Consider the following 121,896-nt stretch of genomic DNA (forward strand, 5'->3'; position numbering starts at 1 on the left):
CATTTGGCAGCAGCTGATCACACTGGCGTTGGCTGCTGGCCAAGGCCTGAAAAATCTACTGACTGAGCTGCTTCCTTGATGGAAAGAGAAGAGAGCAGGGGTGAAGGTGGGTGGAGAGAGGAAACGAAAGGAGATTTAAACCCCTACCCTCCACCTATCCGGACGGGGGAAAGTGAGATCACACACACAACAAAAAAAAGAAAAAAAGAATGATTAGCTCCCGGCTTTGGTCGGCACCCAGCTGAAATATTGTAAAAGCAGAGTTATGTGCTTCACAAAGCCTTAGCTACAAGGGAATACACCAAATCACACTCAATGGTTTGATGTAAGCAGACAAAAGAAATCAGAGCAGTAAAAATAAATGAGGTGCTCTTGCTGTTTCTATTCGAGTAATGCTCCATAAACACATCTCTCCCCCTCTCTCTCTCTCTGGAGAATTTGTTTTTCCTGGGGAAACAATTCTTGAAAATTGGCAAAAATGCAAACGCTTCCATGAGTCATGAATTGCTTAAATAGTTGCTGCACACGATCAGTCACTGCATCACATTTTTTTTACTGTACTACATTCTCTCGACAGGCAGCCAATATGGGGAATGCTGGAGGAAAGTGAAATTTTAAGGGTGAAAATAGCTTCTTTGGCGATCATTCTTTAATAACTGACATCAGCAAGTGCCCCACTGATTGGTGGAAGTAAAAGCAGCCAAGTCTTTGTCCTCGGTGGGTACTGGCCGTATATGGCTGCTGCACATGACTACTGACTGCTGTAAAAGCACACATATGTGCATGTGAAAGAGTATGTTGCTTGATGTTTTCATTTCGTCACTCACTCACAGTGCACAATGCATAACCAATTGACAAAAAAAAGTGATCGACGTCAAATTTAATAATAGATTGCCCGAGTTATCACTCATGAGGTGTGGTTTTCTCCTTTTCTCGTTGAGTTTGAGACAGCACTGATGAGAATTAGATTTCCCCCACATTCAATTCCAAGTAGGCTAATCAGAAAATTAAATCATAATGAAAAAATAGTTAGTTCAGACCTAGATCCATATAGAGCATGGACTTGTTCCGGTACCGGCCCTTTAAGTATTTACTACCAGGCTGTGAAGAGCTGATAGGTCTCAAATCTTCCTGAATAATAAACATATACCATTTTAAGCTACTTGTGCAATATTTCTCTCGAACTTGGTATACTCTGTCTGTGCTGTACCTTCCATCACCTCTGGAGGGCAGCCCACTGGTTTTCGAGCCGCCACAGAGATTTCTTCCCGAGAAAGAAAGTGTCACTTTGCAGCAAAACTGGCTTATCTGTGTGACCTCTTCAACTTCCTGAATGGACTCAATTTGCCACTTCAGGATGAGAATGATAACTGTCTTCAAGTTGGTGGTTGAAGTGTCTGCCATTAAAGTCAAAGTGGATCTGTGGACATTGCGACTGGAGCAAATCTGACATTACTGTAACTTTAGCTGACCTTTACATGGCGTCATAGTTCACAGGTTTTGAGTGTCACCTCCCAAGCGCAGACCGCAACACGTTCACGTCGGCGCCCGAAGAAGATCAGCTCCCTGAGATTACAAATAATGACGAGCTGAAAAATATGTTTGGCATAATATCTCCGTCCGGCTCAAAGTCGATATCCCCACAAAGTACTGGAAACTTTGCTTCCATTTTCAGCACCATTTCTCTGCAAAGTGGCCCTTTTTCTGCAAAACTGCAGCTCAGACTGGATATGAGAAACACAGTTAGGGTGTTGCTGCCCCATTACCATTCACATGATGGTCTTTTTGCTGGAAAACAATCCCAGTGATGTTGGTGAAATGTAATATTTTTAGAGGTTCAAGGTCCGAGGCTAGTTTATTGTCACTCAACCTTGTTAAACACATCAAGGAAAGGAAATGTATTATCTAGGTGCTGCACTGCCAGAATAAAGATCTAAAAACCTAAATAATAAATAAATGATAAGTAAGAAGGACAACCAAGCAGCCTTAAAAAAGACGCGGCACAACAGAGTATGGAGGACAGAATTTATATTCTGGAGTCCACGATCCTCACAGCCTCTGGGAAGAAGCTGCACTTTAGCCTTGTTTTGGCTTTAAGTGTACACAGCCTTCTGCTGGAGGGTAGGGAGGTGAACAGTTCATGTGTGCAGTGGGTGGGCTCGTACGTGATGCCCTGCTGCTGCACCTGTTTAGATAAATGTCCACCGAGAAAGGAAGGGTACTATTGGTTATTTTTTGGGGCAGATATTACACACTGAAGTGTCTTTCTGTCAGTCCTGTAACCAAACAATGATGGAAAATATTAGTATGCTGTCCGGCACACACCAATAAAAAGAAGGTCAGGGCAGCACGACTGAGGCTTGCCCACTTCATGGCTCACTTGATGTGCCTTCTTAATAATGCAAGCTATGTTGGGCCACATGAGGTCACTGAAGATGTGCAGGCCCAGGTATCTGAAGGTGGACACCATTTCCATGTCTGCTCCTTCAGTGAAGAGGAGAGGAGGCGAGTGGCCTCTTCTAATAAAATCTATGATCATCTCCATAGTTTTTCCCATGCTGATGCAGATATGGATAAGCTTGTCCACCTTCTGCCTGTCATTGATGGTCAGCTGCTTCTTCAGTATATGATTGCTCGGTACCTTGCAGTATTATCATATGTAAGTAGTGTGTATAGCAGGGGGGCTCAGGACACAACCCTGAGGGAGAGACGGTGTTGTTATACAGTATGTGTGCTGAAGAAGGGACCACAGCACATAGAGACAACCTCGCAAGAGAAGACTGACAGAAAACTGTGGCAGTAAATTGAAGGAAAGAAGGATAAAGAGAATCTCTGCCCATTGTCGGCCAGATATCAAATGCATCATGTCCATCACACCAGGGGTCAATGCCTCAGCTTTCAAGCTTGCCCTCTGCTTGTCACTGCCACCGGAGTGAAGCAGGAGCTGTGAGGCTGTGCAAAAGCAAGAAGGCTTTCAGAGGGATGTCAGGACTGCAGTTCTTTGCACATTTATTCCCAGGCAGGTTCACACCAATCACACCCTGATTTATGTATGAGACCTACATAATTCACGTTTTAATTCACGTGTGGATTATGAGATAAAAATGGTGCTATTCCATACCACATTTAACTATGGCATATTCCTCTATGAAACACTTCCTGTATGTATTCCCACTTATAAACAAACAAAGAGTGAATGCCAGAGAATACTTGCAAAGAAAGAGACAGAAAGTATAGTCTTCCTGCCAATTTTTCCCAGGAGTGGTCCACATAGAATGTTTCCCATAAAGCACCAAAACATAGGCCTTGTGTCAATCTGCAATCAAGGCAACTTATTACACTGAGCTATATTTTAAACCATACTTAAAATCAATGAGTATGGAAAAATAAGTTTGCTATGTGCATGATGTCGAGGGCGACATCCATAGATAGATCACTGAGGTATATGAGGCGCAGCATCTGTTGCCTGGCTCATGTTGTTCTCTGGCAACATTTGTTTCAATTCAAGAAGCCTTGAGCAAGTTTTGTTGGCACCAACCCCAATCTAAGTCCTTTAATTTGGGGTATCAGCTGGTACTTAGTCAGAGCCAACATTGTACTTACTCCACAACTTTATATTAATTAACAACAGTTGATAAGACCTTATCTTATTAGGGCAGCTGGATCCTCATGAAATACCTGTAATCACAAGATCTTCCGCTATCCATCTTGCCAGGCTTTAAACTTTGCGCTTATCCACAGGGGTTTTCAACCAATCAGTATCCACTAGTTTTCTGTGTGAAACAAGTGGCAGCTATGAGCTTCGCAAAGTCAGCAAGAATCGTCTACCAACATGCTACGGTAACTACACAGCTAGCTATCTTTCACAGTTCCTCGAACCACAGATTGTTGTGTTTAGCCTGTGATAGACAGATGGCTTGTCCAATCACCTGCCAACAATTTTTTTTGATGTCTGCCCTTTCCAAATAGTTTCCAAGGACAACTTCCCAGATGGGTCTGTGTTATAAACCATCTGGAGCGTCAGGTTGAACACCGAATTACTGTCAGCAATGTCTGTCGTTCTCACTGGTTTAAGAAACTGCTTGTTGTTGTGTAGACTGCTCTTTGCAGATACAAAATCAGCTAGCATCTGAATTCATTACTACCAGGCCGTTTATTCACTTTCATTTTCACTGACATTTACAAAACCTGTGCACTGCTACACCAGTAGAGTTCAGTGAACAAATCAATTTTTTGATTTGTGAAGCTACAAGTTGGCGTCTGACACTTGTTGCTTCATGTCACCCTTCTGATGCAGTCACACATCCACCACACACATATGTTTGCTTCACGGCAGTGGACCAGCTACCCTACTCACTGTACCTTGCACATGTTTAAAATAAAAACAAGAACATATGAACCTGTGTATTATTTGAATAGCTTAGTATTGAATGCACAATAACAAGGTATATTTATACATGACACTAGCCCCAGTTTATTATAAAACACAATTTTATATAATATTTTTAGTACAAAATTTCGAAATTCCTATCAGTTTGCGGGTCTTTGGCCAGAAAATCATTGAAGATCCCTGTTATATATAGAATCAATGCCCATTCCCAGCCCAGGTAGAGAAAAACGAGCAGATATGGATAAAAAAAATAAAATAAAAAACAGGTCTTTTGAACGGCAAGTTCTGCTTCAAAGTCTGGCGAGATTGTCTGGAAAAGACCAAGGTTGTCTGCATTTACGTAGCATCGGATCAATGGCACAGCTGAGATGTTTGAACTGAATTTAATCAATGGACAGCCCTAATAACTATATGTGTGAGGTATTAAAGTATAAGCAAGATACCTGTATTACTACAGTATATATCTGGATGTTATCATTTTCTCTAAACAGACTCTTGTCCACTTAAAATGCCTGTATGTATAAAGACTAAGCTCACTGGAGTAGGAAGACATTATGTATAACCTGGTTATGCACCATGTCCCATTTTCTATCCTTGACCCCTGCTACCGTTTAAAAAAACTGCTACCCTATTATATCACATTTTTTGTCGATGCATGCTGCTGTGCACTCTACATAAACATGCATGAACTGGTATACCAAATTGGGCTATTTCAGAGTAGCTTAAGCTGTCTGAAAAATGGCAGTTTATTGCACCCCTGGCTGAAACATACATTGACTATGCAATTATCCCAAGAAATAAAGGGAGTGAAAGACAGCCTTGGGTTCAAAAGGTTAATGGGAGTCATTCAGGGATTTCTGAAAGTGCCATAACACCAGAGCTGAAACAGTGTGAACACAAAGTGTTAGTGTAGCATTTGGTGGTGCGTCCTCTTGCTCTTCTACAGTACATCTCACACACTGCTGTGGAGGTGGACGAAGTGATCATTATGCAGGGTGACGAGGTGCATGGAGCTGTTGCACCATTGCGACAAACTGAGAAAGCATGACAGCACAAAAACTGGACCGCTGTGTTAGCGTGGATTCGCTTTGCAGGGGAGGGTAGGCTGTCCTTCGTTTAGGAAGCCATTTTGGCCGTTTCAGTATATGCACCTTTAAATGATATATGAATCGGCTGCGGCAGCTTCACGGTTTGCTGCAGTGCACGAGGAAGCCACGAAAAGATGAAAAGCCTGACACTGACTGTGTAGTCAACATCCTAGCAGAGCACAGTCATTCATTTGATCCATGACAACAACAAGGAAGGCTACAACTATAACCATAGGAAGGAGGTGTAGGAGCTGTATCTGTGGCGTGAGGAAAATAGCATGTCTGTCAAAACAAAGCCATCACTTATTTTAAGAAGTTTTTGTATTCCTTCACATCATCATCTACTGTATCAGTAGTACTGCTGCTGCTGCTGCTGCTGCTGCTGCTGAGGCTGTGAACAGATTAGTAACATATCAGATCAGACACAACAAAATCTCATATTATTTAGATGTTTAAAAAAATAAAAAAAATAAAAATAATACAGGTAATCCAAAACCAATGTTGGTAAGCTTCAATCTGTAATTGTGTCGTGTGGTACCTAAAGACTGGAGTCCTGGTTTCTACAGTGATCTATATTTGTATATGTGGCACACGGCTTTCAGAGATGCAGTGCTCTCAGTGAAAGGAGACATATCATCAAAGATGGTACTCATCCAAGCCATCATCTATTTACTACATTGTTACCGTATGTGCCTTGCTAGCACACTATCAAGTGTCTCACCACCTGCTTTATTCAAGGATTGAAGGATTCAGTGATTCTTTATTGTCATTTCAACACATGTTGGTACATGGGATGGAACGAAATTTGTTTATCTGGTCCTGCCATAGCAGAAATAGTAAAAAGTATAAATATAGAATAAAATTAGCTAAGTATAGTACAAAAATAGCAAGAAGTGTATAAATATAGGCAGTAACAAAAGTGTCAGCACTGTAATAATTGGAGATTAACTGCAATGAATAACACAGTCATATCCAGTCCTGTACCATTGAGGTAGTGTGCAAGTGGAGTTAAAGTGACATTGTGCAAAAACAACTGCAATCTGTGCAGATGTGTCTATGGGTGGCTGTTTTTTGGGGGGGGGTCTACGGAGGTCCTCCAGCGTTCAACTACAGTCTCACAGCCTCCGGGTAGAAGCTGTTCCTCAGTCTGGTGGTCCTTCTCTTAATGCTCCGTAGCCTCCTGCCTGAGGGGAGAGGGACGAACAGTGCGTGTGCGGGGTGGGTGGGGTCTTTCCTGATGCAGGTGGCCCTTTTCCTGCATCTGGAGGTGTAAATGTCCGTGGTGGTGGATAGACTGTGTCCCACAGTCTTCTGTGCAGCTTTCACCAATCTTTGCAGAGCTTTCTTCTCTGCCTCAGAGCAGCTGCCGTGCCACACAGTGATGCAGGACCACAGGACGCTCTCCACCACACACCTTTAGGAAGAGCTTTTATCCACAGGTGGTGAGACTCATCAGCAGTCGGCTCACAGGGTCACGGATCAGCGGAAGACACTGTACTGGCTATTCACAGTTAGAGTTAGCGAGTCATGTTCGTTACTGTATGTGCTGGGCTGGCATTTGAAAGTTGGGGCCAAACTTAAATTCCACTTCTTAAGATGTTTGATGTGAATGCAAGCGGCCAACGATGTCCATTTTATTGCGGTCTAATTCCTGGCATCATAAAAGTGCTTTTACATACAGCTGTACATTTGTCTTTCTTTCATTCACAGTGGTACTGTAAGTTATCCAAAAGGGCATTACCAGACCACAGGCATTTGATTGCACTGGAAGGCATTGCTGTAATTTTTCATGTTTGTGACAATAAACTAAAGCGAACTGAGGCTTGATCCAGTCTGGAGGACTTTGGCGCAGCAGGAAGAGAAAAATGACCCCTGTCAACTTCGCCTCCAGCAACTCCCATACCAGCTGAGTACATCTGTACCAGGGCCCCTGTTTGCTAAGCTCGCTTATGCGTAGTCACAGCACTTACATTATTTTGCTTCTATAAATAGCCCTTATCAGTTAATCATATTTCTGACACAATCTTATGTAAAATTCACTCGTGTTAGATAGATTACAAAATCAAATAAATTCAGACGCTTCCTGAGTCATTACTGCTAATATGAATGATATATTTTGGTGTGTGTTCTCAGAAATTCAACTCAAAATATTTTACAGACTTAGGAGAATGGAGGAGGTCTTAACCTTTGGAAGAAGAATTTCATATATTTCGACAGGCTCTTTGTGGAAGTTTCTCTTTGTAGTTAATGTCTTTTAAGCATGAAAAAATGTCAAATATTTGTTCAAGCCAACTTCCGAAATGAAGTATTTTCTGCTAGAAATGGGGATCATGAATCACTTCTCCATACTTAGTCTTTGTACTTATTCTAGTATAAGGCCCACTTAAACGCCACTGGCTTTTATTAATTCTAAATTTTGCACTAATCCTCTGTGTTACTGTGCTATCCCCTCTGCTGTTGTGAAACTCTTATCCCACTGTGGGATCAATAAAGGATTATGTTATCTGATTTGACCTAAGAGATTGGTAGTCAGCAGTTCATTTGCTTTTTTTCTTTTGTCCGCACTAAGATGATCATTACAAGTGCTACACTATGTACCATGTTAGTAATTAAACACATAAAACAACTTAAAAACAACAACTATCACATTCAGTTTACTCTGTAAAAACGCCCTCAAACAAGCACTGTTGTGACTTTTTTTTTCTGTGACTGTTAACATGGGTTTAAAGAGGAATGTTTTTGAATTTTTGGCTGATGGTTGGACTAAACATGCCGTTTAGTTAACGGGAACTATGGGATTCTTCAAGAATAAATACTACTCTCTTTGCTTCATTTTCATAGTCATACATAATTGCACTCAGCACTGTACAGGTTGAATGTGCCCATGTTTTCGGTATTCAGAACTTAAGGGACACCCACGCAATGGCACTCGGGCTTCTGTCAAAACGGACATGGCCGGTGCAACTGGCAATTAAGAAAATGCAACCGGCTTGACTGCGCCAGCTGAGTCTGAAAACCCTGGTGAGAACATCAGCCACACGTGCAGATAATTTGAAAATGACACGTTCAGTTGAAGGGAAAGATCAGCGAGCGAAAGATGTTGAAAAGAAGTCATCAACAAAGGCTAAGACAATGAGCCAGCAGCTCTGGCTTTTAAAAGTGATCCGTCTGTGATCCCGTAACAGAAAAGAGCATTTAGTTTGGGAAGCGACAATGATTGGGAGACGGGGGCAGAAAAGAATGACGCAGAGCAAATCATTAAACAAAATGCACTGGTTCATTTTTAGGGCTGTGAACTTTCAAAATAAAAACGAATGAATGTGACCTAATTTTAGTCTTAGTCAGATCTTGCACAACATTTTTTACGGCATACACTCTAATCTGTAAATCTACACTTAAAATTGCATATTAACACTGTGTATATATTTTTGACATGAGAGACAGCAGAGTAGTTCTTGTATGGCACAATATTCCTGACAATTGCGCCATGTTCAAGGTTGTCACACTGAAAGCAAACAAAAATCAAAACATGGGATTGTGTAGATTTAGGTGTTATCCAAATTTTTCTTTTTACTTTAGCTCCTTATGTTTTGAAAGCTACACGTAGGCACCAGATTCCATCGCTTGCACCTGAGTAATCTCACCTCCCCTGCAAAGATCGGCAGGAGAGTGCAGCAGTATGCTTTCACATTTAATTTACACAAACAGCTAATCGTCATGCATAATGCAACGAGGCAAGTGTTGAAACAAGCTCACAGGCTTTGGGTAATGCTAATTGAATTTGAAGATGGAGTATCTTGTAGACAAATAGTCTGTGACTTCATCCTGTGCTATAATTACTCATGTTAAATGAGGGTGAAAACATGGGACAGTGTTAAAAATGCATTCCTTCCTGCAAACAAATATGATGCTTGCATTACAATGCATCTCCTCCCCTTAATATAAATTTTGCTAGCGGTTTCTGTTGTGCGCCGATGTGTCTAAATCTGTAATGAATCTGCAAGAAAATGTAAATGTTATACATTAACTGCAAGTGTTTGCTGGTGACCAGTGATTCCGTCTTGACTGATTGGTTTGCAAGGTGGCCGAATTAAAACCCTTACAGCTCTATTTCCTGATGTACGGTGCATCTGTTGAACATCTCTTTGTTTGCCCACCTGAAGCATAGTTTGCATTTGTGAATATCCAGCAAATATTTACTTCGGTTCTTAATTTCAGTGGTGTGACACAAGTCAAAAATTAAATCAGCTGCATGCATTTTTATAATAAAGTCCACAAAAATAATGAAAAATAGAAAAAAACTCTTCTCATGCCATAAAAGCCAATTAGCCCAGAGTGTCATTTTCTGTATCCGCCTCATGTCACCAAAAGCTAGGCTCCGGGCAAATAATATTACCCCATTCATGTAACAAGCGGGCAGAAATAATACCAGAGAAAGTGAAGCATGCTGTCAGGATTAATAAGGCTTTCTGACTCCTCCCACCCAGGCAGCTTGGAGCAACAAAACACTCACACGCACACACACACATGCACGTGTGTTCAGTCCACTGCGTCTAAACAGGAGTCAGGTTAAGATGGATTGTGTTGCCGACTGGTCCAGTCAACCAAAAAAGATTAACTCAAACTAAGATTCAGCCCAATAAACATCCCCTTAATGCCCCTTTGTCAGATAAGACCCTTCAATAAGCAATTTGCTCTTGGTATCACAGCAACAAAAAGATCAAGTGTTTCCTCTGTCCGCTGTTAAGATGCTCTGTACTCAGCATCAACTGAAATTGCCACAGAAATGAACAGCGAAATAGTTCAATAAATAAAAAAAAAGTAAGAAAGAAAGAAATGTGTATTTAACCGAACGTAAGACCTTGTGACGCTGGAGGAGTGATGTTACAGTGACACCTATTCTGGTTGAGTGGGTGGCAGGGCCCTCTCGGGGCTTCTGCACTGTGTCCTCTCCCCATCTGGCATGTTTTAGCCCAAGTTCCCTGCTTTGACTTGCTCCTTGGACAGTCTGCGATACCTGGCAGGCACCCAGCTCAGCTCATATTATGAAAATATGTATTCCCCCCGAATCTATGGATTGTTTTTGCAGAGGCTGAATTTGGTGTCCTTCTGCAATGCTGAAACCATCTCATATTTTCTCAGTCAGTAACAGACTATTGAAATGTACCCCTCCATCCGTGCAACTAATTATTTTTTAAATTATTGATTTGTCCATTGACTTTTTTTTTTAATCAAATGTGCCGTGGGTAATCTTCTTGTAAACAAAATTTTGACAAAAAAGCTGTATTGTCAGCGTTTAACATAAGTGAGTGTCCTAGCTTATAACACATCTGCAAACCCCCGGAATTGCTTTGTTGTCCATCTTTGCAAGTTATCATTTTTGTTTCCCAAGAAGTGAAAGAAATTAAATGACATTAAACATGCAGAAGATAAAAACAATGCACCAGTTGCTTAGCTGACAATGTCTGGCTGTCAGTTGTCAAACTAGTAGTCTGCATCCCAAAGATATTTTGATTATATTGGAGAGGAGGAAGTGTGAAATTATCGCTAGGTCCATATTGTGCATTCTATTCTGAGTCACGTTCTCCAGCTGCTCCCTGAGAAGGAGCAAATCCCAAGACAACTGGGATACATTAACCTTCCAACAACTTCTGGCTTTACCTCCAGCCACTCAACTCCTATCAGTTGGACGTGACAGAAATAAACAGGGCTTTGCGCATTTACTCTGTTATTTTAGTCCCAAACCGTATGAGAAAAAAATGAGCACTACCATGTGTTTAGACTGTTATATACCAGAAACTGGCATCCCACTGTTGATTTTCTGCAAGTCCAGTACCAGCGTGTGAAACTTTGCCTGCTCTTGACACTTCTCACAAACAAGGAACTCATTACTGCTCAAGGGCTCCATGTTATTTCATAGCATGACTTTTTGCAGGGAGTAAAAAGAGATGAAAGAGGTACAGCGGACATGGTGCGGTCTGATACCTGGGTTTCAACATCGTCTGAATGAGTTTTATTTCCGTGCTTGTCTGCTTTCCAGTGTCAAAGCCACAAATGAACTTTCCTCTCTCTCAATGCCTGGACGTGAGTAATAGCTGATCAACAACGGATCAGCAGACTAATGGTCAGTTAGTGGAGAGAGAGGGAGTCAGGATTAGCAAAGTAGGGGAGGGCAAGACCTATTTGTCCCTAAAGTCATACAATTTGTCCCTAAAGTCATACAATTTCAAAGTAAGTTCTGAAGGGCACATGTAATGCAACACAAAAAAGGCCAAAAAACATAGTGTTACCTGCGATGGACTGGCGACCTGTCCAGGGTGTACCCCTGCCTCTCGCCCGATGACAGCTGGGATAGGCTCCAGCAGACCCCCGCAACCCTTAACAGGAATAACCGGGTATAGAAAATGAATGAATGAATGAACATAGTGTTACTTTCTACTTTCTGTGCGTATCCTGGTAGTATTTTGTACAAACTGGAGAAGTTTCTGGGGCATCACACTTAATAAGAAGGCACGGTATTCTCACAGGGATTGAGAAACACAGGCAGAAATTTGTTTCTTTTTTTTCATCCTAAAAGAAAAGAATGTCTCTTTTTCCACTCACTGACAGCTGGCTATCTATGGTATGTTAGAAAATAAATAGATATTTAGGTCAGAATCAAACAGCCCCCTCAGATACCTATCTTCTGAGAGTAAGTCCGAAGGGACTGGTGCCTCCTATATGTATTCCCTCTGTGCTTCAGGGCCAAAAATCATAATTTCCATGTTATCTACATTATTTAAATAGGAAAGTTACTCAGAACCAAGGGTTTATATCTGCCAGGCAAGTAGTATGTGATATAAGGAAGAAGTACGGCAGATTTATGGACTTATACACTGTACTTTTGTATTATCAGCACAGTAGTGAAAAGAAATGTGATGAGACGGGAACCACCGATAACATACAATTTGAAAACAATGAACGTCCAAGAACAGACCCCTGAGGGACTCCACAAGTATTCCTCTCATGTCTAGTTAATTGGTTGTGCATTGATCAAAAGTATCAAAGGCAGCAGGAGGGCCTAACAATGTATAAAGCAGTACAACAACCACTGTCTGAATCAATCATGATTCAAGCTCCGGTTGAGTGAACGCTGGCGTGTTTAGCTGCCGCTGCTCTCCGGCTCTTTTTCCATTTAAATGTTATCTGGACTCTTTTCGTCCTGTGGAATTGTTGGACTCTATTCGTCCCTCGCTCATCATGCGGATCTACCTGACTGTGAGGCTTGTGCTCCTCTGGATTATCCTGTCCATCGTATTGAATCCATCGTCTGCCTTGCTCCAATACACCGCTGCTGAGCTCCTCCAGCTTCGGTTCCATCCACCTGTTGATCCGCCACCGATGCGCTTCTGCCCGGACATCGCTCGCCCACCGTATCGGAAATACACACACCGTGGTTCCCGACGAAGCTACCACATCGATGACTCTACCGCCATCAACTCCATCTGGTCCACGACCCGCCATCAGCCGAGTAACTCTGGCCGCAAAGTGGACCGCAGTGTGTTAGCTCGCTTACCCAGAGCGGCGGCTAACGTTGGCTCATCCAAAGAGCATAGCGACATCAAAGTGGGATTACTTAACATCCGTTCCCTAACAGGCAAAGGACATCTGCTGCAGGACCTTCTCCTTGACCGCAAGTACGACTTTTTATGTCTAACTGAGACGTGGCAACAACCTAATGACTTTTCCCAGCTCAATGAAGCTATACCATCTGGGTTTGTTTACACCTGTCAGCCCCGTCTCACCGGGAGAGGAGGAGGTCTCGCGATAATCTATCGCGATGCCTGGAAGATCTCGTCCGTCACGGTGCCTACATATTCATCTTTTGAATCTGTGGCTCTTCAACTGAATGGTCCAACTCCAACTATTTTAGTCACTGTCTATCGACCACCTAAGCCAAATAAGGATTTCATTAATGACTTTTCTGCTCTTCTCACTCATCTCACCTCACTCTCCTCCAATATAATTATTCTCGGTGATTTTAATATCCATATGGACAATTTCAGTCAAGCCCTCTCCAAGGATTTTACTTCCTGCCTGGATAGTTTTGACCTAAAACAATATATTAACTTCCCTACCCACTCTAAAGGCCATATTTTAGATCTTGTTTGCTGCTCTGGCATTACTCCTATTAACTGCTCAGCTGATGACCTTCCCATCTCAGACCACATGTTAATATCATTTCATGCTAGCTTAACTCTGTCCAAAGTTAAGCAGTCGCGGCTAATTTCTTTCCGCAACATCAAAAATATTAATTTAGCAGCTCTCACCACAGGCATTAACAGCCTCCCGAGTCTCAGTTGTTCACCCACTCCTGATCAACTGGTTACTCACTACAACGAAGGCCTCCATTCCCTGTTGAATTCACTTGCTCCTGTTAAAACTCGGAGTGTGTCATTCACCAACTCTGCTCCATGGTTCACACCCCATCTACGACAGCTCAAAGCCAAGGGACGTCAACTGGAGCGGCTCTTCAAAAAAACCAGACTCTCTGTTCACAAACAAATGTACCACACCCACATCCTTCTCTACAAAGACACCCTCTCCTCAGCTAAATCACAATATTATGCAGGTCTAATCAGTGCAGGTGATGGGAATACTCGAGCCCTGTTCTCAGTGCTCAATAACACACTACGACCCCCGACCTCACTTCCTCCACAGTTTTACTCCTCTGATCACTGCAATTCCCTAATGTCATTTTTCAATGGAAAAATACAGGGGATTCACCAGCAACTGTCCCCTCAAACTCCCTGCACTCCATCCTCTCTGGTTGTCGACGTGCCCTTCTCTCAAGTATTCTCTAGCTTCCAACTGCCCTCTGCTGCTGACATTTCGGACCTCATTCGGAAATCTAAAACATCTACATGTCAGCTTGACCCCCTGCCTACTCCCTTAGTCACTGCCTGTCTACCGTCCTTGTTACCCATGATAACTGCCATCATTCACTCCTCCCTCACCACTGGTTCTGTACCATCCACTCTTAAATCTGCTGCTGTTACACCTATAGTCAAGAAACCTGGTTCAGACCCCAGTGACTTCAATAACCTACGCCCGATCTCTAACCTACCATTTCTCTCTAAGATTCTGGAAAAAGCAGTGGCTTCACAGATACACACACATCTTCATAACAATAACCTTTATGAACAGTTCCAGTCTGGTTTCCGTCCACGACACAGCACAGAAACAGCCCTCCTCAAAATCACTAATGACCTCCTGATGGCAGCTGACTCCGGACTATTATCCATCCTCATCCTTCTCGATCTGAGTGCAGCCTTCGACACCATCTCCCACACCACCCTCATTGACAGATTAGTATCTATTGGCATCTCTGACACACCCCTGGACTGGTTTAAATCTTATCTCTCTGGCCGCACTCAGTTCATCCAGTTGAAAACATTCACATCCCAACCATCTCCCCTCTCCTCTGGTGTTCCCCAAGGCTCTGTACTAGGCCCTATTCTGTTTATCATCTATCTCCTCCCCCTTGGTCAGATCCTCCGTAAATTCAACATCCACTTCCACTGTTATGCGGACGACACCCAGCTCTACCTTTCTTCAAAACCCACCTCCACATTCCCGCCCTCCTCCCTCTGTGACTGTTTACAAGAAATTAAAACCTGGTTCTCTTCCAATTTCCTGAAACTCAACAGTGATAAAACAGAGGTTCTCCTCATTGGTTCCAAGTCCACTCTCACTAAAACTCCAAGTTTCACCATCCCCATTGATAACTCCTCTGTTTGCCCCTCCCCGCAGGTTAAGAGTTTGGGTGTCGTCCTTGATGGTACTCTTTCATTCCAAAGCCACATCAATAACATTACTCGGTCAGCGTATTACCATCTACGCAACATCAACCGTCTCCGCCCATCCCTCACTCCCAACTCCACTGCCATCCTAGTCCACACCCTGGTCACATCTCGGCTGGACTATTGCAACTCCCTTCTCTTTGGTCTTCCCCACAAGTACATCCATAAACTCCAATTGGTTCAGAATTCTGCTGCCCGCATCATCACCAGGATCCCATCCATCAATCACATCACACCTGTTCTGCAACAGCTTCACTGGCTTCCGGTCAAATTTCGTGTGGACTTCAAGATTCTGCTCCACACCTTCAAGGCCATTCATAACCTCTCTCCCCCATACATATCTGACCTTCTCCACATCAACACTCCTTCCCGGACACTCAGATCTGCCTCATCTATCAGCCTCATTGTGCCTCCTGCCCGTCTGACCACCATGGGGGCCAGAGCCTTCAGCCGCTCTGCCCCCGGTCTCTGGAATTCTCTCCCACCAAGCATCAGGAACATTGACACACTCTCCACCTTCAAATCACATCTGAAAACCCACCTTTTTAAACAGGCGTACTCCCTTTAACATTCTTTTAGTGATTTAGTATTTTATTATTTTATCTGTTGTTGTTATTGTTTGTTGCTGTAAGGTGTCCTTGAGTGCCATGAAAGGCGCCCCAAATAAAATGTATTATTATTATTATTATTAATCAAAAGTCCATTATAACCTATTTCCTTGTAATGACGGGAATTCTGTCTGGAAACTTTCAACAAAGCATTCGTTGACACATTACAGCAGTAAAGCAATCCAAGGTAGTTTCTGCTACTTCCAGCATTAGGAACTCTACTCTTAGCCATGATGCCCATGATGAACTTTACTCAGTGAAAACATTTAAAATCTACCAGTCATGTCTCAGTCTGTGTTGCATATGCAAATATCATGTACACCTACAGTAGGTTGTCAACAATCTAAAATCTGTTTGACTATTTAATGAACAGTTCTTTATTTATGCAAAATCTCAACTTTAGCCACTACAGTCTGGCTATTCAATTCAATTCAATTCAATTTTATTTATATAGCGTCAATAACAATACAAATCGTCTCAAGACGCTTTACAAAAACCCGGCCTGAAACCCCCAGAGCAAGCCTGAAGGCAACGGTGGCAAGGAAAAACTCCCTTTTAACAGGAAGAAACCTCGAGCAGAACCCAGCTCATATGGAGGGACCCATCTGCCTAAGGCCAGCCGGGTACAGACAGAAGAAAGAGAGAAGAGAACAGCAAAGAGAGAAGAGAAGAGAACAGCAAGATAAACATACATCTGTCATAGATACACATATCTGACTAAAGTGTACATGTGGAATCTTATGATACAAACTGATGATGTTACATGACAGTTTGAAAATGTAAGAGGAATCATAGGCAGGTTGGAGAACTGTTCATTCAGGTAAGAGTGGATAACTGCAGGATTCCATGAAGACTGGGCAGGCTGATGAGACCACGACAACAGATGTAGTATAGAGCTCCACAGGAAACACACCACTCCAGGCCAGAGATACTCACAAGAAGAGGGGGGAAGGGGGGGAAGGGGGGGGGGGAAGGGGGGTGGGACACACACAGCAGTAAACATTCTACATAGTAATAGCTCAGAATTGTATGACTAGTAGTATATAGGAAATTAGAGGGCAAGAGCTCTGTGCCAGAGAAAAGAAAGTGGAGGATGCGAGAGAGGAGAGAGAAGAAAGAAGGAGGACATGTGTTTGGTGCATCGTCCCCCAGCAGCCTAGGCCTATAGCAGCATAACTAAGGGATGGTTTAGTCCAGCCCTAACTATAAGCTTGATCAAAAAGGAAAGTCTTAAGCCTGACCTTAAAAATAGAGAGAGTGTCTGCCTCCCGAACCCAAACTGGGAGCTGGTTCCATAGGAGAGGAGCCTGATAGCTGAAAGCTCTACCTCCCATTCTACTTTTTGAAATTCTAGGAACCACAAGTAGGCCTGCACTTTCAGACCGAAGTGATCTGCTGGGATGATATGGTACAATAAGGTCTTTAAGATACGATGGAGCTAGGCCTTTAAGGGCCTTGTATGTAAGGAGGAGGATTTTAAATTCTATTCTAGACTTTAAAGGGAGCCAGTGAAGAGAAGCTAAAACTGGAGTAATATGATCTCTCTTGCTAATTCCTGTCAATGCTCTTGCTGCGGCATTTTGAATCAACTGGAGGCTTTTTAAAGAGCTATTTGGACAGCCAGACAGTAATGAATTACAATAATCCAGTCTGGACGACACAAATGCATGAACTAGTTTTTCAGCATCACTCTGAGACAGGATGTTCCTAATTTTGACGATATTACGCAGGTGAAAGAAGGCAGTCCTGGTCACTTGCTTTATGTGACATTTAAAGGACATATCCTCATCAAATATAACACCAAGGTTTTTTACAGTAGTACTGGAGGCCAAGGTAATGCCATCCAAAGACACCATGTGATTAGATAATGAATCTCTGAGATGCTTAGGACCGAATACAATAACTTCTGTTTTGTCTGAGTTTAAGAGTAGGAAATTACAGGTCATCCAAGCCTTTATGTCTTTAAGGCATGCTTGGAGTTTAACCAACTGATTAGTTTCATCTGGTTTCATAGATAAATATAGCTGGGTGTCGTCTGCATAGCAATGAAAGTTTATGCCATGTTTTCTAATAATCTTGCCTAATGGCAACATGTATAACGTGAAGAGTATTGGTCCTAGCACAGAACCCTGAGGAACTCCATAACTTACTTTTGTATAAGTAGAGGAATCATTATTGACATGAACAAACTGGAATCTTTCAGATAGATAGGATTCAAACCAGTCTAATGCAGTTCCTTTAATCTTGACCTCACTTTCAAGTCTCTGTAGTAAAATATTATGATCAATAGTGTCAAATGCAGCACTAAGATCTAGCAGAACAAGTATAGAGACAAGTCCACTGTCTGAAGCCATGAGGAGATCATTGGTAACTTTAACCAGAGCTGTTTCTGTACTATGATGAACTCTAAAACCTGACTGAAACTCTTCAAACAGACCATTCTTGTTTAAGTGGTCACACAACTGATTGGCAACAACTTTTTCTAGAATTTTGGAAATAAAGGGAAGGTTGGAGATTGGTCTATAGTTGGCTAAAACATCTGGATCTAAAGTGGCTTTCTTAAGTAAGGGCTTAATTACAGCAATCTTAAAAGACTGAGGCACATATCCTGTTAATAAAGATAAATTTATCTGGTTCAATATGGAGGTGTTAATTAATGGAAAAACTTCTTTGAGCAATTTAGTTGGGATTGGATCTAGAAGACAGGTTGATGGTTTAGATGCTGTAATTGTTGAAGAGAGCTCAAGAAGATCTACTGGGGAGAAGGATTCCAGATATTGATAAGGTCGTACAAAAGTTTCTAATGTCGCTGTACTTGCATCTTTAACAGCTGTTGGAAGGATGCCTTGAATATTTTCTCTAATGCCGACAATTTTATTAGTAAAGAAGCTCATGAAGTCATTACTACTGAGGGCTAAAGGAATAGATGGCTCAACAGAGCTGTGGCTCTTTGTCAGCCTGGCTACAGTGCTGAAAAGAAATCTGGGGTTGTTCTTGTTTTCTTCTATTAATGATGAATAATATGCTGTTCTAATACTACTGAGAGCTTTTTTATAAGTTGTTAAACTATCTTTCCAGGCTATGCGAGCTTCTTCAGAATTAGTGGAATGCCAAATTCTTTCTAGCTTTCGGACTGCCTGTTTTAAACAGCGCAACTGTGAATTATACCATGGAGCTAGCCTCCTCCTATTTATGACCTTCTTTTTCAGAGGAGCAACTAAGTTTAAAGTTGAACTAAGCGATGCTGCAGTGCCATCGACAAAATAATCTATTAGTGCAGGGGTTAAATTGTGGTTGCTGTCGTCCACAACATTGGTACATGGCACTGAGGTAAATAAAGAAGGAATTAATTCTTTATATCTAGTTACAGCATTGTCAGACAAACATCTACTGTAATGAAATGTCTTTTCAGTTCCTGTGTAATCCATTATTGTAAATTCAAAGGTTATGAGGAAATGATCAGACAAAAGAGGGTTATGAGTAAATACTGTTAAACCTTCAGTTTCTATGCCATATGTTAGGACAAGATCTAAGGTGTGATTAAAACTGTGAGTTGATCCGTTTACATTCTGAGAAAAGCCAATTGAATCTAATAATGATGTAAATGAGGAGCTAAGGCTGTCACTGACAACATCAACATGGATGTTAAAGTCACCTACTATAATGACTTTATCTGTTCTAAGAACTAAATCACATAAAAACTCAGAGAATTCAGCTAAAAATTCAGAATAAGGAGCAGGTGGGCGATACACCACAACAAAAAGAATTGGTTTTTGTATTTTCTGTTCTGGATGGGGAAGACTAAGAGTAAGACTTTCAAATGAATTAAAGCTCTCCTTAGGTCTAGGATTAATAGATAAATCAGAGTGGAAGATTGCTGCCACTCCTCCTCCTCTACCTGTGCTTCTAGGAATATGATAATTACTATGACTGGGTGGAGTAGACTCATTTAAACTAACATATTCATCATCCTGTAGCCATGTTTCAGTCAAACTAAAAAGATCAATCTGATGATCAGTTATCAGATCATTCACTAAAAGAGATTTAGATGAGAGAGATCTGACATTTAAAAGACCACATTTAATTTTCCTATTCTTGTGTTCTACCAATGAACTTGTACTGATTTGAATAAGGTTCCTATGAGAAACTCCTCTTTTGTTATTTATTGGTTTAAATAATCTGGGAGCAGACAGAACATCTATAGAGTTTATAGAGTTTAGGGTGTGAGACAGTCCTTGAGAAGCGGCAGAGAAGTGTGTAAGACTACGACTCCGCCTCCTGGTCTGAACTCTGGGTTGTCATGGTTTCGGGGGGTTAATAAAATCGGCCATATTCCTAGAGATGAGAGCAGCACCCGCTAAAGTTGGGTGGATGCCATCTCGCCTAATCAGACCAGGCTTTCCCCAGAAAGTGTGCCAATTGTCAATGAAGGCCACGTTGTTTTCTGGACACCACCTAGATAACCAGCGATGGAATGACGACGTGCGACTAAACATGTCATCATTGGTCAGGTTGGGCAGGGGACCAGAGAAAACTACGGAGTCCGACATAGTTTTAGCAAACTTACACACCGATTCCACATTAAGTTTTGTGACCTCCGACTGACGTAACCGGGTGTCATTACTGCCGACGTGAATAACAATTTTACTGTATTTAACCTTAGCCTTAGCCAGCAGTTTGAGGTAAGATTTAGTGTCGCCCGCTCTGGCCCCTGGAATGCATCTAACTATGGTCGCTGGTTTCTCTATCTTCACGTTCCGCAAAATAGAGTCGCCAATCACCAGAGTTGGTTTCTCAGCGGGTGTGTCGCTGAGTGGGGAAAATCGGTTGGAGACGTGAAGGGGTTGGTGGTGATCCACGGGCCTTGTGGGACTATGCTTCCTTCGAACCGTCACCCAGCCGCCCTGGTTTCCCGGCTGCTCGGGAGCTGTCGGGGGACAGCTAACTGGAGCTATGCTAACAGGCGCTACTCTTGGTCGGTCCGCACCGGCTAAAGGGCCCTGGCTAGCTGCTGGTTGTTTTTCAATGGTGCGGAACCGTGCTTCCAATTCGGAAAGCCTCGCCTCCAGTGCTACGAATAAACTACATTTGTTACACATACCATTACCACTAAAGGAGGCAGAGGAGTAACTAAACATGTGGCACGAGATGCAGGAGAGAGAAGAGGAAGCAGAGGGAGAAGCCATGTTAATTCGCTAACGTTAGCAGACAAAGTTGATTAGAAGAGAGAGCGAGAGTGTGTGGTTCAAAAAGTAGCTATAGAGGACAGGTGGTTGAAGATACGTAAGAATTCCCCGCAATAAACAGAACGTTTTTTGGAAGTTGAGCGACGCTAACACTCTGTAAACAGCAATACCACACAGTGCAGAAGCAGGAAATGACGCAATACGCTTACTCACGTGACGCTAGTAATCAGCGGGAGAAATCCCCAGGACAGAATTCCTGGGGATTTCTATTCCATCAATAACCAGTGACATCTGAAACCTGTTTTAGGAAAATGCAAGCCCTAAACATCATCAGATGAAGCCTAAGCTGCATGCTGCAGACTTGAAATCAAATACGCTCCATGTGTCTTTGCAACCCGCAGTGCACATGAGCAACGCCACTCTCTCCCCCTCCAGGTGACTTCAGCGCAAGATGAATTTGATTCCGCAGAGAGAAGCGGCTCTCTGCTGGCATGCAGGTAGGGCACAGTGTAACTTAGTTGGGGTGCAACATACTGAATAAATGCACACTTTGCAAGCTGTTGCACAAGTTAAATCCTCATAACTGTAGAAAGGCATTGTCACTGACAACACTTAATCATAACGTATTGTATGAGCGGTATTATCAAACATTTTGAGTGATGTATTTTTAATTTATGACTTTTTATCAGTTATACCAACTGATAAAAAAACAATGGTCATTTCTCCCACAAGCAGCTTTGGCTTGATTCTGCTGGTCATTACCCAAAGCACGGGACTGTAATTGTGGGGTGGAACGCAGATGGACTGGTTAATTAAGATCTTCAGTGCAAGCTCCTTGTTCAGCTTGACAGTTTTGCTTTTGCATGACTGCAGCACCAGTCTGCCCACATCTCAAGATCATGTTCTCATTGGCGAACAAAACCACAACTCTCCTGTCTTGGAGCAACACCGCTCTCAGACCACAGAGGAATTGATGCTTTCTTTTTATCTTGCACTCTTTGATCTGCGTATTTCTTGACATTTTTCATTCAGTTTTGATATCACAAGGTGTGTTTTGCTGCCACTGTTTGCCATTTCCTAGCCTTGAGTGCTACATTATTCATTCCCTAAAAAAATCATGATTTAATTAAAGCATAAAGTCCAGTACAAAGAATGAGCTAAAATTGCCGTCTTGTTTACCTCTTGGCTATTTGCTTGCCTCAGTTTAAACTTGTACCTTCTATTAATTGGTTCTTGAAGTGCATTAATCCCTCAGAGATAGCTTTGTAGTGCTCTATATTCAGTGGTGGGTATTAGAGAGCCAGCAGCAGCACCTTGCCTCCTCCTCTAAGATGCAGAGAAACAGTGGGTGCTTTCTCTAGAGAACAGACAGCAGTATTCATTAGGATAGTCATGGGCGCTGAGGGATGGCCGAGAGCAGCTCAGGGGCATACAGTATGCAGCGCAGCAGTTTAACCTTACAGGGTAGTGCTTCACGTATTATTCAAACATCACACATAATCACAAAATGCTTTGATTTTGTGTACATGCACTTTGGAAATACATCCGGCTGTCATATTGTCCTCATGAAAGCCCCTCCTTTTATACTTTTTATACTAATTGTAGGGTTTGAGGCTTTCATTATATGGTCACATAGGGATCTTAAGCCATTAGCCTGTGTCTTTTGCTGTTACCAAGAATTCTAATTTACATACCACAAATTGAGGTCGCCAAAAAAAAAAAAAAAAATCATCTTTAGGTTGCCTGGTCTTTTAGCTGCTAGAGAGAAAATTGGACAGGGTTTCCATGGCTGCATTCTGCAGCGTTTGGCTGATGCACAGCAGCAGCCTGAAATACAGTGTTACGAAAACAAAAAAAGATGCTACACTGACACGCTGCCTGTCACTGGCTTTCACCAGCCTAGACTCTGTTCGTGGATGTGGATTTCTTTGTGTGTCTTTGGCATTTGTGGATGGATCTGGATTGAGGAGATGTCCTCAATCCTCACAAATACATGCATGTAAGCACCCCACACACACACACACAATCGTCCTCCTACACGCCCTCCGTTCCCCTTTTCAGTTTGAGCTGCAGTGTAAATTAAACTGAAGTGGTGAATATAGTACACTGTTCACTAACAGTCACCGGCTGCCTGCTGTGAGGAGAGAGGGTGATGACAGTGATGACTGTGGGCGTGCGTCTGCAGAGGTGAAGTGAGAGGAAGGGGGATTGCCATCACTCACCATGTCAGAGGGAGAATTAAAAAGTCGAGAAGTGAGGGAAGAAGATATCAAGAGACCAAAGGCAGAAAAGTCAAGAGGCGAGCCGCTTGTTCCATAACACAGGGAAAAGTTTCCATTTCCTCGCAAAGCTGTTTGATCGAGTCAATACATTTTACACATTCAAAATCTTTTTTTTAGAATTTCTAGGTCTTGAATAACAAGAAGTTTTGATATGGATACGATTAGATAGGCACAAAGAGCTGCACAATGTGTATTTTCATCTTCTGTAGCTCATTATCACTTATTAACACTTAAGCACGCTATGTGAATTCTTCAGACCTGACTGGCATGATAAGAGCCTTTACCTATTCAGCCATAGCAACCGAAATAAGTGCTTGCTAGCTTGCTGTCTACCACCGCACTGCTCACTTTCGTCAGTGCATTGCCACGTTCCTTTTCAGCTAGCTGCCACCAACTGTCAATCAGACGGCTAGCATAAAACTAGCTGCTAGAATGTGAATACAGCGCTGACAGCATTTCCTCAGGGTCCCACGCATATAAGCATTTTGTTGAATACTCTACTTGGTGACTCATTGCTATCATGCTAACAAGTCTGCCAAAAGGCCCGCTATTACCATCCAAAATGGGATGGCTTGTATTTTATTCACCTCGTGAGTTACTTCTAGATATTTTTTTTTCAACATGATAGCGCCACAACCAACAGTCATGCAAGAAATTTTAGCGCACAAAACACAATGTACATCTAAGGCTGACTGGAATAGAATTCGTTTTGCAAGTAAATTTGGTCATTTTATCGGGCAAAAAGGCATTTTGTCTTGGTGATGGCACTTCACTTTCTGACTTAGATTTTTCTTGTGTTTCTTCTATCTTAACATTCTGCAAGCGGGGTTTGTTTACTTTGAAGTCTGGTAATTCATGCTTTTCATGTTTTCGTGCTTTCTGTGATGAAATTTTAAGGTTCTTGAAGACTTCTTTTTGCTCTTGGGCTGAATTTGTTGAGGTGGACAGTCCGGGGTCTTCAGCCTGCACAGTTTAAAATCTACACAACTTGGAAAGGTTGTTCCCTACAGAATAATTACTTATTTCAAATGATTTAAAAATTTAATTTTAAATCTCTTGCCAGTCTCATGGGCTGAATGCTGCCACCTTTATTCTGAAGGCCTTAAAATGCTCTTACTACCTATGGAGCGTGCTAATTTCATGGATTAGAGCAGTGTGATGAATGAACGGGTGCCCTTCCCATATGACTGATCCGTTTTTATCTACTGTAAATCATGAAAATGTCTCCGAAATGTTTTCATCTGTTGTCTGCAACTTCTGTTTAAAAGAAGATCACATGTCCGCATATGTCAAACATTTCAATGGGATGTACTTACTTTTTCGTATGACAGCAAACTCTCGAATGGCAACGTGTGTGTCCGCACATCACTTTGCTGGCGTTGTACTGTATTAAGAATGGCAGGTTGGTCTATCGTCGCATTAGGTGGAATAAGAACAGCTTGTTATCAGAAAAACCTCTCTGTCACTTTTGCCTCCGTACTTTCTGCCTATTGCACAGGCTATTATTAGACACGGGACGAAAGGTTGGACACCACTGACATATCATTATCACGCATTAATGAGATGAAACACCTGAACTTATCACAGTGACATGCATGCTATGATTTGATGTGTGGTGGGTTGGGTTGGGGTGGGTGCATTGAGAGTGACAGGTATGTTGGTTCTAGTTCCAAGAAAGGTTAATAACTGTTTTTTTTTTTCACAGTCAAACGCAATAAAACTATTGTTAGAACTAAGAAACTCTTCTTGTTGCTTAAAGTAAAACGTAAAATCAGAAGGATGGGAAGCTGCGAGAAAGTCACTGATTCCTCTGAGTAGCATTAATAAAAGTGTGTGAAAAGCAAGAGATGAACCTAAATATGGTGGGAACATTTACATACAGTATAAAACATCTGTTTACCTCCTGCTTCTCTTTGTCTATATGCACTTAATTGACATTTTCATCTCTTTAAAGGGGAACTACTGTTTTTTACAACCTGGACCTTATTTCTGGCATAAAATACGGTCGTTTACTCACCCATATAACTTTTGTGTAATTTGATTCTTTCAGGAGATATTTAGATCTGCGTATATCCCTGTAGTGGGAGTGACTGGGGAACTGAAATGCAGCCTCTAAATAAGGCATTATCTGCCGCGAAACTTATTCAGTTCACCAATATTTTGTTATGGTACGCTAGTGCTATTCCCCGTTGAGTCTGGAGCCCCGTCGCGAGTGCGCACGGCGCTCAGAGACGACATTGTCAAGGTCAGAAGACATTATCCAGGGCCTGTAGGTCAATCTACAGACCCCAGATGATGATAACAGCAACTGCGGACTCAACAGGAAATACCACTAGCGTATGATAACAAAATATTGGTGAAATGAAAGAGTTTCATGGCAGATAATGCGTTATTTAGAGGCTGCGTTTCGGTGCCCCAGTCACTCCCACTACACGGATATACGCAGATCTAAATATCTCCCGAAGGAATACGAATTACACAAAAGTTATATGGTTGAGTAAACGACCGTTTTTTATGCCAGAAATATGGTCCAGGTTGTAAAAAACAGTAGTTCCCCTTTAAGCACAGGACGTGAAAACTTTTTTGACTTTAGACAAGATCTCAAGACCCTTCCAAAGCCCCGTCTGACAATCTCTTTCATTGATTAATAAAAACAAAAAAACAGCAGTTGCGTTTTTAGTTTTCAGTTTCAACTCAATATCAAATACTAGGAAGAAATTATTCATCTTTTTTTGGGAATGTGAGGTAGAATCAGAAAGACATAGAAAGCAACCACATTCTTTCTCTCCAGCAAATAAAAAATGCATCAAAGAGAATCAACAGAAACAGGCCTACTCTGTTATATGGTAATTTTTATAAGTGATCAAATTACTGTTCATAGGCAAAACATCCTTCTCATTAGCATTAAACGTGGATAGAAAATATCATGAGAGTATGAGAGGAATGAATAAATGAATGAATGAAACAAAGGGTGAAATAACGCCGCAGGGAGGGGAAAAAAAAAACATTAAATTGTTAATTCTCTGCCTTTTTCTCGAGACTGGAAACAGGTAACATGTATTTTGCATAAACCGGTGTCTGTTGTGAGATAATTATCGGCTGTGATATTGGGGAAAATAAAGTAATAATGCAGATTTGGTTTCAAAACACTCTAATGTGTAACAATAAAGATCAGTCACATACAGTTACGCCAGCTATGGTGTTCCAGATGAGCTGAATGTAGCTGCTGCTGCCTATTAAAAGCCAAATATAGCTTTGTAGTAAAACACGTCACTAAGAGCCCACTGTATAGAGACTGTACATATACACTGGAGTATGCTCATAATGACAATGCCAACAAGATGATCATAATGTTTACCATGTTTTTGTCGTCTTTGTGACTTGCTTTCACATGCTACAATTAATTACTTAATTTCACCAAATGTTTTTCAACTTAGTTTTGCAAATACAGTGCGTCTATGAAGTGAATAAATGTAAATAAAGGTTAGCTCAGTTTTCTCCGATTTCTCCTGTATTTTTTAGCTTAGATTCTACTTTATTGTCATGACACACTTTCAAGTATGTAAGGCAATGAAATGCAGTTTCCATCCAACCAGAAGTGCAGAAGCAGTAAGTGCAGAGTGCAGACATACATGTGCACAAATATACATATTGAAAATTTAAATTAAAACAGATCGTGTTCCAGTGTACACAAAAACTATAGACATCAGGACATGTACAGATATTGCAGCGGGGTATTTACAGTGTAGAACATTGGTTAATAGAAACTATGGTGATTACAGCAGGATATATATAAACTACGGTTAAGGTCTAGATGGGTGGCAGTAAAGTCTCTGTAGTACAAAAGTAGTAGGAGGTCTGAAGTTCTGGAGGGGTTTAACAGCATTTCAAGGCTATCTCCCTTATTGTTGTTTGCCTTGGGAAACCTCAGTTATTTGCACGGCTCTTAAACACGCAATGAACATTCTATGAAATCTCATCTTATCAGTCCACTCACCCTGGCAATCCACAACCCAGTTCAAGGGGCATGTGTGCTGCTCTTCTTGTAGCTGGGCCAGAATAACAGCTGGGTGAATTAGCCAGCTAGCTTAGCTTCAAAATGTCACGGCAGGAAACAACACGTGCAAACTGCACACATGCACTTTTCACATGCAGCTTCCGTTTAATTCGAATGGTCATTAGGATTGATAGTAATATAGGGCACAAAAAAAAAAAAAACTCCAGGATTTTGAGGCCTGAACGTTGGCTTCATGGGTAAAAATGGGCACATTCTAACCGGACAATGGTACTTGACAAAAAGTCAGAGGGTCAAAGCTAGAGGTAATCCTGAGGGGAACATAAATGTTTTTCATCCGATAGTTATTAGAAGACATCATGCAAAATCATAAATGTTGACCACAGAGTAGTACTAGAAGGAATGTCTAGGGATTTCCAGTAGAATCCATTCTCTGGCAGCCAATGTCCATATGAAACCTGACATCAATCCAAGTGGTGAACAGATCAGCCAGGTCAGCTGTGAGCATCAGCTTTGACCAAATAAATGTTTGTTTCCAAGAATTTTATCATGACCAATTCACGGTATGATCCCATAATGGGGTCTGCTAATGGGTAACTGATAAAGCTAACCACTGCTGACATTTGCATGTAATTTATTGGTGGCAGTAGTCATTATGTGTTGGGTCTTATTTTTCATTTGACTGAGGCATGAGCTGGATTTTAAAAAGCCACAGTTCACAATCTGTTGCGTCTTTTTTTTCTTTTTCTTTTTTAACCACAAACAGAATCGCAGATGGTGGGATGGTGACTGTAGCTGCTTTATGCAAATACAGTGTAAAATGGAGGGTTCTCTGACTACATACTGTAGATGGACACACACACGCAAAAAAACAGCTTCAGTTATGTGATAACAGATGGTCATAAGGTGACTCAGCAAATGGTGAACGTTTTGGAAGAATTTAGAGAAGGTACCTTGAGAAAGACTAATTTCTGTGACATACAAAATGGATGTGTGGCAAAAAAAATTGACTGTAAAAAAACTAGATAGGCTAGATACATGCCTGGCCAGCATGAAACCTTCTTTTCACTTTTAGGTGACTCAACATTTTGTGTGCATTTTTAGAATATGTTCTGGACAACAAATGTGTGCAACGAGCACAGTGATCCATTATAATGTATTTCACAACCTCTCCCGATGTCAACCTTGCCCACATGTTGCTTCCTCTTGTTTCTTATTACCCTTACACAGTGCTGCAGAAAGAATAAGAAGGGCATAAAGGACAAGGAGGCAGAGGTAGAGGGAAAAAAAACTGAAAGCAAAATAAGATCCCCGGGGAAAGGCAACGGAGGTATGCAGAAAAACATCCCAACTGTAAACAAGCCCTCAAAAACATTTCTTTGAGACTGTTTTTGCAAACTGTTGCGCTAAGTCATGGTTTTGAGAGTTCAAACTCGTTGAAATAGCTTAATGGATTTTATCAAGGCAGTATGTGATCAAAACAAATGAAGATGTATTTTGACAGCATTTTGTGTCAAACAGTGTTTTTATAAGAAAGATAAAATAATTTCGAGCGTGAGTTTACCTTCTACCAAGGAGCATGGAGGTGGAAATGGAAAACAGAAAGGTCAATACTCCAGCAACAGTTGAAGTATATGGACCAACTTGATTAGACTGGCGCGTTTCGGCTCGTGGCCTTCATCAGGGTCTGCTAAGGGCACAGAGTTGGTCCAGTTAAATGGTGTGTTTATGTAAGAAGTCACAAAGCACATGAGAGGAAGAAAGACTAAAAGGTGGGTTTGAGCACAGAACAATATGACTTTATAATCATCATTTCAAGTCTGGATCCAGCAGAAGGCGGGGTCTTTTGATTATAACAGCTCTAAATTAATCAAACAAAAAGAGTATCCATCACTGTGGTGATCACAGGTGCTTTCCTTATTCTCAAACAAAGAGATTTTAAAAGAAAACCTTCACGAGGGAACAAAGTCGATTATTTATTTTTTCCTGTAAGAAGAGAAAGAGATTGTACTCTCATTTAATGAAAACTGATGTGTGCTTTTTATATCTAAAGACTGAATTGTTGACAGCAAAAATAATAATAAAAAAACATGGCTGTGTATTCCCTTCCATAGGGTCGAAAAGTAAAGAATAAGAAAAAAAAACACCTTCTGTCTGCCAACTGCAGGAAGGCTGGCCCTGTATGTGTGCAGCTGTTCACAAGATTTCCTCCTTGGACTTTGAAAGTGAATTTTTTATCACTCCCAAGGCCCAGGGGCCTGTCTCAACAGACAAGTTGAACATCAGGGCATCCTCGATAGCTGCCCTCAAATAAAAAATACACACAGCGGCCATTTGACTGACCAGCCTCACAGGGGACGGCGCGGCTTTCCCATATGAAAGGAGAGAGCTAAACGATTTAATCCAGTGAGAACAAATTTAGAGCAAGAGCGTATTTTAGCTTTTTGAAATGACGGTTCTCTCCGGTAAAATCAATCATGACATTTTTGATAAAATAAATAAATAAATAAATAATAAAATTAACAGCAAAAGCCATTTATAAAGAAAAAAATAGCATCCCCCAGCTTTTCCAAACACTGACAATTTGCTGCCTTCCCCTGATTTATAACATCGTAAATTGGATCGCTGGGTTTTGAACATTTGATTGGACAAAACTAGCAATCCGAAAATGGCAGTGGATGCTCACAGTCTGTGAAAGGATTTGTTGATTAGAAAACTCTAGAAAAAATCAATAGAGCAAATATTGTAATAATCAGAAACAATAATCACGGTTGTGTAGATAAATGTTCTTTGTTATGAGCCATTTATGAGAAGAATGTGACAAAAATGTGAAAAATGTCAAATGACTGCAGCCATACACTGAACAATAGTGGACTTGTGTTAACATATGCTGTATACGATTTCAGAAGATTAAGCGGGCTGTGAAAATGAAAGAAAAAAAAAATGTGTTGTTTAAGAAATGACTCAACAGCAGCTGCGGATAATGCGGGGAAAGAGAGCAGGAGGGGAAAAAAATGCTTTTAGTGTAAATGGCTCATCGCTGCCGATGCAAGTCTGCGTCACAGTGAGCTCTGGGAGAGGAGCTCCTGTTCATGTGGTATTCCACGCGGCTGTGGTTAGGGGGATATGGAGACATTCTGCTGTTGCATTAATCAGATAGGGGGACCCGGTGTGGAAACGTCAGCACACAAATATTCAACAGTAGATGTCATCCATGATTAATAACAACAGTCAAGCTACCTGAGAATCCTGGAAATGTGGCAAACATTCCTGAAGTAGCAGCTATTGCTGAGTAAAAGAGGTCGACGTCGACTAGTCGATGAGGTCACACGTAATAACACAGTAGAGAGTAATGCTTTGCAGCAATGAAATCTATATTCTTGACCTGAATACATATTGTAGCGTTTCACACAAAAGAAGCTACGGAGGCTTTTTCTGTATGGTAACTGAAGCTTGAACGCAGGCTGTCAGCCTTAGCCCACGGCAACACCATGAACACTTAAGTCTGATACTTCTAAAATGCGGCTCTCGCTCAGCAAACTTTCAGCTCTACCATAACTCCTGTCTCGTGGTGCATTAACTGACATCAAGGAGAAAAAACACGCTCTACAACCACAGCAACAATGTCAACTAAAAGAACACAAAGTCCTGCCACTTTGAGGGTAGGGGAGGGATTGACCTAATATTAAGGAAATGCTGATTCTCTGTGCAAAACAAGACAAGCAGACAGAGAAGGAGGGATGATGCTTGAGAGCGATGACAATAATGTGTTTCACTGTCTAATTTTCTCCATGTTTCGTTGGCAGAGGGAACAACAATAGCCTCGTTCACTGAGACAGCAACATGCAATGGGTGCAATCAGAACATTGGACCCATTGGAGGCCAAGACTCGAATGGAGGACAGTTTAGAGCCAACCTTCCACACACTTTTGTTTTAAAGGAGCTACCAAATTACAATGAATCACAGCACACACTGACGAAAGAACTCAAAGAATTCACCAAATGGCAAAGAGTGCAGTTCCTCAAATGGCCACTTGATGCTAGCCCCAGGAGTGAGTCAATCCCAATAGACCTCCACGTTAAAGGGCCCAACTTTAGAGCAGAAATAAAGATGTTTACAGCTTGGTTTAAATGGTAAATGGTAAATGGCCTTGCTTTTACATAGCGCTTTTCTACCTATTGGCACTCAAAGCGCTTTACAGTCACAGACGCATCTACCCATTCGTTCACACAAGCACTCACACATTCACACACCAGTGCCACGCACTGGGAGCAACTGGGGGTTCAGTGTCTTGCTCAAGGACGCTTCGGCATGTGGCACATTCAGGGGGATCGAACCGCTAACCCTCTGGTTCGTGGACAACCCGCTCTACCTAGTGAGCTACAGCCGCCCCAGAGGCGGTTTAAAAACCTCTCTGTCCTCTTGTCTCTAGAGCTAATTTCCCTATCTATGACAAGTGCACAGGGGAGATTTTTTATGTATATACTCTCAGTCTATGAGAGAAAAGAAGCAATGCGGATTCTCTGCTCTTTCGATTAATGGTGCCTCAGGGAAGGTCTGCCAGCAAGAGTCTTTTTCTCCAAAACAGCAGCTGGAAAAGAGGGACTGTCCTATATTTGGGTCCGTCGTAAAAAAGAAAAACATTTCTACTGAGCATGATTCTCAAAACTGTATTTGTTGGGGAATGGAGCCCAGTACCATAATACATGCCTGAATCAGTCACTGCAAAACAGACAGCAGAAAGGCACCTGGCAATGCCAAACACCACTTCTATATTCAACAACTTAATAGTGTCCAGATGGAAAGCTGACACCAGGACATGATATGCAGCTTGGCACCAAACTTCACACTAGGCTCAATTTGCATTTGAAGTTATTCATTATGATGTACAGACGACGGATTCGATGCACTTGCCAACTCATTCACTTTAAAAAAATAAAATAAAATCCTTGCTGTCACCCAGCCACGTAAAGGTATGCTTAGACGGATGTTTTTAAAATTATGCACTACTTCCACATCTTCATTATTCAGTCTCTCAGCTTTAATTCAGGGTTGAACAACCCTATAATATGAAGGATATGTAAAAACACGTGGACCTAATCATAAATAAAGTGTTAATTTTTCATATTCCTTCCAGAATCATTTGCAGGCAGTGACTGACTGAGGTCTGAAGCCCATAGGCATCACCAAAAATTTTTTTTTCTTCCTTTGTGGTGTTTTGCCAGGCCTTTATCACAGCTATTTTCAGCTGTTTTTTTGGGTCTTTGAGCTTTTAATTTTGCCTTCAGCAAGTGGAGTGCGACGTGGTTGAGATCAGGTGACAGACTCGGCCGTTACAGAATAAACCGGAGAAGTCTGCGTCCTCAGGATACACAGGAGGAAGATGACCTTCATCCCCAGGGTGGTCCTGCTCTTAAATGCACACTGACCCGCTTTTAGGCACAGATGCAGCTATACAGACTACACAACAAAAACAGCACAAATCTATACAATATTGAAGCGCTTTATAAATGATTTGGGATTGTTGTATGCTGTACTGTGTGTGCTGTTTTTATGTGTGTATTGATTGTGATTGTGTCCATTCTTAGCTACTTATGCCCTTTTCAATTGCCCCTTAGGGACAAATACAGTGATTTGAATTGAACTGAACTGAATTTATTTCCTTCAAAAGCCTCTGAGCTGCTGTCACAGTATTTCTGGGATCACTGTCCATCCAAACAGCTTTGCTTCAAGTTTTCTCTTTGAGATAATATTCAGTATATAACTATAATTGAGCTTAACAGCTTATAGTAAACAGCTAAAGTATGAAAAATATACCGCATATGACTCGGTAGTTACGCGTACAAAGAGTTCATGAGTAGAGAAATATTCCAAATGTACGTTTAACTCAGAACTCCGAGTTTACAAGAAATGGATTACATTAAAATGTACTTAAGGATAGCATCCTGGCTTTGCTCATAAAATTTCTGTTCCACTCAGGGGCACTGAATCATATTTTCCTTTCTCAAGGCATGGGGTGAAAAGGCTAAGCCCTCTAAAAGTTTGTCGGATATGCAGGATTCCTCCAGGGAAGAGTTTACTTATGAGTCACGGGACCTCCCGGCCAAACAACCCAGCAAATGTGTCAGCCCACCAGATTCTCCAACCCCTCCAGAAAAGCTGACTATGAATATTGTTTTCCTCGCTGCTGGTACACAGATATTACTAAAAAAAAAAGAAGTTCTTTTTGTGAGCTGTCACGTTTTTGCTATGATCATCTTGCATTTGGGGACATTTTTTAAATTGTGTCTAATTAAATTTAATCATAAAATTTGGGTGGGTTCCAGCGCAACGTTAGAAAAGGTGTCTTCAAGGTCATGTGTCCCTGAAGACACACAGATCCAAGATACCAGTATATATATGCTTCCTTGTAATCTACAATTAAATCAGCCTCTGCAAAGCTCCCCAAATCCCATCCATCCGCAAAAACTGAAAAACTTTATTTCACAGGTTCTTCTTGGCAGTACACAATACAACATTAATTAAAATGTATCACCAGAGGATCCATGGATTAACCATCTTTCAGCAGACCAACCCAGCATGTCCCCTGAGGAGGAGTGGAAAGCAGCTACTTTTACTACAGCACCCTACTGTCACAAGTGTCAGCTTTGAAAAGGTTTAATGGACGACTGCTCACAATTTATGTTCAGCGCACTGCCAACGTGTTGTGCCAGAGCAAGAAGCAGTCTTGTCAAAAGTCAGTGTGCAAGATGGGCGTGCTGACTTTAATGTAGGCAGGAGACATGACCCTGGCCTTAAATTTCCCTGCTAGGGTTTCAAATCGGATAACTGCAAGTTGTGCACTCCCTGGAACTGACATTAGACGCCTTCTGTCTGATAACAGTTTAGCGACACTTATAAAATGAAATACTTTGCATAGAAGCAGATAAAGTTGAATGGTTCAGTGTTCACCTTTTCAGTCTTAACAGCTGAACCTATCTCAGCTGTCATTTTTTTAAAATCTAAAAATTTGTCCCCGGTCTCTCCCATTCCTCCATGGCCACCGTTAAAGGTGAGAAGTGTCAGTTGTTTCAGACCTGGCGTTGACATCTGATCTGGACAATGCCATCGCAAGTGACCAGCTTTAGGTACCCGTGTTCGGACCCGACATTATCATTTGTCTCTTAATGCGTCTGGGGCGCAGTAGAATATTATAATAGGGCTGTCTCTAATGGATATCTACCGCTCTTTTTTGTGTGTGTCATGACTTGGCCACAAGTTGTTATTTATTGATCTCCATCCTGACGACAAAACTCAAAGATTATAACTTGAACCCTGGAAGTTTCTCTACACACCATAATCTCCAGTAATACGCTACAAATAATATAAAGACATCAGTGATTGAGGAAATGCGCAACTTAACCACACACAGCTCCTTATACATCAACATGGCCGCCTCAGTAATTAACCACATGCTAAAAACATTATTTAATAACACAATCACACTTGTGCACTCATACTTTAAACTTTCATTTTTTAATTCTTGCTTTGATGTATTTATTATTTAATTAGTTAACAGCTACAAGGACAGAGTATTCTAAAAGGCTCTCATTACTAATGAACAGACATTACTTACGCTGCTTTTTCCTTTTCAGACGATCACTTATATAATGTTTTCTGAACAAATGAGGCAAAACTTACCCCTGTTGAGTATAGGCGCTTTTTAATGTGACTCAGGACACATTGCATTCACACCACCAAAGGAATGTGGACACATGCGACCCAGACCAGCTCCAAATGTGGTCAGAGATTGGATCTGCATCCTGGGGATGTTCGCATCAGTCTTTTATGCAGATTGCCCAGATCACATCTGAATGCAAGGTCTGAACGGGCCCATAATGTCAGTGTGGATGCATTTATGAATAGTTCTTATCCTTACCTTAACTCTAGAGTTTGTGTTCAGTCATAGATGAATGTGGTTTGGCTTAAGTTTAATCTCAACTGTGGTTGTTTATCATAACAGCAATATTTCCCCGGCCTTGTCCTTACCACCCAGGAGAGAGTAAGATTATTATTATTATTATTTTGAATACACTGGATGTAAAAATGCAGTGGTTATGCAGAAATGTGCATTGCTGATGGTTTTGGGACTGGTTAAGATCGTCTCAGAAATCCTGCAAAAGTCACATTGACTTGTCACATTGTATCTCTGGTTTTTCATGACAAGACTATAATGAGATGAATCTCTTCTAAACTCACATCGCATGTTCATTTTTATGTAAAATTTCACGACCTTGTGAAAGCTCTGGTGACAGCGGTAAACAATGAGCGCCGCTGCCCTAACACAACACTGAAGACAGGAGATTGAAGACGAGTGTTATATTCAACAAAGCATAAAACGGATTTAGAATAAATGTGACACTGTCTGTGTTGGTCGGGAGGCGTGTATAAAAACAGTTTAAGGAGCAAATAAACTTATGAGGCCTCCCTAGTTGCTTCTGACAGGAAATGGAAAAATATGAAGTGTAGTAAGAAAGTTATTAATGAAACTTGTCACAGCTGAGTTCACACACTTCCTCTGCGGAGAACTGGTGTGACACGTGTGTCGCCTTGGTTCACCGACAAAGCCGCTCCATTTACTGACTTTTATACTAACTTTGCCGTAATTGCACTTGTCAGCTGAAGGAAAACTTGCATACACAAGTATGAGCAAATTATGTTCTTCTAAGGAGGACATGCAGCAATGTCGTAGGATATAACTAAAAAGATTCTGCTAATTAAATCATGCTTGGAAGTCTACCGCTTATTAATAATTGGCTTATTGTTTTTGCACAACACACTAGTTCCACCGAGACTGAGCGTTGTCTGTAAATGATAATAGGAGGACAAAACACAATTTATTATTAAGATATGGAAGGCTTACAATTGTCAATAAAATTTACTTTTTATATTTATGTGGGTGTTGTTTTTGAAACACTAGAGGAAGCACCATGCAGCATATATAATCAGAATTACAAGCAGCAAATGCCCAGAATGTCTGTGATGCGACGAAGTTATTTTAATACCTAATTTTGTAAAACAGCTATAGGCTATTATTCAGATTATATAATATGCAGAACAGAAGATAGCAATCTTCGGAATATAAAAATTATAAAAATCCTTATGTGTGTTCATATCAGACACACTTGGGTTCCGAAAAGAGAAACAGAAAGGACATGTAAGCTTGTTCTTATCAACTCTGAGCACAGCAGCGTTTACTTGAGAAGATAAGATTTTTAAAGAAACACGTAATGATGTAATTCTTACCCTTTCCCCCAAACTCTGTACAAAAAGTAGTTCAAGTTGAAATCTAAGCGTTCCAATGTAAGTTTTAGTAATCCATTAGTAGAGCAGAAATCAAGGCATGAAGCATGATAATGTAAAATTCCTGTATATCCTGTGAGGCCGTATATTGGCACCATGTAATGCTCGCTTTTAAGTCCATGGTGGTTGTTCTCTGACAGCATATAAACAAGGCACTACTGTAATTACAGGAGGTAAGTGCATTCCAGAGATGCTGGAATATAAATTATTTTCATTATAAACATGACAACAAGGCTAAGAAAGTCCAAGTAAAACATCATGTCAGAGCATCGCAGCAGCTCAAACACTGCCAAGGAGCAGCACGCTCAGTTAGATGCTGGAGTCTAAACCGCTACGCTGCTGACAAGCCAAGCTGCCGAGGGCCACAAATATTTCTAAGTGACCTGGTATAAATGTCAGCTGCATGTCCCGAGATACAGCGGTCCAAGGCGCTCAACTAAAACATTTAATTAAAAGGCAGACAACAGATCCAAATGTGAACATTTGGCTACCATCAGCATTCATTCGTCCCTGTCTATCTTAACCTGCTCGGAGCACAGGGGTGTGTGGTATATTTATATATTGCACAACAATCATAGTCACATTATCATCACATCAGTCTGATGCCAGTTCTACAAAGAACTAACATAAGAAACTTTGACAGGAAAAAGTAAGTTATCTTGTTGGGAGTGCACATAAAGAATAGCAGCAATGTAATCAACAGTGATAATGTGAGCTGTATTAATCTTGCACTGAATATTATTAACCTTGTATGTATTATTCCACATTTAATATCTAATGGTGAGTCAAACGACTGATTAGTGTGGTGTGAGCAATATGAAGCATAAATTACCAATCATCTGATTTCTATGCTGTGTTAAAGCTGCTGAAAATGGACTTTGTTCTCGTGTCTTATAGAGGCTACGAAAACCCAGAGAACCCACTATGGTAGTGAGTTAACAGCTGATAATATTGCAAACAAAAAAAGGTGTATGATTGTTCGGGAGAAAGAAAATAGCAATTATCTTAATGAATACTAAACATAAAAATAAAACAACCAGTTAAAACTAAATATAGGGAAACACAGATAGAACTTCAGTTGTGTTCAAATAAATCTCTTATTCATTCAAATAGACCAGGTCTAGCAGCTGATGTGTCAACAACCAATTTTCACTGGAACCCAATGCAACCCTATCAAGCAAGACCAATAAAATGTGTCTATGCATGCATTTATGTACGGTAGTTTGGAACATGATGCTCCTGCTGTTAACGGAATGGTCAGAATAAGAAAAGCTGTATAATCCTTTCTTAAAGACATATAAACATACTGTATATATGTATATAGACACCGATCCGGCATAACATTATGACCACTGACAGGAGAAGTCAATAACATTGACCATCTTGTGACAATCCAATGTTCTGCTAGGAAACTTTAGGACCTGGCATTCATGTGGATGTTACTTAGACATGTACCACCCACCTAGACCAGACCAGGCACCCCCAACCCAACTCAAAAATCATGAAGAACAGTACAAGGTGTTGACCTGGCCTCCAAATTCCCTATTATCTGTGGGATGTGTGGGTTGATCCACAGAGGCCCCTACTTTCAACCCATAGAACCCAAAGGCCCCAACTAACGACATTCTGTTCTCAGATACCACAGGACACCCTCAGAAGGCCCATGTCCATTCTCTGATAAGTCACAACTGTTTTGGAGGCACAAGGAGACCTACACAATATTAGGAAGGTGGTCATAATGTTATGTTTGATCATATGTATATAACATAATATAATCTAATATATAATATTGTGTCTTGTTCCCTCTGCAAGGCCATGTAGAGATGCATAAATCCATTTTTTCCTCCCCAGATTCTCAGTCTTAAACCCAGGATATAGGCTGATACCGAAACAACCAGCACATTTTTTTTTTTTTTACACTTAAAGACCTGAAAATGTCATAAACTTCTCTAAATCAATAATGTTCCAGAGGAAATGGGCAAAAGTAAACAAAACAAACAGTCCAGTGTATTACTGATTAATTAATGATTGGAGCATGAAAGTACATGCGAGTTGTAAATAAAATCTTGAAATGTCATATAGCTGAATGACATTCTAGCGGATGGAAGTCATTCTCCTGTGTAGGTACAACTGGACCGTTGCAGTACATATCAAACATTTGTACTTTACATTATTACAATAAAATATACTGATGGGGACCTCCTATGCTGTTTCTTATTTTCTGACATATATGTAATGTTACAGTGTCAGATAATATTGTCAGTTAATAATCAGTTAATATGAAACTTGGCCCGGGTTTGAAAATATGAGGTAAATGTACGCTGGCTCAGTATACCACTACAGTGTTCTAGGTAAATGTATGTGCATGTTCTCACAAAACAGTCTATTTTATTAGTAATGCTAATTAGTAATTAGTCATTTTCAGGCTGCTGTACTGAGGGCCTGCATAACAGGAAGTGTGAGATAAATTAGCTGTTCAGAAATCAAAGCCTCTTCTGTAAAAAAGGTCTGTGTCTCCTTAGAGTGGGCATCAGCCAACCAGTGCCGAGCCTCTTAAATACGGTTTTCCAATCGTGCGCTAATGTGCATCATAGAACATTAAGTCAAATACCATTGTATTAATATGATGGTGACCTTGATGTAGACGTGTTGAGTCACTGGCTGTCACTGTACTGTGCTGCTGTTAATGGATTATCTTAGCTCATCTAATAACACACATTTTATTTGAAAAAAAAAGTAATTGCTATGGCTCAGTAGTGGTATGCACCCTGCCGGCCATCCCCCAACAGAGGAAGCCAGTGGAAGCCTTGTAGTTTACCACCAACCTGTTGATGTTTCAGATTGCTTTTCCTGGGCCAAAGTGAAGATGGAACCCTTTCTGAAAGTTCTGGCTAAGGATAAAAGTAAATATGGCAAGATTTTTATTCTCTTTGATGGTAATGACATCCAGTTACAGCAATTACCGATACCGAAAATGAATGCATAACTTTGCCGAATGTAACTTTGCCGAAACTATGTCCCACTAATTCTTTTTTTGTGTGGACACCTACCTAATCTGACTAGACATCGTGTTTAGCTGCATGATGACCTTGTAGGACTTGCTGTCTAAGTTGTGTGACATTTTTAAAACCTTTTCTGATTCTGAAAAATGGTATCCATCCCACTTTGGATGGTGTGACTCAGTTAATCAGACAATGAATGTTAACTCAGAGCTGAAAGCAGGAAGCAAAGCTGCAATCTTTCACACATTTCTGCAGTTTCTTTCAGACTGTGCATGTCCCAAAACTCCCAACACCGAACAAGGACTGTGCTTGCTCCCCGATAGTTATCTAAATCAAAAGTCAGTGGGATTTAGGGGATCCACACATAGCTGGTTTGCATATGTCAATGTTGATTCTTCCATGTACACAAAAGTAAGTCACGGGTTTCTTTGCTTGTACCAACAGACTTTCATCTTTTACATGCTTCCCATAGGCAATATAATTGCACACATTTGCATCGCTATGCCGATGACACCCAGTTATATTTACCTAGGAAGCCACACAAAAGAAGAAATCAGTCAAGCTTCATGCTTGTCTTAAAGCAATAAAAGTCTAGATGATTTATAATAGTCAACTTCTAAACTCAGACAAAACTGATGTTTTTTGGCCCTAAAACACCCTAGAAACACACTGCCTGATCATAATGTTACAGTGAATAGCACTATAGCATATAAATATACCTAGGACTCTACTACTATTATGAGGACTCTTGGAGTCTCCCCAGTACTGTCAGAATTAAGGCCATACTCTCTCAGAGGGACGTTGAAAAACTAGTACATGCATCTACTTTTAAGATTACCGTTAAATTTTTCATTTTGAGAAAGCTTATAGCGAGGGCTGGCGCAGATTACTCTGAACCGTCCCTGAGCTGTGCCGTTATAAGGACCTCCAGCGATGGACTGTGCACCTCCGTTCTCCTCTCTTTCACTCGTTATGTTTTTATATGCCACTACTGCATACCATTAACTCCATGTGTCTCTCTCTACTCCCCCACCACCCTCATAACTGCTCTTCTGCAAGTCTGACTCCAGAGCTACACACTTGTGATCAGTGGCCCTGACCCCAACAACCTGCCCGGTGTTTAACGCTCTCAGATATCCAAACTGTTGTGTATAATTTTCTACTCTGCTTATGAGAGATCTTATACCTATATTCCATGCCAGTCTATTCACCTGTGATAAAATGACTATTATTATTGACATAGTTCTCTGCATCTGCTGCTGCTCACTCTTTTAACAGTCATTTTAACAGCACACTGTTTACGCACAAAGCCGTTCTATAATTAATCCTTTAGAAGCTGCCTCTCTCCAGTTTATCTACTATCATGTGCATACTATACGTATCATGGAATCATGTTTGTAACATGTACATTATATATGCTGCACTTATTCCTGCACACATGAATCTTTGCTTCCAATTATCCTCTCCTCCTATGTTCTCCTCCTCTGTCCCACCTCCCTCTTTTTCTGAATTTTCAATGGGCTCCGCATACAAGCTGTGTTCCGCTCAAGGTTCCTACCTGCTTAATGCGAGTTGTTCTTTGCCACCATTACCTTAGGGCTTGCTCTGGGGGTTTCAGGCTCTGGGTTCTGTAAAGCGTCTAGACAACGTTTTGACTGTTATTGATGCTATGAAAAAACAGAAATATGTGAGAATGTCACTTCTTGACACATAACTGCAGCAGGACTGCAAATCTAGTCCCATACAATTTCTCCCATTTCCATCTTTACATGAACAAGAGCCTGTCAGCTGACTCTATATTGACCCAATAAGATTCAAACACCACGATCCTAGTAGTCAATGCATTTACAAAAAAAAAAGAAAGAAAAAAGAAGCGATAACTGACACTCTGCAGCTATTATGCAGGGAAGCTTTACAGAGGTGGGGTATGATGAATAATTCACACCACAATGAATTAAATTGGTATAAATGAGTTTCATTTGACCATACAGATGAGGAGGAATCGGAGTGCAATTTGTTCCCATATTGACCTTCATTATTGCACTTTCTGTTCAATTTATGGGGCTTTGACTTGCCATTGCGGATGATAGAGGAACACATGGTCTACTTAACACCAAGAGGGGTCATAGTCACATGGGATAAAATGAAATAGCTCTAATGTGGTGGTGTAAAGGTCTTGAGAAGGTATACTATTTTCTTCTCTGCTTTCACTGTAACTCAGTTTCAATTAGCTAAAAGTAAAAAGAACAGTTAAATGAAAAGAAATGTCTAAATTGCATCAGAATTTCTACTGTGAGCTGCTAAAGAAAAGCTTCGCGAAATCCTTAAGGGCCTTAAGTTATGGTCCAGCCGCTCGGCTATAAAACCGCTGCCACAGGCTGTGTTACAAACGTGAAAATACGACGTTCCCCGTGAGACAAATCACCACATGTGCTGTATGTGTGCACATGCATCTACTTGCTGGCAAGCCTAAAAAGGAAAACATAAACCACTGTAGCACATTTATGAATAAATTAATGTGTTCCATGAAATTGCCATGTCTCTGATATGCCTCTGGTATAAATGAACGCACATACAGAAATGTGTTTATCCAGATTAACAACAGATCTCGTAGAAGGCTCGTACTCTGCACACGGTGTACACGTTTAATTCAAGAATGAAAACACTGAACAGATCTGGATGCCGTGAATTAAAAAGCAGAGGACCATTTATGAAGAACAGGAGATGAATGTACTGTGTAGCAGCTTTTTTTCACCCCTCAAATTTGATACACATCACGGCGTAGTCCGCAGTGAATATTCTAAACTGAATCTCACTTCTCTGCAAGGCATGTCAGTTTGCCTGGGAGCGCTGGCAAACAAGCGTGAAGTAAGTTTACAGGGTCAGCTAGGTCTAAATACTGTACGTCGTATTAGTCATTCACTGCTACTGCACCCATCTGCTAGCTCATATCCTATGCAGCAGCTGCAAAGCAAGTGCAGTTATATCAGGGCAGGATTCTCCTTTCAGCTAGTGTCAAGGGGCAAAGAAATCAATGGCTGCTTATAGCGTCTGTTATCACATGACCGGAGCAGGAGTTAGGAGTGCTGCTCCTCACAGGCAATGATACACACGGGAAGGCTGGGAGTTTTGTTCTGCTGATCAACAGATTCACTCACCCCTGCAGTTTTAGCGAGCATTAATGGTTTATACACATGATGCAGTCATTCCAGCTCATTCTGTGAGTCAAACAACAACGAGGCCTCGCTTTAAGGCAAGCATGAATGAATCACGTTGAGAGGAGAAAAAAAGCAAAACAGGTTTAGGTGACAGCTGAACTTTGGGCACATTGTTGACTGGAGGTATGCCCACCGGGGGGGGGGGGGGGGGGGGGGGGGTCACAACCTGACAATTAGCCGCCATTTCCTGGCGTTCACCAACCACTCACACCAAAACAGGCGTATTTAGAATAATGAGCATCATGTATGCTGTCTTCCCTCTGGTTATAATCAGAAACCTACTGTGCTTCCTCCCACGCAGAGTGTGATCTCGGCGCAGTATCAATTCACACTGTTTCGGACCAGACTGTCACCATCAGTGGCATCTGGAAAACATCTGTCTTACCTCTGTGTCCTTTACATCTACCTGTGCCGTGTGCTTGCAGTTGTGGTAGTTTTACATTCATTCATTTTCTGTAACCGCTCGTACTCTGGATGGTCGCGGGGGAGGTCTGGAGCCTATCCCAGCTGTCATTGGCAGGGTACCCCCTGGACAGCTAGCCAATCTGTCGCATGGCTGGTAGTTTGTATTTTATTTAATTATTTTGTTTTTTGGGATATACTGCCGAGACGTTTTCAAAGCAAACAAAGTTAAAGAGTATTTTCCCAAAGTGTGTTCAAAGAAGTGTCATTTACAGTTGCAGGCAATTGTGAGTCATAAAATATTTTTTTAAAAATCTTTCTCAATAGCGACCAAGGCTTCAGAATGGTGCAAAAAGATGGATGTTTCACATTCAGTATGTTTTTATGCATGCGTCATTTATTATCAGGTATGCTGACATACACATGTCAAAGCAGTTCTTTTTAATTCGTTTACACACCTCATTCCTCCCATTCAACGAGCGATGAAAACCTGGTCAGTGGGCTACTGATGCAGAGTGAAGTGTGTTTGATAGGGTCTGCAGGGGTCCTGCTCTACACAACCACCAGCAGACTCCGCTGAGCACCAATCACATGGAGCCAGCGGGACTTCAACTTCCCACTGATAAAACTCCACCATGACTCACTATGGCAATCAATGCGGACTTAAGTGCAACGTGCATGTCCAGTGCCGCTGATGGGATCAAGCAGGGATGGGCCCTGATATGGCTGCGATGCGGTGATATGGCTACTATTAGCGGACACAGCCGAGCTCACCTGTGGATTGGCGACGTTCATGCAGAGCGGCATGCCGTCAGATGGCAGGCTGCACAGTAGAGCAGGTAAATCATCCGTTAATTAGTGATGTCTGACAAAGTATTCGGCCCTGCGATAGACTGGCGACCTGTCCAGGGTGTACCCCGCCTCTCGCCCAATGACAGCTGGGATAGGCTCCAGCAGACCCCCGCGACCCTTAACAGGACTAAGCGGGTATAGAAGATGAATGAATGAATGAAGGAATGAATGAATGACAAAGTATTCAAACCTATTAACTTGATGCACGCTTTATTGTGTGGTAGATTTAATTTAGAATGGATAAATGGATTAAAAAAATAACTAGTGAAAAACAGATAAAAAAACTAAACTAGTTCAGTAAACATTGCTAGTTTACTAAAACCAAAATGTTATTCAAAATGTTTTTTAATGTTTTTAGACCGTCAATTCAGCTCCTTTGGCAGCAAGTACAGTTTTGAGTACATATGTTACTACATTGCTTGAATCCACAGCAGCAGTATCTTGGCTGTCCTTGTTTATACAGTATTGATCTGATCTGGCTTCCCTAGTGATAGCGTGAAATCATCCAATTTAAATGTAATAGACGCTGATGCTGAATGTCTACCTTGAGAACAAAAACACAGTCTCATAAAGGATCGACGATCAGTTTTGGCATTTTAATTCACTATTAAAATGGAAAAAATGATTACCAAACTAAATGGGAATCTAGTTAAATTATTAGAAATTAAATTTACTTATAATGAACAAATAAAAATGTATTATCCGGTGTGAAATCCTGTTATCCTGGTTCGCGTGGTTGCTCTTGCGTCATCAACACGTGCAGAGATAGAGGGATTTCATGGTTGTCAGCTGTGTGACTTGATGTCAGGATGGCTGTATTTATGTATCAGTTCTGATATATAATTTCATCTGGATTTTTGTAATTCATTGTGTTTTCCTGTTTTATTTTTGAAAAAGTCCTGCTCCCTGTGTCCTTTCAGTTCTGTTTTCCTTGTGTTTCTAGTTTCATTTTGAAAACGATCCCTTACCCTGTGCCTGTTACTTCCTGTCTTTGTCTTTTCCCCCTCCCTGCTAATTGCTTTGACTTGTCTAACCTTGTCGTTTGCCTGTGTGCTCCTCTCCTCACAGTTCACCTGTTTCTTGCTATCCCATCAGCCCTTGTGTATTTATCGCCTTGTCTTTCCCCTTGTCTCTTGTCAAATCCTCTGTTGAGTCCCCTGTATGTTGTCCTGCTGTTCCTGCCTCAATTCCCAGTGTCGTGGGTTTTGGCTTCCTTTTTGGACTACCATGTTTTTCTACTGTTGGAGCCACCTCATTTGGTGAACCCTATGTTTTACCGCTGCGTCTTCTGTTGTTTTTTGAAAGTCCTCATTAATTTGACTTTGTTATTCACCCCTCCTTCCCTGACTCTATATTTCATTTCACAGTTTAATGTCACCAAGCAATGTATAGCACAGATCCAGAGGCCGGAGGTGAAAAGTGATATTTATTTCAGTACTGGTGGGATGAGATGAAGCCGAGGGTGACGACTGGCAAAGGTTGGTTGCGACGGCCTGGGAAGGCGAAGGCAGGTAGAAAGCAAACTGGAAATGGCAGGCCGGGAGAAAGTGGAGCGGTGCTGAGCAGGTCTCAAGGTCTGGCAGTAGTGGAGGCCGGCGATGATCCTGGAACATGAAAAGAGACGTGGATTCAAAGACTAAATCTCAACAGCCGGGGGGGGGGGGGGGCTGGTCTGGTCTAGGTGGGTGGTACATGTCTAAGTTACATTCACATGAATGCCAGGTCCAAACATTTCCCAGCAGAACACTGGATTGTCACAACATGGTCAATGGTATTTACTTCTCCGATCATAATGTAATGGCTGATTGGTGTATACTGAAGTATTATACTGAAGAAGACTTGGTGTGTATCTGTGCATACAATTTACCCATTTACTTGTACTTACTTACTCACTCATTTTGTTTTATTAGGGATATCCTGATTTTTATGCCCCCTGATCCAATCCCAATCATTTAATATTGAGGGTCGGCCGATCCGAGTCCCGATTTGATCTTAATCAAACTAAATTTCCTCTCCTGAAGCTTCATAAACGCTAGTCTTATCTATTCTCCTAGATTACGTGTGCACTGTTGATTGTATTAAGTCCAGTAAATAGGACTGTCAAAGTTAATGTAGTGTCGAGACGGTAGCTTGCACCTTGGCTCCAGAGAACAGGTGTTCTCTGCTACAGAAACTGGCCGTTCATCCAGTGCCATGAACTCCATAACATACTTTTTTTTTTTGCCCTGAAGCTGTCTTGAAACTTTTCTATTCTTTTAAATGCAGCATACAGTATTTATTATTGTTGTTTCAGTGAAGCCTTTGCCTGAGGGTAGTCCAGGTATCCCGTTTTGTGATTTTTTTTTCTTACCACCTCGCCAAACATCCACATTGCACAATTTTGTAAATTTCTGTTTGACTGACTTCATTTAACAGAGTGAAGTTCTTCCACACATGTTTAGTCGCTCCTCTTCTTCCGGGACTTTTTGCACCTTTGACGCTAGCCAACTGGTTGTTCCAAAAAAGACCGAATCGGCCCCGTGCCAATCGGGCCATCCCTAATTTTTTAAAGATGTTATTATCGGTATTTAAGGATTTACAATGTCACAACTGAAAGATGATTCGTCCCTTTAGCATGGTCAGTCGGTGCTCGCTGGTGTTGAGACACAAATGAATTGCCGTGTCAAGTTAATGGAACAGAATAGAATAGGATGGGGCCAAAGAAGATGTTCTCCCGACTTTAGACTCAAATCAGTCTAAAAAGAAATACATTTGCTATGTCCAGATGAATGCTGAGATGAAGGCAAAAGAGACGCAGATTTCATAGTGTCAGAGCAACAGGGAAGGTCAGCTCAGTTTTTTGCATCTCTGAAGTGGATTTTCCTGTTTTCCTGGAGAGTCTGTAATAGTTGTACAAAAAACAAATAAAAAAATCTATTTCTGCATCACTGAGTGTCTCTTTAAATGTCTCTATTCACAGAATGGAAATAATTTTTCTCATGAAGACCCACTTAGCCAGTAACGTCAGAAATCATTAGCAGCACAATGATTAAAAGGTGTCCACACACTGCTTGCTGGTAGGCCTGGGAAGAATTAAAGAGCACCACAAAACGTATTCTTCCATTTACGCTCCTTTCCATTTCCAAGTCTGTGTCTTTGCTTTCGCGTGGCGTAGCTGACGTCCTCCGGGGGCATCCTCAGTATCTCTTCTTGCGACGACACTAAAAACAATGAAGTTGAAGCTGCCTGAAATAGAAACACTAGGAAGTGGCACAGCATACAAATGCTTGTGTGCGCTCACTGCGGCTTCGTGTGTCATTATTTTATTAGAACCCCATTCCAGTGTAGCGTATATTAAGACTGAAAAATGAACAGCAAACAGCAACAAAATGTCCAATGATATAAATTGAAGGGAATAAGAGTAGACAATCTGAAAAGTGTCAGACAGGGGTTTTAGTTATTTTCATTCATACTGCCCTGTTCATGTGCCTTCTCTGCAACAACACCATTGTCATTTCAGACCAGACACTCCCACCTGCCCTGCTTTCCAACCCTCTGCCCACCTGTTCCCACTCATTAGTCTCTCGGGTATATAAACTCCCAATACAACGGTTGCATTTGACCAAATTGTTTTCTTTGCAATTACAGCCATGCACTGCAGATTTGTTTTGCCCTGTTTCTGGCTGCCAGTTCTGATCTCATGTCAGTCTTATAGACTTAGGTCTCTGCACTCTGGTTTTGTTTACCCTCCTGCTTCTGTTTGCATTTTGCAGCAACTTTGAAATAAACTGTTCCCGGTCTTGTGTTGGTGTCCTCTCCCTGCTTTTCCGGCACCCCTGTGCTGACATTTACCACGGATCCTGTGTCCTTTTTTAGTTTAGAATAGGTAAAATGATGTTTGTCCATAGTCTCTTACTTCCACCGGCAAATGGAGGCAAAGCAGTGGTGCAGGAAGTGTGTGTCAGGCTGCTTGTGTTCTTACTCAGCTTTCTGTTTTAGGTTATAGTTTGAGTTAGCATATTTTGTTTGGGTTATTATTTGCTCTTTTTCATTTCATAAATAAGCAACAGTTATTTCAGTTTTTCAGCTCAGTTCCTTCTGCTGCAGCTTTCCTCTCGGGACGTAACAGTTTGCTGTAAACAAAAAAAAAAATTATTTGTCTTCAAGTTGGTTTCTCTTTTTCTGTCATTGCAGGGATTCTTTTATTGTTGCCCCTGTCCATCTCTAGGGACATAACAAATGGGGGAAAAGAAATGGAAATTTATACAGCTGCCCTGAGCGGCTGATTTATCGCAGGAGACTGACCACTAAGGCAGAAGAAATTGTGTTTTTATCAGCCTTCTATCCAGTTGTTTTTATGCACATTTGAGGATGCGGAAATTTGAGGAAAATTTAGTTTTAATAGTGGCCGAAATTGACAATTAGCCCCACCAACTGTTTATCTCATAATGGCTCCTCGTATGTTTAGCAGTAGTGGGTGGAAACACATCTATTTGCTTTTTCTTGTATGCTGAGTCTGAGGAAAAATCTGACTAGTGATCGAGGCACACTGCGCAAAAACTCAGCTCATTTTAAAAGGAGCATTGTAACTTCGTTAGAGCTCTCAGCTCAGGACCACAACACTAGACTACAGAGCAACAATAACAAAACCAGTTATTTTTACGCAGTTCCATAGCTCCTAGCATCTCTAGTACAGAGCCCAGGGACTGCAGCACTCAGTGTTTTTTTTCTTCGATCTTCAGCGGCGGAGAGCTTTTGTGTCATGCTCCGTTACTTTCCAGTCTTGCTCAACACGCAACAAAACAATCCGCCATGAAATCTCATTCATAGGTACTTTATGCAATTCAGATGAATTGTGTCTGGGCTCCTTTACTTTTGTGGTGCTAGTAAATCAGTGCCTAGATGAAAAAATGTTTAAGTCCTTGTGGGGTATCTTAAACATCTCCGTAAGTGTTCAGCTTAAAGACGTGAACCAAACAAAAAGTTCTCAACAGAAGGAGACCCAGGGGGAAAAAAAGCCTCTTGACCCAGATTACTCTGAAGTAGTCTGGGTCACGTCACCTGTCATGTTACGGCTGCCACAGGTAACAAGTTCACTGATGTGAAACATGATGTAAAATGGCATGGCATCCAAATTAGCCAGTGCAAAAAAAATAAAAAGATAAAAAACCCACAAAGCTTGCACGTGAAAAACTCATTTTAAAGATGTATTCTGAGAAATAAGACCTACACTATATACAGATGACTTAAATGAGCTGCATTCGCTGCATTTAATCCACAGCCTTTCATGTGAGGCTTGACAGTTGCATGGTGGGAGCTCATGTAACGAAATCTGATGGGTTTAACCACACGTGAGCACGCGTGGAGCTCGAAAACACTGCTTCATTTGCACAGCCCGCTTTAAAAAATTCCATTCTAGAGGTTGAAGCTGCAATACCCTAGGATATAAATACCCTACTATATAATAGGGCACAGAAAGAATGGTGTTTTAGCCACACTTTGATCCATCTATAAACTCTCTCCTTTGCACAACTCAAAGCTGTGGAGATAACATGCAGTAGGGGGCTGAGGTGTGGTGCTAGCATGGGGGAGCACGGTGGTTGTTGCCTGCGGACACCCTGTGGACCTGTTTGTTGATTGCAGACAGAGGTTGTGAAGCAACACCTTTTTTTTAGCCTGTCTTAAATTGGCATATTTGCATGGACCATGACGGGAATAGTAGGAAATTATAATGTTTAGAAACTGCATAATAAAACAGGTATTAATCCGTTGGTATCTGGTATCTTAAAGGCTCAGTGTGTGGGATTTTTCGAAGGATAGATTTGCACAATATCATTTTTATAATGTTTTCATCAGTGTATGAGCCCTTGAGAATAATTACATTCGTGTCTTATATCTACAGTACAGAGGGAGCTTCCACATAGTCCGCCATGTTGCATTGCCATTCATCTAGTAGTTCCGTAACCCAAATTGATTTTGCAGTTTTAGTTTTGGGTCACCACGTGTTCTCGGAGGGGTGGGGTGTGGAAGGAAGGGTTATTGAAGGAGGATTAAGTAAATGCCTCATAACACACATAACTCCTACACTCTGGACCTTTTTAATGAGCCATAAAAAAGTATATTAAAACCCCATTGTTTGAAGTGAAGAGGGATTTGCTAGAACCACATGAAACAGCCCAAATGTATCTGAAAAAGCAGTTTAGAATGACAAATGACTTCATTTGCAAAATTCTATTAAGTTTTTAATCTGGGATTTAAAAGTGCAACTCCCATTTCCATTTGCATTCCCATTTTCCCTCTACCTTTTCCATTAGTTTTGCTTTGCAATTTAGCTTCTCCCTTTAGCTTCTCCTGATAGTATTTCCATGTCACTTTGGGCTTTTCCTGGTAAAATGAGATAAAACAATGAGAATTTATAATGGAATGCAACAAGCTCTCTGACTGGCTGGTTGATTGGAAACTGAGAGGCTAAAAGGACAAGCTAAACGACTCAGTGTTGTCATGCAGGATGAATTTATGGAAAAGGTGCCTCCCTGCCTGTACTGCGCAGTGGAAGAACTCTCCTTACTAAATCCCACAAGACCAAAAATAATTTCACAGTTCCTCCTGTCCTAATGTCCTAGGACATAATTGGTCATTGTGGAGCAGGATCCTGTATAAGATTGTCCACAATGCAGTACAGAAGCTGTAGTAAGGGTGTAAAGTGTCTTTGCTGCTGCTCTGTTTGTCGGTTCCTTTCTATGTGTTCATGACTCTGCAACTTAGCAACCGAATCTGCAGCTTATGCATTTACATCATGAGTTGGACACCCACTTAGAAGCTGACAAAACCAAGCAAAATGAGGAACTGCCTCAAGTTAGACCCCCCTTGCATAATATGGAGCAGCCATTATAAAATCTGATTGTGCATCCCTTTACAGCTTTACAACTGTCAGACTGTGATACTTTAAATTGCTCATTGATGTGCTCGGCTTCTGTTTCTCAATACACACCCACACATTGTTTTTTTTGTATTTGTTTTTTTTTTTTTTTTTTTTAAATACAAGTAGAATCAGAATCAGAATCAGCTTTAATGGCCAAGTATGTACACATACAAGGAATTGGACTCTGGCAACTTTGCTGTCTAGCACAGAAACAACTTAAATAAGTGAAAGAAAAATAAATAAAATAAATCTCAATTTGTACATGTAAAAAATAGGATATGAGCACATATATACACCAAAAACCAGGGTTTTGTACAGTGACTATATACAATAATGCAGAGTATTGTTTATTGTTCATATAAATGGACTCACACTCTGTGACTACTCAGAGTTCATCAGAGCGACAGCCTGGATATTTAGCAAAAATTTGCAGTAGTAGCTGAGCTAAACTCACGCCGTTTGCCACAGGAGAGCCATACAAATGAACATTGATGCCTGCTGGACTAATGAGAAGCAGCTTATTTTCTCTTTGTCTTTCCTTGTTTCTCTGTCTCAGCTCATTCTCTCTCTCTCTGTCTCACACACACACACAAACACAAACGCACACACTGAAGATTCCATTAAGATTAACCTGTATGAAATGGTACAAATTGAAAAAGTGAGACTTCATCTTCAGCTCTAAATAAAGCACACCAAGCTACAGCCTCCCATTTTATCTGTTTGCTGAAGTCCTTGATTCTTTATCCTCGACAAAAAAAAAACAAAAAAAAAAAAAAAACACCTCAGCAATCTGACAAATCCACTCAGATGTATAAATGTAGATGTCAGTGGTGAATTCATGTGGCTTTTTGAAACCCTTACCGTCAGTGAGCGGTGACATCTCGCAGCATGAAAGTTCTGGGTTTGAACCTGCTGGCTGGACGATTGAATGAATGAATGAATGAATGAAAGAATGAAATGACCACTGAACGTGATGATCAGCACTAAAACAAGAAGCTGCTTCCCAGAGGTTTTGTCCATTGTTGTCAACATCTCCAGGCACCACTGTGGCCAACAAACTATTAACATTCACATACTGTACCTTTCACTCTCATGTGCAATGACATGTTTGACGTGTTTGCAGTGTCAACCCTGCCCGTTATTTTTGAGAGGCAAGCAGCGCAGCAACACAAACAGGCCATGGTGAATAACGTGGTAGAATGCAGTAAACAAAAGGTCAGACTTTAATCTGCTTTACTTTAGCCAGCACCAATCACTTAAAGTATGCCTGTATCGCTAAAAATAAAAGTCACCTGCAAGCTCAAGTTTAATTGGCAATAAAATATTTCTGAACAATTGCTGCATTCACTGATTCTCAAAGGGCGAAAAGTCTCATTAAATACTGCCTACATATCTGATAAAGTTTTCCGTCTGTGAGTCCAGAGTTTCTTTTTGTTTGACTTGATTTCGTTCTACAGTTTTCATTTCCTTTTCAGCAGACAGGTCTGGTCCGTTTCTGACTCCCAGAGGTTGTGCTTTACACCAGGAGCATAGTCTTAAGTTTGAGTGTCAATCTTACTTCCCCTTACTCCTCATTACCAACTAATCACCCACTCATTAACACACTCACACTACTTGTTATGCTTTTTTTTAAGTACTTTTATGGCAGAGGATACGTAGGCAGTTCACATTTTTAACCAGGGTTCACCTGCAGATGTAAGGTTTTTAAATTTGTTTTGTTAGTGGTTTTTATTTTTTAGAGTAAATGTTATATGTCTTGACCAACAGCTTCCATCTATACACATTTATTTCTATCTTATCCTCCATACCACCGCTTCCAATCCAAACCCACCCCCTGCTCTCTGAGGAGTGAAAATATTCCTTTGTCTATGTGCATCTGCTTCACGAGTAAACTACTCCTGATATGTTAGATAAGTTATGTAAGTCATCATATATTAAAATGGGGTCTGAAATCTCCAGCTTACTTTAATGATGTTGTTTTGTTCATTCCTTATTTATTGTGTGATGTGGCAGATTGCTAGCAAGCAACTAGCCAAATGCTCGATGGCAAAGTACCCAAGGATCCATTAGAGGGATTCTACAAAACCCTTACATCCACCAGAGAAAAGATGATGTGATCCAACTTGGATTGTTACGGCTCAAGGAAGAAACCACTAACAACAAAAAAAAAACCCTGAAAAGAGGATGTGTATCTCTATAAAGTGGATGATGGCTGCATGGTTGCAGTGAAAACAAAGTACTTGTCAAGTTCAATGCAAGGTAAAGTACCCCATAGAGGCTTACTTACGTACACTATGTATGCCTGAATAAACACTACAACGTTGAAAAAAATTACAAGAGCCGCCACTAGGTATTAGCAATGCCTTATACTAAACTTCTTGATGAACAAAGTCTACTATAGCCTGGCTTATTCTAGTTCATTTTAAGTGTGTAACTGTGACACAGTTTTTGATATTTCACTGCATCTATATGGCACCACTGATTAAAGATTTACAGTACATCTGCCATCCAACCAGTGAGTTTTGAGAGTTCGAGATCGTTCTGACTGATTTCCCTTTCAGTCCAAGCATGGTGTGCACTGTGTCACTATTCAGTGTGAAGGTAGCCATAATAATTCTGTTCTTGCCTTGGTACTGATGAAGTTGCAAGCATACTCGTGGACTCTGTGAAGCAGATTCAAAAAAGTCTAAATCAGAGCTTAAAAGTTACAAAGGTTACATTTACCCTGAACCAGCTACCATAGACAAATTGAGGTGATAGATATATATGAGATATAGTCATGTGAACTCCTCTAGTCCTTGCTTCCAACAGAAAACAAAAGTGTAGCTTGGTTTGTACTCCTGCAACCAGTCTACATAGAGCCTATGCCATGTATTGTTCTATAATTACGCCACTAAAACGCTAAACAGGGAATAGTCAGCTGTGTTGAGTTGCTCTCTGTACTTCTCACAATGGGCGCTACTGAGAGCGGCTCCTGTTGGAGTTGAAGTTAATAAATGTGGAGTTACTTTCACTGAAATCACCGCAGCACTAAACACAGAGAAGACGTCTCTGGTGGGCTGGTGAGTGGGAGGCTGAATAAAGGAGAACCGATGGCCGATCATAGCCATTACGATCTGTGTTGCCGCGACACATAGTTGCATTTCTGGGGAGGTGCACATCGGGTTACGGTGCAGGGTATGGTGTAGAGTCCGGAGCGATGCCAAAGCTACGCCATCACAGTGATGCACGACTATTAAGTAAGCTTTAGTCTCAAATAGTTGCTATGATGTCTTTAAACTTGGACTTGGCAAGGGAGTATTTGAAATGGCTGTTGCAGACCAGTGAACATTTTCTTCAGCCGTTCTGTTCAGATAGGCTCCTGTCCCGATTAACAACCTAAGGACATGCAAATATAGCCAATGTATAGATGGTTTTGTCATCATGAATGAGGTAAGACTCCAGATTCCTCCTTATCCCATACACATTTGCTTTAACAACTATGGGCAGGCAGACATCAACACTGTCTTTGACCCTGCACCACACAGACTTAGCATACTTTCCAGTGTTTTCAAGTCATATGTTTGGTAATGCTGTTGAGCAAGCCTTTGGGTGCTTTGCCAAACAAGGCAGGTCAAGAATGAACTCATGTGTTGCCTTCCAGCTTCATCCGTGGTTTGCTGATTAGCAAAGGCAGTGATGTTTGTTTTTTTTGTTTTTTTTTGTTTTCATACCAGTTTATCCCCCTGGCTTAGTTTAGCAGTCAGCCTGGGTCCGACACCCCTTGGGAATAACCTCTATGGACCTTACAAGGTCAAGGAAGAAACTGGGAAGACGGTTGTGGCGGTCCCCTGGCTGATACACTTTCTTAAAACTTCACGCCCACTGTCAGGTGCCATGCTCCAAAGCAGTAAAATGAATAAGCCAGAGCCCTAGAAAGAATTTGGACCCAAGATCGAAGCTTGGTGTGAAACGCCAACATACTTTATGTCACTTCTGGATTTGAAAAATGTGGAGCCAGGGTTACAGATGGTTGATTTTTAAGGGAGACAATTAATCATCCAATGTGTCAAATCATCCATTTGTCACATGTGCAATGTTTTGGATGAGAATATTAAAAAAAAAAAAATCATAGAATTGGCGCCAAGATATGTATTGTGTTGAAAATATGCCCAGGTACACTACAAAGGTGACAACATTTCTACCTCAAACTATCAGTTGTGTATTTGCTATTTCTGTACAGACATCTTTGCTACGACATGTCTGGGATGATCTCATTTTGGCCAACAAATTTATACTGTGCATACAATATAATTATCATGTAGACACGTAGACGAGACCCAAATGTTGACATGTTAACTAGATGTTACATTCAGACCTGATCTCTTTGTACAACCTGACTCGAAATGTGCATCCCTATCGTTAGATTGGATAAGGGACGTTTGTCTAACTGATGTAAAGCAGTTTTTCTTCTTCTTCTGGGATTTTTGACAGTTTTGACACTACTGGGCGTATTACTGCCCTCCACAGGTTATGATTATCTTAGGCAGTTGATGATAGCCTATCAAAAATACACTATATTGACAAAAGTATTCACTCACCCATCCACATAATTGAATTCAGGTGTTCTCATCACTTCCATGTGCACAGGTGTATAAAATCAAGCACCTAGACGTGCAGACTGCTTCTACAAACATTTGTGAAAGAATGGGTCGCTCTCAGGAGCTCAGTGAATTCCAGCGTGGTACTGTGATAGGATGCCACTTGTGGAACAAGTCAGGTGGTATTATAACAGTGGAAGTGGAAGCGACTGGGAACAACTCAACAACTCAGCCGCGGAGTAGCAGGCCACGTGAAATGACAAAGCGGGGTCAGCGGATGCTGAGATGCATAGTGTGCAGAGGTCGCCAATCTTCTGCAGAGTCAATTGCTACAGACCTTCAAACTTCATGTGGCCTTCAGATTACCTTAAGAACAGTGCGTGGAGAGCTTCATGGAATGGGTTTCCATGGCCAAGCAGCTTCATCCAAACCATCGGATGCAGTGATGTAAAGCACGCTGCCACTGGACTCTAGAGCAGTGGATGGACGAATCTGGGAACAGTTTGGTTATGGCCCCTTCCTGTTCCAACATGACTGACTGTGCACCAGTGCACAAAGCAAGGTCCATAAAGACATGGATGAATGACTTTAGTGTGGAAGAACTTGACTGACCTGCACAGAGTCCTGACCTCAACCTGAAAGAACAACTTTGGGATTCAATTCAATTCAATTTTATTTATATAGCGTCAATAACAATACAAATCGTCTCAAGACGCTTTACAAAAACCCGGCCTGAAACCCCCAGAGCAAGCCTGAAGGCAACGGTGGCAAGGAAAAACTCCCTTTTAACAGGAAGAAACCTCGAGCAGAACCCAGCTCATATGGAGGGACCCATCTGCCTAAGGCCAGCCGGGTACAGACAGAAGAAAGAGAGAAGAGAACAGCAAAGAGAGAAGAGAAGAGAACAGCAAGATAAACATACATCTGTCATAGATACACATATCTGACTAAAGTGTACATGTGGAATCTTATGATACAAACTGATGATGTTACATGACAGTTTGAAAATGTAAGAGGAATCATAGGCAGGTTGGAGAATTGTTCATTCAGGTAGGAGTGGATAACTGCAGGATTCCATGAAGACTGGGCAGGCTGATGAGACCACGACAACAGATGTAGTATAGAGCTCCACAGGAAACACACCACTCCAGGCCAGAGATGAATTAGAGCAAAGACTGCGAGCCAGGCCTTCTTGTCCAACATGAGTGTCTGACTTCACAAATGTGCTTCTGGAAGAATGGTCAAAACTTCCCATAAACACACTCCTAAACCTTGTGGAAAATCCTTCCCAGAAGAGTTGAAGCTGTCATAGCTGCAAAGGGTGGGCCGACATCATATTAAACCCTGTGGATTAAGAATGGGATGTCACTTAAGTTCATATGCATGTAAAGGCAGGTGAGGTGATACTTTTGGCAATATAGTGTAGCATCCTGGAACAAACCCTGTGGCTACCATAGACTGTATAAAGGTTAAGTGGGAACAATACGGCATTTGAAGGCATGTCACCCTGCTACACTATATTACCAAAAGTATTCGCTCACCTGCCTTTACTCATTCTATGAACTGAAGTGCCATCCCATTCCTAACTCATAGAATTCAATATGATGTCGGTCCACCTTTTGCAGCTATTACAGCTTCAACTCTTCTGGGAAGACTGTCCACAAGGTTGAGGAGAGTGTTTATAGGAATTTTTGACCATTCTTCCAAAAGCGCATTGGTGAGGTCACACACTGATGTTGGTCGAGAAGGCCTGGCTCTCAGTCTCCGCTCTAATTCATCCCAAAGGTGTTCTATCGGGTTCAGGTCAGGACTCTGTGCAGGCCAGTCAAGTTCATCCACACCAGACTCTGTCATCCACGTCTTTATGGACCTTGCTTTGTGCACTGGTGCACAGTCATGTTGGAAGAGGAAGGGGCCCGCTCCAAACTGTTCCCACAAGGTTGGGAGCATGGAATTGTCCAAAATGTTTTGGTATCCTGAAGCATTCAATGTTCCTTTCACTGGAACTAAGGGGCCAAGCCCAGCTCCTGAAAAACAACCCCATACCATAATTCCTCCTCCACCAAATTTCACAGTTGGCGCAATGCAATCTGAAATGTACCGTTCTCCTGGCAACCTCCAAACCCAGACTCGTCCATCAGATTGCCAGATGGAAAAGCGTGAGTCATCACTCCAGAGAACGCGTCTCCACTGCTCTAGAGGCCAGTGGCGGCGTGCTTTACACCATTGCATCCGACGCCTTGCATTGCACTTGGTGATGTGTGGCTTGGCTGCAGCTGCTCGGCCATGGAAACCCATTCCATGAAGCTCTCTGCGTACTGTACTTGGGCTAATCTGAAGGTCACATGAAGTTTGTAGCTCTGTAGCAATTGACTGTGCAGAAAGTCGGCGACCTCTTTGCACTATGCGCTTCAGCATCCGCTGACCCCTCTCCGTCACTTTACGTGGCCTACCACTTCGTGGCTGAGTTGCTGTTTTTCCCAAACGCTTCCATTTTGTTATAATAGAGCTGACAGTTGACTGTGGAATATTTAGGAGCGAGGAAATTTCACGACTGGATTTGTTGCACAAGTGGCATCCTATGACAGTTCCACGCTGGAATTCACTGAGCTCCTGAGAGCGGCCCATTCTTTCACAAATGTCTTGTTTCACAGTCTGCATGCCTGAGTGCTTGAATTTATACACCTGGGGCCAGGCCAAGTGATTAGAACACCTGATTCTGATCATTTGAATGGGTGAGCGAATACTTTTGGTAATATAGTGTATGTATGCAGCCTCCAAGTAAGCCAACTATGAAGGTAAATTAGTCTCATCTACTTTTCAAATTGCTTAGCATTAGCATTTAGCAAACTAAAATCGCCCATATATGTAGCTCCTGGAACGAATCCTTCTGCGTAATAAATCCAATTACAAAGTAATACAGTATACCATTCAAGTTGTAAGGCTGCAATGTATTGTTATAAGCATTTTAATGTTTTTTTTGTTTTTGTACACTTTTAATAGTTTCACCTCATTGTGTTTGTACTTGAATTACGTTAACAATAATTATCAGTACTGTCCTCTCAAATTAACTGGCAGACAAGCATCTCAGAAATATGTGTTCAGCCATTGTATTGCTTTCAGAAAATACATTTCTGATTTTGTCTGATGACGACAAATAAAATAGCTGTCAAAATTGTTATTGTTAGGTGCATATGGACTATGTTTAATAATTAGAAGCAGACAAAAAAGCAATGATTTTTTTGTCGACTAGAACTATGAAAGACAAAAATGACTAAAATGTGACTAAGACTAATAACCAAAAATGTCTGTCAAAATGAATACTGCTTCCAGGTAAGGGCAAATCCGTTCAAAAACCTCCCCTTAGGACTTTTGAAACCTCCATATATATTATAATGACGGGTTCCAGTTTTGCTGCAGGCAAGATGAATGAGAATTGTTCCATGTGTATAACTGATTGTTCTCAGTTAAGGGCAGAGGCAATCAGTGACACAGTGGATCAGCATCTAACATAGCCCATGGTGTAAAGTTTGGTGTCAGTACCCAGTTATTTCTCATGATCCTGACACTGTCAACCCAGGCATGTGGACCCCCGGTTCATGATGCAAATATATAAGCGCCGCTATACTTTTTATACCAGTAGAGTTATGTGCTCAGTCACTATTGTGTTACTTCATAGATAGTGATTTAACCTTCATTTAAATTACAGTCTTTGTGATTGCCACTTCAGATCAGTTTGAGCCGTGTGTTGCTTTTCACCCAGTTCATAGATCCCTAAAGAAATGTTACTCAACTTTACAAGCACATATCTCCCAGAGCACAGCTGACTTTGCTGGTTTATCATTTCATGCATGAGCACGTGATGGGCTATCCAAGTAAAAGGCACTGATCACATCACATTTGTATCCATGTGTTGCTTTGAGAAATCAATTTGAGTTCATGCACTGAAAATATATTTGTCTCTCAGTGTGTTTCACTGGATAGGACGAGTGGTGGCTAATTATGATAATGTAACCTTAACTGCTTGACTGACCTCTGCCTATAATGTTGAATAATTGATATGCCTGTTTCCCATCTATGTCAAACTGAACGTTCTCCATTTAGTCTAGTTAACATACGAGGCCTGAAGTCTGTTTTAAACAGACATAAATCCTTGTCATCTTTCCAGACAATTCCAGTAAACTGCATTTATGCCAGAAACAGAAAGTTTCAAAAATATGAAAAAACACAATGGATGATGTATTTGTAAGCTTGTACAAAATATACCTGGCTGCTGCAGAGACTCCTTTTGGGACAACACGATTTCATGGAACATTCCCCCCCCCCCCCCCTGTACAAGGCAAAATGTCGAGTGACACTCCAGCCATCTCTTATAAGCTGGGTAATTTCTCCCTGCAAAACTCCAACAAGCTTTGATATGAGCTCCTATTGATTTTTGCTGCAGTTTGAGTCATCTTAACAACTGATCCCATGATTCATGACATTTTCAGCAGTCAGCTGGATGAACTTTTTAAAAGCTGCAGCCAATGTCAGTTTAAGGTCATGCGGTAAAATCAGTGATTTGGTTTTGTCCTTAAGCGGCAAATACAGACGTTGGCTGAAATAACCTTGAGAATTGGTTCAAATGATTTAATTACTTGTACTATGCAGGCACCGTTATTTTCTCCTGGTATGTGTTGTACTTAATGAGACTGATGAATGTTGAGATTCAATGAGTTTGGCTACTTAGAAGTTTCCCTTGGAGACTGAAGAGACCAATAAACCAAAATAACGACGTGGAATTTTATAGATGACGCTCTTAATCTTGCCGCACTGGATCCCTTTAATTTGTGTGATTTGTGTGATGTGGTGAGTGCGATATCAGACTGCGGTATCAGACGAACGCAATTATCAAGCTGGTAGGACAGAAAACCGGCAGGATTCTGGGTCTCAAGGGCTGTAATTGAAAACCACCGACATGCAGATTTAATGTAGCAGCGTGCCACGCCAATCTACAGCTGTCTGACCACATAATCCAAGAAATGTGACAAAGACCAGGCAGCTCACATGTTTTTAAGAGCCGATGACCCTCATTAAACTCAGACACTCAGTCGAGACATGTACCAGGAAACCCTGCGAAGAAATAAGTCCAGAAATTCTGTAATTGCTGCTAACGAGTAGATATCCAAGTCACTCATGGGACCGAGCAGTCAGACTTCAGACTGCAACCAATTTTATATTATAATAACATATATTGCAAAACTATTACATATTAGTAAGGCTATCACTGTTATCATCATATAAATCACTTGTTATTATTATTATGCATTTTTCCCATACATTTATGTATTTTTAGCTTCCATCTTTTCTTTCTCCATTTGCATACATATACCTTCATCCAGACTCAAGCTACACCCACATGATACAGCCCGCAGTCACACACTCCACACATAACTTCCCCCCGAACTGGGTTCCTGACTCTTGTACAGAGATGTTCTGTATGTTTTGTGGATAGACTATATCAAATGTTTTGTCCCTGTCCTGTAATTATTTGTGTGTTCAATAATAATGAAACTAGAAAAGGAAAAAAAATCAAAAAGCCCTTTGTAGGGCCAGCGTTTGTGTTGTCGGCTCTGGGCTACTGTTGAAGCGTGATGGTGCAACATGGCTGACCCTGCCAAGCCGGACCCACTCCTTTCATACGGTAGATATACACTGATCAGGCATAACATTATGACCACTGACTGGAGAAGTGAATAACATTGATCATCTTGTGACAATACAATGTTCTGCTGGGAAACTTTTGGACCTGGCATTCATATGGATATATACCACCCACCTAGACCAGACCAGGCACCCCCACCCCATAGCAATGACACTCCTTGATGGCAGCAGCCTGACACAGACACACACACACAAAAACGGTTTAAGAACAACTCAAAACATGAAGAACAGCACAAGGTGTTGACCTGGTCTCCACATTCACTAGATCTCAAACTGCTCAAGTATCTGTGGGATGATCCTCAACCCATGGGACCCAAAGGCCCCAATAACAACATTTTAGGTTCATAAAGGCTAGAATCCAGGTGAAACAGCTAGCCCCAGCTCCACTCAAGTTTAAAAATGTCAGCATCTACGCAGACCACTAATTTACACACATTAACAATGACTGATTGTACGGGTGGTTGTAGGGTTTAAGCATTTCTTAGTGATAAGCAGTCAGGTGAAGTAACCCCCTGAAGTCTTGTCTACACCGTTGCCAGGTAACCACTGACGGCTTCACTGAAAACCTCAGCAACGCATCTTTCTGTGCTCCCATTAGTCCGGATAGTCCGTATTCTTTTCAGAATAACGAACAACGTCATGTATCAACAGCAATTCTCATTTCTTAGTTGATCAGGAAGTTACTGCATTTAGTTCTCACATTTACAATGGATCAGACTAAAACAGTAACTCCTGCATTTCATGACTTAATGAATATCTTTGGGTTTGGGGCTGTTGGAACTTGCAAAGTGGGATCTGGGAAATTTGTATTTTTTTCCCCACAGTCTATAGACTAAACCAATTAATCGAAAACAAGCTGAAAAATTAGCCAGTTTTCTGTACACAACAAATTAAGCCATTAGCCTTCAGTTGAACAAGATGGCAATGAAGCGATCACTATCTGCATGAATAAGCTACGATGGCATCAGAACTTTTTTTGCAGTAGATGACCTCTTCCAAAAACTACAAATAACACAGCTCAGCATTTTGCTTTAGAAAAAAAACACCTTTACCTTTCATTTTTGAACTGGAGGATCAACTTTTTCTCTAAGAAGCAAAGGGAACCTGGTTCAGTACAAGCATGTGCTGCAGCGAACAGGTGTCTTACGATCCGAACATACCACATGACAACTCTGTGGTTACCCAACAGCAAACCTTCACCGCCACCCAAACTCAAACCCTCACAGTGATGTACCAGAATCAAAGACACCGTCAACATGCCAACGAAAGGGTGTATTATACTACCCAGATACCTCTGTTACCTACATTAACCTACGATGTCTCCACTGGTTTGACTTTAATGAAGGCACGAGCAAAGGCTAATGAGAACTGGAGCCCCTGTCCAAGGTTAAGAAATGGTACGGGCCACTTTAACAGTGTCTGAAATCGTATTAACCGATTCTTCATGTGGGAAATGTATTTAATATTTATAATTACATGTAAGAATAGGGTAATTTAATAACTGGCACCAAACCTCATAACCTTAATTACGGTATCCAGACCCCCCTGCAAAGCCCCTCAACGTGAACACTAGTTTAAATATTATTATTATTATTTTATTCTGCAGCCTCTTCCTTTCTACTTCATTGAATTCCTATATTTCAGCAGGAAACTGATATGGAGTAGAGAAGGTGGGAGTGTAGGAAAATAAAGGCACCCTGCCAGTCAACGGATTGACCAACATGTCTGTGATCACGTCTGTCTCTACCTCTTGAAGAGCCTCTTCTCTGTTAGATGTCGGTGGAAAATTGCGGGTCTAGAAAATAGCGTCTGCTTTTTTGATTGGGATGGAGTGACACCAAAAAAACTGTGTGGTGTTTTAGAAATCTCAAAATGTTGTTCTGTCCAACTCTGCTGTTGCTTAGCCAAAATATACTGATGCTATCTCACCTAATTCACAATTCTTCTTATTATTTTAATAATTATACTACTACAGTGGCCTAAAATACCGCTTAAATCAAAGTAAAATTCAACTGAAGCTATGTTTAAAGTCTGGATTTGGCATAAAGAATGAGAGCACCTCTCATGGCTCTCTTCTTTACAGTGGCGACTATCTCATGATCATTGTCAGACAGTAATGGCTTAACAGGGGCTGGGGTGATGTGATAAAGAAAGATGGCTGCCTAGTTGAGACATTTAACATTTGTTATTCACTGTGCAAGATTCCGTTGCCCCAAATATGACAAAAAGTTTGCCCCGCTGACTTAAACTTGGAACTCATTTAAGAGCAGAATCACACGAAATCCTCATCGTGATCACTTCAAAAATCACAGTGCACTGAAAAGTTTTCAAATTTCTCCAAAGAAGACAAATCAGAAAAAAGCCCTATTCTACCACTGTGGTAACACAGATTGAGATTTTATAAACCTGTAATGTAATGTGAGTTTTTCTAATCAACAATTAACACAACACCAAAGTCCTACAAGTTCAGTTGCCTTTTTTAAATGTCTTTTTGGATATACCATGACCTGGATGACTGAGAACCTTCACAGACATAACACCAATGTCATGCAGAGCTCCAACGCAATCCCACAGCCATTTGCAATAATATGTCTTCATCATTACACTAACAGACAGCAGACTTTTAAGGTAGTTTTTACCTCTTGCACCATATAAATATTCTGTATGTCTGCATTGTTTACCTGGAACAAGATTATCCCTCTTTTAACCAAATGCTGAACATGCAAAGCCCCTTAGTGGCCATAGGAAAAAGCAGTGTCTTGTGTAATAGCCTCATGTTTTTGTGACAGTCAATACTAAGTCCTATTTCTTAAGCTTGTTACATACGCCGCAAGAAGCGAGAAATTTATTCTCTCGCCTCGGGCTGTGAGAACAAGCACAGAGTTTGTTCTGAACGGGCCATTTATACTTCCCGAGAACTTTTATTTTCAGATGTCGGCCAGTTGTTTTGACGTCCGTGTCCGTTGGATCACGCCGTTCATTCAGCATGTACCCACACATTGTGTGCCGATCTCTACCCAGGAGAGATTAGCGGTCACACTGCAAAATACTATCATCTGGGAGCTTAGAGAGTTCCCGCCAGCATTTCCGCTTTTCTGCATTAACCACGCCTGTTTCCAGTTTCTGACCAGTCACAGAAAAATTGCCAGACTCCACATCAGAAAAAAGTTCTGCCCAGTTGATATGTCGAGAACAAGCTGCGAGAACTCCCAAATGAGGGCTGTGAGAACAAAATGACATCATTTTGTTCTCACAGCCCTAGGAGAGATCAATGTCAACAACATCAATGTCAGTTAATATTAGGACGTGTTCAAACAATAACTAAATGGCCTTTTTTGTAACCATTGCAGAGAAGATCCCCTTACCTTAAAAATGCCGTGGGCAAAGGAAACAAACTGAATTATTAACCGGAAGCTATTTACACCCAGTGATTGCAAAATGGCATTATGATCATTCTTTTTTTACTACATCTGCCTGCTGTACTTGTTACAAGTGGCCTCACATGGCCGCAAACCACTGAATGGAAGTGAGGGAATGTTTAATATTATTCAGTTTTTTCCAGCAGACTCCCATGTGCACCATTAACTAATGAAGGATTCTCCCCCCATGTGCGTGCATCTGCCAACTTGTATCTCCTGTCCCTACAGTGCCCTTAAACCGTGTGCCATGGCGGTCTACCTCCCCGCTTTCCTCTATATACCTGACAGCTCTTTACTGTCACCACTCTTTGTTGCAGTTCAACCCTCTTCCTCTTCAGTACACGACCTCGTCTGCAGTCCAGGAGGAGGAGAAAGGATGTGCAAAGCCCCAGCTGATTTACAGCTCCGCCTCCTCGCGACTGTGGCTCCAGGCGACAGGGCCAACGTTGAACTTCCAAACAGGCTGCTCTCTGCGCTTGTTAAATGAATTTTATCGACCTTGTCACTCCTGAGTCTCAAGTGTCTTTCCTGACTGAGCTACAAAAAGTGTTATCACCAGATTCCATTATAGAAATGTGAAAAACTCAATGGGACATGCGGCACAAGCTTTACAAACCATATGGTATGTGAAGTGCTGAAAGGTTGAAGCTGGCGTGATTTCCAGGAACACGGACATCTTGTTAGGTGACATCCGCTCAAAAATTTAGAGGCGCTGCTGACGAGTGGCTCGAAGACACTGAAAAGGTCTGACATTCAAAGGAGCTGTGACCATAGACGATTACTGTGATAGGCTACTGTCAGCTTGGCCGGATAAACCCAGACAGGCAGCTTCCTTGCCCACAGCAGAAACAAACAAGTAGTTATGTTGGGAAACACGCTGCTTTGTAGCTCGGTCACTCGGTTTGTACAGCTCATTTCTGTTCCTCTCTTTATATGTTACAGATGCGTGCTTCTTTTGAAAATTAGCTGAAGAGATTAAAGTAAAATAATTACAACATTAGGGGAATTACTCCCCTGGAGATAGCGGTTTCTTTCAAGAGATCATATGATGATTTGAAGAGATGGTTTGAATTTTAAACAGTCAGCCCTCTAATAGGCTAAGCAGCCTGTCTGCTGTGTAGCACACAAGTTTAGTGAAATGAATCATAGTAAATGATACATAGTGTGTCCAAAAGTAAGTGGACATTCAAACCTTACACCATCTAACACCAAAACAGTGAGTGTTGAAACTGTATAACTGCCCCAAAGGTTTGGACCATTGATCTAAACTTGGAACTGACTGAACACAGCCAAGTCCAAGCCCCATATAAATTCAGTATGATGAGATTGTCTTTTAACCAAAGGCTGAACAGCAAAGCCCCTTAGGACTTAGTTTTGAGTATCAAGATCAAAGAACAAAATAATTAAGAGAAAAAAATAAATAATTAAATGTTCTATACTACAGTGCACAAAGGGAGGAGGTTGGGGTGGATCGTTGGGTCACAAAAGCATCCAGCTATACTGTTTCCTACATATCAGCATCAAATATGATTATGAAGCAATTTCAGACATGTTTGAAAATTGCCAAATGGCCCTTTTTGTAACCATGGCAGAGAAGATCCCCTTACCTTAAACCTGCTGGGAGATGCAGAAACAACCTGACTTACTGACCTTTAAAAATCAGACTTTGTTCTTTCCTTTTCTTCTTTTTTTTTAAACCAAACAGGGGGACGCTTACTTTTAAACTTTTAGTCTTGACTATAAAGAGCAAAGGAAAAAATAAGTAAGAGAAAGAAAAATCCATAACAGCTCTGTATTTTCTACACTGAAGTTTATAGTCAGTCTGACATTGAAAGTATGAGGTTCAAAGTAGTGTTATACAACTCTCAGTAAATCACTAAATAGTGTGAAGAGCCCCAATGTCAAATCAGACTGGAACTGCTTCTTTTAATGTTCAGATTTTCTCAAATTTATCATTTTTTCAACTCTTGTGTCTGAATCATCAAGTACCAATTGGAAGACTAAACACCATCCCGGGAATTAATTGCAATACAAAGTGATTAGAGAAGGTGTGACTAAATCAAATAGTTGAAGGTACTGTGTTCTGGTGACTTCAACCGAATATTTCAAATTAGAAAGGAATGTTATTGCGGTAAGACGTTTGTTGTCGGCAAAAGGCAGAATTAGAAGCAATCATGCACGAATCAAAAACACATTTGTCTGTGGCTTGGATAGTAACACTCCCATGAATCAGAAACAGTTCATTTTCTTTTTAGTATATTTTTTTAATTAGCTTTGAAAGCATGACAGCCTCCAACTGTAACCTTGTCTAACAAACACGCTTGCATTGAGTGTTCCCTTTTGCAATAATTATGCAACATGAGGTGGGATCAGGCAAGCTACCCACTCATGTTATAATGATGGCCACATATAGCCTCATATCCTCCACAACACCTGAATAATGGACTTGCTGTACACGGGGGTGAAAGAAGCATGGTAAAGGGGAGAGAGGCACCCCCTGCACTGGTTTGTTTGTGTTGGTGGTGGCTAAGTTGGAGGAAGCGGCTCGAGAAGAAAACAAAAGCAAATCTGATATGTGACCAGATCTGCCTGCAGCTGTTAAACGCTGCATCGAACGCTCTCTCTCTCTCTCTCTCTCTCTCTCTCTCTCTCCTTGTCTTTCTCCCAACGTGCGCGCGCCTCGCACACGCCCCCCCCCCCCGCGCGCACACACGCAAAACCTGCTCGCCAATGCGCTGCACAGGAGCCACCGACGGTGCCCGTGTGTGCCTGTGATCCCTGCCTCCGCCGCTCCGCTGGATGTTTCCGCAGAGGACACCTGCCTCCGCCGGCGACTGCCCGCACACCGGCACTCTCCCGCCGTCGTGTCTCATCTCTTAACTTTTGCTGCGCGTTTTTTTCCTTGTCAGTGGCACCTGTTCCGTGGCTATGGTTCTGTCAGGGTGAACGCACACTGTGGAACCAGGATTTTTCTTTTTAATTTCCAACTCGGGAGCTTGATGATAACGGTGATTTGTGACAAAGTCCGGAAAGTTGCGCTGCGTCAAGGAGCATGGGCGCAAACTTTCAAATCGTTTTCTAATCGAGAGCCTTTTTTTTTTTTGTTGTTATTATTATTATTATTTTTAGAATGAATGCAGGTGAGTCACCCACGGTGTGAGAGGCGCGAACAGGCTCCGCGTACTGGCTCTCCGGGTACTGGCGAAAAAGAAAAGACGACACGGGAGAAAGTCGTGATCTGCGCGGCGGATTGTGCTACGGAGAACGCGGGGAACGGACCGATGAGACACCATGGGTAAGTCGGCGGAGGGCTGTCTTGATTTTTGAAAACGAACGCCGCCGTCTGCGAGAAAATCTCCCCCTAAAATTTCCGCGTAATCTTCGTGCGCATCTCTGCTGTGACATCTCCAGCGTGTCAGAGCACTGCCACTTTTGCATTTTCCCCAGAATCTCTAGCCTATCACTTGTAGTTGGAAAAGCTCGAGCCGTGAATTAAGAAACATTTTAGCACAGATACTGCAGGGAGGAGTGTTGATCTGAATATCAAGGCAGGGGAGAGTCAATAATACCTTTATGATGGGGAAGAGCTGCAGTGCCAACTTTATTCAGTCCCAACCTGACCTTAATGGCTGTGGTGTGAGATGTGGTGAGATGTGACCGTTTGTCTTCGGCCTCTTCTTCACACCTCCCTGGCTGATTCTTCTCCCTTCAAAGCTCTGGCATGTTTTGACTCCATCCTATGCTTCCCCCGCCACCTCTCCTCCTCATCCTCCTCCTCCTCCTCTTCTCCTGACGGTTCTGAGCACCTACAGTCTCATCCCACACTGCCTATCACCTCCTCCATTTTACTGACTGTGGCTGCTCCGAAGCTGAAATCGCCTCTCCAGCCTCACAAACCCACACTTCTCTCCAGTGTTTTCGGGGGGGGGGGGGGGTTCGCGTTCCGCAGCTCCAGTGAGGGGTTTTATTTAAATTTTTGGGGCGCTCTAAGGAACTGCGGGTGATCAGAATTTGTCACTCAATGAGCGACGGAATGACGCCTCTCTTTCAGACAGTCTGGAGACGATTTTAATGGGAGGCTGCGCGATGTTTCCCGTCTTTTTAACCCCCCAGTGCAACTTTTGCTTTTCAATATCTCAGCCAAACGCTATTATCCATACCTAGGCAAGCAGGCACGGTCTTGCGTGCTCAACACATGCGCGCACACGCACGCAGAACAGAGCTGCGCGGTCCAGAGAAACCCCTTTGACACGTTTCTGAGCGGGCACGCATTCATTTGCTCTCTCATACTTACTTGTTGGACATTTAAAAAAAAAAAATAATAAAAAAAATAAAAATCTAGTGAAAAGCTGACGCAGTTCTGGAGGGGTGCGTGCAGCCCACACATCTGTGCAAGAGCAGTGGCGTTTTCCCAAGTAATGAGCAGCTTAGTGCAGCTAATGAGCACCTACTATTAGAGTTTTAATTATGTCATCTCAATTACTCTAACCCGAAATAAGCGGTTGCATTTGTTAGGATTTCCACACTTCTGGCCTTGTTTTGCTCATAGAGACAGGCTGAAAAGGAGAAGTTTACGGTTGTCGGGTTTTCTCTGTGAATCCAGCTTCCATCCAGACAAATAACAGATCAGACTCATTAGTTCTGTGTTGAAAGATTTACTCCAAATGCTTCTTTTGCCTGGATTAAAACATTATGAAAACATTCAGATTACAGTGACAAAAACTGACTGATCATTTACTTTAAGAGCTAATGACGAGCAATGTAGATATTTTATTGTTTTAGTTAAGTGCTAAGTAAACAGCCCTAGCAGTGATGAATGAGAATCACCTATATCTGGCCTGGGATGTGAAATTTATATTCACCCCTGTTTCCCACAGTAACAAATGATGCAAGGAAGCTGAGAACGTTTAGGTCTGGATGACAGTGACAGCATAACCGGGAAAAGTGCTGCCCGATGGTCTGACTGACCGCGCTCGTCTGCTGCGGTGCAACTGCTTACGCAGGAGCAACACGGCACTGAGGCTCAAATAACCTTCCATTTATTCGATAATCCATCAGTTTCCTACAGCAGACTGAGACACTAATTAGTCCGTGGTGCCTTTTATCCGGAAAACCTAAGCCGAATTACTTTTCTTTGTTTTTATAAGTCACCTGTGGACACAGATTTTTTTTTTTTTCTACTCCACCTCTTCAACCTTAAAATAACGCAGATGATTAGAAGATCCGGTATTGTTTATAATTCAACACTGGCACAGAAAACCTTTCCTGTAGCTCCAAGAGCAAGTCCAGGTCTCCTTTCTCAGCCTCATAAATTCATTATCATAGTTATACTGCCAAGTTTTAATTAGATCAAATATACAGCAGTAAATACCCTTAAGTGAAAGATAAGGGCGCTCTAACCGACAGATTAAAGCAGCAACACAACATGTTGCTGTAAACTGGTGCTTTCACAATGGTTGTTCCAGAGTCATGCCAAAATTTAAAGAAAAAAGAAAAAAAGAAAAACTAAAACGAAGAAAGAAAGCTCTAAATAACCTTGAACAGCCAAATGGCAGCAGCTATTGCTGCTTTTAAAACTGCTGGAGCCATCAATAAGGATTATTCTGTCAGTGTGAAGAATGTTTCCTCATTGTGTGCCCGAGTGAAAATCCCCATCAGCTATGTGTTGCTGAAGTTTAGTCATATCCGTGCCACCCCTACCCACTCACGCCATCAAGCCGTCATAACACTGCGTATCCCGTCAGATTCTTTTCATTGCACCCCAGGCCCCTAATTTTTATATTTTTTTGTGCAGTTTGTTGTAAAGTGTTACACTGTCTTGAATGGCAACTCTTCTTCCTAGTTTTCTTTGAACTTCTTCAAACTGTGAATGACTTTCCAAAACAATGTGTCCTGAAAATTGGACCCATGCAGTGAAATATGGGCAGAGACACAAAACTGAGAACAAAGTCTGGCAGAAAGCACCGTGAGCTGCAGCTCGCACAAAGAAAAACACTGCAGCATGAAGCACATGATAATGTGCCTGATAGCACTGGCTTTCTTTTATATTATGGCTTTATATATTTGGCTATGTATTTGTTGGCCATTTCTGTGTTTCAATTCTGGTAAAGTTTACACAACTAAAATTACTTCAGACTTAAGCCATGTTTCCACTGCAGGAGCTCTCCCCAGGAACCAGAAACCCTTAGAGGTACTCGGTGTGTTCCTGAGGATTATAATGATTCCACCCTCCAATCTGTGTCTCCTCAGGGGGCAGTACTTTTCAAAACTACAGGAACTTGAGACGTGGAGGAACATTTCTGAAGTACTTTTATTTTAGTTCAACTACCATTTTATAAAAGTCTGTAAGAGTATTCACAGTTTAAAAGCCTGTTTTCTCACTGTAAGTGATGGATGGACGTCGCCACAGGTCGGTAACTGCTTAGGCGCCCGTTTCAGCCCCACTTGTGCTTCATCTCACCTATGCAGTTGAAGAAAAAAAAAAAAAAAACGCTCTTCATTAAAACATATGGGTTTCGCTGGCGAGATCAGCTCATGTGACGTTGTTAAACGTAACAAAAAAAATAGGTCACCTAGAGCGCTGCTGTCAACATCACTCAAAAGTGCAGTTTGAGCCTCTGTCTCTTTTTATCTTTTTTGTTTGACATTGATAGTCCATGTAAAACCGGAGATGTGATAGTCTTAATTTGATAGTACATAATTATGTGTGAAAGTGGGATGGGGTGTGCAGGCCTTGCACGTTTTTCGATATATATTCATCATTTTTTGTCATTTTACGTAACGGGAACTAGTGGTCGAATCAGCTGACACTACTCTACGTGATGAATTCACCAGAGGGGAGGAGGCACCAAAGTCCATTAAAGTGAATACAGTTATTATTAGATCATATAGGTGAAGCTGTGCGAAGACATAAAATTCCAAACGTGTGTATGGTATGTGGTATATAAAGTCAAAAGTATTCAGAAACGGCCAATACAGGCAAAGATCCCTAAGGGTTCATTAGCTGTATGTGAGTGTGAATGGATGGTTGTCTCTTTGTGTTAGCCCTGTGATAGACTGCTCACCTGAGTTTAAAGTGTTTAAAGAAACTGAAAACTTTGCTTCAACTGTGGCATATTTCTTTATTACTTTAAATATTAATCACTAAGAAGTTCAGAAGTTCAGAAAACAGCTCTCTTAGAGTTAGAGTTTGCCTCTTGGTCACAAATACATGGAGACTGAACATATTAGTACTGTGTTTATGATTATAGCTTCTTTTCCATAGCATTGTAGCTTCATCCAGATTTCTATAACCACTTTGAGTACGTACAGCACTATTTATTTATTTATTTATTTAGTTATTTTTTAGCACAATACACCAATCAGGCATGACATTATGACCACCTTCCTAATATTGTGTCGGTCTCCCTTGTGCCTCAAAAACAGTTGTGCCTTTGGGTCCTATGGGTGGGGGGAGGGGCCTCTGTGGATCATCCCACACATACATGATCAGATTAGGATCTAGTGAATTTGGAGGCCAGGTCAAAACCTTGTGCTGTTCTTCATGTTTATTTTTTTCTGTGTGTGCCTGTGTCAGGCTGCATCCTGCTGGGGATGGCTGCTGCCATCAAGGAGTGTCATTGCTATGGGGTGGGGGTGCCTGGTCTGGTCTAGGTGGGTGGTATATGTCTAAATAACATCCACATGTATACCAAGTCCAAAAGTTTCCCAGCAGAACATCGTATTGTCGGAAGATGGTCAACGTTATTCATTTCTCCTGTCAGTGGTTTTAATGTTGTGGCTGATCGGTATATACAGGGTTTAAAACATGGGTAAACTCACTAAAAGGATTATTAACTCATCTCCCGTTGGCAGTAGAGATGTTTGACATCACAAGCATGCCAGAAAATGGTTAGAAAGCAGCATAGAGAACGGTGACTATGGTCATTTGTTGTTTACTTCAGCTTTTTTTTTATCAAGTCTGAGGTCATTTGTAGCTAAGACAACGAAGACTTGCAGAACTTACAGAAGGAAGCGACAAGCCTTCAGAATGTTTCATAACGTCGCATGGGAAAAATTGGCATGCTCACCTGGGTGTTGTGTTTCCGTCACTGCCGATCAGAGCTGGAGACGATAAGTCATTTGATGTGTGAATGAATGCTAAAGACAAAAGACAAATGGACAGCATGAAAGAGGCTGAGGAGAGTTTAGATAGAAACACGCAACAGAAATATGCAAAAGAACCTGGACTGTTTGGCAGAGAGAGAAAAAAAAACCAAAAAAAAAAACGTTAATCCTTGTAGGAGCCCATCGCTCATAGTAAGTAGCTGATTTAGGAATTAGGTTTTCAGGGCTTTTAAACAAATGACCAATGCTGTCATTTCTTTTCCCGATGAGCACAGCATCTTTGTATAAAGGATGTAGCTCCCTGCAGGGATATGGAAAAATAAAAATAGATAGGAGGAAGACATAAAAAAAATGAAAAAAAACGTCGCAAACTTTACAGAACGTGAGAATTAGTTTCAAAGCAGGAGGGATATTTGGATAAAATGTGTGCAGGTGTTGTGCCTAATTTATGTTGGTGCTGGTATTCCATCTTGTTGTTTCTGCACGTGCAAAGCAAAAGGTTTGGAAACAAATTGATCTTTTATTTTATTCCATGTGTTATTATTCTCATATTTATTTGTGGGTCCACAGTAAATACCACTATGAAGGCCAATTAACATTGTGAATATGGGAATCCAAAGTTCACATAACCAATATTCCACAGCCAATTTCTCTGAATAAAAATAAATATTATTCTCCACAATCTTGGATGGAAAGGGCCCGCGGTTCTTCTGACCTTTCACTGATTACCAGAATACCACACACACACACACACACACACATGCATCATCCATGATGTCAACTCCTCGGCGTTTACAGCCGGCTCGCCTCTCAGTGGCCAACTTAAACAGCTCAGTTTGTGCTGATCTTTTGACATCAGCACTCATATTGATCAGTGCAGCTCTCAGCCTCTCTGCACAGATCTCTGAAGCAATAACTTGTTCGTGTGTGTGTGTGTGAGCCCATAGGAAAGACGGCATCAGTAAAGTTCCCGATATGTGGGATATTATGGGGTTCAGCTGTCACTCCATGACAGCTTGACTCTGGGTGTTAAGCGCTAGGTTTGGAAAGGTTGAAGACCCTGTGATGTGGCTTGATTTATTGGGTGCACAGTGAGAAGGAAGCACACAAGGTGGACAGTATTCGCCAAGGCTGTCTGAAACGAGACAGCTAAAAAGGTAGATCTCAGATTTCTTAAATGTTATCACGTTAAATTGTTCCTGTTTGCCCAGTGGAGGAAAGCATTAAGTGTTGTGCATGTTTGCAGCCAAGGGATTACGTGTCTGCCAAAGATAAGTGAAACATTAGCTGAATAAAACAGCAGACGTAGAGGAATAATATAATCTGTACTGTGCTTCATAACTTTAATTATCTGTTCTCACTTCCTATCTTTCGTGGATCTTTGCAAGACACAACATCACGTCAGATCAAAACACTGCAGCTAACGCATAATTAAAGTTTTAATGGGAATACTGAACAGTGCCCTGACATCTCTTAAGAGCTGCAGAGTTTCAGCTATTATTTCCAGTTGTCAGACAGTGTCACTTTTAAGGCCTTCTACTCTAAAAAGTGATAGGACTGCAGGCTACACAGACACGGATGTATTTTAATGGTTATTCATGAGGCTCAAAGTTACTCCAGAGTTTGTCCAGCAGTATGGCTGAGAGGAAACTCCAGGCACTGGACCAGAATGATCTGGCTGAAGCGCCTCTAAAAAAAAAGTCACAGATCCAAGTGGACTTCCGTCCAACACTTCTCATTAGGGCTCCCTTTTTCCACAGCAGGCAGCTCTCGTTGCCACACGAAGCCTGCTGGTGTGAAAATGTTGACATTCAAAATAACCAATTAGCCTTGTTAAAGGTCTCCCCGTTTGCAAATCATATTTTACAACCTTTACAACTCGACTCTGTGGGTTCTGCAAACGGACTGGTCTAGGTTGTGACTTTGGTGAGACCGTTTGCTTTTGGAGTGCTATCACTTGCGCTTCACATAAATGCCACTGCCAATAGTACCACTGCACTGAAACATAACTGATAAAGAAGGACATAATCATCAACCATGTATGAGTGACAGGCCCAGTCATGGTGCGTCCTGTCAGTGCTGGTTTTGCCGTTTTATTTCACGACGAGTAATTTCGGCGAAGGACTGTTGACCCCTGTCCTTAGCCCTAGCCTGAACTGTCTCATGTGGCAAAGCCGTTAAATGACTTATCAAAAGTTTAACATGCGTAGCCATGACACACGATATGTTTAATTATAAATTAGATGGTTGTAGAACATAAAGTTTTGCAGATTCTGGTAGGGACTAGCTGCAATGTGGCGACAAGAGACCATGAAATTTTTTAATGAAATTAAGGGAGCTATGGCGAAACCTTAGACAACATAAGGTGGACAAGTACAAGGTTAAACTGATCTCAACTTTGAGGTGATGCAAATGAAACAACGACCAATTGGAGTGTCTATTATATTTGACTGACACATGACACAAGCAGAGGAGACAGCAGGGAGCTCCTTAGCTGTTCAAACCTTGTTTCAGGAACCAGGGGCCTAGCAACCAACTGAGGGCCTGAACGTGCATTTTCAAAGCAAGGAAAGGCTTTAAAAAGGTATCAAAAGCACTTCTAGCACGCACAATAAAAGGTTAACCATTGAAGCTGAGGCAAGATCTGGAACAACCAAGAAAGCTCTGCGGTGAAAGCGCGCATCTCCCGGGTAGAAACATAAAGCCACATGCCTGCAAAGGAGCTGCAGGGAGTTTGAGGAGTTTAACTGCACAGCGTTGGTGCACACACACACACACAGCACCCATGCGGTAGAGTCATCAATCTTTGCCGTCATTTTTAAGTTAATGACACAAAAGTGCATTAACATTTGTAGAAAGGCTTGTTTTTTGTTTTTTTTCCTAATGCGTGTTTGCTGCAGGGGTTTTACTTACACTTTCAATCTGCCCCAACTTTCAGATTCAAGTACAGAATCCAGCGCGAGCAGCCTCCTTCGCCTCTTTCACCGTTACGCCTCAGTGGGTTATGGACTCGTAGGCCTCAGTTACCACATCCTCCACAAATTGACTGCTCATTTCCTTTCAAATTTTAATGGATGCTGCCCCATTTAAGCTATATTTTGCCATAACTGCTGTGATATTAACTAGCTAAGCTCCACTTTTCCATTTGTCTTCCTGATGTACAGTACAGCGCGTGATTAGGGCCGGCTCCTGTCTCTGCATGTATGTGGAGTTCCGGCACTAGTAAGATAAGCTTTTATCATAAATCAGCAGTTTTGTACAGCTCCGTGCTTTTGCTGTGAGTTGGAATCACAGCCGACTCCAATTTTCAAATTAATAGGCGTGAAATAATGGGTTTTAAGTGTGTAAAAGGTACTTCATTTCAATATTGTAATGCCAGCGTGTCCAATGAATCACTGTTGCGCGATGGGCCCCGTGACTGGTAATATGTCACGTACTTCTGTGCCCTGAAAGTATTTTTAATTTTATGTGCCTTAAATCTGAGTGAACACACTCAATAATGTAATATATCACATCATGCTGTAGAACCGTGGAATTTTGCTTACCTAAGCACGATCCGCCCCCCCACCCCACACACACTTTAAAAACCCTGGCTGCCGTGTCAGAGACTAGGGGCATCGGGGAGGGAAGGGGAGGCAGGAGGTGAGGTCCTAGGAAATAGTGTGTCTGCATCTGAAGCTTTGAGTTATGTGAAAAATACGTAATATGATATATAATGCTGATTTATGGCCACAATAAAGCTTCTATAATCTGCTGCGATCAGTCATGTACCTCATCTTTGTCAATTATGCCAGATACTTGTCAGCTGGAGGCATAAACACAATCCAACATATAGTACATAATGTTTTATGTCCTTCAGAGCAACAAAAATCTAAAACGTAGATTTTGCGTTCTGCAGTCAATAACCTTTAAAAGCTGCCATGGCACACCCTTCCTTATAATGTGTATAACCTGTGCTACAGTAGACCATTTAATAAGAAATAGTAGATATATTTTGTTTTCTTGCACACTTCTCATTTCTTTGAAGTGCCCCGGCGCTCGGCCTTAACACTGTTGGCCAGCCCACTCGGGCACTCTGGGTAATAGCCTTTGCATCAGTGCTCAGAGCGCAGCACATTCAAATGAAATATCAACTTGTCGCACCGCCAAGGAGGACGACAGCTGACTCTGCTGGGCCTGCCAGAGCCCACTCTATCCTGAGGAGGGGGAAACAGTCTCACTTTTATGGGATTTCAGAGAAGGTTGCCATTGGAAACTGACCTTAGCTGAGGTAATTGGGAAAGAGATATATTTTAGGACACATTATAATAACCTTTGGTGTTTTTTTTTTTTTTTTGTCCGAAACCCATTTAAGCAAACAACCCCAGGGATACTGGAGCACCGCCACCAGTTCTTTTAATTTATATTTATTGTCTGCAATTGCATTCTTATCAGACGCTAATTGTGTTGAAGCATTAGCTGCTGCGCACAATAAAAGGAGCTGCAATCTGTTCCAGTTTGCTTCAAGTAACAACTCTACGTCTTGTACTTCAGTAGGAGCACCACTCCACTGAAGTGCAGTTCACAGAATTATCCCGAGAATCAGCTTTAAAAACAACGCTTTTCAAGTACTGATAACATCCAAGCTAAATGAAAGCAGTGTCATTTTCACTCATGCTTTGGATCTAGACTTTGTCGTCTCATTTAGTCAGCAAAAAACGAGGAAACGTTAAATGTAGTTATAATCTCTGAAACTTTTGAACATTTTCTGCCATGTACTGTATTTTTAGTTTTTCTGCCTTCTAAGCATTTCCTGGCTGTCACCACCTTTATTGAGTGCATTTCCCCTGGCTACAGGTGTCGTTCTCATCTGTCACGAGGTTAGGGGAAAAGGCGCCGTTTACCTCTCAGACACAGTGTCCGTGTCACTCTGCTCTGCAGCGGTACGACTGACTGACTCGCCTCGCCTCGCTGGAGCTGGAGCTACCTGTTCTCTCCACTGCAGAGCAGCAAATCATTACAGAAACTAGCTTCAGTCAGTTATAAGCGAAGAAGAGCTGGGAGGAGGAGAAGCTTAAGCAGCAGATGAATTAGCGACATTTCTTCAGAGAACATCTAGAGGAATATTTAGGTTGGTGCTGGCCGACATTAATACTGGAGCTTACTCCTTCCGCCTGACAGTAACACAGGTGGCTGAATTAAAAAAACAATACACCCACAGAGCTTCATTAAGTTACATTTGCTTAACTTGTAATAATAATAATTACCCAGCTAACCTAAAAAATGTCTATGTGCTGTGTGCATGTTTTTACAGTTTGGCTCAGCTGTTTTGTTGCTAAATAACATTACTGAAAAAGACCAAACGCAAGATGCTTCCTGTTAGTAGCAATTATCTTTTTTTTTTAACAACAGATGCTGTAATTTGAGGCAGCGAGATAGAAATCATCTATACATTACTTCACAATGAGATTTTGCACTTTGCAAGTCACAATAATTGATATTTTCTGCCTTTTAAAAATCAAAATTTGGCTGCTGTTATTTCACATAAATGAGGTCCAACACCATAAAATCCAAAAGAACGCGTGGCAGTGTAGTTAGAAAGCTAGATAAAGAGCTGAAACACAACTAGGACACGGAACAATTATCATTTATTATGTCAAACCAGACAGCAGTTATGGAAGGACATTATGTCCTACCACTGAAAAAGTGATCTGGCATGTTCTGTACCAGTCTGGTGGAGAATCCATCAGCATACTGATCTTTACTATAGCCGGAACAACTCATAATTTGTGGTGTGTTTTATTTATTTTTTTCCAAAAATAAGCGTTAAATGTTTGGCCTGGAATAAATTGTAAGGAAGACGGCTAAAAAAGGTCAAACACTGAACTGAATTTTGTGGTAATTTATTCGTTATGCTTTATAAACAAGTCAAACCAGATTGCCAAATAGATGGAAAGAGCGCAAAGAAGTGCAAAGATTAAAAGAGGAATTAGTTTATGTATCACATTATTGTTTAGGTGAAAACAGTAATGGATTTTTCCATGCAGTAGTGCTTTACTGTTTTACTATTTACTGTTTCTAGTTTTTGCTTTTATCACAAACAAAAAGGGTCATCAATTCCATTCTTTTTGGCACGGATCACGTTTTAAGAGGCTGGTAGGAGCACTTCGGCACACGTGTAACAAGCGGCTTCAGAGGGAGCGGCACAGAATCTGAGAAATTGCCTGAAGCGAACACTTCAAGTCAAACAAACCCCTTCCACTGTAACATATGTGGCAGGAACATATGTGAGATTGGAATAAATGTACTTTAGTGACACTGACATCGGTGGTCGTGTTTCTGCACTGTGCTGATGTTCAAAACTTCAAGACCTTTTCTTTTTGCAAGATATGAAATCTCCAAAAGCCCCTAGCTCAGATTAGTTATGCTCTACTAAGATGCAGGTGCCAAGTAAACAGATGTGTGTAGCTTACCACATTAGATCATATCTGTTCGGAGAGGGAACAGATTTACTAGCAATGCAGCCTGAACTGTGTTTGCTGTTTTTTTATTTATAACTTAGGTTCTTCTTCATCTCTTTTTTATCCTAATTTTGCCTTTTTCCATTAGTGATGATGTCAAGACAGACATCTCCTGCATTCTAATACACTATATAGTTTCTATAATCGAAGATCACCTGAGTGATGCACATAATCCAACATTTAATGATTTTTTTAATCAATCTGTACTGAGTAACTCTTCATTCTGCTCTGTAAAAAGCCTCTCATGGGAGTGCACACATGTCCATTGGGTTTTTATTACTGTTCTGTCTATGCAGAAATCCATGCTGAACCAATGTGTGCTAATTAAAGAGGCTGTCATGCGGAGGCGTCAATGAGCCAGTGGCTGAATATTGCGGCTCTAGCTACACAGCCTGGAGTTTTCTGACATCTAAAATATGTCTGAATAACCCCCTCTGTTTTTTTTGGAGGCAACATGCTCACAAACTCCCAGATGTAGTTTTAGTGATATAACATAATGATGTTTCCCTTAGGGCTCACAACAGACCTTTTAAATGCTCCAATGGGATTATCATTTAGGGAAAACCAATGGCTGTGTGTAGTGCTATGGATGCTTGGCGAGTTTGCGGAGTAGTTATTGAAGGTGATGGGAGTGACAGTGCATCTACTGCTTGGGGGACTTGAAGGATTTATTTATAGTGCGCATTTTCATTTTGTGTGGGTCCTCATCATTTTCATACACTCACTGTCATAGAGCTCATACCTCGTGTCCTTGTTATACCCCTACTGCTGCTGCTGCTCTTTTTACTCGTATTCTGGGATATTTGTTGTTTCATAGTAACGTTTAAAAAGAAAAAAAAGGCTACACTTTCTCAAATGGCCTCTTGAGGCTTTCTCCAAAAGATAATCAATCCCCATGGACCCCGGTGTTAATGGTCAACTTTAGAACAGAAATAAATGAGTTTATAGCCTTTTTTTTTTTTTAATCTCTGTAGCTAGTTTCATATTCATAGAAACTGTTCTCACTGATTTCTGTTATATTAAGGCTTAAAGTTATGCATAATTAAGGGTGTGACCGCTTTGAGTGATAGGTGAGTACTCTCACAGGTTGCCAGCTGCCTGCCTTAGTATCAGACCATAGACAGTATAAGGATGGAAGGCGGAACAGCTCCTCAAAAGTGAAGCCAAAGCAAGTAGAGCTCCCCCTGGTGGCTGGCTGCAGTATAGGTCATAAGCTCCACCTCCTCCATGTTTGACGCTATAGAAACAGGATGTGACATAATGACAATCACCAGTTGCCATGCCAACCGCACCATAAAGCAGTCCCAGGGGTCATGAGAGTTGTAAAAAAAACATTTAAAATAAGTACAGTGTATACTTAGACTTAGATAAACTTTATTCATCCACAAGGGAAATTGCTTGGTCACAGTAGCAGTAACACTCTTAAGAACCACAGTAGCAGTAACACTCTTAAGAACCACAGATAAAAGAAAGATTAAATAAGATAAAATAAAATAAAAAAGTATAAGCAAAATGTACAAATTAGCATATTAGTATATATAAATGTACAATAAATAGAGACAGAAGAATATATATTATATACACAGGGATGATAGTAAGGTGCAATAGTGTCCATTACCATGACTAACATGGAGTTATCTGTTACAGAAAGGTGAGTTGTTGTACAGCTGGACTGAGAATGGTATGAAAGTAGTCCTGTAGTGTTCAGTGTGCGAGCGGAGCTGGATCAGTCTGTTCGAGAATGAGCTCCATTGCCCCTCTATTGTCTGGTGTAGTGGATGTGACGGATTGTCCATGATGGAGAGCAGTTTGTCCAGTGTCCTCCTGTCCCTCACTGAGACAAACGTCTCCAACTTACTGCCAATGACATGACCAGCCTTTCGGATCATTTTGTCGTTCCTACTTATGTCCTTTTTGCTATAATCCAACATTTCCTTGTAACTGGTGGGGGTAGAGCAGAGCACAGTATTAATTAAACAAAATCACAAGTGAGTCTGGAGGAAGTGCGGCCGGGTCATCGTCTCCGCGTTGCTCTACTCTCCGACCGTACGGCGCAGACTCTGTCTCCAAACTCGCAAGATGGCGCTGCCTGTATCCCTGGGAAAATAGCGGCAGTGTGGCCTGTGCAAGAAAGCGGCGACACGTTGTCCATATTTATATACAGTCTATGTGTGAAGCCACACACCAGAGCTCCACTTACAATCCACTTGAGCATTCATAGATTAAATGGTGGTTAGGTGGAATCAGGCACTGCCAAGATGGCAGCTGCTGGATCCACTATGCTGAGCTTCAAAACTGCCTTTCAGGAAACATACTGTGTAGGTGATGTCTGAGGGCATCTATAAACTGATTACATTAATATTCATACAGTGAAGGTATGTTGGGCCATGGTTAGGGTTAGGAGAAAATCTGCATGTCACATGATTGCCTATTTCTACCTCCATCCACATGCAGATTAATAATTTTGTCACATGTTATAATATTCATATAACACACTTTCCAGTAAGCACACGGTAACTTAATTAACATTGCCATTAATACTGCGAAGTGGTATCCTCTAGCACAACCACCCTAAACCACGTCACACAGGAGGTAGTACTATAAATCAAAACATCTATTCACGTATTTACTATAAAATGGGAATTTCAAATAATGCTCTACTCATCTAATCTCTGCAGGGACGAAAATAGGATGAACTGCTAAACATTACAGAATTCAAAAGAGAACATTAATTCTGAACTTGTAAAGCAACAAGAAATTCAATCACTCGCAGAATGTCATTTTTCAGCAGGTGAAAGTGAATAGTTACTTTCCAGTAACGAGGTACAATATAGCATAGCAAGATGTGATTGCAGCTCATCGGGGACCTGGCGTGTTTGCTAACCATTTTAGCATAAAATTGTCACTGTGCTGTGTGACAATCCCCAAGTTGTGATATAATGATGCATAATAATGTTTTTCCTCTCACCATATGCCACACAATGGAGGGCTTTTTCTCCAGCTTTCTTTTTCTTAGTTGGCAGCTTCCTGCAGCAGGTTAGCACACAGAAATGGCAAGTGATTTACTGTACACAAAACACATCTGAATATTCTCTGTATATATATGTACGTATTAAATCCACATATTGAATCTTGTAATGAACAATTACAAGAGTCATTACACAACAATTTACAAACTGTGCATTTTTCGCTTTCTGAGGACCTGTCAGTGTTGATATATTTGATGGGATTATAGGATATGCACATTTATGATTGATCTTGCATCATTGATTCATCATCATTACAGTCCCCGTCGCTGTCCGTTTGTCTTTAGTAATGCGCATCTGTCTGTCCGCACTGCTCTGGAAAGCGATAACTCACGTATACACAGTAGCACATCCTAAAACAGATGCATTTGTTTTGGTATTCATGTCGTTCACTTGATGTCATTATGTAAACCTTGTCCAAAGTCAGATGGTAACTTTTTGCGCATATACAAAAGAAATCAGAACATTTGATGTGTCTGTGTGTGTGTTTGCTGTTGTATTTCTGATCTTGGGAGGACAGATTTTTAGACCTTGAGTTTTATACCTTTAAGTGTGGAACATTTGTCTTGTGTTGACTTCTCCTAAGTAATGCATCAGTCAGTTAGGGTCCTCACAAGTGTAGTAGGGTAAATGTGTCTTCCGTACATATGATCATTTCCTTCTAAGTACAGTTCTGTGGGCAGCCAACATCATTAGTAAATGCACACTTAATGTTTGGTTGTGATGAATATGATTCCTCAGTTCTGTCAATATGCTTGTTGTCACATTTGTGTAAGACATGAGATAGGTGGTTGTTATCTTTGTGTGTATAGAAATATGATGTCATAAAAATACTGAGCCCTAACATTTTTCTTATTAACTGTCAAATCCTTAGCTACAAAACTGAACAGACAATTGAGAGGAGGTAATAATACACTGGAAAGCAGTTTTGTCCTTGGTCTGAGCATTGCACAGAGTGAGACCATAACACAGCCTTGGGTCATGGATGTGTCCCTTGACATAGTGTAGTCAGAATGTGTTAGGAGAGAGATGCATGTTCTTTCAGTCGGTAGACTCTAAAACAAACGCGCCTGTAAGGTCAAAGAGCAGGCTGTCAGCTTCAGTTTGAAAGTATAGGGTTTTTTTGAGTTTTTTTGGCCATGAAACACCTTGCTTTTGTGGTCTCACTGTCTTGCAGCAATAGAAAAAGGGTCCAAAAGCACTTTTTCTCTGCATTTAAATGAAAGCTGAGGTTGCCATTGTTTCAGATGACAAGATATATCTATTAATAGATTTAAGCAATACGGGTTCCTATGTGGTATCGAGGAATTTCGTACAAATGGGAAATCACTTCTGGCATGTCATGGCAACATATTTTAATTTTATTTACCTGCCATTTGACAGCATTACGACACATGGCTGGGTTAGGGCTAACTAACACAGCATGAAATAACACTGCAAACCCCAAAATGTGTACTCTTAGTCTTTGATGTCTTGGTATTCCGCTTATACGTTGTTATATGATACAAAAGGCAAGGGTTTTATTCAAGACTGACAGTAAAAAATTAGATGGAAAGCATCTGTTGTTACTATTTGAATCCTGCATTTAGCAGTTTATGTTTGCTTATAGTGTTTTTTGTATTGTGGTGGTATTTGTGAAGGCTAGGTTGATAAGCAGAGCATTAAAATATATGACTGTGTCATCTGCATAGAGGAGGTTTACTAGTATGTAAACTAGTAAGTAAGCAAATACTTGTTTGGTGGTGAACAAAAAAATAATAACTTTAAGGTTGTGGAATCTTGAATCTTCTGGGACTATTATGGTACTGCTGTTACACCATCTTTTGTTTTAAATGCAAATATTTGTGCATTTGTATTAGTACTTCAAGCTGAGTAAATTGAGGGTTTTTAAAATCTCCTGGAGACTTTTTTTTTTTTTTTTTAGAAAGTTCAGAGTGTCTCATTTCAACTTAGGGGTCAGAGAGGTCTTGCAAGTGTTGGCAAATCTTCAAAACTAGATGAGAACGGCTTGCACTAATCCAGAGAAAAACAGTACTTTCACATCATCCTGTGAAACGTTCGCTTTACAAATTAAGCACAGAATCTCCCGGTGTCTTAACCTTAGCAGATGTGTAGAATGTTTATCCAGATGTTCAACATCCTTGAGAAGTCTGGAGTATGTTTGAGGGGAGTCTAAAAGGGACACAAGGTACATATATCAGAAAACAATTATTAGACTACAGCTGTTGCTCTACTTTTAATTTAAAACAGACTATTTCGGAACATTGTTTATCAAAATATATATTCAGTGATAATGAGAAGATAAAAATATATTGTCTCTTGTGAGAGAATGCTGATCTTACAATCAAGATTGTAAGTTTTCGTGTTGTTCATGTTATTTTCTGGTTCATGTAACTGTAACTTGATCTTCAGTCAGTACCTTCAATTCCTATCTAAAGTTCTACCTTTCTTCTTTCTATTTTCTTATAGGTCCATTGCTGTGTGATGGACGACTGACACACCTCCTCTTTCCTCTGCTCCTCCTCTTGCGGGCTCCACTGTTATTCAGTTTTGGTGAGCGCACCTGCCCCAATAGCTGCCGATGTGAAGGAAAAACTGTCCATTGTGATCAGTCTGGATTTTTAGATGTCCCAGAAAACATCTCAATCGGCTGCCAGGGCCTCTCCCTTCGCTATAATGAACTGCACACCCTGCTGCCCTATCAGTTCGCTCATCTCAGCCAGCTTCTGTGGATATACTTAGACCACAATCAGATTTCAGCGGTTGACAGTCGAGCATTTCAGGGGGTCCGCAGGCTGAAAGAACTAATACTGAGCTCCAACAGGATCACATCCCTACACAATTCAACATTCCATGGAATTCCCAATCTTCGCAGTCTGGACTTGTCTTACAACAAACTGGAAATCCTGCAGCCAGGTCAATTCCATGGCTTACGAAAACTACAAAACCTTCACCTACGCTCAAACGGTCTCTCCAATATCCCAATTCGAGCTTTCCTGGAGTGCAGGAGTTTGGAGTTTCTGGACCTAGGCTACAATCGAATCAAGGCTCTTACCCGTACCACCTTTCTGGGGCTACAGAAGCTGATGGAGTTACATCTGGAGCACAACCAGTTCTCACGAATCAACTTTTTTCTGTTTCCACGCTTGGCCAATCTGAGATCCCTCTATCTGCAGTGGAATCGCATTCGGGTAGTCAACCAGGGCCTTCCGTGGACTTGGTATACGCTGCAAAAACTTGACCTGTCTGGAAATGAAATCCAGACACTGGATCCTGCTGTCTTTCATTGCTTGCCCAATCTTCAAGTCCTGAACCTGGAATCCAACAAGCTGTCCAATGTGTCTCAGGAGGCAGTGTCAGCATGGCTTTCACTGACCACCATAAGCCTTGCTGGCAACATGTGGGATTGTGGAACTGGAATTTGCCCACTTGTAGCTTGGTTGAGGAATTTCCGGGGCAGTAAAGACACCACTATGATATGCAGCAGTCCAAAGTATCTCCAGGGAGAAAAAATCATGGAAGCCACTAGGAACCATGGTATTTGTGAGGAAACTGATTACATTCTGACTGAAACACCCTCACCAACGTCTGAGCTCATTTCTGAAGCCACTGCTGAACCAACATTTGCCCCCACTAGCAGCTCTCCACCTTTGCCACCAACCAACACCTTTGGTCCTCCCCCACCCTACAGACCTCGACCTATACCTCACCCTACCTTTCCAGGACATATGAGCAAAGATCCAAGAGACTCAGCAGTTCGCACTCGCCCCACTCACATACCACCCCCACAGATGGAGCACATGACTCTGCACAAAGTGGTAGTCGGCAGCGTGGCAATCTTCTTCACCATGTCCCTAATCTTGACAATTATTTATGTGTTGTGGCGGCGCTACCCAGGTGCTACCAGGTTGCTGCAGCAGCGTTCCATGGTGGGACGGAAGCGTCGCAAAAAGAGTCCAGAGCCAGAGCAGAACCTTAGCTCCCAGCTCCAAGAGTATTACATGAGCTACAACCCTGCAGCCACACCAGAATTGGAAGTGCTAGGCAATGGCACTGGTTCCTGCACTTGCACAATTTCTGGCTCCAGGGAGTGTGAGGTATGATCCATCGCAGCCTAAAACTAAAAACTCAAAATCAAAATACAAGACTCAACAGAGAGGTAAATCCTTTATCAAGTATGCCCTGTAAAGAGACCCTTTTAAATCACAGTTAAGCACCCTTAACACTTTTCATTCATAACATACTTATTTTAAATGTTAGATGTCTCCAATTATTCTATTTCTACTTTTGAATTCAATTCTGAAGTGGAAAATTATCCACTCCGCATCCAGAAGAAGAAAACCACAGATGTGCTCAGGGAACCTCATCATAACACAATACAACTGAATGTAGCTTTGAAGTTTTTAACTTTAAGTCAACGATTTGTCTAAATTTTGTGTTCAAAGCTACACTTCTGAAAATTCTTCATTATATTTTGAATTTAAGGGACCCAAGAATAATTGGACTCTGTCTAACTAATTTATAGACACCACTACACATCAGCATGGCATGGCTCATGTTTTAAGGAATTTATTTTGTTTGTGTGTCTGTTTGGGGGTGGTGGAGTGTGTGTGGACTAGTACACTTATATGTGCCTTAAGAAGTTATTTATCTGGGAATGAGTATTTTATATTACTAATTACCAAATGTGTTCTGTTAGGCCTCCTGTACTAACAAACTCTTTAAATGTATGCAAAAAACAAGGGTCTATGTGTTTACCTATCTATTTACCGGTCATATTTTGACTATCACATAACAAAGTGAGAATCGTTGCTTGAGAGCCAATCATTAGAAGAACAAGCAAAATATATTATCTTGCTCATCACAAGTTGAAAATGTATTACTGACAAGGTTTGAGATTGGAATGGTCTTGTGGATACGTGCATTGCAACAGCCCTTCAATGTTAACCACGCTTGTCTTGCACAGTGCATGCTTCCTCACTTGAGGAGATTTATGGTAATCCGCACAGAGAGGAGGCAATGTGGTTATCCCAAAGCTTATGATATGGCTTAAATGTGGATCCCTCCGCTGTGATAAGGAGCATATTTATAAATCTGGGTAATTACAGTCACCCTCATGAAAACTTTTAATCTCTGGACACGAGTTCAGCCATTTAAAACAATTGTTGCTCACCTGTGGCGTATTCACCAATGCGTCTAACCGAGTTTAGAAATAAATAAAACAAAAAAGTGTCAAAAGTGCTAAACAAACAGTAGAATCTGGTATCAAGGAATATAATTCATTCATTCATTCATCTTCTGTAACCGCTTGTCCTGTGAAGGGTCGCAAGGGGGCTGGAGCCTATCCCAGCTGTCATCGGGCAAGAGGCAGGGTACACCCTGGACAGGTCTCCAGTCCATCGCAGGGCTAACACAGAGAGACAGACAACCATTCACACTCACATGCACACCTACGGCCAATTTAGAATCACCAATGAACCTAACGAGCATGTCTTTGGACGGTGGGAGGGGTACCCAGAGAGAATCCACGCAGACACAGGGAGAACATGCAAACCACACAGAAAGAACCCAGGCATCAAGGAATATAACAAAACCTAAAATCAAGGAATATAATAAAACCTAAAATCTAATTTCTCCCCCTGCCTTAACCTCTGGCCACTTATAAAGAGGTAACCCTTGCTGCGTATCTCCCCCTTCAAATGTTTCAAATATGAGTGAAACAAGTATAGTAATAAAATATTGCTAGTGTATGGATGGAGCTAGGACTTCATGTTGCAAGAAGTGGGTCTCTATTTAAAAAGACTCACTTCTTGCAACACTGCAACGCTCTGAGACCACTATCGCCATGATGAATTTTGCAGTAGGAACCAAAGTGGTGGACAGTGCGTCCATATGGTAAACATTAGGGAAACATGTTTGCGTCATAGGCCATTGGTCATCATTTTAGCTTTTGTACTGCATGTGTAGAATCTAACTTTCCTAAATTGTTCAAGTACATTATCATTGTTATTATACCTCACAGACGTTTGGCCTTTGCCATAGTAAAAAAAAATGTAAAATGATTTTTCGGTGCACAGTATACTATGCAGGATATTAAAGGTCAACCAACTCAGTTCATTCTGTGTAAGTCATAAGTCCTCTATTATTGTCAGTGGAGTGGACATGGATTGTGAAACTCTTCTCCTTTCAGTTCTGGCATTTTATTCAGTTCAACTTTCCTAATGCTGTACGTTAAGAGGGAAAAATCTGACTAGTTGACTCTCACAACTTTCAATCCCTAACATTTGAAGCTATAGTGAAATTGATTGCAGTGGATTATGATTATATGGATTATACACAGTCAGCGGTGAAGAGGCAATAAAGCGAACTTTATTCCTTCCTGGGGCATGCACAGCTGAAAGGTGTCTGTTCAGTCTTGCTTCTAAACATGAACTTGAAGTTTGTGCATGCAATTTGTATGCATGGGATTTCATAAGGTAGCAGCTAATCAAGTAATCAGTGACTGAGCCCGTCTGTCAAGTGCTCCCTGAGTGAAAGAGCTCTTCAAAGGTTCAGTCCAGTGGTGGTTAAGGGGCGAAACCAATGATAAATCTAGAGCCAATTAAGTCGCTATTCATCCTGAAGCTTTTGGCTCCATTCAGATATTCAGGAATTCCGCTTTGGCACATTCAGTATGTCGACTGCGGAGAACTTTTTGATTTCCAAAAGGTTGTTATTTTTCTACTTTTTGTGCAATGAGATGAGCCCCAGCTTGATTGAGTGCATGCCACAGAACTTCACTGCAATCCAAAAACTATTGAAAACACATAGACGTATCATACATTGAACCATGACCAAGCTCTCCTCTGGCCAGTACTTAGACTGCTTTCACATATGGGTCTGAGAACGTTTGTCCCTCAGGTTGGTTTGTTTGAGCTGGTGTGAGCACGGCAATCGCAGTCTCTTTCAGAACAAAGTGCTGCTTTACATCGTATATATACATAAATGTTGTTTTTACACAAAGCCACGATGCTTGATCAAACTGAGCCTGGTGTTCATATACAGAACACTCGAACACGTACCACAGAGCAGCTGATGTCCTGAAATCTAATGTTTCCTGCAAAATTCTGACCAATCACAAAACTGTTCGCAAAAATGTCGTGTTGTGCTGTGGCTTGTCAGAAGAATAGTCAGGTTAAATACAACATTGTAACAATACGGTATCAACTGTTCCCTGAATCCGAACAAAATATCCAAACAGTAGTTGTGAAAGCACCCCAAGCAACTCACCAGCGATCGAAAGCATTGCTTTGGACAAACTAATTTGACATTTGTGAGATGAAAATGAAAACTAATCCAATCAAACCTCTTTTGTTGCCGCTTGCTTAAAACGTTGGGCTAATTTAACACCAGACATGCAAGTTTTTGTCAAGTAAGGCTATTATTTTGAATACCCTGATCACCTGCCATAGTTTATTGAATAACTCAATTAAGTTTGCCTCTTATCTCCCATTTGATGACCTCCATAATTAGCAAGTGTGTGGAAAAGGCTGTAGGAACACTTCTACCCCTCAATTCTCATATGACTCAAGCATGTACGAAGATTCATATTGTAGTTGTTAGCGCTGCAAAGTCGATGGCATCTAATGTGGCTACCTTGTTATAGGCTAAAATGCAATATAAGGATGTATTTGACATCTTTCCAAAGCAGAAATAAAGGCGTGTGCCTGCTGTGTTTGTCACCAGTCCATAGCTTGACTGCAGTTTGCTACCAAACAATAGCAGCGTCCTGATTCCATCCCTTAAAGCTGCAAATATTTCTGTAACAATCAGCGTCAGTCTATTGTCTCTCTCTTCATAACCCTAATCCGCATCTCATCATCTCCAAAACAGTCTTTTCTTTTCAGCATCACTGACGGGTGTCTGAAGTAGTTTGATTGGGGAGTTCGACGCGGTTGCTTATTCCAGGCGTTTAATAATTGAGGAGCTGGCGTCAGCCTGGTTTAGTTTGATGAAAGGGCCATCTAGCTGGTCGGCACAGCTGGCTGTGCCTTTCATTACGGCTCTGTGCAGCACCAGCAGTCCCCATGGAGCGCTATGTGGAGGAACAAAAGCCTGCACAACACATTTACCTTGCTGCGGCTTGAATTTAGCGAGGTTTTGTGAAGCTGGCCCAGAATAGTGTCAGAACCCAGCAGAAAACAGTCCACTTTCATTTTCACTTCAGGCCTAAAGTTTTCAGGGTAGGAAACTTGGAAATGAAATCTTTGCAAATCCAGCCATTGGTTATCGTTTACCCAGGCTGATTAGGGTTCATCTCAGGCTGAGACTGGGGCAGTGCTTTGTGGAGAGTTTGCTGAAATCACCAAAATCTATTCACTAATGCACCCATTCACATCATATTATAGGTATTTGTAAATGCGAGCAGGTGTCTCATGTAGGAGTTGCAGGAAGCTTTTAGCAGCTACATAATCTCTTAGAGAACTGGTCCCACAATGACAGCAAAGCAATTACTGCAGGAAAATCCAATAACACTGACACAAGCAGCCAATTAAAAGGAGACTATATTATATATGAACGCGCTTACTATACATTCTACCGGTAATTAACTCTTGTTATATTTCTATTTTTCAATTTCAAAATTGTAAGAGCCACAATTTTAATTATAATTCACATAATTAACATTGTCTTTATAGGCTGCAGAAAGCGTAAATCAGTGACAGTCTAATTTAAAGTTTATAATGACAGCCTTTGCTGTAAATTTACTCCGATGCTGGTAACATTTATTGTGTCAGTTGGCAACAAAACACTACACTAACCCGTAGATGAAGTCCAGCCTGACTCAAAGACATTTCAACTAAAAGTGTGCGACCAGTGTTTTTCCAAATGAACAGATACTTCCTAGGGGTTTTAGGGACGTGTCTCTGCCACCGCCATACCGAAGCAGAATTCTAGAGAGCTGAAAAGACAGACCGTGCTTTCCACGTGATACATCAAAGAAAGCAATCCTTCTCTTAAGCTGATGTGAATGAATGTTGATACTAACCCAATGTAATCTAACTACTGGGTGAAAAGTTTTTACTCAAAAGTAATATTTCCAGTAATATATTTAATTTCCTTGGTGCTTTTATTTTCAGTTATATGAGATCACGATGTGTAGCTGTTCCACTGCAAACCTGCACTAACCAGGAAATACGCTGGAAACTTGTAAATAATGGGTGAATCAGGGGAATGTTTTACTCGAAGGCTGCCAAAGAAGATGTGTAATCTTTAGTGTGTTTTTTTTTATTGTTCTTTTTTATTAAATCGATCGTCTTTTTTCCCCAAACACATTACAATATTTCCAGACTTAAAACTAAATCATAGAAGTATTTTTTAACAATACAGTACAAAGGGATATATCTTAAAAAAATTAATATATGGGGTAAGTGGTTCTTAAATATTATATTGTATAAATGTATATATAAAACACCTGGGAAATCTTTGAAATCTTCAGTGAGTTGTTTTTATATTAATTGTGAATAGACTTTAGGAGCTGTTTGTGGATTCCCTGTACCAATATGGTTCAAAGTTCATAAACTGTCATTTTGAACATGTTGACACATTAAAAGATGCTATTTGTGACTCAGGTCTAGCAGTGTGCAATAAAAACTGTATTTATAATAATAAAATCAAGTAACTTAACACATATGGTGGTGAAAGTTTTTACATTACCTTCTAGCTAGCACGCTTAGCTGTTATGTGGATGTTACCACCTGACCACTAAGGATTTTGTGTACCCATCTTCTCATGGCATAATCACAAGCTCCGTTTGAAGGTAGCATTCATTTTTGTACAAAACAATCTAGGTGGTAGCTAGCAGGGAGCTGTCAATCCTCCTCTGTGAGGCTGCTCATCCTGTCTGTGAAGCTCACATGAAAGTTAGCTCAGGCTTCTCGAATGTAGATTCGTTAACAGCATTACGATGTACCTGAGTGTTTCTCCAGAGGGTGATGACAAGTCTAGCCATAATTAGACGACCTTCTTATTTGGATTATGTTCAAAGTTTATTTGGAGGTAACCTAGAAGTAACTTCCTATCTAGTATGTAAGAACAAATGCAGGCCTGAGGTCTAAGTCTGGCCAGACTGAATTCTTATCAAAATACGAGTAAGTAAGTATACTGCTAAGACTCCATCTGGATTTCATTATGGGGCCTGTATTTGCATCAACCGATTCAGAGATATAAAATACTTCTGCATGCAATTAGATAGTCCTAAAATCAATCTGAGACATTTTGCTGTAAACAAATTCAACCATGGCTCTCAGATGACGATGACGTACGATTACGTCGCTGTTACTCTTCTGTCCATCACTGCACATCACTAAACAATATGAGCCAATCTGCTGGATCAAAAATCCTAAGGCTAACTTTAGCCAGATAGACTAAATCAGAAAGACACTCCTTAGTGGTACTGTACACAGACACGTGTCTACACACATCTGTCTTTTCTGCTGTTTTTACCTGTACATATGTACATATATAGATACATGTATAAATACACCAATATACATATACATGTAAAAATACCTCTTTAAGCATGTGGATAGTCTTACAACCAATCAGAGCTATTGTGTTGTAAACAAATTCAACTCCATGGTGCTCAGAGGACGTGTATGACTACACTGCTGTTACTCTTCTGTCCCAAATAATTTGATTGGCCCAGCAGATCTTTGCTTGAGCATCATAAGTTCCCGATGGAGTGACTCCAGACCAACTTTCAGCCCCAAACATTTTATTGGCAGAAGACTATGTAGTCTAAAGTTTCCTCCTTAAAATCCAGTTTAACTTGTTAACTAACAGCCACAGCATATAGCGTAAAGGAATAATAGAACAAAAATAGCTAATGTTAGGCATCACTTTCATATCTGCTCTGACTACAGCGCTAACACCAGGATTAACCATTTTGAATTAATATTTAAACACTGCCAAACTGTAACAACCTCAGTGTTCTTGTTTTTTTCCTCCACATTCTGCAGTTCATGTTGGGAACGCAATCTCAAAGGTTCGCGTTGCCCCATCTTTCACTGAGTCAGAAAAATGTCAGCTATTGTCTGTAGACACTCGCACACTTGTTGGAGGATGAAACAAGTGAAAACACAGATGTGGGTGATATCACACTTCAAGCCTAAATATGCAAAGCACACCAGCAGCAGTAGAGTATCTAGCGTGAGTCAAATCTCACTAGTCAACTCTCGGTGGCTTTAAAGTGACACTGAACAGACTGAGCCTCAAGATGCGGAATTAAAATAATGGTACGTTTCGGATCAATTCTTGTACAAAGCAGCTACAAAGCTAATAAAACTGGTGTGAACTTCATAAACTAGGTTAAACTTATTTTTTTTCCTTCAGAAAAAAAAAAATGTTGTTAGAACATAATTCATGGTATTGTATTCTTGACATATTGAGTTCAACTGCTGCACTGTTCTTTCAAAGGTATTGATGTTCAAAGATTAAATGGTTCCGCTATCTTTCATGGTGACAGATTGTGGAAGAGAACAAAATATTGTAAAGACCAGTTAATAAAAGATTCACTGTTGCAAGATCAGTGCTAGCATTTGTGGATAGAGTTAATGAGGATAATGTAGTACAGTACTTATGTGTGGCAAATCAGCGGTACAAGTAGATATGAATGATTAAGGAGATGAATTGCTTTTTTGTTGTGCGATGTTTTTAAGGCTCCAAAAAGACCATAATCATTTAAAATCAGCTGAATGCGGAAGATTCAAATTTGATAACAGCACACGAAAGGACTAGTAAGTGGATCAAAACGCTTGAAAAAGCATAAGAAATCAGACTTCAGTGACTGAGGCTGTGATTGTCTCACACAGTATAAGGCACAGAAAAAAAATCAGATTCGCCGGTTCGCCGTCCCTCTTTGGTCTTTCCTCAAGCGCTCCCTGTTTCTGGGAGATACTGTGAGCGTACCTCCACCTAACCCCCTAGACGGCTTTGAAGAGAGAGGGATGTCACACAGCCAGCCTCGGCGTTCGCTTTGCATGTCCCCTGGCTAATTTCCCCTCCAGTCTCGTTCCACTTGACAGGCGTTCATCCAAAAAACCATTTAGGAGAACACTTTCATTTTCCGCTCCCTCTTCCCTTTACCGCAACAGTTTGAAGGAACCATTAAGAGCTTAAGCACGAGCGGGCGTACACTAGGGAGAAATATCTCAATGACCATACAGTAAGTTTAACACTGCAGATCCCCTCCCGAAATTTTCACTTGCAGGCAGTGAAACAGCTTTTAATACGAGCAGCATGAAATCCTCTCTGGTCTTAAAATATTAAGTTAATCGTTTCTGCATGATTTTAGGAGAATTAATTATTGAGAGGTTTGTATGATCAATAGATGGCTGTTTCAGTTTAATGCCTTTTTTTTTTTTAATTCCCTGTGTCTTACACTGGCATTGGAGGGAGATCATGCCAGCCAAAAACTGAACCGCCGGTAATGGCTACGGGGAGCTAATGAGAGCAAGATGTATGTTTTGCGCCGCTCGGCCCAAGTGTTTTTCTGGTTGACAAAGCGGAGAAAAACTGGAAAACATCTTCATTTATCATCATTAAAAATGCGCACGGTTCGACAGCTGCCTCGACCACAATGCCAGGGAAGCCCTTGATGAGAAGTATCTCCACTTCTTCAGTGCAATAGCCTCTTAACTATCTCAGAGGGGCAATCCCATGCCCGCTTCCCTCGATTGCTGGGTCATCCTCGAGTGAACTTGAGCGGGGTTGCACTAGGTGACGATGCGTGCGCTGCAATGTCGTGAACGTGGCTCTTTACCCGGAGCTCTCCCTCCTATCTCACATGCAGTAATACAGTCACACATACTCAACACAAACCCCAGTGAGTGCTGTATTATTAACAGGATCTGGAGCCGGGTTTGGACCCTGCAGCTAAGACTAATAGGGATCTCCTGTTTTACTCGGTCTCACAACAAAAACACAGAAAGAAAAGATTCTACAGCAGATTTCTGAAACTGCGTTTATGTGTGTGTTTCTTGTTCTGAAAGGGGACAACGGCTCAGTGGATCCTTATATAAAAGATCCGCCCCCACTTTCGCCCTAAATTGAATTTTATAATCTGCTCCGTCCCCCCCACTCTCTCTTTTCCTTTTGCTGCAGGCTTTTGGCAGCTGCTGTATACCTCATCCACAGATAACAGTAGCATCAACCCACCCACCTTCATTTGTTCTGTCGAAAACAGACAAACATCTTATTTCGCCACAGCCTTAATATCTGCAAAGCTGACTCACATGTATACATAGACACTGAACGGGTCCTTATATCATGACATTACTATGCTGAGCGGTCAGTGTAATTAAAATGAGCAACGCGCCAGCCTACACGCAGGCTGTTTTAGCGCATTTCTGGAACAATGCAATGTTGTAAATGTAGAATACGGTGCCACGAAGGCTTTGCTAATTAATTCACACATGTGACAGTGGGGAGCGGAGAGACATCAGAGGGAATGGGAGAGAGATGGAGAATGACATGCAACAAAGATTCCTGCCTAGTCTGGAACTGAAGCAGTCTGTCGCTGACATGTTCAGCATATTAAACCCCCAGGGCACCAGGGCAGCCAGACTTATATTATAAAAAAAAAACTTTTTGTGTTATATCTGATCTCCTTAAATGAATAAATATCTAACATAAGATGAGATAAGATTAGATGTGCCTTATTGATGCCCTGTAGGGGAAATTCAGAATGACATAGTAGCAAGGGATTAAAGAGTCCAATAAAGAAAATCAAAAAAATATATTTTTCTACAGTGTATATACTGTATGTGTGTGCATGTATGTATTTATGCATACTGTATATCTATATATGTATATCTTCCGCATTTGTAGACAAATAAATATGAACGTGTGCAATAATTATGAGAAGTTGTACAATGAGAGCAGCAGAAAAGACAGCTGTGTGTAGATACAATACACATGCCAGTGTACAGTTTGTACAGATACTTGTGACCCTTCTTTATGTATCACTCAAATCAGTGATTTTCTGATTTAGCCTGCTGGGCTAAAGTTCCCTGTCTTCCCTGTCACAACATTTTTTTTTTTGGTGTAAAGTTGGTCTGGGGTCAACTCATTTGTGCAGGCTTTATGCGGTGATGGACAGAAGAGTAATAGGTGATTTAAGCAGAGTTTATAGCTCTGTGGGACATAACCTACGCTAGGCATTTGTACTTGTACTCGTCAGTCTGGCTCGCTCTATAAGAACGCCACCCAAATGCTAGTCGGCGCTATGTAGTCTAAAGTAGCTGCCAGTCGGGTTCATTTTTGTTTCTACTTCCTGCTTCACTTTCAACAACGGCAACTGAAACTTTTCCCGAACACAAGTCATACAAATGTCTGTATCTCCAAACCTCCTCGTTTGACCTTACCGATTTTTTATTGATCCAAAACAATGAATTTGAAAACTGCGGAGATGGAGAAGCAGTCGGAAATACTAAAGCGGAAACACGCTAGTACCAAGCGGACCAATCACAGCTCTTGCGCTCTGCGTTGCCACAGCGCATAGGTACATTTCTAGGGAGTGCGCATGAGTTACGACGAAGGCTCTGTGAAGGCTCTGCGTAGGTGTCAGTTTGTTTTTAGAGCCTTAAGAGGCCATCTTAGCTCACAGCTTACCCATGTCAGGTGAAGTGTGCCTTAGTGGTGTACTATTTGTATGCAATTCCATAATTTCACCATGCCCTGCTTCCTTTCTTTGCCTCAAGCATCAGCTGCAGGGGAGAAGAGAGTCTTACCACCCGCAAAAGTCAATACCAAGGAAAAAGTACATTTAAAACAAATATGACTCTTTCAGTATCTTAAAAATTCAACATACAGAATGAAATGAACTATCTGTTTTTTGAAGGTCACACAATACACACTAATTCAACTCTAGCTATTGATCCAACTTCCGTCTAATACAAGACAAATGGGTGCAAAAAGGTACAAAAGAAAGTGTCCTAAATCCAATACAACAATTGAATGTATCAGTGATGGGCTGAGTGGCCAATAAAAAGTCCACACAAAGAGCTGCCCCTGCCTGTATTTCTCATTCTCTTGATAACTCTAGCTAATCATAGGAGAAGCAGAGGCTTTTAGCCACTCCGTCTCATTCTTTGGAGAATCTGTGATGTGGTGAGAAAAGAGACATGCTTAGATGAAGAAGGAAAGCTGAGCTGTGGCATGGAGTGTGTTGACATCGCCCATTCAGCTGTTGAGTAAATGTAAAAGTCTCTCTTGTGGGAGCGAACGTTTAGTCCACCGTGCTGGACAATGACATCGCTATTCTGTGAGCTCTCTGTGAGCTCTCTGCAGCCCCACTCAGGGACTGTAAAGGATCACCAGAGCCCACTGGTCTAACATGATGACAAATGGCAGCTAGAGTTGAGAGTAGGTATTTTGGGTTTAGTTTCTATCTGGTCTTTGTGGCTGTGTGATAAAACTGTGGTCAATCAGTTAGGCCTGTGAAAAACACCGATTTTGGGGTCTGGGTGCACAGTAGTAATGAATAGCTAACATTTACTAAGTTTGGTCATTCTGCCTGAGATAGTGCTGGAGCATTTGTCTTCAGGCTTAATTGAAACTATTTCCGTTCTGTTCTGTTCTACCGTAATGGTATTTGATGTTGTTTTAATTATTTGGATCAGTTGCAAATATTTTCCCAAGCAAAGTATGGACACGTTTTGATTACGTGTACGTTACTCTTTAAGTGTCTGAAATAAAAGCAGATTGATGATGGCAACTGTGCAACCAACATTATCTAAGGATAATTGAAGTCATCCTGAAGTTCCCCGCCGACCAGATTTTAGTTGGGGGAATTTTTTGTTTGGAGTCACTCCGTTCAAAGTTCATGGTAGAGGAAGATCTGCTGGGCCAGTCACATTATCTGCGTGAGCTTTATGCAGTGATGGACAGAAGAGTAACAACTGAGCTGATTTTATTTGCAACAAAATGGCTGTCGTCAGAGAAGTGTTGGCATATATTGGTGAATATAAGATGTTTAGATTCTGCCATTGCATTGCATTTGCATAAAGCATTAGCCGAGAAGCATACGTCACATAATTTATTGCTTTGACTGGTTGTAGGATTATCCAGTTGCGTGCAGAGATCGTTGTATTTTCTCTGTATTGGCTGAAACACACTTATTTATGACATTCAGGTGACCGTTAATCCTTCTTGTTCCACCATGGGAGGTCAGTTTGAAACTGCATATTTGGCACACCGCCTTTGCCTTGTCATCCCTAAATTTAAAGTATATTAGGAAGTCAGTCTGATGTATTCCCTTTTAAAAGCTAAGGTACATACACAGCATTTACACACAAAAAAAAACCTCACAAATATACAGTATATCTAATCTCAAACTAACAAATATCGCAGTATTCAAAGAGTCGGGTCCAATTCTATTAAGAAAAAGATAATTAGTTGCAGACGTACTCTTGTCCATACAGACAATGAAGAAATGTCATGACAAGCCCCGTAAACTGAAATCAGAGAGCTAATGTGCTCTCCAGAGTCTGTGTTTTTAGTCTCATTTGTTCCCACGCTTTCCTTGAGGCGCTGTGTAGTCGTAGAAAACACCAACAACAAACTAAAATGCAAATGTAAGAATGGCGAGTATGGACAGGACTATATAACTCACTCAGTGATGGGGTACTATAACCCCATCACTCTCTCTGATTTTGTTATATGGCGAGTGAGTGCTTTGTAGGACACATCTGGACATGTGAGTCCTCACACAAAATGTGATAGTGTCTGCATCAGCAGCTCACTGAGGCTGTGCTTTGACAGAGCAGATATGAGCTTTGAGCAATATGACACCCTTAGTTTGACAGCCTATTAGGATTAAACGCAATGTATTTAATGCTGATGGAAACTGTTGGACCTTTTAATCTTTTTTTTTTTTCAAGAGTCATTAGCCAAAATTCCTCCAGCTAATTTGTCTGTACAGTAGGCTGGTCTTCCAGCAAGCTGACCCCTTAATAGATTGAACCCCAGTTAAGTTGGTCCTCCAGTATGTTGGTCCCCCAGTTCGGTTGGTCCTCCAGTAGTTTGGTCCCCCAGTTCGGTTGGTCCTCCAGTAGTTTGGTTTTCAACTTAGGCTGGTTCTCCTGCTAATTTGGCTGTCCAGTAGGTTGTTCTTCCTGCTACGTTGGTCCTCCAGCAAGTTGACCCTCCAATAGGTTGGACTCACTGTTAAGTTGGTCCCCCAGTTAGGTTGGTCCTCCAGTTGGTTGGCCTCCCCCAGTAGGTTGGGCCTCCATAGGTTGGGCCTCCAGTAGGTTGGTTCTCCACTTAGGTTGGTTTGTTAGTTTGTCGCTTCCCCAGTTCGGTTGGTTCTCTAGTAGGTTGGTCTTCAACTTACGCTGTTCCTCCAGCAAGCTTCTTCAGTGCGTTGGACTTCCAGTTAAGTTGATCCCAAAGAAGTTATTCCCCCTTTTAAGTTGGTCCTCCAGTAGATTGCTCCCCCAGTTAGGCTGGTCCTCTAGTTGGTTTGTCCAATTCACGAAGTAGCTGGTGAAATATTTCAGTCTGGACCAAAGTGACTGTTTGACCTCTACTATGGCTAAATATAGTATACTTTGTCTTGTGGTAGTTTAAAAACCTTCTGAAATCCATGTTGGTACCCAGGCTACTGCAATTCCATGATTAACTGTAGTAATTTATGGTACAATATTAGTTTTGGCACTATAGTGTGACAACCCCGTTGTCATATTAAAACTTCCACTCCAGCATCTCTGATTTCTCGCTTGCAAACTTATTGCCAACTGTGACCCTGATGAGTTTAGACAATGTAGGAAAATAAAGGCTGTGGAATCAGCTGTAACGAAAATGGGGAACAAGGAGGCACGATGCCATTTCAAGTGCTATTTATATCATTAAGAGGTCAGTGAGTAATGTTCAATCAGTCGAGAGGCGGCATGAAATTACCTTTATGCAAAGAGAGCAGGGCTTACAGCAGTGACCAGTCTACCCTAACTTTGAGGGATTGAGGCAAAGCGGGCTCTGACAGCCATGTTGTCCTTCATGAAACTGTTTGCAGGTACACAAAAATGCCCTTCAGTTCTTTTCATTCTTCTCTTTCAGAGCAGAAGGTTATACAAAAATCTGCATGTGTGGTTTCACAACATGACAGTCAGCCTTGGGCATTCTATTGTGTTGGATGGCGTAGGTTATTGTTATATTTTCTTTCCACTTAAGCCTATCAGATAAAAACGTGTCTATTTGATCAAAATTTGAAGATGTGTGTTTTTCTGGCATTAAATCTTTTCGGGCCACAATTGTTTGTCTTGGCCTGGCTCATTCCAGCACATTGTCTACCAGGTTATTGCAGTGATGTGCAATTCTCTCTTTTAAGCTGCCAATGATATTAGACTAATATGAAGTTTGCTTCAACTATTATGAAGGCATTATATTTTATGCCCTTGTCTGCCCCGATATTTTTGCTGTAAGTGGAGTTTTTTTTTTTAATATAAATTCGCAGTACTTGCATGTTATTTTCTTCTCGTCACATTAAATTTAATTTCACAAGGCTCCGGCTCTTTCTTTTCAAATGTTTGAATTATTAAAATGTGGTTTTCAGCGGGGAGCAGAGACGTTTGTGGAGATCACATAGTTTTTAATGGTTCCCTACAGGCATAATGTTCGGTTGCCGGAATCGAGCAGCATCCACAGCCACCCACTGAGGCCACTCCCTTTTGTAGAACAGAAAGAGAAAAAAGAAGCTGCCTAAAGTTGCTTTTCTACTTCAAGTGACCCCTGCTAGTTTTAAAAGTTTATATTCACCAATATATGCCAACCAGTTAAAGAGAAAATATAAAGGGTGTTTTACCTTCTTCTATCCGTCTTCTATGGTCATTGCTTAGGGAAAATTAGCAACGGCTCCCTAACATCACAGTGTCAAACCAAAGAATGAAGTAATGCCAAATCTCAAGTGGGCTGGTGGTGACAAATAACAGTCCACACCAATCAGGCATAACATTATGACCTAATATTGTGGAGGTCTTCCTTGTGCCTCCAAAACAGTTGTGACTCATCAGAGAATGGACATGGGCCTTCTGAGGGTGTCCTGTGGTGTCTGGAATGTTGTTAATGGGGACCTTTGGGTCCTATGGGTTGAAGGGAGGGGCCTCTGTGGATCATCCTACAGATACTTGATCATTTGGGATCTAGTGAATTTGGAGGCCAGGTCAACACCTTGTGCTGTTCTTCATGTTTTTTAGTTGTTCTTAAACCATTTTAGTGTGTGTGCCTGTGTCAGGCTGCATCCTGCTGGGGATGACTGCTGCCATTGCTATGGGGTTGGGGTGTCTGGTCTGGTCTAGGTGGGTGGTACATGTCTAAGTAGCATCCACATGAATGCCAGGTCCAAAAGTTTCCCAGCAGAACATTGTATTGTCATAAGATGGTCAATGTTATTCACTTCTGCTGTCAGTGGTCATAATGTTTTACCTGGTTGGTCTATAATCTTTGGACTCTTTGATACGTCAAATTAATCTCTCTTTGACATATATAACATTACAAGACTTTTTGTTGTACTTTTGATCATTCTATTAAAATTAAACTTTCTCTCTATAGTACTGGCTCACACACACACACACACACACACACACACACAGGTAACATAAATATTATATTATATTATATTATATTATATTATATTATATTATATTATAAAAACCCTCCATAACATGCTATCTTCTATTTATATTTCCCACTAAGAGCTGGTTGCAGTTTTGCAGTGCATAGTAAACGATAAAACTCAATAAAATATTTATATATTGGCTCATGAAGGATTTATTAAGTGCAAACATGCAAAGCAGGTTATAAAATTTTGAAACTGTGTGTTAATATGCACTGATTAACATGAACGTTTAAAAGAAATATATATATATGTATTTTTTTTAATATTGCGTCATAAACTACTTATTAATGGTTATACTACTGCATAGATATACACAGCAAATGGCAATACAGCAAAATGCAATTTAGGTTTTAAGCAACATGTTGTGCTGCTACATGCGGTTATGATAAGAAAAGTATGAATAGAATTTAATTAAAGTGACATTAAAATCCTCTGGCTGTGGTAAATGTACTGTATACTGCGGCGACGAGAATAAGGAGCTGGTTGGCAAACTTTCTCATTACTTTTACAGAACCTGTGAGGAAATAACCTCCGGTGATGGTTCGTACTTGGCTCTATTGTTCATCCCTGATTATTTTGCAAGTTTATGAGCCTTTTTTGAATGCTCTCCTCATCAAATATACATTTTCTTCTTTCACTTAATTGTGCCAAAGTGATTCCCCTCTCATTTAATCAGTTCTTGTAAAAACTAACGATTTGAGAAACCCTTTAAGAGGTTAACCATCATGGACTTTACAGCTCATAAACTGGGAAGGCTAACGCAGCTTTGTGTTGCAGCAGCGTATGTGCCAGACAGGACGACGTAATGTTAGAGCGTGTGCGTTTGTGTGTGTGTGTGTGCAGATATCTGAAAATTTTTGCTTATGCGCCTAAGTTTCTTTCTTTAAATTTTTCAAACCCATGAAGCATTTGCTATTATTCTATTCTTATGTAATTTTTGCATTCCATTTCCTGGTTAACATCCCCACTCATCAGACGCAAGCCCTCCCACTGTTACAAACTGGGATTAGATGCTTCCTTTTTTTTTAGTAGGACATTTGAAAAGTTCACGGTATCACAGTCTGGATCATGATATCATTTGCGATCTGTTTTTTTTTTTTTTGTTAAATGTCACATTACGCCTGCCATTTTTAAACAGCTGAATCTGACACTGTCACTAGTAGTTGCAGTAGAAGTGCTAATTGCACTATTGCACCCTCTGGCAAGTGTCAACAGCCACTTCAGTGGAAAAAAGGGGGGGGAGGGGTGGGGGATGAAAACGATATCTCCTGCAGCTTTTTTGGCAGTTCTTCGGGATCGAGTCCTATTATGTCAGAAAACTGCAGCAGATTTGGAACATGTGAGGGAAATTTGCACGAAGGACTGAAGGATAGAAGGGTAACTGTCGCAGTTTCCACTGCAGTCTGAGGAAATGAAACGTGGAAACGTTTCAAAATATCCTAATGAATTAATGAATAGACACCACTGACAAAAAGCTTGATTACAATGTTTGTGCTTTTGGCCAAAAAAAAATAGGAAGTGGATGCCCAGTAGTCAAAAGACATAAGTGCTTGGTCGGATTAACACGAGCACTCTGCCAGAATCCTGTCATAATTTGATGCGTTCAAATCTCCATAGCATGAGCATAGCATCTCCAAGCACATCTCTTAGAGACATCCTCTTTTGTATTATGTAAATTCTATGATGTCACTTTTTATCCTGTTATTCAAGCCAGGAATCTAATGAAGGATTATGATGTTTGGCAAATTACACAATGATTTTGACATGTCTAGTTTTGGAACAGTTACATATCATCAGACAAGTAGACTGTGTGTTAATATAGATGATACAATACCAATTCATATCAGACGAATAGAAATCTTTTCACATGGAGTCTTTTGATTGAAAAGGTTGCAGCCATTTTAGATTTGAAGGATTGCATAGAGTAAGCTTTCCCCCTCTTTCAACAAGTACCAAATATACAGCTGAATGATGCTCCATTCACTTGGAGCCCGGCCTCCTGCGATTTTAAACAATGTGCACCATTCAAATGCAAATGTCTCGTGCACAATATGTGAGAAAATTGTTTTTTTGCAGAGTGGGTTACATGAATGAGATAAGTGGATAGAGCTTGTCTGAATAGGGGTGGTAAATTGGTACAAATTTAATATTTTGACCACATTACACGAGTCGTTTCAGCCGTCTCACGTGGCCTAGATGCGACACTTACATCGCACTGAGCCACATGTCATTTCACCTCACAAATCACACATCACAAGACATTTCAGGCAATTTCTCTTCATCATATTCAAGCTAACTACCGCATTTGCTACCAAAATTGCCTCCAGTGCAATTACTTCTAGAGTTTTGGCTGCAGTAATACAGTTTTGGTAGAGTTTGCAAGCTCACAGTTACCCTTCAGCTAGCGAAAACACATGGATGGATCGTATTTATTAACTAGGAGTGAGACAAAATTCTTATTATCTTCACAGGCTCCAATTTATCCCCTTCCTCAAGGATTCAGACTGATCCACTGAAGGATCAAATAAATGTAACAACAGGTCAGTGCACATTTTATTTTGGTGTGTATGTGTTGGAATAGATGGAGCCTTTTTTTCCCCCTCTTGTTTTTGATTACTGGTGCAGTCGGTCGCTTGAAAGGAAGAAAGCTCATGTATGGCTAGATGGATGCATTTCCACCTTTCCAGCGCCTGACTAGAATGAGCCTCAAACCACTGCAAACCATTTTAAATTCCCGGGCAGCGTTGCCAGATGGGAACTGTTACAGTATCTCACCGGACACAAAATGATCGTACTTCGGGGGGAAATTATGGCAGGTGAGTAATGATCAAGACAACAAAAAGATATGAATGTTAAATGCTTCACAAAACACATCTTCATTGAGATTAATGACTTTTTGACTCTTGCATGACACTTAGAAATTATAATTCTTTCCCATTCAAATAAAACGTCCCAAAATTGAAAACAAAAACCAGAACTCTTCACGTTCAGTGTTGCCACGGTTATGATTGGCTGGACATGACAAGTCATTGACGTCAATCACCACAAAACCTCAGAAGAAGAGTGACATTGTGATCAAATTACCATACATTATGGAAGCCTGATAGCCAGCCTGCACTTCACCAGACCAAAACATTTTTGTGGGGGAAAGTTGGTCTGGATCTGTTGGGAGCTGATCATGCTCTGACAAATGTCTGCTGGGCCAATCAAATAGTTTGGGCGGGCGTCATGCAACATAGTCGAATTTGTTTTCAATAAAATGACTCTCAATGGTTGTACTATCCACTTATTTTGCAGAAGTGTTTTTTTCTCTCTATCAGTTGAAACACTCTCAAGTCAGCAAGCTCATACTAAAATCAAAATGGCATGTCACCAGACTCATATTCCAAGAATTTAGTGTGGCTACGCCGGGCCAACAGCAACGTATTTTTGTAATTAATGTGTGTACATTGTACGCAGGGAAAAATTATGGTACAAATGCTACAATCATCGTACATCTGGCAGCGCTGGTTCTAGCACTGCATCTCAAATCTCGCTAGCTGTCAAATGCATCTTGCGTTCATTTAAACCATAGCTTATTTTCTCCCACTGTTTCTCCCATGAAGTATGAAGTATAAAGGAGGGTCAGGGACTGATGAACTGAGTTGATCTTATGTGCTGTTAGATGTTTTAGCCATCAGAAGCAAACAGAAACCGACATACAATCAGCTTTATATCAGTAAAATTAACCTGGCAGTGGTTGTATGCATTCAAAAATTGCAAAGCACATTATTATAACTTGGGGTATTTTGGAGGGTTCTGACAATCTGCTGAATGTAATTCCAATCAAGCCATAACAAGAGGAAAGTGTGGATTAAAAAAAGGAACAGCACATGCCCCGAAGTATATTGTACCATGTTGTAGCGGTGCTTCTGTTATGATTTGCACATGTATGCCTGCTAATGGAATTGCCATTTGTTGACAATTTCCCTGCTGACGGCAGCAGTAGCATGAATGGAGAGTTCTGCACTCGGACTCGGTCAAGTGCATCAAAATGAATCAGCCAGCCTTTCATCATTCAGCAGTCTAAAGCCATAGAAGACATTTTCAGAGTGATGAGGTGAATATCCCAGACTAGTCCAGACAAACAACATGATTTAAGTCCAATTAGGCTGCCTTCATGGAAGGCAGAGTGTCTTAAAAACAAACGAGCTGAAGGTGATTACGGTGAATGAATTGGAGAGCCCCTACCATGGACGATAAAAAGCATCAGTCCAAGCCTTCAGGCAGAGGGTATTCCACAAAATATAAATTCACTAACAAAGACCATGCCTTAATTGATCCTAGCAAGTTTATTGGTTTATAACGAAACGATGGAGGGTTGAGAGGTATTGAAGAGATCAGACAAGTGAGGTTAAATGTGGACGATGATCTTCAGACGGGGAGGAACACAGGGAGGGAGACTCAAGGTGTGTGAGCACGTCTCGGCAGGCTTCTTGTAATGACAGAGGGAAAAGGAAGCAAAGAAGAAAGATGGATGAGGAAGGAGGGTTGAGAACTAAGACAAAGAGAAGGAAATGGGTTTGACACACCTTTATGGGTAAGCGTGTAGAATAAACTTAAGTTATAATAACTTAGGGCGGCACAGTGGTGTGGTGGTTAGCACTGATGCCTCACAGCAAGAAGATTCCGGGTTCCAACAGTGCACAACCAATTTTTGTAATTGCTAAGACATAGTGAAAGGATCAGGCAATTTCCTCAGACATACTACGAGCTATTCAAACCTACTATCTACCTCTGTTACTTCTGGAAACATGTCCTTAGTAGTGAATTTGGACCTTGCAAAAACTTTCCACTTACAAGGTCGTGAATACTAACAAGAGGGAGATGCCCATTAGAACTTTTTCGGTGAACACAGTAGGCATTATGCCATTGGAAGGCAGCATCTGTCCAATTACTCTGAGACCCTTAAACTTTGGAAACTGCTGTCATATCTCCCAAACAGTTCCTTCCCTACTGCTATAAAACTGCCTCAATTAAAGCTCAGACTTGATCCTGTAACGGGAGGCTTTAACGTAGCATCCATTAGTTTATTTCAAACTGAATTTGCTGAAGCACAGAGCCCGAAGAACAAAAAGTATACCGTCTATGCTGCGGCCCAACTCCACACCACGCTCTCCAACTATGGCAAAAATCAATCACTGAAAAACTCTGCATATACAGTATATAAACCACAGCAGCATGGAATTATGGATAAACAACAGCCACGTTTGAGAGGCTTAATTTGAGCTGAGTTATTTCTGTTTTCCCTCTAATAAAATGAAACTATATCTGTCTAAACAGAACGTAATTAATCATCTGAAAAGGTTTTTATCATGATCATTACATTATGAAAGAGCCCATTTTAATTTACATCTTTCTTGCTTGCTGATGCCAGAACCTCCCTCCTGTGTAACCGGTGGCCAAAATACTGTCCAGAAAAAATAATTGAATAATAAAAGTGTTTACAACATCTCTATCATACTTAATCCTGTTAAAATGCATTGTATTGCATCGAGACAGGCCTGAATGGAATTTTATGAAGTCAGCAAGTACAGATTTGATTCCACATAAAGATATTTAACAAGTCAGTGACTGAAGGAAACACACACATTTAAGAAAAAACATTTACGATTCCTCACATCATTGGCTTTATAAATATTCTGTAATTCTTAACACGGGCTCAGAGGACTCGCTGCTGCTACGGTTTTGCGCTGTATTACATGAACTCACAGAGCAGACTGTTGGTTCCCTCGTGTGAACTTTGGTAATGAGTTATTCATGCTCATAAGATGTTGATTAATTGGACTGCCTCCACCACAGAAATATAGCACGGGCTCTAATTTGGACGGACTTTGTCTTCCCCCGGCGCGCTTAGTGATTGTACTTCACAGAGCCGGTCATTTCGCTCCTTCGAACGGATCAGTGGAATTCCCCATGTAAAAATAAAAGTCAATAATTAGAAAATTAGAAAACGAACTTCAGCCTCTGTCTCACATGGGCAGCTATCAGTAATCACACTGCATCGACACACTTTACCGTGCACTCAGATACCCAAATACGAGTGAGGTGCCTTTTTTTTTTAATTCAAATATGTGTTAGTTACAGAGAGGAGCGGAGCAAATGCCCTGAGCTGGGATGAGAGAGATGAGAGGTGCCGACATGACCGAAGCAGAACCCCCTGAGTAGCTCAATTTCCAACAGTAGTCAAGGAGATGTGTGGGGAAAAGAGGGAGACTTTGATTTAAGCATAGACACAATCTTAGTGGCAATATGGTCCACAGCAGGGCTGGTGTTATAGGAAAATGTGTCAGCTGTGAGCCAAGACTGTTCCTTGTGATTATCCCTGAATTTCTTGTTGTATTGAGTCATTCTGGTAAATACAGTGTATTCCAGTCTAGAGAAGCGTCCTTGTCAGTGAGCAATAAAGATTGTATTTAATAACGTGCACAATCAAGGGACATGTAAGCGTCTTTGGTGATTAGACCAAATCTTGACATCATTGCTTTTGAGGAGGAGAACATGAAGCTGTGCTTAGTATGAATATCATTCATAATAGCAGCTGTGTGCGCCCAAAAAACAAAACAAAAAACAAGCTGAAACAGGGGCGGCCTCTTTCTTGAGAGTACAGTTTCTTGAAGACATTTCATTCATCATTCATCCAGGTAGCTTCTTCAGTTCTAAAGGACTGGAGGGGAGTTGGGCTTTAAACAGGAACATCTGTGGGTGTTGCCCATCAAGAACTCACAAGACTAGTCAGTGGCGAAACATCTTCAAGAAACTCTACAAGTCCAACTGCCCTTATTTCATTTTTTATTTTTTTTGGATAGCAGCTGTGTGTTTGCCATGGGCCGACTGGGTCCTTTCTGTGTGGAGTTTGCATGTTCTCCCTGTGTCTGCGTGGATTCTCTCCGGGTACTCCGGCTTCCTCCCACCGTCCAAAGACATGCTGGTTAGGTTCAATGGTGATTCTAAATTGGCCGTAGGTGTGCGTGTGAGTGTGAATGGTTGTCTGTCTCTCTGTGTTAGCCCTGCGATAGACTGGCGACCTGTCCAGGGTGTATCCCGCCTCTCGCCCGATGACAGCTGGGATAGGCTCCAGCCCCCCTGCGACCCTTCACAGGAACAAGCGGTTACAGAAGGATGAATGAATGAATGAATGAATGAATGAATGAATGAATGAGCTGTGTGTTGGGTCTGAATGAATGAGGCCAAACTTCACTCACGCAAGAGGACGTCAGTTGAGTAGGTGGTCTGTCAGTGACGCATGTGTGTTCACACTCACAAGCGGCCCAGACCACCTCCAAGTGTGACGTGAGTGGTGGGATCTGAAATGCGTCCTCAGTTCAACGTGTGTGTGTTTACACCGTAGACTGTTTAAATATGGACAACACGTCCCCACACGTGGCCAAACTGAGTCTGAACTGCCAGAGTTTGTGCAGTACGGCCCGAGAGAGTAGCCATGTTATCGATGACCTGTCCGCACCTCCTCCAGACTGTCTCACATTTTTGTTTAATTAATACTGCACTCTGCTACCTCCATCAGTTACCAGGAAATGTTGGATTATGTGCTATACTTATTTATTTAATTATTTTTTTCCAACTCTCACCACCCTACAGAGCGCCTCACGGAGCGGTTGGCATGGCATCTTATAGTCTTCACAATGTCACATCCAACTAAAACAAAACTTCTCAGAAAAACGGACACTTGAACGTGCATCAGCATTATATTAACTACCTAAAATGATTGATAACAGTCCTCGAACAAAATAATTATTTGATGTGTGCTGTCATTTTAATTTGGCCCAAGTCCAAGTCCAATCCACTAACATGGAGGAGGTGGAGCTTATGACCTATACTCCAGCCAGTCACCAGGGGGAGCTCTACTTGCTTTGGCTTCACTTTTGAGGAGCTGTTCGACATCCATCTTTATTCTGTCTATGGTTTACACCTGCACTTAAAGCTGTCCACTTGCGATCGGATCACTCAGGGTAATACCAGGCCTGGACAGGGTCACGGAAATCCTATTGGTTAATGGCACTGGTGGTGCTGGTGGTGAAAAACAATGCTTGACAGGTTGATGGAATGAAGATCCTGAAGAGCATGACCAAGGTCCTGGATGTGAAAGCTGGAGGGAAATAGGGTAGAGGAGGGATGCAGCAGTTTTGACTTGAAATGGCAGCTGACAGCAACAGAGGGGAACATATTTAAAACATAAAAGCAAAGAAATGATGGCTGATCGAAACGAAAGGATGTAATCGGAAGGCGTTTTTCTGGAAACTCCTATAGAGCTGCTGTTAGAGTCATACACCTGATTAGAAACGCAGAGAGAGAGAGAGAGAGAGTTATGAAAGAGTGAGGGTAAAGATAGAACGCCTGATTGAACTTACACTGCTCTTCATATCAACAGTACCCTTTTAGGCACGTTTAATTTTTATCCATTATGCAGGACCATCAGGGAGGTGCCTGATTTGACCCATTTTTATTCTGCAGCATGGCTTTGGTGGCAACAAGAAGAACAAGGAGTCCTGCAACAGTTAATGTAGCCCCGGCATAGACCCGATGTTAATATTATGGAGTCTCTTAGGGATTACATGATGAGACAGAAGACACTGAGAGAGACTAAATTCAAAGAAGCACTATGGCAACCTGTTAGCACTTTGAAGTACCTCAAAAAACTTAGGTAGAGCAAGTGTCCTTAGAAGAACTTGTTTCTGTGCATGAATCATAAAAGCAAAATGTTCATTATCCCGTGGAGTATACCTGCCTGTTTAGTGCAAAATTAACCATTAGCTCCTCCGGTCTGAACAGAACTGTGGAGTTTAGAAATGCTCAAGATGTTTTTTGGCCTGCAGCTGCAGGAATAAATGCCTATTTGTAAGGCATGACAGCTCACACTGTCATTGTGTGTTCACGGCTGCTTAATGAATGTCCGTCAGGCTCCGTGTTTGACATGTGTGTCGGGTTTCAGTGTGGGACTCCGCGACAACTGATAGAGGAGCAAACTGGTAGCTTTGGAGGGAAAATGTATCACATTGTTATACTTAGGAAATGCCAGAGGGGAGAAAAATCCTGCGACCTTGTGCGGCTGATTAATAAAACTTGTTAAATTCGGTGTTGACACATTTGTCAGGAGTGAAGCTCTACCTTTGCACGGCAGTCATCTCTAATAAGAGTTCTTGCTCTAATGTAGCACATATGGCATGACTGCAGTATCCAGTGGCATGCAACCCGAGGAAAGAGAATATATACGTGACTGATTGTGCTAGGGCTCATTACTTGTGCAACAGTCAAACACATGCAACATCCTTTATGCCAACATGAGGGGGCTCCTGTGCTTTTTCAGTTGATGTTTTTGGACACTGGTCTACTTGTGACGGTAATTGTGCGTGGCCGGTGCATCATGTTTAGTCTCAGTGAGTCCAGAAGATTATATATAATCTAGTCTTTGCATGTTTACTACAGTGAGTTCCTGCTTTATTGACTGTTTTATTTCAACTGATGTGTGATTTGTAGTGACTGGATAGGACTGAGATGACAATATTTTATCTACTCTTCTCACGCAAGTCTGGTGGATTTGGATAGCTGGACAGTCAGGGAAGATCATTAATCAGAAGGCAAAAAAAGGAAACAGGGGGACCGCACTTTTGAAAGTCTTTGGGGAAATGAGACCTTTGGATGTAGCTTAAACAAAAGAAGAAGAAATATGTTCTTCCATCAAAATGGAGAACATAGATTTTTATGTAATTCACAGATTTTTTTTATTAAATTAAATAAAACCCAGGAACTGAACTGTAACACCATTTTCACCCTTTATGATGTACATTTTAAACTGAAGAAACGGAAATTGACAAAATTCATATTTCGCTCCATCAATTCTCGCCCCGAGAAACCTATTAAAAAAAGTACAAAAAAAAAAAAAAGAGCCTTCTTAGAAATTTGCAAACATGGTTTTGCTTTGTCATTATGGGTAAATGTCTGCAGACGCACGGGCAAAATGGCAATTTAAAAAGTGGCAAATTAAAAATTTAATGTACAAGGCAGTGAATCGTGTAAAAAGTGAATGGGGTGTGAAAGTTTTATGACGGCGTTTTATGATGGCTTTAATGATTAAGCGTGGATTTCAAGAAGCATTTGACAGCCACTGGGTACACAACGGTCAACGTTTGCCATTCCAATGGTGTTCAGAAGAAAGAATCCTTTTCATTGCTTTTTTCAATTATGGAGATTTTTTTTTTTTTGTGAACTGCTACTTACTCAATTTCAGTTTCCATCTAAAAATTTACAATATTTTTCTGTCGTGGTAGATGAAATGAAAGTTTCAGTGGAAACTGTTGTAGTGGATGGAAAATTTAGCATCTGTAAAGATGTTTTATTCGCTCACAGAACATCTGTACATGTACAAATAAATGACGGGCATCTGTGTTGTTTAGATCAAGTTGCTGCCAAGATCATGAAAGTGTTCCAAACCCACATGTTTTCCATATGCAAAGCACATTTTCTGCAAGTGTTTAACATAGGTTTTTTAACATATTTCTCACATGAATGTCGCACATTTGCCGTTCATGTTTCTTTCTGTAAGGGTTTCCGCAACAGTTAACAAGTGGTGGGACGTGTACTGTAGTGTCTTGTCTCTCTCATTTAGACCTCCTCATTATATTTGGTGATCACTACAGCAAACGTGATGCATAAGTATCAACCAGTCTGACACTAAAAGAGTAAACATGAAAACTACTCGATATTACATTTTTCATTTTAAAAATAACAAATTTGCCTGAATTTGACTGATTCTTAGTCAAATGTTGCTGAACGCAGCAACACTTGCGTGGGTGTCCTGCAGGTTGAAAGGATAGCTAAAGGTGATGCACACAGGGAATTGTGACTGAAACTGCTAAGGCTAACGTGTTCGTACACAGATAATGAAGAGATGGTGAGAGTTCACACGTTCGAGTGTGAGAAAGAGAGAAAGACAGAGAGAAAGAGAGCTAAAGCGTGTGGTAGTGGAAGAGAGGCGAAGGAAGAGCGACTGAGGTGAGGCTGTGCTCGGGAGGGGGAGTCAGGGTTAGGTGATGTCTATCTCGGGTGGACAGATCCTCTTAATATCCTGTTGTTCCACGCTATTCTTCATTTTTATACTTTCAGTGGATTTGTGGATTTGTGATTTCACCGCAGATAATCACTGAGCCTTTGTGTGAAAATCGTGTCATCTGGGTCCAGTCATGCTGGTATCAGGCGTTTGATGCTCAGCTAGGCTACATGTTGCAGTGTAATGGAAGCGGCATTCTGAAGGCGCTATTATTCTGATGACAAATGAGCAACGTCAAACGTTTGACTTAAAAAATGCTCGATCATGAGCCGATTTTTAATCTGATGACAAGGCACTTTGTTGGCAAACGCGACGGCATTGCATGTAATGGGACGACACACGTAATGGATGGTGCCGTGGTTATGTCCTCCATTACATTAGCAGAACGTGCCTTCATGCGTATTACCCCTGACGATGCATGCACCCTAACAAGGGGAGGAAATTATCGCTCATCTTATTCATACATGTTTTTTATTTATTTATTTATTTTTGTTTCAGACGCATGCGGCACAATTTATTCGCGTTACCACATGATATATACGAAGAGAGGCTTGGAGGGAAAAACCTGCTGCACCTAATGGGGTCATCCATCACCTGCATAAATCACAGCCATCATAAATCATAACGCTCAAGCGCAGATAAACATGCATGTGCACGCACTAACATAAATATGCGCACGCACCAGGACATTTCATCAGGGATGTGCTCAGTTTCCTCCCAGCCGCAACTCACCGGATCGGATTACCTTGGGGAAATCTGTGAGCTCTACCTCTGGATGCACGTGCATGTGCGTTTGCATAGGCACAGAATAAGAGCGGCTTACTCTCATTGACTCATGCAATGTCCCACTTAGATGTGGGTGAGTATATGCTTGGAGTAGAGGGAAAACCCACTCAAGCTTAGATCTGTTTTTTTCTTTCACTCGGATACAGTTACACCAACAAACTGACATGTATGTATTATATATATGTGGAATGGTAATGACATTGAAACCTTCCTTTATTTTAATTGCAAATCAAACCAAACGCAAAAGAACAATCTAGAATTTTAATGACGGGTCTTGAGCTTCAGCACTTATAAGCAGATTGTGCCTACGGACACTGTCACGATGCATTTGTGGAATTCCGTCCCTTCGGATCTCACGTTGTCTATTATTCTTGCAAAGTTGTATGTTGCCCCACACATTCGTGAACGCTGTCACTGCAAAGTTTGCGTTTTAGCTCAGGCCAAAAAATAAAAAAATAAAAAAGAGAAAAGAAATGTGGCTGGAAGCCATGATATTGCTGTCAAGATTTATCTATTCATGTATTCACGCTCTCAGCACAAATATTAATCTGGGTACGTATTATATTTGTGCGTTTAAAAAGCAATGGAAGAGCACAAACCAAGACCGATGGCTTTATGCTGTATTCACCGCCTAAATAAAACACCCCAAAACCACACTTAAAAAAAGAAAAGAAAGAAGAATCAATTAAGATAATAGTGTTTTCCCATGATACATGTGTCGGATCATTAATATTGTATGCAAGTAGTCAGGCACGGCTGCTGTGACCCTGCTTGAGAACAATATTAGAGGCCTTTAATGAATGGATTTTGTCAGACCATTAGGAGGCAGTCCATGACTTTACCTTTTTATTCCCTCTGATATATCAGACAGAGCACCCCAATTACTCCAAACAAACGTCCACAGATGTTTATGCTGACGTCTTTGTTCACAGTGGGTTTTGCCCTGGTATGTTCAAGCAGCCACAATGTATTAACTAAGAAACACCACTCTGTCTGAAGTAATGAGAGAACTGTGAGTCAGAGATCGAGTCGGAGCTTAAGAGACATTTTAAGTTGCTGTGTCTCTGGGATCAAGAGCTTATACGTCCATCAGCTCCGCCGGAAAGGGCTTCATCGTTTAATTGCCCTTTTTTATTTTTTTTAATCACTGGAGCACAAATAAATCTGCTCGTGTTGCTGTTAATTTGCTGTCATTTTCTCTCGGCGCCGCGTGCGGAGATGAGAGCTTTTTTCACTCACATATACGTGGGCACAAAAAGAGCAGCCGTGTCCGTACATACAGCGAACCTTGTTAAATTAAAGGTTAATCATTTGAGAACAGACGCAGACCTTGTTATGTTGATAATTCCCATTTATTTCACATGTCTCATTAGCTTGACGCTTTTTTTTTTTTACCCACAAAGAATCGACACATTCAGTCGAGTTCGCACTGCCTGCCGCTTATTTCATGAGCCTTTGGGGAGAGACAGGAACAACTTCACACGAGCAAGGTGGGGAAATAGAACAGGGTAATTGGAGCGCAGAGTGGAGTAAAAGGACTGTGAGTCCCTTTGAGAGTGGCGGGCATATGTCTGTCTTACTTCCAGCTGTCCTGTCTGAGAGCAAACTAATTGCATCATGTTTGCACCATGCTAATTAGTATCCTAATTAAAAAGACATAAAGATGTTTGAGGGGTGGATGAAAGTTGCGCTGGACATGTAACCTGTGTTCTTGAAAAGACCAGAAGGCGGACTTAAAAGGGCCTACTGCTCCTTTGGAATGGCTTTGTAGCAGGAGACCAGCATTTCTTATTATGCTCATTTCTGTTATCGTTGGTGTTTTGTCATGTGCGCAATTGAGCTATGTGAGTTTGACACACGTTTTTGAGTTTTCACGGACAATTCTGTGTCTTTTTAGAGAGGAAGGTAAATTAAAATAGATTTTCTCACGGATTTTATGTCTACACAGTCAGTTCCTGCTATAAAATCACAAACCTCGCTAGAATCTACAGCAAACTCGGCTGTAAGATACACCTTGCTACTGGCACACAGTTACAGTTAAAGGTTTTTGCACCTTTCTGAATTTTATATATTTCTGCAAACAAGGATACTTTTGCAACTCACAGATACGTGCAAATGGTCAATTTTATTGAATAAATAGATGCACAAGTAGAACATTTGTTTGACTTGTTTGATGGTGTGCTCTTTGTCTACTTTCAAGACTGAAAATCTGCTGATGTTTTGAGTTATTTTTATACAGAAATGTAGGAAGTTCTCAGTGGTGCAAATATTTTATAGTGACTGGACTATCCAAAAAAAGCATTTAAAAAAAGGCAACTGGACTTGTAGAGTTTTTTGAGAAGACGTTCCACCACTCATCTGAGTAGCTTCTTCAGTTTTGAAGAACTGAAGTTGGCTTTTTTAAAGGCTTTTGTTTGGATATACCATGACCTGGACGACTGAGAACCTTCACAGACTTGTCACAGATCTAATTTTGTATATTTATATTTTTAGCATTAAGTGCTAAATCGCTTGGTCATACCAAAGAACGAGCAGCAACAAATCCAAACTTTGCAAAAGGTTGCACACGAACAGAATGCAAAGAGTGGAGTCAATGGTTGACTCAATGTAGCACGTACGTTCTGCAAATAACAGCAGCATAACCCATACCAGCAGGTGGCAATGTTTTCTGTTCTCTCAGAGGAGCTAGGGACGAATAACACCTCAAGACCATTGTGCGGGTCAGTTGGTCTGTAATTTCTTCAATAAAGATGGACATGTTGTTGTCAAAATAATTACATACTAGAACCTTTAGATGTTTGTACCCTCTTGACTTTGGCATTTGCTTACTTTGACCATTTCCATCTTCCTTCTCCTGAGCTACTTCACTAAGCTTAATAGCCCGTGAGAATGATCTCTCTCCCTGATGGGCTCCGTTGCAGATTAGACATGCTCAATAGGCTAAAAGGTGACCAACAGGCCCAACACCAGGGGGGCGCTCATCCATGTTGTGTGTCACAGCCCTTGTATGTTGTCTTAAATGTCTTTGCATCCAATTATTTTAATGCAACTTCTCAAAATAAAATTTCCAGAATATCTGACAAAATCATCTGACTGATGGTTTTCGGCTAGCCTGTTCTTTAGCTTGACCTGTTGGTAACTCGCTTATTGTCAAAATAAATTCATCGGGAGAGAAGGAAGAAAGGGTTGAAGCTCGCCTTTATTGGCGTCGTCAGCTCAGACAGAAACGTATATAGCCACATTTTGGCTTAGAAGCCGCTCGACAATACTATAAAAAACAATGTCACTACTTTTTAGTGCATGAAAGAATTGAATTCTCTGAAGGAAGATTGCAGTGTTGGTTCATTCAGCTAGCCTCACACTTTTTCTTGGGTGACAGCTTCCCCATAACACTGCACGGTTGCTTAAGTCACACAAAACCTACAAACAGTGCTGCCTACCTTAAAGAGGAAAGGTTCAGCCGTTAGCACTCAGATGGAAAACCAAGCAAGTATAATACAAATTTGGTGTAATGGAAACTCACCTAACATGTTAAGCATATGGGCTTAAAATGTCCACTGAGACTTGAGTATTTTGAGAACTGTATTTATAGTGATGGTTAGTTATAGTGCTTTTTTCAAGCAACTCGCAGCAGTGTGCAAACATGAAGAAAAAACGATGTTATGAGTTGGTAAGAAATCTACAAAGTACACAGTGGGCGTGCATCCTTGATTCCTTGTGGCGCAGCGACAGTGTTGCTCTGTGATCTTCAACAGTAAAGCTTCAACAGCTACTTCTACTACATATTGCAGTCCTGCTCTGGTGGGAGGGAAGGACCCCTGTCCATAAATTGTGCCAAGTGTATCCCGGGCCCTTGCCAGCTTGTCGTAACTCCCACATTGGCCTAAGCTGAGGAAGCTATTAGATGGTACTCCCCTACTTATGTGTTGCTTCCATGGCAGTAGGAGGTGTAGTATCAGAGGCTGTCACAGGCAGGTGGAGGAGGAGAGTCTCTACTTCAGATACGTCACTGTTGTAAAAGTCTACCAGCGTTGTTGACCTGGTGAACGGTCCCCGAGATATGGGCTTCATTTGTGAGAATGCCCGCAGAAGTGAGGCCCACGTCCCGGATGAGCGATGACAAAACCCGCATATTGCTGCGCAAGCATCTTCCTCCTTGTATCCCATATATTCAGTGCTATCAAGGAAGTGAATACCCAATTACGTCTGGCAGCGGTAGAAGTGATTGGGACAGGTGGAGTCTGGGGACAAAACGCATCCTCGGCCATGCACCGTGGGAGGGTGTAAAAGTACCTTCTCTAGCTTATAGCAGAACACAACAAATGGCTGCACGCAATGGAAGTGTTTGAAGAGGTCTGAGCAGAAGTGTTTATTACAATAACCCTCATTCGCCCAGCACTTGAATCATGCTGAAGGAGCATAATGAGTTTTCGCAAATAACAGCTCAGATGTTTGCTTCGCTCGCACGGACATCTGAAAGAACTACATTGCACATTACGCCCAAAACAAAAGTGCAGAAAAAGAAGAAATGGGACAATGGAGTAAGACTGGTTAACGCTTTCTTGTGAAAAGTGCAGGCTTTTGCCGTCGCATAAAGGCATAATGGACCAAATAACAGGTGGTCCTGTGGCCCCTGACTTACAAGCAAAGCACCCCTGCTGTCACTCAGATAGTTAGATGTGTAAAAAAAAAGCTCTTGAGTATATGTGGAACACTGGAACCAGTGACACCAGTCCATGCTCCATTACCTCTTGCAATGTAATTGTGTAGATAATATTGATTACACTGTGCAATGACCTTTTTCACTCCCTGGTAGGGAGATTTCCTTTTGTTCAAGCGCGTGTGTCTGCGTGTGCAGAGAGTTGTGCTCGTCAGCTGTTGTCTCTGTGCGTCTTCGCACTTGCTCACAGCCAGAGCCTTTGCTGCGAGTCGTTCCTGTTTTTTTTATTTTTTTTATTGAAATCGTCTGAGGTGTGACAATTTGTGCAGTTGCCTTCACTTCACTCACATCCACCTGAGAGCTAGATAAAGAGTTGAGTGAAGACTTGTCAGCCCGTTTGATAACGTTTAAATCAAAGTTCCGCTCAGGGCGTACTCGTCTGAGCCCCGTGTTACAGAGATCTGCTTCACACTGACAACAATCTCAGCCTGAGCAGCGAATAAGGTTTAGCCGGGATAATTTCCAGAAGGTTATGAAAGCTGTAGCGATTGCTTAGCCCGCCAAAACTGGGCGCATTTGTGTTATTAATGCGCTGTGGGTTCACCTGTAGCCAACTCACAAATAGGCTCTTTTGAAGGTTAAGTTGTAGAGTAGAGGGTCTCCGAGCACAAACGCTCAGAAGCAAACCTGGAGGAGAGGGCTGAGTGCGCCTCTGCCTCTTTGAGCGTTGAGAGCGGTTCAGACTTTGTAGCTCTCGAGCAAGAGCAAAATGTCAAAATAACTTGCTAATCTGCAACAACATCTCAACAAGCTTGACTTGACCTGTGGGAAGGCTCTGACATTTAAAGGTCCCAAATCATTCGCTTGCCATGATTTGTAATTGACTTCTTCTACTAAATCAACTACGTTATGTGATAGGAAGGAGCCTGGTGTACTGGATGTGAATTTGACAAATGCTATTGGGTCATTTGAAATCATGTTTTTATATCCTGCTGTATTGTAAGTTTCCTATAAATACAGTCTGCATATTGTAAATCTATAAAAGCTGCAACAAATGATAATTATTTCAAGTTAATCTTTTTGTTTGTTTTGGACTGGTCGATTCATCTGCTAATTATTCTTTTGGATTAGTGTATTCCTTATTTTCTGAGTAGTTGATTAATCCTTTACGGTTAACACCATATTTAAGTTAACATTACATAATATCCATAAGCCATTAATCTTTTCAAATTTTATTTAAAAAATTCTCATAGTAACATATTTTAACAGGATGTTAACAGGATTTATGAATCAAGAAATCATTTTAAATTTTAACATTACTTATTCAACATCCATATAGTAGGATATATAGTGGGCTATATGCCCTGATCACTCCCACTATATGGATATACGCGACGCTCCAATGGTCCAGGTTGTAAAAAACGGTAGTTCCCCTTTAAGACTGATTCGGTATAGACGCCATGAATAATCTTTTATTCATTAGTTCTATATCGGGTCAAATTCTGGAATTATTTGTATGAAATCTACTGTTTAGCCTGCCTGGCAGTAGGAGCTGGCATAAGCAGGGTTGAACTTAAGCATTGCATAAACATACTGTATTTACGTGGTAGATGTAATTGATTACACTGACTGGTTGTTGCCGCCATAACCCAACAAAAAACACAAAATGGGCCTGTCTTGCTCTTGTCATATTGACTTAAATACACTAAAAAAGACAAAAGAGACTCATCATTAGACTTTTTTTCCCATTTACTTGCAGCAGGAGCTTTCAAGGATTAACAAACCCAACAGTGGTTTGCACTAGCCACAAAATGCTATATATAGAAGGAGGCCTAGTTCAGAATACCTAAACAGAACTTGCTGTATCAGTGGTTTGCACTTTCGCCTCACAGCAAGAAGGTTCTCATTTTGCTGGAGCCTTTATTTGTTTAGTCTGCATGTTCTCCTTGTGCCTGCATGGCTTTCCTCCGGGTGCAACGGCTTCCTCCCACAAACCAGACATTTTAGGTTAAACAGTAGATGTTTTGCACATGCGATGGTCTTTTGTCTCTCTTTGTTAGCACTGTGATGGACTGCTGACCTCGCCCAATGTCATCTGGTATAGGCTCCAGTCCCCTGTGAACCTCAGCAGTATAAGCAGTTCCAGATAATGGGTAGATGGCCTGCTTAAAATAATTGTAGTGTTATTCCACTGGAGTAGCAGTGGAATGTTAGCGTGCATGCAAATGTATGCATGCAGTGTTTATAGATTAATCCTTGACTACAGGGCTAATGAAATATCAACTGCAGCAAACAATACAAGAGTGAAGTGATGAAAAAATGAGGCAGGTCCAATTTAACATTTTTATAGGATTATTTCAACTTTAATTAACATCTCTGTGGGACATTAGAGAAGTCGCCCCACCTCAGCCTCCTAAGCTATGAGCACATGGGATTTTATCATCTGCATAATTGCTTACCCTAATTTACTTTGCTGGCACTGTCACAGCCCCATTGTACTGTTATCAAATCACCAGGCACTGTAATTAACTTTACGTTGTAACCGCCACCTCTGTAAGTGGCGTAGACCAGCTGTTAAGTGGTTTTAACTTCTTCGTCCTTCTTCTTCTTCTGTTCTTGCAGAATGAGTACACCTGTCCACGCCCCCTACCTGGTGCCTGGCTCGGAGACGTGCCTACCATCCATTAACCCTCCAAAGGAACTGCTTTGGATGGATGCAGCAAGCCACAGTGAAACTAAGACAGAAAGAGACATGCGCAGAGAAGCTGTCAGGATCCCATCATCCACATCCAAGGATGCATTTATTCCACGCTAACATGAGCAACCACCACGGACCAAAACAAGGAGGAGATAATACTGTGTTTTTCTTAACATTTTATAATGTCTTTTCTTTGGTGGTGCTTGGTCATCGGCTTTGCTGCACCCAGTCATGCTTAATCACCACACACTGATGAGTACCATACTGACGCCGATGGTTGTGGACATGCAGTCCTACTGTATGCTGACCAGCAGAGCCTTGGAAGGGGACTCATGGATGGTAATCACCTAAATGGGAGCCCATTGTATAGACTGTAAAACCTTACTGTCTCCATGAGGACAATGAGGCATTGTACAAATTCAAGAGGCTTTAAAAAAAATAAAATAAAAAAAGTATAAACTGAGCAATGGACCATTAACAAAACTGCACTGTAGCTTGGACCGCTCTGCTAACACGGCTGTGTATATTTTA

General features: G+C 41.3%; 1 protein-coding gene across 1 annotated transcript; it reads left to right on the forward strand.

Annotated features, from left to right (window-relative positions):
• Window positions 1-12,717: 12,717 nt before the first annotated feature.
• LOC311507875 (leucine-rich repeat transmembrane neuronal protein 4-like) lies at window positions 12,718-121,355 on the forward strand (the record flags this gene model as incomplete). Its single annotated transcript, XM_084572414.1, has 5 exons — window positions 12,718-13,154; window positions 14,694-14,829; window positions 15,010-15,784; window positions 84,933-86,560; window positions 121,290-121,355. 5 exons carry the CDS (start codon window positions 12,718-12,720, stop codon window positions 121,353-121,355), a joined length of 3,042 nt encoding a protein of 1,013 aa, XP_084428540.1.
• Window positions 121,356-121,896: the final 541 nt, after the last annotated feature.

Source organism: Chelon labrosus (assembly GCF_963514085.1).
Source record: "Chelon labrosus genome assembly, chromosome: 22".
Lineage (NCBI taxonomy): Eukaryota > Metazoa > Chordata > Actinopteri > Mugiliformes > Mugilidae > Chelon > Chelon labrosus.